Source organism: Urocitellus parryii, chromosome 1 (assembly GCF_045843805.1).
Source record: "Urocitellus parryii isolate mUroPar1 chromosome 1, mUroPar1.hap1, whole genome shotgun sequence".
Lineage (NCBI taxonomy): Eukaryota > Metazoa > Chordata > Mammalia > Rodentia > Sciuridae > Urocitellus > Urocitellus parryii.
Window position 1 is genome coordinate 528716 of NC_135531.1, and position 144179 is coordinate 672894.

Consider the following 144179-nt stretch of genomic DNA (forward strand, 5'->3'; position numbering starts at 1 on the left):
TTGATTGATCAGTATCTCACTGTGTTTGACCACAACAAATACCTTCTCAGTGTTCAAGATAAATGGGTAAAAATAAAAATGAAAAAATTCAAGTAAAATCCATGTTAAACAATAACAACTATTTTTTTCATAAGGAAACTGTCAATGTTTTTTTGAAACAACATGACAATAAACTGTTCCCTATCACATAAAGGAAAGCAACAGTTATTTATTTTATTATTTGAATATGCCAAGTATTCTTTGGCAAACTGCCACATATATTGTTTTAATTTCACAGGTGTGAATTATATCTAATTTTCTCTAGATTGCTACTTATTTAATATAAATTTGTTGAGAAATTATTTCTGCATGTGCTGAATAGTGAAATATAGTGAGGAATAGAAGTCATTGAAAGCTTTATGTATTGCAATCCCAGTATTATAGGAGGAAGCTGTATATAATTATGAGAAACATTGAGTAATATTAATTTGTTCCAGATATTTATTTCCCTTAGTATCCACTTTTCACATAAACTAGTGCTTTTAAATTGAGCTGACTATAAAATATCATAGGAAAAGCCATGAGAGCAATCAGAATAAGTAATTTAATAGAAAACAATAAAATCATAAACATCTGGTTGAATCAACTAGCCAACCGTTGGATCTTAGCTTTTGACTTTTCTAAATTTCCTCCTATTTTCTTTTGATGATGACTAAGAGGAAGGTACTTCTATTAAGAGCATGACCAGAAAAATTTATGGTAATTTGTTTTTCTAAAACATATATAAAATTGACTTGCTAACTCAGAATAAAATCTATTGAGTATATCTTTTGATGGTCAAAAATGTATAATTACACAACATGAAGATTGGCCTTCTGAAAAAAAAAGAATGTGATGGTGAAAAACAACTTGGAAAGGTAGTATTGAATATTTTATATAAAAGAAAAGGCAGGAATATTTAAAATAGTTTTGATTATTAGACTCATGTAAAAAATTAAAAGGTAGTATCCAGGCCTGATGTGGTGGTACATACTTGTAACCTCAAAAATCATAGAGTCTGAGGCAGAAGGATCACAACTTCAAGGCCAGCCTTGGTAACTGAGACAAGATCTCCATGATAAAATATCAAAGAATTGTGAATATAGATAAATGATAAAGCACCCCTGGGGTTAATTCCCATGACTATATAAAACAGTAGTTTCCAAAATTTACACCCAAATCAGCAGCCTCCACTATATCTGCAACTATGTAAAGTTCTAAAAGGAAACTAAATTAAGCCATACCTACTACTAGTTGTATGATATTGACCATAATTTTGAAATATATAAATAGGAGACCCTTCACAATGTATTAAGTGTTCCCATTACTTTTTCCAATTGCAATGAGAGAGGGAGGAAAACCAATTTAGCTTATGGAGCCACTTCTTTCTCTTCAGGCTTGATGAGTCAAATATTAAAAGGCTTTAGTGTTTAATTGAATTTCATTTATGTAATCATAATGATATGTGTTCTGTGATTTCCTGCTTAATCAACATTGGACACTTTATTATTTCTGAACATCAGCATTTGTACAGGCCTCTACACATAACTCTATTATTTAATAGTTACAAGTGCCTGTGTTCATGCTTCATCAGTTAGTTATTCTCTTTTAAAAATAATTTTGTATTGCATTCTTTGTCTACAGAAAATTTATGAAGGTTAAAATAAGCATTTTCACAAATTTAACTTGAAAATAGTTTTCATCGCAAAACACATACCAGAAGTAAGAATAGGGGCTGGGAATGTGGCTCAGGCGGTAGCGCGCTGGTCTGGCATGCGTGCGGCCCGGGTTCGATCCTCAGCACCACATACCAACAAAGATGTTGTGTCCGCCGAGAACTAAGAAATAAATATTAAAAATCCTCTCTCTCTCTCTCTCTCTCTCTCTCTCTCTCTCTCTCTCTCTCTCCTCTCTCACTCTCTCTTTAAAAAAAAAAGAAGTAAGAATAGTTTATTTCTCTAATTTATTAGCTTTTCTGACATCCAATATCAGGACATGAATGCTGCTCATGAAGGGATGTTCTTCCCATCAAGAACAATCAATACTCAAATAGCCCTGTCACTTTCAAATGCAGGATATTAAGAGTTCAAAACTTTAAGAAGGCAAGCAACATTAAATAATTTTAAAACAGTCTTATTTACTGTGGATATGAAAACAAATGGATCTTCTTGCACATGCACTGAATAGTTAAAAAAAAATACTATTTTCTTCAATGCCATAAAATGTTCCAAAAAAGCACACTTTACTGTGTTTCATATGCAGAACTTGATGTTCCTTTATTTGTATTTAGTGGGTTTTTACTTTCTTTTCCATCACTTTGTTTTTTCTGTATTTTCTAATATTCAATTTTTTTGTGTTGAGGAAAATAGATCACTAGAATCTTCTAACTTTTGCTACATTCAATCACTTGACTACTCACTAGCTAATATTTCTATTAAACCATCATTTTAAAAGTAGGACTGGGGTATGCTAACAAAGCTATTTTCAAGGTCTACTGCAGAATCAGCATAACTTTCTTCAGCTCTGTAGTTAGAGGCCCTGTTTCTATCCACAAACTTTGCTCCCTTTGTTTTATTTTTCTTCTATATTGAGTAACTCTTTGAAATGAGGAACAGAAAACAGCTTTTTAGAATTTTATCATTTATGAAAATCTATTTTTATTTATCATTAAAGGATAGTCTGTTTCAGTTTAGAATACCATGTTGAATACGAGTTTTCCTTTAAATCATGAGGTTATTCTGTATTTATCATCTACAATCTATCGTTAGTGATAAATACTTGGGTTCTATTCTTGCTTTCTTGAAACTGACCATGTTTTTTTTTTTTTTTTTTTTTTCCTATAAGTAATATTTACTTTTAAAGTCACAGGCATTCAGACAAACCATGGTTTTTCTTTTCAGGAAATTCTCTTTGTTTTAGGCATAGCTACTTGAGAAATTCTGAAGATATATTTAGCATATTTAAAATTTATTTTCTTGATTATAGCATTCAATCAAAGTGAAGTATTTCCAGACCTGATTTTCTTTCCAGTATAAACATGGAGGAAACTGGGTAAAATATGTAAAATAATATGTCTGTTTTTCAGACACCAAAAACAGGCATAACAGGTGAGTGAAACCATAAGCAATAAGTACAGACTGGTGAAGTGAACTATAATTATATTTTTAAAATTTTTCTTAATAAGTGCAGTTTGATCAAATTCTGTTAAAACTTATGGGTAAAGGGGAAGTAAGAATAATCAAAGTATACCACTGTAAGAAAAACTTGAAGTCTGGCACCTGAGAGCAGACTGTGGGGGAAACTTCATGTTATGATAGGAAAGAATCCCCCACTTTCTCTTCACCCTCTCACCCACTTAAACTCACTAGAAACCAACAAGATGTTTAGAATAAAAGGTTTCAAGTTCAATAGTCGCACTCTCTTCAAATAAAAAAAAGTTAAAATTCAACTGAATACAGAATCTTGTTTGCAAAGTTAAGGGGATATGAAACATCATATAAACAGTTAGGTTAAAGATGATTCTGTTTTTTTTTTTTTTTATTTTTTTGTATGTGTGTGTTTTGTTTTGTTCCGAGGGTGTGGCTATTCCTTGGTCACCTGAACTCAGCAAAGTTACTGTTATTTTGATGAAGTATCAGTGGCTGACCCACATTAAATATGGACAAATGTTAAAAAAATTTTTAAAAAGCCTAATTTTGAAAAAAACTGTTGCTGCTTCCTCCCTCCACATTTTTCTTTTTAAAGTATTTTCTAAAGTTTTTTTTTTTTTGTCTTGAAAAATAATAAAAAATTCTGGAAGAATTTACAACCAACTGCATGAAGGTCTGGGAAGCTGAGAGGCTAGAGCAAGGCTGGGAGGAGCAGAAAGAAAGGGTCTTTCCCTTAGTTACTGGAGGCCAGCTATAACTAAAAAGATGCAAAAATCAATGAGTGTTTGTAAACCAGGAAATGATACAGATTATCAAGTTAATATCAGTTTTAAAAAAATTCATATAATCAAGAAAATAGAGAAATCATGAACAGGATTAGAAAAAATAGGTGTAAATTATATTTTTAGAAATTTATTGGTGATATATAATAAATAAAGATCCCAATTTAAGAATCTCATTTCATTCTAAGAAAATTAATTCAAAATGCCAAATGATTTAAAAATGTATAAAGATTCGCCTTAGACTAGAAACCAAAAAAGGAGTTTTCTTTTGTCGGCTTATAATCACCTTGGGTAATAAAGACTGAAGTTTAGTTCTTGAGACTTGATCCCTAGAATTGAGCTCTTGGCAGAAATATTGGTTCCATATGTCCACAGAATGTTTCATTTAAAATATATGTGCTTTTAAATTGGTCTCTAACCACTCCACGCATTTTCCCAACCCTTAAGAGCCTTGTTTTTCTCAGAAGCTAGACTCTTTTATTTGCATTGGAGGTAACCTATTTCCAGCATGCCAAAACCTGTTCACTTTCAAAGCCACTTTTGGAGATTTTATAGCCTGAAATGGAATAAAATTTAAATTTAATAAAATTTGAGACCTGATCTAAAAAAGAATAAACTTGTTTAAAAGGCAGCTACCCAGACATTGAGGAAAATATTCTGAGAAAACCCCACAGGGCAGAGGGGGTGTGAAAAGTCAGACCACCGTTAGCCTGCCAAACGTCATTTCGGGCTGGCTTTAGAAGAGAATCAGAACTGGGGATGCAATGCAATTATTTAAGTCCAGAAAGAAAACTGTTTGCTCCCAAATCTGGCTGGAGATGATGGCCTCTGACTCCACCTGATTCTGAACATAGGCCTGGGGAGCTTCCGGCCTAGGAGAATGCCCAGGACACCGTGTCACACCTGGGCTTGAGGTGTAGTGTGCAAAGGAGAAGGGCCTGGCCTTGCATCTGATGGACTCAGGGTTGCACTCGAGGTCTCCTGGGGGAGCAAGCCACAATTTTCTTTAAACCACAGGTTATAACAAGAGGGGATTTTTCTTCCTTTGTTTCTCTGTCTCTGCCTTTGTCCCTGGCTGGCACCCCTCTTCTGCCCCTGCAGCTCTCTCTCTTTCCCTCCTTCTGGCTCCTGGGAGTGCAAAGGCCTAGGCTGGCTGTCACTCAGGCCCAGGGAAGGAGGCCATTCAGGGCTCCACCAGCATCAAGGTATTTATTACACCCTCCCCCAGCCCCAGTCCCTCTGCAGCCTCCAGGGCTGCAGCTCCAAGGGCATGAGGTCTGTTGCATACACCCACGGAAGGGCCTCTGGTGGATGCATATGAGGCCTCCAGTTGGGCTTTTTGGCCCCCACCAGAGAATGTTCAGTTATCTCCGCACCTCCTCTCCCACTGCAGGGAAGACACGCAAGAGGAGCTCTCCAGCAACCGTGGCTGGCTCAATGACAGTTCCAGCAAAAGCATGGGCGGACCCTGTGGGGACGGGTGTCTGGGTACAGTAGCCTCCCTGGTGTCATGGCTGAAAGGTCAGCTCATCTGCCTCAGTCACCCCCGCAGGACTCTGTGTGTGCGATGCTGGGCGAATGCTCTGCTGCTAAGCCACCTCTTCAGCCAATCACAGGAGTGTTTAAAGACAAGTCTGTGGGGCAAAGAGGACTCTGTTCCTTCATCCTTCCTCCTACAGATGCACATCCCACTGCAGGGCCCTCAGCTGGCCCAGAGGGTGGAGCCCCACATTGTGGGTGAAAACTGAGGTCCTCTAGCATCTTTAATCCTTATTAAAAAAAGTCGCTAAAGTTATTTGGGTTACTTAGTTGGAAATAAATGTCTTTAAGACACTCAGAGCTGGAGCTATTAAAGGCAGATTGTCAGCCCCATTTTGCTAGGTAGCCAGGAACTCAAAATAGTAAAGGCATTTTAGAATTGACTTTCTTTTCTGTCAGTGGCTTCCTCTCAGTTTTAAGCAGGGCATGGCCATCCAGGACCTGGGGGACAGTCCTTGGCTGCTCGAGTCTGGGGATAGGGTTCTGGTATTGAATGGAGAGAGCATGCCCAGTCAGTAACGGAGGTGTGGATCCAATCCCCAAGAGTATTCAGGCCACCAGGTTTCTCTAACCCTTCTGGAGTTGTGTCCAGCTTACCATCATTCTCTCCCTCCATCCATCCAGTGTTTAGCCATCCTTTTCTTCAACAAATATTTCTTCCTATGAGCTGAACACGGCATTAGTCCCTGTCCTCAGGAATCCTGCCTTCTGATTGCTTGCGACAACAGCCTTGAGGAACTCACAGGAAAGCCCACGATTTCCAACATGATGTGTGCTCTGGAGTCTAGACCAGTGCTACCTGAGAGAACCTTTGCAGACAGGGGAATGTTCTCCATTTGGACCATCTTGCATGGCTGCCACCTGCCCCATGTGGCTGTTGAGCATTTGAAATGTGACTAGTGTGACTACTTTTGTTAGAGATGAGCTCTTGCTGTGCTACCCAGGCTGGCCTTGAACTCCTGAAATCCAGCCATCCTCCACCTCCCAAGTAGCTGGGACTATAGACATGGGCTCTGCCTCACCTGGCTTACTATTTTTAATTTGATTTAACTTTGATTTTCACTTAAGTAGCCACAGGAGGAATGGCTACTGTCATGGATAGTGCAGGCCGGATATCACCCTCACCTGGGAACCCAGGCCCCTGGATCTGCTGAGCCAGAATCTCTGTGGGTGGAGACCAGGAATCTGAAATTGCAAAGTCTCTCCAGGTGATTTTTATGCAGCTTTGCTCAGGCTAGCTTGGCAGTGGGTGTGATGCTACAGTGCAATTTGGTTGGACTGAGTGCTGCTAGGAGCAGGGGAACTGAATTCCAGACGTACAGACCACTCCTGAGAAAAAGGGATGGTAGGGCTGGGTCTAAGGAGTAAAGAGGTGATGTGGATGGGCTTGGGGGCTGGGGCGTTGGTGGGGATGGTCCACAGCTCCCCAGGCACCCTGATGGGAAGGGCGTGGCACACTGGATGAACTCATCGTGTTTGATTAGAGAGAAGGGAGTTTGTAAAGAATCTGGTCCTCCCCCCTTCGCCCCCATTTGTTTCCTGGGAAATCCTCTCTAAGCCTCTGCCTCTCCTTAATTGTGTCCCTAATCTTGGAGTCCTCTTCCAGAGCCCTCGTGTGGAAACACAGGACAGGCCAAGAGGAGAGGCTTCCATCAGTGCAGTTTTAAAATCCGAGGTAACCGGATGCCTTTTGGGGAAAGGCTTTGTAGTAATTTTAGCAGCATCTTTTCTGTTGTCTAGACCTAAGATCAGTATTTTAGGGAAAAGTGTTGAGGCACAGCTTCCCATGCCTGCCCACCTAACTCTGTCCTCCCCTCGGCACTGCGAGGACTCTGGGCAGAATTTCAGGTGGCCAAAGCCTCCGCTGAGCCCCAGTGATTCATTTGACAGCTAAAAGTTTTGTTCCTAGAAGACGCCAGACTTATTTTGAGATGGCAAATGTGGTGGATGCTTCCTGGTTGGCAAGACACCAGCTTTCTGATCTCAGCCTCTCATGGGTGGTATATTGGGGGGATATTGGCAGCTTCTTATCTAGAATAGACACGTGCCTTGCTTCAACCTCTCAGAAGCTTTGGCGGCACTCTGTGTCCCTAGGTCTTGGGGTGGCACCTGGGGCATCTGAACTGCTCCGTGTCGTCCAATTGCTCTTGTCTATATTACTTTTTTCTGTTCTTCCAGGTCCAGGACACTACCTAGATCTGTCCTCTAGACAAAGATATTTGTAATAAACTCATTGAAATCTTTTGGCAAGAATATCTGGGGAGAGCACTGTTTGGCTCACAAGAACAAATCCTAATGGAAGAATTTGAGCCACCAGGACCAGACACTGATTCATAGAGAAAGATACTTTCCAAGAACCTCTCATGTCATCCTGACTCGGTGCCAAAAAGTCATCCCCAGGTCCAACCCTGAAATCCTGAACCGAAGTTGCAAACTGGTAACCGAAGAAGTGCATCTGGCTCCAGGTTTTTGTTTGTTGGTTGCTCAGGTTTAAAATTTGCTTGGGGTCCGGGGCTGTTGCTCCGCGGTAGAGCACTCATCTACCATGTGCGAGGCCCTGGGATCGATCCTTAGCACCACATAAAAATAAATAAATAAATAAATAAATAAATAAGAAAAAGGTATTGTGTCCAACTACTAATAAAATATAAATATTTAAAACATTTGCTTGGAATTAGACCGTAATTCTTTTTTTATATTTATATTTTAGTTTTAGGTGGACACAATATCTTTATTTTATATTTATGTAGTGGTGAGGATCGAACCCAGTGCCTCACACATACTAGGTGAGCCCTCTCCCATTCTCAGCCACAACCCCAGCCCTAGAACGTAATTCTTAAGATTCAGGGAAGTTTGCACAAAAACTCAGGTTTCTAACTGTCCTTCAAAGTCACCAGGAGACCTGGCAGCTCCAGACTGAGTTCTCACATAGCAAGGATCTCTGGTGCTGTCCTGCCAGTTTCCATGACTCCTGAATGCAGCTGAGCCCTCTTTTCCCCTTTTGTATCTGGCCCTGGAGGCCTTGAGTGTTGCTAACACACTAAGGGTTAGATAAGCTGGGGCAGCACACAGGAGTCAGCATGAAACTTCTGGTCCAGCCCTGCTTCCTGCTTGCTGTGTGACTTTGCTCCAGTCACGCCACCTCTCTGTGCTTCAATTTCCCTATCTGTCTGGAGGACAGTAGACTAGATCAGTGGTTTTCCACTTTAAGCCAGGACAAGGCTGAGAGGTGGGCTGCCTTGTCTCCCTTCTCTCCTTTTTGAATTAGGACTGGGAATCAGATTTTGCTTAGGTGACTCCCTGCTTTTCCAGGGTTGGAAAACTCCCAGGTAACTACTTGTGTTAACCCCATAGCCAGGGGCGTGAGGTGTATTAGAACAGGAAAGGGACAAGACCTTTTAATTTTTATTTCTTTTGTGGTAGTGGGGATTGAACCCAGGGTGCTTTACTGCTGAATTCTATCCCCAGCCTCCACCTCCTTTATTTTTAAGACAAGGTCTTCTAAGTTGCTGAGGCTGGTCTTGAACTGGCGATCTTCCTGCCTCAGCCCCCTGAGCTGCTAGGATTAAAGGCATGCACCAAGGCTTCTGGAACTATAATGTTTTTATTGATAAGAATGATGGGATTTGTTGAGCAGCATTATTCTCCTACAAAGAGAGGCTCTCCTCCCCTGTTTTACAGAAAAAAAAAACTGAAGTTTTGAGAGGTTGAGTAACTTGCCAGAGGTCACATAGCTATGAGTGGCCAAGAGCCCGTGTTTGTGTCATTGCAGACAGTGGGGCCCTAACTACTGTTTCTGTCCCTTAGGTGGCTTGGGAGGAGGTGGGTGTAGAGAGGTGCCCTGAGGCAAACGGGAGGCCAGTGCCCTGGGGAGACCCTGCCACCTCTTGCACTAGCCCTCCTCGCAGGCCATCGGCACAATCAGGGAAGTCCCCCTCTGGCTGTGTGCTAAGGACCAGGCTTCCCTCCCCCAGGGCTGACCCAGGCTGCGCTCCCAGGCTCCAGGTGATCAGGAGATCTGGCAGCCGTTGACTGAGTTCTTGCACAGCAAGGGTCAGTGGTGCTATGTGGTGCCCTCAGATGGGATAGGGAGATGCACTCAAGGCCCATCCAGCCAAAAGACCCTTGTGGTTCTTTGCAGGTGTAATAATTGCTCACCGAGCTCCATAGGCCACATTGTGCAGCCTGGACAGCTGCTGTGGTGGTTTAGGAGGAACCTGGAGAATGGCGAGTTCTCGTAGTTCTCAGGACCCAGCGTGTCCTGTCTGAGCCTTGGTTCTCCTATCTGAGAAAGGAAAACCCCTGTCCGTGCCCACTCCCAGCCTGTGTCCCTTTGATGGAAAGGACAAGGGTAACCTCCCCTGCCAGGCTCCCCCTGCAGCTCACCCCCTCTGCAGCTCCTCTGGGGAAAGGGGCTGAATCCCATTTATAGGTGATGTCTGAAAAGGTTAATGTTATAGGCTCTGGCCAACGTTCTCAGCTGCTGATGGCTGGGTTTGTGACTGCTTCCAAGGCCTCATCCATCCCAGGCCTGGGTTCGCAATGGCTGGGAGAGCCTGGACCCAGCCATGGACTCCTGGCAGCCTCTAGCCAGTCCCTGGGCACAGGTTGCCCTTCCTGCACCAGCTGCTTCCTGAGTACTCTGGGCACCAGGGAAGGAAGTGGGTGCTCAGTGAGCCCCACCAACCTACAGGAAGGAAGAGCTTGCTTTCTTCCCCCAGATGGGGCCTGGGCCTGACTCTCCAGGGCAGAGTGGAGGGCTGTGCACTCTCAGGCCTGCTGAGATCACCCTTCCAAGGTGGCTTCTGTGTGGGATGAGGGTGGAGACATGATTGGTCTCAGCTGCTATCTTAGCAACAGGGCTGCTCTCCTGTCCATCAGGGTTCAGGGTTTGCACACGACAGAGGTGACAACTTAGGTCCAAGAGGAATTTCCTGGTTGGGGGAGAGCTGCTGGGATGGATGGGAGAAGGACTAGGGCTTGGGTGCTCCAGACCCTAGGGGATCAAGGAATGGACCACCCTCCAGGGAACTCCACCATGGGGAGAGCCCCTGTCCTGGTGTCGCCGTGTCCCTGGGCTGTGGAACCAGGGCCTGGGGAAGCATATGCACTATGCTGGGTTAGCAGAGAGAGTCCCTCAAGGTCCACACAGTGTGAGGGGGGTCTTAAGGCACAGTGAGGGTGCTGGTAGCAGAGGTGGGGCAGAGGCTGCCTGGAGGTGGGGACACCTGCCCAAGCACTGCTGCTGTTTGGCTGTGCTGTCCCACCATCTTGGGAGGCTTCAGAGGCCCAGGTCTGGGTTGTGGGGTGGGCTGAGTGGAGAGGTTTGTCGCCCATCAGGGCAGCTTTTGGCCCTGGATTGGTTTACCTGTCAGGGGCTAGAAGGTAGGGTAGAAATCCATTAAGCCCAGTCCAGAGGGGATTTTCAAATAGTTTCCTTCATCTCTTTTCTAGATCTTCTTGAAGCTGCTTAATTTTAGTGCATACTATGCCTGATTTATTGGCATAAAAGTAGTATCGTTCCCCTAGGGCCAAATAAATACCTCCCTGGTTAGCTGTCAGCAAATCTAAGCCTTGTCTGTTTTGAAAGACCACTTCTGCCAGGGAGTCTATTTGGTCCTGTAAATCTTTAATGGTTCCTGATAGAGTTTGTACATCATTTATAAGTTGTTGAGGCAGGCGACGGTAAGAGTGTAACTACCTTCTAGCCCCTGACATTTACCAAGTCACAGCACATGGGACATTGGGATGGGAGGGGTCTTGGGGGAAACCTGGTCTAGTCTCACCTTGTATCACAGGGAAATGGGAGTCCAGAGAGGCCAAGAATGTCTCCAGGGCCCCACCACCCAGCAGGGACAGGTTGGAGTGAGGGGGTTGAGATGGAGCACCACAATACCCTGTCCCCAAGGGAACATGGGCACCCTGGGGATGGGGCAGAGGGTTGTAAGGAGGACACACACACACTTTTAAAAACACTGGCTGCTCATCAATGCATACGAGATAAAATTAAAAACAGCCCTCAGCCACCCACCTGCCTTTCCTGGAGGCCACCATCGTTCTAGTTTCTGCTTCTTGGTTCTAGGCAATTGTGTGTTGGGTCACACGCGTGACAGATGCAGACATCTTCCTCCTGTTCCCGCACCGTGCTGCGGACAGTGTTGGAAACGATTCCAAACCCATTCATTCAGCACCACTTCAGGACTTTCTCTTTCCCTCCCTCCCTCTCTGCCTCCTTCCTTCCTTCCTCTCTCTCTCTCTCTCTTCCCTCTTTATTTTTTGGTACTGGATGTGGACCCAGGGCCACACCTGCTAGAAAACCACTTGACCACATAGCCACACCCTCATCCCCTTCTGTTTTTTGGGGAGGGGATTGAACTCAGGGCCACTCCACCACTGAGCCACCTCCCCAGCCCTATTTTGTATTTTATTTGGAGACAGGGACTCACTGACTTGCTTAGCACCTCCCGGAATCTGAGGCTGGTTTTGAACTTGCAATTCTCCTATCTCAGCCTCCCACACGTGTGTGGCCCTTTCTGTTTTTGAGACAGGACCTCACTGAGTTTTGTCCAGGCCAGCCTGGAACTCGCGATCCCCCAGTTTCAGCCTTCCGAGTCACTGGGATTGCGGGCGTGGGACACCGCATCTGGGAATTTAGTACTTTGTAAGTCAACTTGTTTTCATTGAAACTTGACACACAGACAAGTCCACTGGCCACCAGCATGTTCCACTGAGGAACAACAGGGCAAGCTTCCCAGGGGCCAACTCTGCTCCACCCTTTGCCTGAGGACAGTGGCTGCCCTCACTTGGAGGTTTTAATTGCTATGTGTTTGTTTTAGTTGCTTTGTGTTTGAAAAACCAAACCAAACCAAACAACAAAAATCCCAGCCGGCACACCCCACTGGAGATTTCCCAGGGAGGATTGCTTGGGATGGCAAGTGTGGTGCTGGGCCTGGGGCTCTGATTCTGTGACACAGGATGGCTTAGGCTGCCCAAACCCAGGAATGACAGTGGGAAAACTGAGGTTCCCTCTGGGGGCCGCAGGGACCTTATTTCCTCCTGCTCACCCTCATTCCAGTCCCACCCCCTTGACTGTCCACACACAGTCCACCATGCCTGTGAGACATGGCTCATCTGTCATGCTGCAAGACACAGACTCCCCAGGACAAGTGGGGAAACTGAGGAAAGTGGCTGAGCCTCTGCCAGCGTATGTGTCCCAGCCTATATCAATAACATGACTCGGCTCTCTGTCATCCCCCTCCCACCCCCACAGCCAGGGCCTTGAGCGCAATGGAAGGGGGTCATGGGTGGAGCACCCACAGCGTCTGCTACAGCAAGTTACCCAGCCCCAGCCTCCAAGGCTTCTTCTGTAAAATTGGGGCATCAGAACAATCTTGGTTGTTTGTCTGTTTTTTTAAATAATGTTGCTGTATTTTTTTAACCTTCATTTCATTTATTTTTATGTACTGCTGAGGATTGAACCAAGTGCCTCACACAAGCTAGGCAAGCAGCTCTACCACTGAACCCCAGCCCCAGCTCCAGAACAGCCTTGTTTAAAAAATAAGAAGCCAGTCATGGTGGCATGACCTTGTAGTCCCCGCTGTCCCTGCTGTACAAGGGGCTGAGACAACGAGAATCACTGGAGCCCAGGAGTTGGAAGCCAACCTGGTCAACATAAGCAAGACCTTGCCTCAAACATAAGATAAAGCCAGGCACGGTAATGCCCACCTGAAATACCAGTGGCTCGGGAGGCTGACGCAAGAGGATTGTGAGTTCAAAACTGGTCTCTGCAAAAGCGAGGTGCTAAGGGTTAGCGCTGTGGCTCAAGTTACAGAACTCTCGCCTAGCACATGTGAGGAACAGGGTTCCATCCTCATCACCATAAAAATAAAGATATTATGTCCACCTAAAACTAAAGAATAAAAATTTTAAATAAACCCAAGGTGCTAAGCAACTCGGTGAGAACTTTTCTTTAAATAAAATACCAAATAGGGCTGCAGATGTGGCTCAGTGGTCAAATGCCCCTGAGTTCAATCCCTGGTAGCTCCCCAAACAATATAAAATTTAAAAAATATATATTCAGAAGCTCTATGTCGTAGGGTGACTCATGGGGGACCATCCGGTCAGTGATGACAAATGAGACAGGGTCATAGAAGAGCAAGAGAGTATGGGGGCATGGACACCCCGAATGAGGCATCTGTTATGTCTCAGGTAGGCATCATGTTGGAGACCCCTTCCCTACCTGCCCTGGGTCTCTCCCAACAAACCAACATGGCCAGGGTTTTTAAGTTAGGACTGGGTGATGTTTATGTTTTGCATTGAGGGATCAAGTGGAAGGAAGAATATACATCTTGAAACACTACCAGTATCCTCAATGCAGGGACTCGGTCTCAGGTGGCCCATGGCCAAAGAAGGTAGGAGGGGCAGGGCTTACTCCTAGAGAGCATGGTGGGCAGAGCAGCCTGTGTTGGAACAATGTTTTCCTCTCTCCCCCCACCATACATCAGGAAGAATTTGTCGCAATATAAAACATTACCAGGATGGAACCCCACTTTTTTATTTTTATTTTTTGTACCTGGGTTTCAGCCCAAGGGTGCTTAACCACGGAGCCACATCCTCAGCCCTTTTCAGATTTTCATTTTGAGACAGGGTCTCACTAAGTTGCTGAGGCTGGCTTTGAACTCACCATCCTCCTGCCTCAGCCTCCTGTGCTGCTGGGTTTCAAGTGTGCACCACCACTCCTGGCCTGGAGCTGCACTATTGTCACAAAAACAGTCAGCACCTGTCATAGCCCACCCCCTGCACTCACCATGGTGGGCGTGCCCATCTCGTGGTCTCAGCCTGCCAACCCTTGACTTCTGAGGGGTTTTCTCTGGCCCCTTGACATTGTTCATGAGTTGTACCAGAAGTGGGGAAGAGCTGTGCTCCCTGAACAGGCTGCAGCCAGCTGTGTTACCCCTCCAGTGGGATGACCGGCACCTGCTCTGCCCCGAACTACCCAGCAGAGCAGAGCACCACTGTCCCCAGGGCAGAGGAGTATGTCCCCTGCCATGTCTTTCCCCCCTCTTCACCTTGGCAACTTCTTGGATCTGCTTCCTGAGTCTACCTGACCCTTCATCTAGCCACCTACCTGTCCTTCCTCTAAGTTCTCCTGCCAGTTCCTCAAACATCCTTTGTTACAGGGCGCTGCCAGGTGTACATTACTTGGTATTTTTATTCAGATCAATGTTTTCATTTGCTCACACTTTTTTACTGTAGTAAGAAAGACATGACATAAAGTTTACCACAATAACCATGCATGTGTGCATGTGTGTGTGCATATGAGTGTGTGTGTGCACGTGTCTGTATGTGTGCATGTTTGTGTGTGCATGTGTGTGTGTGTATGTACGTGTGTGTGTGTGTGTGTGTGTGTGTGTGTGTGTTTCTAGGGATTGAGCCCAGGGCCTCGTGCAGGCTGGACAAATATTCTACCACTGAGCATCCTCCTCAGCCCCTAACCATCATTCACTCCAGGTTCCAGTGACAATAAGTTACACAACCATCCCTGTACACATCTCCGGAACTTTCTATCATCCCAAACAGAAGCTCTGTCCTCATTAAATAATAACTCCATTCCCTTCTCCCCACAGCCTCCAGTAATATCTATTCTACTTCGTCTCCATGAATATTCCCACTTGAGATACCTAAAGCAAGTAGAATCTTGCCATGCTTTTGTTTTCTGAGCCTGGCTTACTTCACCTAGCATAACATTTTCAAGGTGCATCTATGTTAGAGCATGTGCCAGAATTTTATTTTTTTATGGCTAATTTTTATCCGGGTTTGGTGTTAACCACAGTTTTTTTTAATCTATTCACTCATTAGTAACCTTTTGGATTGTCTCACCTTCTAAACTCAGTCAGATCCTAAGCAATAATATCCATGAAAACCAAGGACTGGGGATGTAGCTCAGTGGCAGATTACTTACCTAGCAGGTATGAGGCCCTGGGTGGGAACTTTTTTTTTTTTTGTATTGGCAATTGAGCCTAAGGGTGCTTTACCACTTAATTATATCTCCAAACTTTTAAATATTTTATCTTGATATGGGGTCTCACTAAGTTGTTGAGGCTGACCTTGAACTTGCAATCTTCTTGCCTCAACCTCCTGAGTCACTAGGATTATAAGCGTGGGCCACCATACCCAGCTCTGGGTTTAATCTTTAGTGCTGCAGAAAAGGAAAACCAAACTATAGTTGAATGGTAAAATACATTTTGGATACTCATTAAAATAAATATATAACTAACAAATAAAAATTAAAAGTGTTCTTGCAATCCCCTAGAGTGACCCTGTCTGCCACTAGAGGTTCACATGGCACCTCTATGTGACAGTCTGCACACTGTATGCATGTACAGGACAAAAATCAAGACTCATAACTGAGTCTCCAGACCTAACTAGTATCTACCTAGTGCCTTATAAATGCTCAAAATTATTTGCTGGCTGGTTTAGTTCTGAAGATTCAGAATCTCTCCTGGCCCGGGAAAATTCAGAGCTGCATTGAATGTTGGCACAATCCAGGAACTAACAAGCTTATGCTGGGGCTGGAGGTTGTGCGAGGGGTACTTGGGTCTGTGCTGTATCATCCTGGGGATGTCTGTGCCCACCCCCTTTCCCCCACTCTGACCCCTTCAACATGCACCAGCCCGACTTCTGCTGCCCGCGCCTGCCTGCCTTGGTCTGTGGCTTTATCTGGGAACTGGGGCCAATGTTGCCACCATGCAGTGGACTGCCAGGGAATTAATGGCCCTGAAAATAGCTCTTAACCAATGATTGAAGACCCTCCCCTCTCCGGTGATAATTTTGAAGTGTGACATGTCCTGTATTGGGTCCCACAGTTCCCAGCAGGATGGGCAGCAGGATCCATAATACATCTTTTACTGATGGCTTCTCTTCCCCTTAATTTCCCTCTCCCCTCGAGGACATTCTGGCTCCAAGTAAACATCATAACCGGGACCCTTAGGTCATTCTCTGCTTCTAGGGCAAGCCATATGGAGACACTGGAGAACATGAGATTTCAGCTCATTTTTTTGCCAAAGAAATTTATTTTTTTTTCCTATTGGATTTCTTTCAATACAGTGATTTGGGGATAGGTGAAGGAAGGACCAGAAACTGTCTCTCTTTACAGCAATCTCTTTTCCACAGGGGTTACCCCCCAAATGGATGCAGCTTCTTGAAGACGTAGAGCGAGCATTGTAATTAACATATGAAACCCTTACTTCTGATATTATTAAATTTGTTACGCTTTTACAGTGCAGAACATATTGAAAAGGCAAATTAAAATGTTATGTGTTAATAAGCTTGGATTAAATTGGGCTTTGAAAATCCAGGGAAGGCAAGTTTGTCCCACGTGCATGCTGCATGGAGTTTTGAAGGAGCCTTCCCTCCCCTTGAAGTTGCCACCACTGAAATTACTCAAGAAGAGGCCAGATCTTAAGAGGAACCCCCCCTCCAACTTGGATCCATAAGTGTATTTCTGTGGAGAGTATGTTTAGAGGTGGGTTTCTAAACACTTCATTCCCCAGACAGGAGCGTGGAAAGAGGAAGAGGAAATTGAGAAAGCTCTTGAAAGGTACAAGAAAAAAAATGAAGAAATCAAACCCATTCCCAACAGCGTAAGCAGAAGGAACAGGGGCCACCTATGTGAGGAGCCCCTCTCCCCATAAGCTCTAGGTGATCCGTTTCCCAGGGTTGGAGAATTTGCCTGAACATTCTTGGTCCAGGGTGAGGGTGGGTTGTCCTTTGTCTGTGGGAGGATGGACAGTCGACTCAACCTTCAGGTTCCTTATCCACCAATTGGACCGTGGAGAGAAAAGATTTTTAAAAATAGAAATGCAACAAGAAAAATGATTTAAATAAAATTGCAGTATAACAGTGATTTCCATAGCATGTGTATTGAATTAGCACTGTAAGTCCTCTAGAGGTGGTTGAAAGTACACAGGAAGAAGGCACAGGTGACACAAAAATACTGTGCCATTTTGTTTAAGGGACTTGAGCACACAGGGACATTGGTATCTATGAGGGGACAGGGAGGGTGTCCAGGATACTGAGGAGTGACTTCACTGAGGAAAGCCCTCAGCCAGAAGAACTTAGAAGACTGAAAACTTGGAGCTACTCTCTCAGCAAGGCCACCATGGTGCCCTTGGGGACTTCACAGTCCCCTTTCAGTCCATGGCTTTCCAAAGCTCTGCCTCTCCCAAACACTACTCTGTTCCCTAGTCTCTTTCTGCCTCTCTGAAGGCTTCTCCTCGTCCTCCTCCACTGTGGTCTTCTCTTGGGGACTTCCTTGGTCCTGTACTCTCTCTGCTCCATGAACTCTTCCCTAAGTTTTTTTTCCACCTCTCCATCTCCTGATCTTTCTCTTTTAACCTTCAAACCTTTATACCCATGGTCCATGGGCCACCTTCACCCAAGACCCCTAAGCTCAACGTCCCCCAAACGGAGACTACCCTCTTCCCCATGACAGTTCCCGGTATTGAATCTCATCTAACCTAACATCCAAACTGGAATCCAGGGATCTATTCCTAATGCTCTGTTAGTGACGTTTCTCTTTTACAAATGACCCTAGAACTTAAAAGTGGCATTAACACAATACGTTGAATCCTCTTCCACATAGGCTGTGGGTCAGTAATCAGAGTGGCTCAGCTAGGTGCTTCTGGATCAGTCTCTCATGAGGCTGCAGGACCATGGTTGTCTGAGGGTTGGACTGGGGCTGGAGGATTTGCTGCAACATGGCTCGCTCTCTGGGCTGTTGGCAGGAGGCCTCAGTTCCTCATTATGCTGACTTCTCCATGGGGCTACTTGAGTGTCATCATGACAGGGCCCCTGACTTCCTCCAGAGCCAGTGATCCGAGAGAGAGGGGAGTGGGAGGAAGAGGCATGCCAACTTTTTGTAGTTATTTGTTTTGGGTGGTGCTGAGTATGGAACCCAGGGCCTTGCACATGCTAGGCAAGCACTCTACCACTGAGCCACAATCCCAGCTCCAGAATGCTATTTTGTTAAGTTATGAAAGTTATACGAGTTCATTGCAAAAAATTTAGAAAAGCAGAAATTATAGAAAAATGCCTCTAATCCTACCATCTGAATAAATGCAAAATACCAGGCTGCCATTGTGGTTCATCAGAGAGCACTCACCTAGCATGTGCGAGATCCTGAGTTTGATCCTCAGCCCCACATAAAATAAATAAATAAAATAAAGGTATTGGGTCCAACTAAAAATAATTAAATAAGTGCTATTTACAATTTGAAGGGTTTCCATCTAGACCTGTGTGTGTGTGTATGTGTGTGTGTTTATGTGTGTGTGTATGTGTGTATGTGTAGTTGTATCATTTGGGGGATGAGAAGGGGTGTTGCCAGAATGAAGTGAGTGCTGGAGCTGTGGCAGGAGGGCCACCAGGAGTTGTGGCCTTACCTAGAGGGACTAAGAACACCCAAGAGAGAGGAGCCCAGTTGAGGGGATCTGCAGTATTAGGAACGCCAGAGGACAGAGAGGAGAAGAGAGTAGGTAGAGGTCGGAGGAGAGTAAACTGCACAGGAGTTAAGTACATTTTAAACAAACCGAAGACTGTGGATGTATCTCAGCGCAGCAGGCCCTGGGTTCAATCCCCAGTACCACAAATACAAAAATGAATAAATAAATAAATAAAGATCAAGGTGCTAGACGTGGTGTTGCAAACCTGTAATCCCAGCAATACACCAAAAAAACAGCAAGTTCAAGGCCAGTCTCAGCAACTTAGTTTGACCCTTTCTCAAAATTTAAAAAATGAAAGGGGCTGGGAGTATAGCTTGGTGGTAAAGCACCCCTGGGTTCAATTCCCAGGACCAAAATAAATAAATAAAATAAAATAAATTGAGATTACGAGAGAGATGTCCATCAGTGAGTGGTAGAGCACTCGTTCAGCACACTTAAGGCTCTTCCTGAGACCACCAAAGTAAAGAAATAGATAATAAGGAAATAAATTAGAGTACAGTTTGAGCTTTCTATTTTAAGCTGGGCTTAAAATACGTTGTAAGAATTTTTATATTGAATATTTTATATACTACAATACATATTATTATAAAAGCATAATAATATAAATTATAATTTAACTTGTTATAATTTATAATTAATATAACTTAGGGGCTGAGGGTGTGGCTCAATGGAGGAGCACACGTTTAGCATGAGCAAGGCCATAGGTTCATCCCCAGCACCAAAAAATTATATATATATATATATATATATATGTAATTTTTATAATACAAATACATATATACATATATATTATTTATATTATGTATATATACATTATTTATGCATCGATATTATGTTCTATATTTATGTTATTTGTATATTTACATTACGTATTTATGTATTGTTACATAATATATAAACATTTTATTTATTATACTTCACATATGTTTTAAAATGTTAAATGTATTGTACTATTTAGATTTTTTTAATTGTATATATATTGTAAGAATGTTCTTCCAGCCAGGCACAGTGGCACATGCCTATAATCCCAGCAACTCAGGAGGTTGGAGCAAGAGGATCACAAGTTCAAGGCCGGCCTCTGCATCTTGGTGAGATCCTCAGCAACTTAGAGCAGCCTGTCTTAAAATAAGAAACGTCTTTAAGGGGGTTTCTGGGGATGTAGCTCAGTGGTTGAGCACCCCTGAGTTCAATCTCCAGTATCAAAAGAAAGAAAGAATGTTATTCAAACGCAAGATATTTAACGACTGCAGACCATTCGAAGGACAGCGCTTACTGACCCCCTCATTGAGCCCATCCTGTCTTCCCCACTTCAAGGCTTCCCTGAGCCCTTGAAACAACTGCTGATTTGCCTGCCATCTCTGCCTCTGGCTCCTTCAGTTACCGCTCTGCCCATCCCTGCAGGGCCCATCCTGAGAAACAGATCTGGTCACGCTGTTTTTCTGCAGAAGTCCCCTCCACGGCTCCCTACTGTTCTTGGCCTAAACTCCAAGCTCTTCCATATATCTGGCAGGGGTCTTCAGGCCCTGGCCCCCTGCCCCTTACAGATGCAGCTTCAGCACTCCCCACTGGCGCCACAAGGTCCAGCCACGCTGGTCTCTGCTGATAGGAGGGAATGTGGTATAATGGCTGGTGCCTGGACATTGAGCCAGCTGCCTGGGTACAAACCTCAGCTCTCCTGCTTGCCCAGTTTTCTGACTTTGTAGAAGTTCCCCATGCCTCAGGATGATGAGGGGACTCCATGAGTTCCTGCATAAAGAGCGCTCAGAATGGTGTTGGCATGTGTAAGTAAGTGCTCCATGGATACATCAGATGTTTTCATCATCAGCGACACTCCCTGAACACAGTGGAGCAGTTCCCCCATCAGAGCCCCTGGAATCTGGGTGGGCTTAGGATGCTTCAGCCAATAGAATGCAGGGGGAGTCCTGCCTGTGACTTCCAAGGCTGTCACACAAGGCAGTGTAGAGCCTCTTCCCCAGTGCAATACTTCCTCTCCAAGGCACCCTGATGGGAAAGAGCCCATGCCACTCCTGTGGGAGAGGGGCTGGCAGTCCCACTCTCTGGGTCACCCTGGAAAGACACAGGAGATATCAGATCATTTCAGCCTCCAGTTTTTAAGTTGCTCCAGTCTCTAGTTTTCCTACTGAGACCTCAGACTCTAAAAAGCAGAGACAAGCTCCCTCACTCTGCCCTGCCCACATTCCTGACCTACTGACTGTTGTTTTGCTTTGTTTTAGTTGTAGATGGACACAATACCTTTATTTCATGTATTTATTTTTATTTGGCTCTGAGGATGGAACCCAGGGCCTCACATGTGCAAGGCAAGCACTCTACCACTGAGCCGCAACTCCTGCCCCTGATCTGTAGACTCTTAAGAACATAATAAGATAGTTCCTTGAAGTTGTAAGTGGTGGGTAACTCGTTAAACAGCAATAGATAACCCTTTTACTCATGGCAAACTCCTACACATTCTTGAAGGCCCATAAAAATATTGCCTCCTCCTCCTCTCTGAAGCCTTCCCCGATTCCTCCTTGCCTTGGTGGTTTCCTGTGTGTGGGTCTTCAGAGGCCCATTCCTCACCATGTGGACCTGTTTCCTCATCCATTTCTCCCCTTGGACTAGGCAGCCAGCAGGTCCATCTTTCTATCCTGCCACTGTGGCTGCTTAATGAAAGTTCCATTTAATGAATGAATGAATGAATGACTGTGGCCAGTGCTGGCCGACCTGACCGAAGTATCAGGAAGATATTCACATAATTACATTGTGGGACTTGATGGATGTTGGTATAGTGGAATTCACTTTTAAACAGATTTACTGAGGATTAAACAATGTGCAATCAACAATACATATTTTAAAATATTATTTTTATTTGTAGTTGGACATAATACCTTTACTTTTATTTGTTTTCTTATTTTTATGTGGTGCTGAGGATTCATCCCAGCACCTCACACATACTAGGTGAGTGCTACTGCTGAGCCTCAACCTCAGCCCCCAATATACATATTTTTGACAGATAGTCACTACATATTTTTAAGTGAACAATTTATTATATACATCCACAAAACCATCTACACAATCAAGATAGTGAAATTCTCCATCACATCATCATCCTCAAATTTTCTTTCTTTCTTTTTCTTTTTTGATACCGGGGATTGAACTCAGGGGTACTTTACCATTGCATTACATTCCCAACCCCTTTATTTTTTTTACTTTTTGTTTTGAGATAGGGTCTTTGATAAGGGTCTCACTAAATTGTCCAGGCTGGCCTCAAACTTGTGATCCTCCTGCCTCATCCTACAAAGTGTCTGGGATAATAGGCGTGTGCCACTGTACTCTGCACAAAAATTTCTTTATGCTCCTTGTAATTTCACCCTCTGAGCACAAGTAACCACCAATCTGCTGACACTATAAAATAGTTTACATTTTCTAGAATTATATATAAACAAAATCCTGTAATATGTGGGTTTAACAAAAATCTGGCTTCATCCACTCATAAAAATTTGTCCACCCTGCTGTGATATAGTCATAATCTATTCCTTTTCACTGCTGAGTAGTATTCCATTGTATAGATGTATCACATTATTGTCAATTTTAAAAATGAGGAGAGTGAGGTTTGGAGAAGCGAAGCAACTTCCCAAAGTCACTTTGCTGGTAAACTTGAACCTAGGTGAGTGCCTCTAGGGCCAACTATCTTAACTGCCACCTGTGCCTTCTAACTGGGACATGATGACTTTTTTTTTTTTTTTTTTTTAGAGAGAGTGAGAGAGGGGAGAGAGAGAGAGAGAGAGAGAGAGAGAGAGAGAGAGAGAGAATTCTCAATATCCATTTTCTAGTTCTCGGCAGACACAACATCTTTGTTGGTATGTGGTGCTGAGGATCGAACCCGGGCCGCACGCATGCCAGACGGGCGCGCTACCGCCTGAGCCACATCCCCAGCCCTACATGATGACTTTTTTTTATTCTCTTTTTTTTTCTTTTTTTTTTTTCCAGTGCTGGGAGGCATGGTGTTTTTTCCTGTAGTAGACAAAATAATGGCCCCCCAGAGACATCTATGTCCTAATTCCTGGAGTCCATAAATACGTTATATAAGGTGGCAAGGGGGAATTAAGGTTGCAGATAAAATCAAGGTTGCTCTAAGATGGCCTCAAGATAAAAAGATTCCCTTGGTTTCTTACACTGGGGCCAGGGGCAGCGTAATCACAAGGGTCCTTTGAAGTAGCAGAAGCAGGCAGAAGAGGAGAGGAGGGAAGAGATCTGCAGATGCTGGCCTTGAAAATGGAGGAAGGGGCCACAAGGCAAGGAATGCAAGAGGCCTTTAGGACTTGGAAAGGGCTGGGAATGCTCCAGAAAGAATGGAGCCCTGCCAACACTGGAGGGCAGGAGAGGAGCTTGGGGCCCACTTCTGACTTTTGGCCTTCAGGACTGTAAGATAAGTTTGTGTTGCTTTAAATCCCTCATTTGTGCAATTTCCTTACAGCAGCAACAGGAAACTAATACAATGACTTTGACCATTCCTTCTAGAAAGTATAAACCCTGGGAGGAGAGTATGGGCTACTGTGGTGTCCAGGGAGAGTTAGGGGAAACTGAGCCTATCAGAGGGTGTGGGTCTCTGGGCAGAGTGGTCACACCCCTATTTTCTGCCATAGGCTCAGTCCCAAGTTCTGGCTAAAATATTCCCAAGTAGTGAGCGTGGCTCAATGGTGGGAGACCTTGAAGCTCAGACCTGTCTACGCTGAACAAATCATTCCCTGATTCTCTGAAGTCCTGGGGTGAACACAAAAGATAGGTTTTCTCCACCAACTGAGCCCAACAGACCCAGACCCCAGCTGCAGAGGATGCTGGGAATGTGGGCATGCTGGCCCAAGGTCAGCCTTACCATGGATGCACAGAAAACAGAGATGATCAAAGCCCTTGGAGAAAGAGGGCTCGTGGGAGTCTGTAGGAGCTGACAGCAAGTGAGAGCACACTTAGTGGTTATATAACAGAAAAAGCAAACTGTTTTTTTCCTTCCTGCACTCTCAACGGCCAGCACAGAGGACTTCTGTGGCCAGGTGTGGGGTGGCTTTCCTGCACCACACATTTTTGCAATGGACATCTGCTGGGTGACCTGCCATTCAGCTCAATTCTGACACCATTGAGAGGTAAGTTAGATTTCAAAGGTGAAGGGCTCAGCCCCACAAGCCTGCCCCCACCCCAGTCCAGATGCCACTTGTAAATCACAGGTTGTCATCTGTATGTCACACCAACTGGCTATAATAAATTGGGGTTCCCACAGTGCCCACCTCAGGTTTGATAACTAAACAAGAGGGCTCACAGAACTCAGGGGAACTTGCCTCCTGGTTCATTAAAGGATATGATAAAAGACATCGATGAACAGCCAAAAAGAAAAAAAAAAGGTGAGAGAAGAAAGAACAAAAGTGTAGTCCTGGGGCTGGGGCTGGGGCTCAGTGCTAGAGCTCTGAACTGGTCCTCAGGGCAGGAGCTGCTGTTCCTGTGGAGTTGGGATGCATCGCCCTTCTGGCACTTTGATGTATCCCCCAATCTGGAAATACCCTGAGTCCCCAGAGTTCAGAATGTTTAGGAGTGTTTTATCCTGGATGTATGACCGATTGGCTGCTTGAGCAGAGTTGGGATTTGAACACTGGGCAAACGCTCCATCACCAAGCTACACCCCAGCCCTAGGAATGCTTTATTTTCAACCTAATCTCCAGCCCCTCTCCCCTCCCTAGAGGATGAGGACTGACACGGAAGGATCCAAACTTCTAATTATGGCTAGATCATGCTGGGGACCAGTCCCCATACAAAAAACTACCAAGAAAGTCACCTCATTAAAGCAAAAGACACCATATCACCTAGGAAATTGCAAGCATTTAGGAACTCTGTGCCAGGAACTGGGTATGAAGACCAAAATGTGTGTGTGTGTGTGTGTGTGTGTGTGTGTGTGTGTGTGTGTGTGATAGTACTGGGGATTGAATTCAGGGGTACTCTATCACTAAGCTATACCCCCAGTACTTTTTTTTTATTTTGAGACAGGATCTTGCTAAGTTACTGAAGCTGGCCTTGAACTTAGGATCCTCCTGTCTCAGCCTCCGGAGTTACCAGGATTACAGGTGTGCACCACCATGCATGGCTCCAAAATATTTTCTTTATTTATAAATCACAATGTCAGCTGGGAGAGATGATGCTTGCCTATAATCCCAGCAACTAAGGGAGACTGAAGTAGGAGGATCCCAAGTTGGAGGCCAGTCTTGGCAACTAAGGGAGACACTGCCTCATAAAAGTAAAATATAAAGAACCACAAAAGTAACTCAGTGACAGATCACCCCTGGGCTCAACTTCAAGTACTACACAAATCAATCAATCAATCAATCAATCAACCACAATATCACAGTCAGTGGACTTCAAACACAAATCCCTTACTGCAAGGTGATGTACAACTCAGAAGACATGGGTATTACTAGAAGTCCATTCAATCATTAATAATTTGTCCATTCCACCCTTCAGACATATGGAAATGTTTCCCAGAACTAGATCACTAGGTTTGCAGGCTTCCATTTGATCTTGTCAGGTTCCAAAAACAGAAATGGTCTTGTCAAATGGCTTTGTCTTTTCAGTAATCTGCTCTGATTGACCTAAGAGAGACTGTCTTCTCTTGTTCAGAGCCACTCCAGGTATCCGTGTTCCTTGAATTTAACTCCTTCCGATCATTTCTTGACCCTCAGTGATTATTTCTCCTTCTGTCCATTTATGCCCCAATTTTTTTACCTTTGGAAGGACACGAGTTTGGCCACCATCCTGGTCTGGACTTCAGGCAATAATACCACCTTAGAGAGTGTCTGCCCATCAGCTGGCCCACGTTCTGGGGTAAGGTTACAAAGAAGCACAGCTAGCCTGGGGCTATTCTTACCACAGGCCATGCAGCTGTGCTCATTGCTATTTTTTTTTCTTTTATTATTTTTTTAAAATCTGTTCTGTTTAGATAGACTCTGGTGCACTCACAGATAATCCCTGTTTTGCAAAGAAAGGACCCATCCTCCAGGCCCTTAGGAACTCTGACCAAGTCCCCAGTGGAGAGGGAAGAAAGAACAAAGTGTAGTCCTGGTGCTGGGGCTGCAGCTTGGTGGTAGAGTGCTTGCCTGGCACCCCCAAGGCCCTGGTTTTTATCCCCTGTGCCCAAAAAGGTGCACCAGCCTCCTCCTGCCCTGGTCTGTGTGCTCCTAGCAGAGCAAAATGGTCAGGTGTATGTTGAGAAGGTCCCTCTGGCTGTTTGGTGGCTGATCCACAGGAGAAGACCAGAGATCATCCAGGAGGAGAGCGCAGGGGCTGCCAGCCCTAGGGAGGTGGGAGCTAGTTGGAAAGAAGGAGATATCTTTGGGAGAAAAAGTGACAGGTGACCCTAGGATGAGCCCAGACCTGGCTATGCTGGCTTAAGGACTTTTCTTCCAGAAGAAGTCTTCAGGGACAGCACTGTGGCTAGTGGGACGCTAGGGTGGTGTGTTGCCACCACTCCCAGGCTGGCCAAACCCAGATTGGGTGTGAGATGGAAAAAAACCAAGGCTGAAGAGCCCAGGGGTCCTGAGGGGGTTGGAAAATCTTTTTTATTGTCTTCGTTTCCTTCCAGAGGCAGGCAGAGTTTTTCTTTCTTTCTTTCCTTTTTTTTTTTTTTTTTTTTGATGCTGGGGAAGGATCCAAGGGCCTCACACCTGCTAGTTCAGGTCTCTACCACTGAGCCGCCCTCTCCCCCAGGGAGAGTTAAGAAAGCACTTCCTGAGGAAGAACAGGAGCCGGAGGAGGCTTCCCGGCCCGTGAGACATGCTCTTGGTCCACCTGTGTGGGAGAAAGCATGACTAGCAGGGTGGAGCCCAGGTACCCTGTCCGACCCTGGGAACACTCGAGGACTAGGGAAACCGTCCCCAAAGTTCTGGGCATGAATTTCCATCCCAGGCCCAGATGTGTGAAGGCCTCTACCCCACAGGCTTCTTCCTCATGGAGGTGGCCCTGATATGGTGTCCAGCCTTCCTTGGCTCTGCAGAGTTTACCATTGGGCCTGCAGGACCAAGGGTGCATCTGGGCAGCTGCTGTCTGTCCTCCACCCTGTTCCTTATCTGTCTCTGCCATAGTAACAGGAAACCACATTTCCCACCACTATGGACCAAATGGTGCCCATTTCAAATTTCATTTTTTGGAGTCCTAACCCCCAGTACCTCAGCATGTGACTGTATTTAGTGACAGAGTCTTTAAAGTTGAGTAAAAAAGAGCCCAATACAGCTCAGAGGGTGGGCATTTTGGGAGTGTACAAGAGGACAGCTGCCTCCAACTTCCACCTGGGCCTCTACACACCCTCTAATTCTCCTGGGACTAGCTTCACTTCCTTTGCCACAGGTACATGAAACAAGAGCCACTCCCCCCATGCTATTGAGTTGATGTTCCTTGGACACTTCTGCCTCTACTACTGTGTCCTGGTGACTGCTGAGCATGTGACTCTCCATACATTCTAGGGGATTTCCAACCCCACTCCCAGGGCTGAATCACCGCAGGGCTGAATACCTTCCTTTTATTTCTTTTTTCTTTTTTTCTTAGTACTAGGGATTGAACTCAGGGACACTCAGCCTTATTTTGTATTTTGTTTAGATACAAGGCCTCACTGAGTGGTTTTGGTTTGCACTAAGTTTCTAAGGCTGGCTTTGAACTCACAATCATCCTGCCTCAGCCTCCCAAGCCACTGAGATTACAGGTGCACCCGCCCTTCCCCTCCCTTTCCACTTACCCACACCCACTCAGGGCAGAACTCATCACTCCAAATTCTACTTCCTCCTTCTTTCCACATCTGCCTTGGGTCCCTCCTGATCCCTTGCACAGTTTTAAACTCACAGAAAACATTGGGTTCCAGGTGTCCTGTTAGATTCCAAGGTCCAGAAACTATATTGATTACAAAGCAAGTTTATATCTGGGAAAAACAACAACAACAAAAAGTCATGAATATGGGCCATACTTTGATAGGACAAGTATCTTTTTTTAAGAGAGAGAGAGAGAGAGAGAGAGAGAGAGAGAGAGAGAGAGAGAGAATTTTTTAATGTTTATTTTTTAGTTTTTGGCAGACAAAACATCTTTGTTTGTATGTGGTGCTGAGGATCGAACCCAGGCCACATGCATGCCAGGCAAGCACACTATCACTTGAGCCACATCCCCAGCCTGGACAGGTATCTTCATAAGGAGAGGACACAGACACAAACAGAAATAAGACCAGGTTAAGACACAGGGAAAAGACAGCCAAAGAGGGAGGACTCAGCAGAAACTAACTCTGCCAACACTTGATTTCAGACTTTTGATTGTTTAAGTCATCCAATTAGAAGGAAAGAAAGAGAGAAAAAAATAAGTGATCCTCGTTACAGCAGTTCTAGCAAACTAATATAGCCATCACCACAATAACAACAGCAAACACGTACTGTGACCTCCGTGTGACAAGCTGATCCTCACTAACTGGAAGGTGGGAGTTAGGGACCTAGTTGGGATTATCTGCCACCTATCAGCTATGTGTTCTGGTTAAATTACTTTGCTTCTCTGGGCCTTGATTTCCTCTTCTATCCCCTGGGACTAAAATAGCACCTACAGACCAGTGTGGTATTATAGAATGATATAAAGCATTTAAAGGGTTTAGAGCAATTTCTAGAACTTACTGTTGGCTTTTATTATTGATTTATTTGAAATGAGATCTGGGCCCAAACTCTTAGGGTCAAGCAATCCTCCTCTTTCAGCCTCCAAAGTAGCTGGGACTACTAAAGAGGCACTTGGCTTTAATATTGGCTGTAGTTATTCATCTCATTTATACATGTGAAAATAAAAAATCTGAGAGGCTAAATAACTTGCCCAAGGTCACACAGCAAGTGGCAGGGTCAGGATTTGAACCCACACAAGTCGGACTCCAAACTCAAAGATGCTACCTCCCTTCCGTCCCCTCAGCTGCCCAGATGCAATGGCCACCTCAGTGACTCTTTTTAAATTAATTTATTTATTATTACTTTTAATCAGTTACACATGATAGCAGAAAGCTTTTCAAATCCTTGTTCACAAATGAAGTAGAATTTTTCACTCTCTGGTTGTACATGATGTAGAGTCACACAATTCTGCAATCATACATGTACCTAGGGTAATGATATCTGTCTCATTCCACCCTTAGTGTCGACCTCCCCTGTCCTTGGAAGCCCCTCCTCGGTCCAGCCCAACTGAGAACACTGGACTCTGGACATTGGCTTGGGACACAGTGCTGGTCATGTGGCCTCAGGTGCTCCTCCTCAATTCATTTCCTCTTCCAGCTCTCACTGCTGCCCCAGGCGTTGGGCAAGGCCTGGATGTGGCTTGCCCCATGACACACAGCTGACGAGGCAGAGTAGAAAGGGGCCCTGCCCTTCTTGCAGCACCAGGCACTCCCCATCCTTGAGTTCCCGTTGAGTTCTAGTGGAATTCAGAAAGTATTTGGGATTCAAAGCCTGGTAGAGTACGTGAATTTTGCTACAGATTGTGGATTTCCCCAGAACGTGTGTAGAGTGCCAGTGTGAGTTTGGGAATAAAGAATTGCTGTTTGAGTCTACAAAGCTGTGAGTGGCTTGTGATTTTGTGCCCAGCCAGACTGCGGCAGGGGGGGAGGAACCCCAACCCTCTCTTTCATTCCAAGGAGCTGAGAATGTGAATCAGTTTATCCGCCTTCACTTGGGGACCTGATTCCTAGAGATCTGCCTAGCTCCCACCTCAAGATAGCTCCTTCTACACTGGATTCCACCCTGCCCCTGACAGCGCCCCAGCTAGCCTAACACACCCACCTGTGAGTACTGGGCTGTTGAAAGCATCTATGGAGGCTCACTTACTTGCTGGAGCCTCCTGGGTCTCCGGCAAGACTGTGGAGCAGGAAAGAGCACAGGAATGTAGAAGCCAAGGGGTTGGCTTTGGATAGGTATTGTCACTGGAGGGGATCCAATGAGGTCCCAGAGAGGAGGACCTCAATTTGGGACAATTGGGTCCTTAATGTATGTGAAAGTAAAGAATTCAGGCTGTGTCAGATGTTGAGGTACACAGATTTATTTAGGAAAGCAAGGAGTACACATTCAAGAGAGAATTCAAACCAGGTGTCATGGTGCCCATTCATAATCTCAGCAACTAGGGAGGCTCAGGCAGGAGAATCACGAGTTCAAGGCCAGCCTCCACAAATTAGCAAGAACCTGTCTCAAAACAAAAAATAAAAATAGGGGCTGGGGATGTAGTGAGTGGTTCAGTGCTCCTTGGGTTTAATCCCTGGTACAAAAAAGGGGGTGGGGTGGGCAGTAATACAGGCTATCTCAAGAGTGAGAGCACTTCTGCAGTTTGGGCTCTTCTTTTAAAGGAAACTTGGTGAGTGTGGGCCTGGGCAGATATTTGGAGATGACATCAGTCTGGTGATCACAGATGGCTTATGGAGGTCTGGGAGTTCCAGGGAGCTGAGAGCCATAGCCAAGTATGAATGACACATGGCATTTTTGGTTGAAAGGTGACACCAGCAAGCCATTGAGATGATAATGATTATGTTAAAATGTGCATTCAATTGGAGATTAGACCCCTGCTGTCTGCCTGGGCCAATGTTGGAGCTCTCCTGGGACTCCAGGAGAGTTCCCATTGGTTCGGGAAGTGCGGTAGGAGGGAATTCAGGAGGAGGGATTTCCTGTTGGTGTAGTTTGTCCCGAGAGAATGCCACACTCGAGGTTCGCGGGAGAATTCCTGGGGAGCATGTGTGGAGTGTGCTGGTGGAGTTCAGAAATAGTTTGTTCCTGCTTCAGTGGCTCATGATTTGTGCCCAGCCAGACTGCAGAACCAGGGATCCTTAGATTTACATCTTCTCCATTATCTGATCAACAGATAAGATTGGGAAGTACCCTTTATTATAAGTTTACTATCTCCTTTTCTCAACCAATTTTAAAAATGCATGTATAAGTGGGCTACTTAACAGTGCACAGGGCAGTTTTCTTAAGTGGTGAGTTTCCAGTGACTTGAAGATTGTGGGTGATGATTTGGGAGTGCCAGGTCTGGGAGAAAAACTGGCTTGGGGAATGAAAGTATGAGGAAATTTACGAGGGTGCTTTCAGATGAAAGGAAAAAGTGTCTTTTTTCCTTTTTTTGTCTTGTTTTTACCTGTATTTTTTGTATCTCTTCTATCCTAACTCAAGCTGACATGCCAAGGTACCACTCCTGCTTGCCTTAAAAGCTCCATCTTAAAATGATTCCTTGCAGTTGTCTGGGTTCAAGTCAGAAAGCTAGGAGTCCTGGTTTCCCCCAAGCACCAGTTCTGTCCCTCAACCTGAGCTGTGGGTGGGTGTCTGAACAAAACCTTGCCCTTCTCTGCTGTCGGTCATTTTATCCATGCAATGAAAGGAAATGAGTCAGGAATTGGTTTTGTCTGATTCTCTGTTGAAGAATTTAGAAATTCAGATTTTAATATAAAATTTAGATTTTTAGTTGCTAGTAATGAATTCAAAATTGTACACAATACCTCTGGAGATCAAAGGAGACACTACAGGGAGCAGATTGGGCCTAGAGATGCCAGCTTGCTAACTTGGGACTGGAAAGCCTCTGTCTGACATTTAGTGCTGTGGTTTTCTTTCTTTTTTTTTTTTAAAGAGAGAGTGAGAGAGGGAGAGAGAGAGAGAGAGAGAGAGAGAGAGAGAATTTTTTAATATTTATTTTTTAGTTCTCGGCGGACACAACATCTTTGTTGGTATGTGGTGCTGAGGATCGAACCCGGGCCGCACGCATGCCAGGCGAGCGTGCTACCGCTGAGCCACATCTCCAGCCCAGTGCTGTGGTTTTCAACAGAACAACTCATTGGAAATTCATGGAAATTAAAAAAAAAAAAAAAAAAAACATTGACTCCCTAGTACCCCAAAGTTCTGATTTAATGGCTAGAATGAGGACACGAACATGAGGTACCAGATGCAGGGCTGAATTCCGGCTGCACTGTGGACCTGAGAGGTAAGTTCCATTGTATCACTGAGGCTTGTCTTCCCAATGTGACTAGAAGGCTGTGGGCAATGCAGGAAGGACTCTCAGGTAAAGCTTTGCCACAGAAAAGGTGTTCAGTGAATGAAGGGGGAAGCTATCCGCAGCTACTTTTGACTTAGTATCTTGAATCTGGCCTTGGAAAACAAGCCCATTTGCTTTCAGGACTGAGACAGTATAATGTTCCACAGGGATGAGGGTGGGGAGACATGAATCTGGGTTCCATTTCTGCCTCTGGTCATCTGTGGGAGTTGGCGAGTTTGACAGTTTGATGTTCTCTGTTCTGGGCCTCAGTATCACCTACTTCTTTAACTTGGCCAGGGCTGTCTGTTCAATGTGAATGCCAAAATTTCATTGGAGACTTATTTATGGGGGTGGGGAGGGGTGGGGGTTGACTGACTCAACCAAATCAAAGCTTCTATCTGGAGGCTGAGGCAGAAGGATAACAAGTTCAAAACCAGCCTCATAACTTAAAAACTTATTTTAAAAAAAGAGCTGGAAATTTGGCTCAGTGGTGAAGTGCTCTTGGAATCAATACCTTGCATCAAAAGCAAAAACAAACAAAAAACAAAACAAGAAAAGGGCTGTGGATGTACCTCTGTGGTAGAGGATTTGCCAGGCAAGCAAGTGGCTCTGGCTGGGTTCAATCCCAGTACCACCTCTCCCACCAAAACAAATAAATAAATAAATAAATAAATAAATAAATGCAAAAATTGCACGTGTCCAGGCCTGTAGTGGGCAAGCCTGTAATCCCAGTGACTCAGGAGGCTGAGGCAGATGGATCAAGGCCGGCCTCGGCACTTTAAGATCTGCCTCAAAACAAAAAGGACTAGGTGTACTTCAGTGGTAAAGTGTCTTTGGGTTCAATCCCGAGTGCTGCAAAAGAAACAAACAAATATTTTGGCCAGTGAAGGTTCTTGTGCCCCAGCTTTGGAGCCCTTGAAGGACCAACAGAACCTGCCCAGTGTGTCCTCAGACCCCCAGAGGAAAGGAACCCAGGGGTCTGTGCAGCCATCTCCCCGCAATGGCTGCAGGGGGCGCCCGACCATCCTGCTATCCATTGTCCTCCAGCCCCTCAGAGGAGCCTCCGGGTAGAGTCTCCCGGATCCTCACTCTGGGAACTCGCCTGGGCAACAGTTCCCACCTCCTGCCCACCAGGTTTCACCCTGACCTCTCCCCCGCCCCGGCCAGTTCCTGACCCCTACAGGGTGCCCCCAGTCCCAGGTTGTACCCCTAGGCTCCCTGGCTCCAGGACAATCCTCCCCCACTCTGCCCCTGTGGTGGCTCCTCAGTAGGGGGCCGGGTACTTGCCACTGGGGCGCCCCCCCCACCTGCTCTGGAATTCCAGCTGGAACCTGCACCACCCTGCCGCTCCCGCACTCCACTGAACACGGTGTTGCGGGGAGTCGCAGCCGCGCTAGGTCCCTCTCCGGGTGGGTGAATCCGCACACGTGCATATTTGTGCATTCCACTGTGTGCCTACGCTGGTGTGTAATTGTTTGTGCACACACTCTCAGTGACGCTTGAGGAAACTTTTCTGAAAATCCTGGGCTGGCAGTTTAAATATAAAGAGGCTTTGTTTAATGCCAGAAGCATTTTCCCCAAGTTCCCAGAGTGGGAACCTTCACCTGCTTGCCCCTCCCTTAGAGACCAGGAGGCCGAGGCTTGCTGGGGGTGGGGGGCAGAGTGGGTGGGGACAGATGCCTGGTTAAGAGATTTTATTTTCCAAGGTCCCATCGCCCCCAGACTTCAAACCTCCCCTAGTCTCTGTCTCTCCAGGCCCTGTTTAACTTGAATGTTTCCTCTTCGAATATCTGGGAGTGTTAAAATGATGCCAACTTCATTCTGGCGGTGAAATTCAAGTTGAAAAGTGGCCAGAATGTGAAACTCTGAGGAGCTAGGGGATGTGGTGGTGGTGGGGGGGGTGATTGGGGCAAAGCAAGGAAAGTGAGAGCAAGGGGAGTAAGTAGGGTGACCCTACAAGTGGGTTGTCCTCACCTACCGTTAACTGCTTTACACTGAGGGTGAGGACACCTGTCTGATAAGGTTATTTGGAGTTTCCTTCCTGTACTATAGATCTGATGCCTAGGACTGTCTGCTCAACAAAGGTGCTAACAAATTGATCACTTCATTGAGTTTTTATGAGCAGGATAGGAATATGGTATAAAAGCATGCACATTGGGGTTCTGGGTCGTCCTGGCCACACAGTTTTCTGGTAGTATCACTCCATGTAAATTTCTGCATTCCCTCTTTCCTTCTCAGTAAAGTGGAGCCAATAATGGTTACATCTGTCCCTGAATTATTCTAAGGATTAAATGAGTTAATTTACGTAAGCACTAGAACAATACCTGGCACATCTAAGAATTGTGTATGTTTCCCTTTTTTATTATTGGCATCACCTGTATTTATTTCGCCCTCCTTCAAGCTAAGAATGTTTTATACATCTGCACATTTTTAAATGGTTGGGCAGGGGGAGAACACTTTTATTTCAGGATGCATGAAATGGAATTCAAAGATCAGTGTCCATAAATAAAGTTTTATTGGCATATAGCCACACTCATTTGTGGATGCTTTCCTACTGGGAAGGCAGTTAAATTCTTTCAATGGAGACCTTATGGCCCCAAAAGCCAAACATATTTACTATCTGGTTGTTAGAGGAAAAGTTTGCTGAGCCCTGCTGGATAATATCACCTCCATGAGTGCAGGGAGCTTTGCCTGTGTGAACATTACCGTATACCCCTGCACCTGGAACAGCACCTGGAACATAATGCATGCCCAGTAAGTGTTGCATGAATGAGTTTGGCCCTAGGCAGTGGTGGAACTGTGGCTCTCACATGCCTGAGCTTGGCATGAGAGTTCATAGTGATTCCAGCAGATGCTCCTTTGGAGATCCAGAAAAGGGAATCTGTCTCCTACCCCTACCTTCTCAGGCATGACCAAGGAATCAGACAGCTGCAGGTAAGCAGCAGCTGCCCACTTTAGCCTTGCTTTAGGTTAGGCACTTACCTGGCTTAGGTAGGTGCCTTTCTATAAGCGCTACTGCATGAGCATATTCTAAAGGAGAGTCAGCTGGTCACCAGGAGTAGGTGTGTGTTCTCACACCTTCCCTTCCACTGTGGCACTCTGGGAGCAGAAAGGAGTTGGGAAATGACTTCCCTGACCTTCCTAGGTGGGACGCTCACTGAAGAGGAGGTTTGGGGGATAGCCCTTCCTTTCCTGGAGCCCAAGGATCCCTGAGACCATTAGCCATGATGAGATTCCTCTGGGCCCTGTCAAGAGGCTTTACAAGGATCCTAGTGAAAGGTCCTTGTGAACATGGCTAGGGGAAAAACAGTTACTCCCCACATGAGAACAAGCCTGTGTGCAGCTCAGTGTAGAGTGACCCTGAGTTCAATCTCCAGTATTGCAAAACAAAACCCTTTCCTCAAACCCCAAATAAATATGAGATCAAGAAGACAATGCCTGGCATTTAGGAAGTGGTAGGTGCCCCACATTGGCTGGCCCACTCACGCTGGTTGCTGGTCAATATAAAGGTTTGGGGGAGGAGGTAGCTTTTTCTCACTGAGTTTGAGACTGCCAGGACAGCCAGACCTGCTGGCAGCCATACTGTCATTGTGTGGACTCCAAATGAAGTCACCATTAGGGAGTGAGGGGTGGAAGGCTGAGGGATGGAGAGACAGCTTTTGTCCATCGTCATATTACTTGAACACCTGAATCCTCCAGAGTCTGAAGCTGAAACTACAATTCTTTTTGTTGAAGCCAGATTTTGAAAAATCACTTACAATAGAAAATTTCTGATTTGTGGTCACTGTCATCCCTGTGTGTCCACCCTAAGGCTCCCGAGCCCAGGAGGCACAATGCACTGATCCAGGTGGGCTTTCTACCAGGGCTGAGGCCATTCAGAATGTTCAAAGATGGAAATCTGGACTGGGGTGCAGCTCAGCGATAGAGCACTTTTATTTGATTCTGAGATATCATGTGAAGAAGATTCAGGGTGCTTTTGTTTGGCTGCCAGATCACCCTCTGAAGTTCAGTAATCTTAACAGCTAAACACATGCTGCAAAAATATTGCAGATGAATGCAGTTCAATCTAAATGTGAACTAGTAAGTTTTAGAGTGACTGCTTATATAGTTATAGACAACAATATGCCCACTGTAGTGAAAATGTCAGGATTTAATTACATGTGGTACAGTGAATATCTGGAAAACAGCAGATACCTTATAAGTAGTATTTTAATTTCTCTTATTTAAGTTTATATCCTCAGCCCCGATTCTTAGTATTTTAACAATGAAAATGGAACAGCCTCCCTTTTGGACTTGATTCTTGGCCCACTTGGCTTAGGTTGGAGGCAGTGCCTGAAGACTTGTCCAATCAGTCTCTTAGGTGAGAACTGTCCAATCCTCACGCAGCCAGTGATGAGGGGGAGGGCTTTGACAATCTTCTGTTCCCGTTTTTTTCTGGAACCACCATTCTTTTAATCATTTTGTAGGCTTTCTGTCCTGAAACAGGAGCCCAAGTTTCTGTGCTAAGAAGATGCTGAAAACAAATCACAGGGAGAATGCTGAAAACCCTGAAAGCCAGAAAATGGTAAGTGTGCCTTGTTATTCTGAGACTGGATAAGTAGGTTGTTTGAAGCTGGCAAGAGTTTCAATGGCGGAAAATGAAAATTGTGGCTAGGGACATGTTGTGAGGGGGTAACAATTGTGACATATGCAGTACAGGAGAGAAATAAAGAATGTCCATGTACTTCTGCCCCTTTCAATGCTTATTCTCTCAATTACTCAATAGAATTTTACTCTATAGGTTCTTAATGAAGAAAACAATAATTCTTAATTCTGGGTACTGCAAAAGACATAATCAATTCACAGAAACACTTGTAAATTAATTATAAGCACTGCAAAGCACACTTCATCATAATAGGCTAATTATAGACATTCCCTCTTCATGTTAAGTTCAAAAGTCTCAACCCTTAGTCTTTATGTCCAGCATATGCACACTCACTCAGACCAGAGTGATCAGGTCAAAAACAAAGGCAGGCCTTTCCTGGTGTGGAGCAGATGACTGGTTGGGAGAGGATGATAGGAAGAAGTTGCAGCTCTCAACAGCATCCATACAAGGGGGTATAGTTTTTGAGTGGTTAGAATTATGCAGAGGATCAGGAAATGAAGACAAGTGATGGGATGTCAGGTCCTCATTAGGCTCTCTTACTCAAGTGCATTCTTGTTTTGGCTGGCTGAATCCCTGTTCATTAGTTCTATTATTTATATTAAATTTTGGGCTTTTTGACTCCCCCTCCCTTGCAATCCTTGCAATCTTCTTCAGCTACCACCAGATTTCTCCTTATCATTTACCCTGGGGTCAGAAACATCTAGTCTGGTGGTCTCCATCCTGAACTTTTTGCATTTATCTCTTATCAGGCTAGGGCAGCCTGCCAGGGGCTTCACTCTGTTTATAGGTTGAGGGGAAGTAATTTGTTTGAGGCCATACTGGAGTGTTCTGTGTGTGTGCCTGGTGAGACTACAGGTTTGAAATTGGAGTTTTTAAAATAGAGTTGTGTAGGCTCAGGCCTAAGGCCATCTTCAGAGGACTAATCAGAGGGTCTCTGTGGCAGCTCAACCTTCACCACCACCCCCCCCTTACTAGTCTAGTGAAGGTTAGATCAGCAGTTAAAAACCTGGGCATTTTGTTCCATAATTGTATGGTGTTTTCAGCTTGTCTCTAAAGCCCTTTGTGGACATCCATGTGCCATGAGTCCAGCATGTCCCCACAGTTCTTTTCAGGTTCATACACAGGCAGAATTGGGATGGCAAACAGAAAAGGAGCTATTATAATCACCCCATTTAAAATGGTGTCTTATTTTCTAAGGTTTAAACACTGGACTTGTTTTGACATATAATGAGGAAATATTATCTATTTTAAAAAGGAATCTGTTGATTCACATTTTATCTACACAATTTGTAACAGTGTAAAACTTGATTTAATTTGAAAATATAATTCATCCTGTTAAATTTCTGTGCTTTTACTGCACTCTATTAGAACACTGGTTTCAATGCCCATGCAAAATTATGATGAATTTACAGCTAAAGAGAAGTTCATATAATAAATAAAATAATAATATTGATTTTAATACTTTTTTTGTTTCATATTTCTAACTTAGTTAGCAATATGAGGAATTGAACTCATAAGTCCTTTATCACTGAGTTACATTCTCAGTTCTTTTTCTTCTTTGTTTTATGACAGGATGTTTCTCAGTTGTCAAGGCTAATCTCAAACTTTTGATCCTCATGCATCAGAAACCTGTATCATTGGTATTGAAGTGCTTGACCCTGCACATGGCTATTTTCTAACATTATTAAAAGTTGAGTATACAAACTAACCTAATGGTGCATGCCTTTAAGTCTAGTTACTCCCAAGGATGAGGTACTTTCATTTTTTTCTTTTTGAAAATTTATCCATGGTGACTAAGAGGCAGATATTTGCTTTGAGAGAGCATACAGCACAAGCCTTAAATCATACACTGCAGGGTCTATTTCTAGTGAATGAAAAAAAGAGTATCAGATATGTAATATTGTGCTGCATAATCACATGACATTTTGTTTGTTAACAGCAGCACAGTGTAAAATATTTAGTTGTATATGTATTCTAGATAATTAAAAGAATATTAGCATAAGTTCAGCACATATGCTATCTGAAGTTTCAGCCACACAGCAACTGACTGATGATCATTTGCATAAATGATAAGCTTGTCTAGATACCACCTGGAGGTGGCTTTTAGTAATCCTAGGCAGGGGTCTTGTGTTCTGGTTACATGACTTTGCAGCATACATTGGACTGGAGATTCAGATCTCTGGCCTTCTTGATAAGGGATTATTACAGAAAACTTCAGATGTTTGGATTTTATGATGAGGGATCCTAAAAATTTGGATTTTTGGGCAGGCCCATGATGGCTATAGATATGCTATCTTGCTGATGCTTTCAGCAGGTTGGTTTTTATTATATATTTAAGGTAATAAACACTCTGATTCAGTGTATGTATTCAAGGTCATGAATATTTGTTTTTCAGCATGTATTCATTATGTAAAATTTTTGAAATTGGCCTTCTTTTTTGATATATATATATATATATATATATATATATATATATATATATATATAATCTCCTATACAATGATGCAGGAGGCTATGACCACCTCTGCATAAGCATGACTAGTATGTCTACTGTGCCTTGTATATTTCAACTGCTAAAGACTCAACACTTGCTTCCTGGATCTGATCTGCCACAAAGGAACTGGCATAGTCTTTAGAATCTTTTTTTAATAATTTTAAAATATTTATTTATTTATTTATTTTTAGTTTTTTGGCAGACACAACATCTTTGTTTGTATATGGTATGAGGATGAAACCCGGGCCACACACATGCCAGGTGAGTGCGCTACCGCTTGAGCCACATCCCAGCCCTCTTTAGGATCTTTTGTAGGTGAGAGATATCTGAGCCCTGGTATATTAGTGGTGTTGGTTTGGGGAGCGAGGAGCACCTATGACAATCAAGAAACATAGAAATTAGTGTCCACAATCCTATTATAATGTACCCCTATGAAGAGTCAAGATATGATGGGATGCATTTCCTGCTAACGTAAGGAAGGCTTCTGATTGCACTGTGTATTTACAAGAACCCAGCAAGTTTAAGTGTGAAGGACTACTTTAAGCAAAGGCTTTAGTCCCTGGCTATGGAAAAAAGTTGCAGGAGTATCACTGATGACTTGTAGAAATAGCCTAAGGACCATGTGTATGTGCTAGGGCCACAGTATGAGTGGTTTCTACTTATGTGACAGAAAAAAAAAACTGACACAAAGCTAGATATGGTGGTTCATACCTGTAATCCCACCTTCTCAGAAAGCTGAGGCAGGAGGAACCTGAATTCAAAGCCACCCTCAGTAAAGGTGAAGTGCTAAGAAACTCAGTGAGACCACACTTCTATATAAAATACAAAGCAAGGCTGGGATATGGCATAGGGGTTAAGTGCCTTAGTTCAATTCCTGTTACCAACAAAATGAAACAAAACAAATAAACAACAACAACAATAAGGAAAAAAACTGATGAAAATGTATGAGAGACTGGCAGAATTATAAAATTGTAAGACAAACAAGAAGACTATAAAGCCAGAACACAATCAGTAGAGTAGGATCTCTGTACTTTAAAAATACCCATCAACTTTCCCCATAGTTTTTAGTGAGTCAGGGAAGGAGAAGGAGGATAAAGGCCAGCAAATCCAGTCAATGGTGATGCATAAAATGAAAGAAGAGCAGTCAATGACTCCAGTGAACTACTGGCAGGGCTGGTCCAGGTATCCAATTGCATCACATTTTACCTATCAAGCAGAATTTGTGGACTTATGAAAATAAGTTAAACATGAAGCAAGAGAACCCTGACTGTTTTTTTTAATGTCTGTATGGTTTAGAGATGAATAGAATTCTATGTAGTGCCTTGAAAATGGAGAAGTTAGCCCTGCTCTTAACAGTAGAAGTTTTAAAATACTCAATGCTATGAGGTTTTTATAGGGCCAAATGTGACTGAGAGCATTACAAGTGGCAGGGCTTTCAGAGGGCTATGGTTGTAGTAGATAGCCAAGGTTATAAACTCATTGATTCAGTGTACATACTCAAAGTCATAAATATTTGCTTGAGTTTATGTACTTACTTCAGTAAAATATTGGCAATGTGCCTTCTTTGTCTGACCTGCAGTTCAAAAAAAGTTCTATGAAATAATTTAGGGGACTGAGGGCTAGAAGCTAGAGGGTGGCTAGAGACAACTGTTGCTTTCAAATAAAGCAACCCTACTATCACACCTGCTCCTCGCATCTTTAATCTCCTGGAGCCCTAAACCTTGTTTACTGGGTCTCAGCCCCTGCACAGCAGCCAAAGACCTGAAAACAATTTGTAATTTGAGGCTAATGCAAATCCTCTGATTTAAAGCAAGTTCCAAGGAGTATCATTTTTTTTGGTATTTTTGTTGGTGTTGTTATACTCCCAGATGGTATTCTTATAGTGGAGATTTGTGTATCTTTTGTTTTATAGATTACAAATATTGCCATAATTACTTCTCTCCTTCATTTTCTTATGTGAAATTTCATATTTTCAATTTGAAAAAGTCTTTTTATTTGGACTAGGGATTTTACTCAGGGGCACTTGAACACTGAGTCATATCTGAAGACTAACTTTCTATTTTATTTAGAGACAGATTCTCAGTGAGTTTCTTAGCACTTCACTCTTGCTGAGAATGGCTTTGAATTCACAATTCTGTTGCCTCAACCTCCAGAGCCACTGGGATGGCAAGCATGTGCCACTGCAACCAGCTTCAATTTACAAAAAATGTTGAAATAAAAATACAGTCTTCTGGTTGCAGTATCCATAGCATGTTGCAATATTAACATGCCTGTAATAAAGCATATCCATTTTAAAATTTCTTCTCTCATGAGAAAATAAAAACATATTTTTGTTTCTTAATTTCTTCAATTCAGTTTTCAGCCTTTTTCCTAGATTACTTCAAGTTCATGCTAGAAGTTTTGTAAGCCTTGCTCAAACATATTATTCCCATGGGGGGGGATAAAACAGTATGAGATAAATGGAAATTCTGCTTTTATCTCATTTATTTGTTTTTAAATAATATTGAGTATTTAATTCAGGGGTATTTAACTACTGAGATATATCCTCAGGTTTTGTGTGTTTGTGTAAGTTTGTGTGTGTGTGTGTGTGTGTGTGTGTGTGACTATGTGCTTTCTTTTGGGTATTGAACCCAGGGCCCCATGCAAATGAGGCAAACACTAAACTAATGTAGCTGTATTCCCACCCCTTTTTATTTTTCCCTCCTTTTTCACAAGTTTTTAAATTTATTTCTTTTTTTATTAATTTTGAGACAAGAGTCTTGCTGAGGTTCTTAGAGTCTTTCAACATAATTGAGACTAGTTTTGAACTTGTGATCCTCCTACTTCAGGCTCTCAAATTTCTAAGATTATAGCGAAGACCCACAATATGTGACTAATCATATTTTTTAAATAAATGTCATTATTTATCTTCAAATATAATAATAAAAGAATGAAGAATCATGTGGTCTTGGTAAGGTAGGTTCTCCCTGTGGGGTAGGGCATATATAATCCTGAATCCACTTCAAGCTTATTAATAATTGTGAGGCTGCTAAATGTGGTGGCACACACCTGAAATTCCAGTGATTTGTGAGACTGAGGCAGTAAGATTGCAAGTTTGATAAAAGCTTCAGCAACTTAGGAAGACCTTATCTCAAAATAAAAATGAAAAGAAAAATAAAAAAGAAAGAATCAGAAATATCAGTGAGTAGTAATAATCTCCTCAGTTTAATTACCAGTACCTGCCACACACACTACTGGTGGTGTCTTGAAAATGTTCTTTGACACTGAGCAACTCTATTGGCCTCGTGTACTACAAAAGGCAGAATGATACTGACTGCCAAAATACTGACTGTTCTTTCCCTTATCTGTATACAGAAAGTTGGCAGTGTGCTTTTCCTCCTATTCTAGCAAAAATGCAGAATGTGTTTCCCAAACTTTGAATCTGGGCTCTTCTTGTTTTTTATGGCTTATGTTAAGCTGTGGTATGAAAAATTATTTATCCGGTACCCAGTCAGAAACCATTTTGATTGCTTTTGCTTTTACTTTAAAAACACTGTCACCTTCATGATAACAAGCCCACATTATTTTGATCATGAGATATTCTGTTGAGGAGAATCAGGGTGATTTTTTTTTCACAGTGAGATCACCCTCTAAAGTCAAGTAATCTTATCAACCATCAGCTAAACATATGCAGCAAAAATATCCCAGATGAACTCAATCTAACTGGTGAACAAAACAAATATGATTTAGTAAGTTTACAGTGATTAAAAAAGTACACTCACTGTTTGCAAGATGTCAAGATTCAATAACATGTCCTACTGAAATTATTTGGAAAACAGCAGATATCTTATAGGTAGTGATTTAATTTTTTCTAGCTTAAGATTCAAGTTGAATCACTCAATATACGGTATTTAATTATTTAGAAATATGTGAAGACACTTATGCCTTTTATTTGTGCTAATATATTCACAGTAACCTATAGAAAAAAAATCAAAACCCTGCCATTAGGCTAAGAACAAATTGAAAAATAAAATTTTCTTTAATATGTTTATACTTTAGATTCTGGGCTACTGAAAAATCTGAATACCTGACACCCTCCACCTCCAGGAACACCAATTCTTTGTACTTTACAGTTTGATATCTGAAGTAGGAATGCATCTTTGGCCAGCATCTAGTGAGAAACAGTTTCCACATTTGTAAACTTCCTTTTTAGAGTCACCAGCTGTCTCAAAATGCATTGTTGCTCCCTTTTTTGGGGGGCCCTGATGAGAATATATCCAGGAAGTGATTCCATCACCTAGGACATAAAAATGAGTGGTCTAAGCCTTTCATCTTCCTGAAGTCAAGAAATTCATAGCTCTCAAACATGAAATTGGGATCAGTAAACTGAGATGTGCTTGAGACTTCAGGTAAATAGTGAATATTAAGATGAATTTCCAAAAATACATATATTCATTAATAAATTTGTGTGGTCAACCTATGATAATATTCTGGGTAGAGTGGCTTAAGTTATTACAAGTGATTTCACATGTTCTTTTTTTAAACATTAATACTAGAAACTTTCAAATAACACTTGTGCTTCACAAATATTTTGATGGACATTGCTGCTTCAGGGGATGGACTACAAATTGAAAACTCAAAAACTATTCTCCCTAAAACCATAGAGCAGAATTTTATATAAAATTCAAGGTATTTTTTCATCATGTAATGAGGGGGTGTTACAAGAAATTAGCAAGGAAATTCAACTACTGAGCCACTTTCCCCAGCCATATTTTGCATTTTATATAGAGTCAGGGTATCATTGAGTTGCTTAGCACCTTCTTTAGAGGGTGGCTATGACTCATTATTTGCTGCCTCACCATTCTGAGCTGCTGGGATTGCAGGGGTACAAACCATGCCCAGAAGCAATATTTTTATTTATGAGTAATATATACAAATATGTAACTCATAAATTGAGTTAACCTTGTATACAGTCATAAATGAAAAATGTTATATCCTACTACTGCCTTAAAATAACCATGTTTTGAGCTGTGAATTCAGTTCACTGTTACACAAATGGAAAAAATAAAAACAATAGGTGCATCTGTGCATTTCAGTAATATCAAGTACTTTAGAGACCATGGAAGAAGGATTTGAGGCTAGAATGAGCAAATTACTAAGACTCTGTTTCAAAAAAAAAGTAGAAGGGGTTATGGGCATTCACAGCAATGACCCTTGTGGATTCAGTGCGAGTATTTGTTAAAAAAGCCAAGAACTTGTCATACTAGCGTGATTCCTTGTTGGATGCAATAAACTCAGAACATAGGTTCACTAATTTTAACCTGGGACAGTGCCTGAAACCCTGTGTAATAATAGGCTCTTTCATTAAAACTGTCTAATCCACACACAGCCAATGAAGAGGTGGTGGGATTTCAAAGTCTGGATCTGGGTTATTATGGCAAGTCTGCCATTTTACACTTGTTTCTAGGTTTCCTCTTTGATCCTCAGGAGCCCCATGCTTCTGTGCCACACAGGTGCTGAAAGACTCATAGGGAGAATTCTGGGGACTGTGAAAGCCAGGAAATGGTGAGTATGCACTGGTATCTTGAGATTGGATAGGAGGCTGTTTCAGTTAATGGGCTTGGTAATATAGGGCATTATAAATGGTAAATGGGGACACTGCATTGTCTTCTTCAGTGTCTGCTGGCCACAGAGCTTTTCTGTGGCAGCTCTGCTCTCAGTCCCCTCTGACCATTCTAGTGGAGTGTAGGGAAGTAGCTAGACTCTGGGCATCCTGTCACATCACTTTATTATATTTTTAGTAATTTCCTGAAGGCCTGATTGGACATCAATGTGCCATAGCCCAGCATGTCCCCAGATTGTGTGATGAAGACTAGGACGATAATGGGGAAAACCCTAACTTTATGTACTCTGTTTAATCACAAAAACAGATGTGTTCTGAAGGAGCCCACATTTCTTCTTTCTCCTGAGCTTCCTAAAGGACTGGAAAGCAGTACCTCAAATCAAGAACCCAGCCTAGCTCTTTATATGTCTCAGGATATATTTCTACATTTCCAGATTTCTGTTCATATTCTGTTTGTGGTGGGGTACTGGGATATAACTCAGGGACACTAAAACCCTGAGCCAAATCCCCAGTCCTATTTTGTATTTTATTTACAGACAGTCTCACTGAATTGCTTAGTATCTCATCCTTTGTGAGGCTGACTTTGAACTCATGATCCTCCTGCTTCAGGTTCCTGAGACATTTTAAGCTTTCAGGTGTGGCTCTGTTCAATTTTTAGAGCTTTCATTGTGTCCTTCCTTTGTCAATTTTTTTTCATGCTATATTTAAAATGGATGCAGTGTGTTTCTATTTTTTTTTTTCAAGAACTGAATGGAAGTGTTTAAAGTTTTGGTTTCTTTTGTGATCATTTCACATGGGAGGAAAAAAGACAAGTGTAACTTGACAATTTGAACAATAATAACAAAACCCTCTCTCTCCTCCCTTTGCCTTCCCAGGTACAGAAATTATATCACAACCTCTCATTTGAGATTTCTCCTTGAAAAATTATTGTGTGATTTGTCCTCATTGCAACTCCCCATATTTGAATAGTTTTGGGCTTCCTAACTTTCTGACACAAATTTTTAATAGTTACCATGTCTAAAGTCTCTGGGGGTGCCTAGAGAGTATAATTCTGTGAGACTTTCCTTTCTGTAAAGCAGTATGGAGTAGAGGCTCTCAAGGGCATCTTTGGAAGCCCTTCAGCTGACAAGGATCTTTTAGTAATACATGGATGAAGCCCTCTGGGAAACTGAGGTAGTGTGAAGACACACCCCTTTAAATGCATTTTTTTTAATCAAGACATAAAGTTTTTAGACTTATCACTCAGAACAGAAAGCCATGTGTTTATTAGAAGTGATGTGAAAGAAAAAAATGAGACACTCTGCAGGGAGACAGTGGATCCTCTTAGAGATGAAAAAGACAATACGGCTCTTATTCACTCCAGTTTTATTGGGGATCTAAGAAAATATTCCAAAGAATCCTGCCCCAGTCCACTTTTTGACTTTGGACAGAGAGTAGGATAACATCAAAAGCTCAAGTACCCACATTCATGAAAACTTTAGGTTAACTATGCCCATGCTCACCATTTCTAATTGGATTCTTAACCATAAATTGTTGTAAATTTTATGGCTAGTAGAAATTATTTTTATCTTCCTGAGATCTGGTCTTTGTTAGGGTCAAAATTCTTCCCTTTAGTGGAACTTGGGTTACTCTTATACACATTATTTTGGGACTGCATTTATTATGCATAAAATGTTTTGTGAAGGAATATGACATATCCTCTCTAGTTAAGCTAGGCAGTGCTGCAGGTAAATTGCTTCTTAGGAAAAAAAAAAGATGGCATTAGAATATTGGGACCATTTTAAAGACTTTCTCTTAATTTGCTTCTACCATTCACATATTTCTTTTTTTTTTAAAGAGAGAGTGAGAGAGGGGAGAGAGAGAGAGAGAGAGAGAGAGAGAGAGAGAGAGAGAGAGAGAGAGAATTTTTAATATTTTTTTTTTAGTTCTCAGCAGACACAACATCTTTGTTGGTATATGGTGCTGAGGATCGAACCCCGGCCGCACGCATGCCAGGCGAGCATGCTACCGCTTGAGCCACATCCCCAGCCCCCATTCACATATTTATGTCCCCTATCAGTAGGGTACTATTTATTTATTTATTTATTTATTGGTTGGCTGGCTTATTGTTGGTACTGTTTATTAAAACCAGGGCTACTCAAACACTGATCTATATTATTAGCCCTAAATTTTATCTTGTAAAAGTGTTGATAATCTTTTGAGTTAAAATCTTGTTTAGTCACTTAGTGGCTCACTGACTTTTTAAAGCCTGTTTTTAACCTATGACCCTTCACTTTTGGCCTTTAAAGCTGCTGAAAATTCCCAGCCTACCCTTTAACCTGAAGGTGCTTCAGTTCTTTTACCAGGTTTGTGAATAATTCTACAATGAAAATGGGAGTACATTGTTTTCTATGATGTAATGACTCCAATTTCCTTAGGTACATACACTGAATTACTAACACTGAATCATTAGGCATTTTAATTTTGAATTTTTGCAGAACCAAGACACCATTTTCAATAACATCTTTATTCTATTTATGCTCTCACTGTCATTTGTACAAAGTCCATGTAATATGATCTGGAGTACCTACTATCTTTTAGTAGATACTTTTTTTGTTGTTGTTTTCCTCCTAAGTATTCTTTTTATTTACTTGTGTTTAGGTGCAGGTGAACACAACAATGCCTTTAGTTTATTTTTATTTATGTCTATGTGGTGCTGAGGATCAAACCCAATGTCTCACACATGCTAGGTGAGCACTCCACCACTGAGCCACAACCCTAGCCCCTAAATCTCACATTTTTATCTTATCCATTCTGACAGAACTGTACAGGCTGCAGGAAACTAGCTATCTGACTGATGCATTAAATTTTGGATATAATTTTGTTAGATTTCAGGCTGTCAAGTAGCCAGAGGAAGAGTGTGTTCTAAATGTATTCTGTGATAAAACAGGTAATGTGGTTTCTAATCCATTTTCTGCAATACTGCTGTGAATTTTAGATCTTGGAAGTAGTTATAAACAATGCAAATCCAATTGTTTGCAATCTATGACGATTTGCACATGGCCAGTCACCTTTGCTTCTAAAACTTGGAAGTTTAGGATATACTCTCTTGAGCAGAGGAGCTAAATTTATACACTCAGTACATGGACAAACTTATTTTGGGAAAATTATGTAGGCTTGAAATTATTACTGCAGTGAGCAAGGGTAGTCGTGGCTCAGGAAGTGCTGAGCTGTCAATTATTCTGTCAGTGGTTTGCTGAATTTTGCCCTATTAAACATGTAATTGAAGCAAGAGAGAAACTCATGTTTTGGCAGTGAAAGTTGGCAAAAATGCTTCTAGGGATAAAGTAACACCTTTGAGATGTAAATTCTCTGCCCTGCTTTCAGGTGATGAAACATATGGAGAGACTTGCTAAGCCATAGAAGATTACCACTTTGTTATTTTGATACTTGCATGTCACTTCTTCTCTAACCACTAGATAAATTAAAATGAAAATCACAGAACATTCTACAGTTCTCCATACTAATCCTCTTTATTCAAGATGGTCCTGAGTTTGGGGAAATTCATTCCAAATATTTGGCACTTCACTCAGCAATTCTAATGCCCAGGTATACCCTAGCTTTTTCTACCCATTTGGAAGGCAGGCATTTTCTCAGTTGTCTAAAGTGTCTAAGTCTCTCAACTCACTTATGACTTTGTCAAAGAGAAACACATAACATGAGTGGATGTTGATTCAGTGTATCAGTAGATTGAAGGAGAGTGAGAAGTCTCATATTCTACTTTATTTCTGTCGTGATTTTGATGTGACATATTTCCCAAAAGTTTATCTGTGAGACAATGCAGGAAGGTTTGTAGGACAAAGGATTGGGTTATAACCTTAACATAATTAGTGAATTTATCTATGAAGGGCTTAACGGTGTGGTAACTGAAGTGGTGAGTTGTGGCTGGAGAAGGTTGCAATTGAGGGTGTGGTTTGGGAATTATATTTGCATATACTCCAAATTTAGAGGCTCTTTCACTGATTCATGATTACAATGTGAGCTACTTCCCACTGTCACACACATCTACCTTGATGTTCTTTCTCACCTTGAGTCTTGAGGAATGGAGCCAGCCTTGTATGGACTAATGCCTCTGAAACTGGAAGCCTCCAAATAAACTTTTCCTCTCTACAATTTAGTGTTGAGTCTTTTAATCACAGTGGTGAAAATCATATTTGAAATAAATTCCATCTTCTAACCTTACAAGTCCTGACCTTAAAATCTACTTTTTGTTTTGAGTTTGAACCCAGTATTTTAACATACTCTGTACACAAACTCTCAGGGAACTGTTTTTCAAGCCCTAACCACTGATTTTAGATTGTATTTATTACCCATTTAGATATAGAGATACTTTTCATAGGGCTAGATGTAGACCACTTTATTGCTCTTCACAATACAAAAAAATTACATGTTTATGAAGTCATCTTTGTGTTTAGTACATATTATGACTTTTTTATCTTTGTTATTGTGTTACAGTTTTAGAATATACATCAGTGTCACTTAATGATACTGCTACTTCATTTGCTTCTCTACAGCATAAATCTTGGGGTATTTTATACATACTTTTCTTTACAGATAAATTTTATTTATTTATTTATGTATTTTGCTTTAAGTTTATTCTTTCATTAAAAGGCAAGAATGCTCAAATTTAATGGAAAATATTATAGATTACATTGAGAGAAAATTCTTGTTTTTGTAATGCTGAGTTTTATCTAAACACATTATTTCATAGTTGAGTATTTTATGTGCTCTGTAAGTTTTTATTCCTATGTAAAGTGTACATATTTTTTCTTTAAAACTCCTATGTAGGGCTGGGGATGTGGCTCAAGTGGTAGCGTGCTCGACTGGCATGCGTGTGGCCCGGGTTCGATACTCAGCAACACATACAAACAAAGATGTTGTGTCTGCCGAAAACTAAAAAAAAATTAAATATTAAAAATTCTCTCTCTCTCTCTTAAAAAAAAAACTCCTAAGTAATGTGTGAAGTAGTATGCAAATGTGACATTTATAGAATACTGATGTGGTGATTTGTACTGTTAGACTAGATGTATTGTGGAAAAAATATGTCTGAGCTTTAGAAAACTTCTTCCTTGCTCTTTATTATTTGTCCCTTTTTAAATGTACTTTTAAAAAACTATCTACCAGATTTTAGCTGTATAGAACAACGCTAATGTATTTTTATATGTTACTATATTTTACAGAGACATATATTTCAATAAGTCAATGCTACTGGTGGGAAATGATGATATATATTCAATAGTAACATAATTTTTACAAAGAGTTACCAACTTATACTCCAACAGTAGTTATGATAATTTTTTTTACATCATCATCAATACTATTTAATTTTATGTATTTGTTATTTTATTCTATAATTCTCTAATTTTCTAAGGTGTTGACCTTTTTTTATGAGTATTGAACACTTAGATATCACCTATATAAGGAGGCTATTCAAGATGCTTCCTGTTCTCCTCTTGGTGTCATATTTTTTATTAAGTATTTGGTTATAGGTGAGGTAATTATTTCATCTCATCTGTCACTTTATATCTTTAATTGTGCCATTTCATGAGTTGATTATTTTAATGCACAATGCATTTATTGTTTTTTAATTTTTTTTTAGATGGTCACAACATCTCAATTTTGTTCATTAATTTTTATGTGGTGCTGAGGAGAAATCAAGTGTCTCACATGTGTGTGGCAATTGCTCCACCACTGAAACACAACCCATCTTCAATTTATGGTTTTTTTAACATTTTGTTTTGTGTAACTTTGAAAAAAATCTCTATTTTTTTGTTATTCTTAGTTTTGAAAACAATTGTGTCATTGTATTCAAAATTAAAACCCAGTATTATTGTTGTTTTGAGACAGGGGGCTTTATAATCACACAGGCATTCCATTGTTCCAGCAGCTTCCTTTAGAAAAGATATTATATTATCAGCAGTGGAAACTCTCATTTATCATTGTGTAGTTGGTGTCTTTTTGAAGATTCACACTTCAGTTCCACAGGTCTATTTATTCATAATATTTTAAGTTTTACACTGATTTCTCTAAGTTCATAATATATGGTAATGTGTTGCATAATGGACTTTTGGTCAGTAATGGAAATTATGTATAATGATAGCTACAGCCTATAGACTAAGCTTGTAGTAATATAAAATCTGCATGTCAGTACACGGTATGATGTTTGCAAAAATAACAAAATCACTTTTGAATGCATTTCTCAGAATGTATGCCTATCACTTAAGGAGACACCTATGTAAACATACTGTATATTAGAAGTAGAGATATAATTAGTACATGATTTTTATATTTCATATTTACCAGAGCTCTTTCAATTTTATTTGTCATATTAAAGCACAAACATCTGACATTACTGACAAGCTGGGCATTAGTTCATCTTGAATATCTTTTAATTTTGTTATTTTACTTAGGATTTGCTATATTATCTCTCTCTCTCTCTCTCTCTCTCTCTCTCTCTCTCTCTCTCCCTTTCTTTTTCTTTTTTTTGTAAAATTTGGCTTTTTGAAACTATAGAGATTCTCACAATTAGCTAATGAAGTTTAGATACTTTTAGAAATCTAATTAAGTTTTTATGTTTTCTTTTTAAGCTCAGCTTTAAATGAGGGTAAGGGGCCTAGTAAAAAATTTGTGTAGAATCTTATTGGTGCATATCTGTTTTTCCCAGAAGTAGAATTGGTGGTTCATAGGGCATGCCTGATTAGATAGTGCCAAACCATTTTTCTAAGTAGCTTTATAAAGTTATGTGGACAAACAGTGTTGGACAATTCCAGTCATTTAATATTTTGTAATTGTTAAGGTCTTTATTAATATGGGTATGCCTTAACATTCTGCTGAGTATACAATACTCTCTGCATTCTGAATGTTAACTTATCTCTCATCATATTGACATACATGTATATACATATATTTACTCATTATTTGCAATGTTTTCTCCCTGTTAAGTGCTTTTTAAAACCTCTGTTTTTGTGGGACTGACGTACCTGGGATTGATCTCAGGGGCACTCAAACACTGAGCAAGATTTCCATGTCCATTTTTTTTTTGGTATATTTATTGAGAGGCAGGGTCTCACTGAGTTTTTTTTATTTTCTCACCATTGTTGAGGATGCCATTGAACTCATGATGCTTCTGTCTCAACCTCCCCAGCTGCTGGGATTAGAGGTGTGCATCAGAACACTTGGCTATTGAAAAATATTTTGAATGTTGTATTTCTTTGTTGAGATTTTATTTCTTAGCCGTATGTACTATCTCCAGTATTCTTCACTACAAGACTTTTACTAGAAATGGGTGATACAAACATTATCTCTATTTCTATGTCTTACATTCATATAGTCTTAATTACATTATTTGGTCTACATTATTCTAATTCTGATAAAGTTCAACATGAGTTCATAGTACTTGTTTTTATATTTTATTTAATTTTCATAATCAATGTAAGAAGATTTTTCCAGTAACACAATAATTTTTTCTGCAAAACTAATTTTTTGAATTTGAATCGATTGATTCTGTATAAGATGAGATTATAGAAATTATATGTTTTGTTTGTTTATTTTATTTTATTTTATTTTTTATTTTTTTGGCACAAGAGATTAAATTCAGACATACTTTACCACTGAGTTAAATCCCCAACTCTTTTTATTTTTTTATTTACAGATAGGATGTCGCTAAGTTTCTTAGGGCCTCACTAAGTAGCTAAGTCTGGTTTTGAACTCGTAATCCTTCTGGCTCAGCCTCCCAAATCACTGAAATTAATGGTGGGTACAGTTACTTCTGTTGGGAATATACATATATTTAAGAGACATTTATTTGATCTAGCAGCTCTGTTTGGAATATTGGTAATGATGTAAAATAGCAAAAACTACACTTTACATCACATTTCTACCATATCAGGATTTGCATATACACACTTCATTGTATTTTTGCAAGTTTAGTAAAGTATGAGTACTTATTTTAATTTAGAAATTAAAAATGACATTCTTAGAGCTTAGCATGTTTTCCACCAATAATAATTACTTATCAAAAGAGTGTGATTCCAGGTAAAGTGGTGCAAACCTGTTTTCTCAGTGGCTCGGAAGGCTGAAACAGGAGGATTGCAAATTCAAAGCCAGCCTCAACAATGATGAGGCCCTAAACAACTCTGTGAGACCCTGTCTCCAAATACAGTGCAAAATACTGCTGAGTACCCCTGAGTTCAATTCCCAGTACCAAAAGCAACAATAACAACAACAAAAAAACAATACAACAAATCAAAAAACAACACAAGAATACAAAACAAAGTGTCTGTAGACTCAGTAAATGACATTTACAGATTATTCCTGGGGGATTTTGATTCAATGTGAAGATTCTCATTGCCTGAGGAAATGTTACACAAAGAGCAAAGTAGAAATACCTAAAAATGCTGAGAAAAAATATTCAGCAAACATGTTAATATAATGTTGATAGTTCAAAACCTAAAATAGTGAAAGGGTAAAGTTTCTAAGCTGGAAAGCTTGAATGTAAAAGATTAGGTATTATTAAGTTCCTCTGTTACACCCAGATTCCTGAGATAGTTATAACAACGCCCTACTGGCCCTTTAGCCTAGGGCCCTGTGCAGTTCCTCACAGGGCCCAAACCAATCAGTTTGAATGTGTAACCCGCTTACGAATGACCAATCACCCTCGCCCGCCAATGATTGTGCCAATCACATCTCAGAGTTGTTGTTCAATTTCCCCGCGCCTCATGATGATTTGTTCTGATGTATGCAAAGCCCACCGCCCTCTCCAAAAAGTGTACTTAAGCTCCACCTGACCTCCGTTCTGGGCTCTGAGCTGCGCTCCCTTCTTGAGTGGGCACAGAGTCCCAGCACGCTGGAATGGATCCCCAATAAATCCCCTTTTGCCAATTGCACGGAGTAAGTCTCTTGTGTTGTCTCTCCCTCCGACGTTCCGCCGGATCCCCCCTTACATTTGGTGCGTTGGCCGGGAACAGCGCATCGCCGGACAGGGAGACCCTAACAACGGACTACTTCGGGGGGTAAGTAAGGCGCCTTATCTTCTTCTTCTTCTCCTCCTCCTCCTTCTTCTCCTTCTTGTTTTTCCTTTGCGATCACTCAGAGTCTGGTCTGGTTTTGGGCTGGAGAGCGTGAGCTCTCAGAGCCTTCTGGTTTTGGGCTGAAGAACGTAAGCTCTCAGAGCCTTCTGGTTTTGGGCTGGAGAACGTAAGCTCTCAGAGCCTTCTGGTTTGGGGCTGGAGAGCGTGAGCTCTCAGAGCCATCTGGTTTTGGGCTGGAGAACGTAAGCTCTCAGAGCCTTCTGGTTTTGGGCTGGAGAGCGTAAGCTCTCAGAGCCTTCTGGTGCTCAATGGCGGGCGTGAGCCCCCAGAGGGCATGAGCCCTCAGAGCCTTTCTGGTTTTGGGTTGGTAGTGTATGGTTCCCAGTGGAAAACGTGAGTTTTCCCTGGCTGTGGCTGGCTGTGGCGGACAGACGTGTCTTTAGCCAGCCACGTTCCCCAGAGGGACGCCTTGGGGAACTCGGGGGAGGGACGAAGGTCCCTCATCAGGGGGGGCGAAAACGCCCCCGTCGGTGCTGCCAACCCGTCTGGTTTTGCTGGCAATTCTGTTTACTGTCTGGGTTGAGTTTATTGTCTGTCTTTAATCTTTGCCTCTGAACTCATGTTAAACGTTTATTGTGTGTGTGTCAGTTGTCTCCTGTCTCTGCTCGGTCCAGGCCGCGGGCCCCGCGGGTGGCGGTCTGAGCGGTTCCTTCGGTGGCACGGGCTTCGCTTTGCCCCGTCTGGGTCGGCTGCCGGTACTTCTGTCTTTTTCTCCGCTTCATTCCGTGTTTGTGTCACGTTTGTATTGTCTCTCTGCGCTTCAGAGCAGAGTGGCCCACCCTCAGAGTTGAATGGCCCCCAGGAGAGTCCCTCCATCTCTCTCTCTAATCTGCAAAGTCAGAGATATTGTCTTTCAGCCGGGGCCACATGGCCATCCAGATCATGGCTTCTAACCTTTCAGGACCTCTGCGAATCTCTTCCTGCATGGGTGGGGTCCGCGCAGTTTGCTGGGAGGATTCCACCCGATGGTAGGGCGGATCTGTCCTGTCCTTGTTCCTCCTGGCCCCTCCACCCACCTGTCCTTTCCGCCCCTTCGCTGTCTCCCCTCCCCGGAAGGGGGGGGTGCCCCGGCGGGCAGGGTCGGAGGTAAGGTCGGCGGGGGACCGCCCCTCCCCCTCCTCTGCCTGCGACTGGTTGCCATCAGAAGCATTTCCACCAGAGTGGGGCGGGTGAGTCAGAGATGGGAGTCGGCAAGGGACTGCCCCCTCCCTCCGACCACCTGGCGAGCGGGGGAAGGTGGCTGGGGCACCCGGCCCTTTCCCTCCCTCATGGAGGCAGAAGGGCCCAGGTCCCCAGAGTCTGAGTTGTTGCTTGGGAATGCAGCCCCAAAGCGAGTGGTAAACTTTGCTCCCCTTTGTTAAACAAAATTAGGAAAACAATGTTTTCTTTCCCTCGCTTAGTTGGCTTGAGTGCAAATAGAGATGCCTGCTGATTAAATTGGTGTTAATTGGCTTTGGGGGATGGGAACCAAATTTTCAGTCACAAATTTTGTCACTCCCAAGGGGGCTTTTAAGAAATCCCCACTTTGCTTTCTTGGGGAAGCCTAGGACTCAAAATAACTGCAAGCAGAGGATGAGCATACTGGGAGCTGGCTACTAAAGTTAGGGGAAAATATATATATATATATATATATATATATATATATATATATATATATATATATATATAAATGCCTAGTGCCTAAGGTCAAACCAAACTGGAGAAGAGCTAATCTTGCAAGTGAAGGGAAAAACTGAGGAATTCCCAGCAGCTGCCAGAGCCATTTTCGCTTTGGGGAAATTTCCTCATTTTTTTCTCTGCACTGTAAGGATTACTACTCCACCTAAATGCAGTAAGTCAGTCACACTGAGAATTTGCTGTGACCTTGCATGTGTGTTTGAGAAAGGTGACCCTGCTCAATGACCAGGGTGGATCCAGGATTAGGGTGTATCCTGCAGGTTTTAGGAAGTATTCCGGTTTAAGATAATTTGAGTTTAGGGCGTTCCCGGTTTACAATAGGGGTTTTAGGGAAGTTGGAAGTTGAAGATTATTGCTGCAGGATTAGAGTGCTCCTGCTGCTTGTTCCCGTTGAGTTCTCGTGAGATTAAAATGGGATGGGGAAAAAGCCTCATGGAGTAGGTGAGTTGGCGGCAGAACTTGAATTTCCCCAGAACCTGTTTGTGTAGAGGCCAGTGTGAGTTCAGGAATAAAGGATTGCTGTTTAAATCTACAAGGTGTGTGGTGGCTCGTGATTCTGTGCCAACCCGAGACATTGGCAGCCCCTATGTGAGGACATCTTGTCCACTCATGGGAAATCTAAGGTGCCACTGATAGGAGTCATAATTAAATGTAAGCTCAAAAATCTTGCAGTTAAAAGTTAGGGTTAGGTAATTGTTTAGTTTGTGGTTTCAGACAATTCATGCCAGAGAACTTAGATACTTAGGATAGAAAATTAAAAGAACTCTACTTCCAAGTTGGCAAGTAACTCCCAATCATTCAGTTTTATTTTTTATCAATTTTTGAACTGGGTAGCCTAAGGAGATTTCACTAGGTATACAGTGCATTGATTTGGACAAGGATAGTAAATTACGATTTGGTATCTGTTTCTCTCAGTGTGTAAGATTTAACAAAAAAAATGTTAAATTAAAACGTTGGTCTGGCTTATTGAAATGACATTAATTAGCAACAGTCTTGGGAATTTTCAAAGCTTAATTTTGGATATACATGGTAGTGTGTGGTTCTCTTTTAAAATTTTTCAGGCAATTTAGTGTAACTTAATACTACTTTAGGAACTTCAGAACAAAAAAAAGTTGGCTTAATGATCTTGAAGGTACTTCTTCTGATGGTGGCTTTTATATTATCAAGAAGGATCCTATTTTCAGTTTTATGTGAGCAAGTTTTTCTAGTGTAGAAAGATAAAGATAAAATTTTGTAAATTGTATTTAAACTTTAAAAAAAATTGTGACTTATGGTTAAAATGCCTTAGGCATAAAGTTTCTGTTCAGAATTCTGGTCTTCCCAGGTCCTTCCAGAATTCAGCCAGGACTTGAGTTGATATGCAAATAGAAGAAGCCTGAGGCTCAATAGGAGACAGATCTGAGGCCCAAGGGAAAAAAAAAAGGAGTAAAGATGTCTTACCTGAACTCAAACTAGATTAAACCAAAAAGTAAATTGAATGGCATTTACTAATTACTGGCCGGTTAATTTTTTAGGACTTTTGCTTTTTTCTTAGATTCTGTATCTTTATTTTTGAGCTCATGATTTTGTTCCTACAGACAAGTTAATGTTTTTCTGATAAGTTCTATTTTTGATCAACTGGAGTTTTTTTTTTTTAAACATTGCAATGGAGATTTCATCTGCGAAAAGCTACAAGGCCTTCACTATTATGTGTGCACACTCTTGTTATGTGTTGTATGTCGGTATGTCTGTATGTGTGTATGTCCATATATCCTGCAGTGATATGACAAATGACAGATGAGGAGCGCTCATGAAAAATTAAAAATGGATCCAAATATCTTTAATTCACGTGATTCAAATGGTTCAATTTAAATTGGGTAAACAGATAAAAATAAAGATGTCTTTAAAATTAAGCTTATAAGTTTTTCTAGGTGTTCAAAAAGGCCCTAATAAAATGTTGATGTCTATGAAATAATCTGCTTAGATTCAAAGGTTTGCAGGTATTGTTTCAAAATGTGAACAGAAGGAGGTTAACAGATAAAAAAAAAAGAGAGAGAAACTAGAAGGTTTTAGGTATGGACTTAATAGAGGGAAAGTGTGTTTCTGGATAAGAGTTTAAGTAATTAAGAGGGTTTAAGTAAGTGATAAAGGTCTGTGTACGTTGGTTATAAGTGTAAGTTTTTGAACAAGTAATCTTAAAGAAATTAAACAGCTGGTTAAACGAGTGCTGTTGTTTTAGAGAATTGTGCTATGTTATTTCTTTAAAAGCCCAAACTTGGTTAGCATAAAATCATCAATGCAATTGTGATGTTACTAATGTGTTCATATCTTCCAGGTATACAAGTCTGTAAGGTAGAAGCTTTACAAGCTGGTGTTCTAAAGTTGTATGGTAATTTTAGGCTCAAAGAGAAAAACATGCTGGAAATTTATTTATCATGTGTGTTCTGTAACTGGACTTGTTATCAGTGAGATATGTAAAGTTCTATGTTGCTTTCTACACTGAGACACAATTTAAATGTATTTTTAAGTTAATGAGACCTAATCTGGGTAAAGGTTTTATTGTAAAACACAAAAGTACTTTGCTACTTTCCTACAAGAGGTTAAAAGTTTTCAGCCTTTCTTTAATTTATGTTTTAGATGTGATATTATATTGTGTTAGCTAATATTCATGTAAGATTGAGCAACAATTTATGTAGACTTTGTAAAATGATGTCTGAAAAGCAAAGATCAGCTTCAGAACTATAGTATTTAAGACTTATGATGAACCCCGCCTTACTTGAGATAAGGCTCTATGTCCCATCTCATGTGAAAGTGACTATGAAAGAAGTAGGCCAGATTTCAGTGCATTTAAGGTTGTGTCCAAAAGTTGGTTTTGTCACGATTGCCAGGACCTCAAACAGGGGATTATAATGTATAACTCAGCCAGAATTCAAGGTAGCTATTACATAAACTAAATATGTTTTTATCCTAGTTAGTTTTGTTTGTAGTTTACTTTTAGATGGTCTAAGGACTGCCTGTTAATGTTTTAAAGAAGTACTGCTTTAAGAACTCACAACCTGGGTTAACTTAAGATAAGGAGTTATCACGTACAGGATAGAGAGATAGGTACTAAAGCCCAGTACTTAATATAAGGCTGTTGAAGTTTATTTGCTAGATGTTTAAGATTAAATTTTAAAATTAAAGTTAAAGGGCCGAGAAAACCAATATTTGGCTCTTGCCCTCTGAGTCAGTCTGAATCAGGGATAGGGGACTTCTCCAAAAGGCTTTGCAACTCTAGGCCACATAACCTCCTGATTAGGGAGATTAATGAGACCAGTGGAGGACAGAAAGCCAATCAGTGCATTTGCTGTGAAGAGGAGGGTCATCAGAAAAGGGAGACATCCCTGATGCTTCTGAGGGAAGCCACTTGGTCAAGCAAGGCCTGGACCCATCCTTGTGCAAATGGCACTAGCAGAACTGAGAAGCTGCTGTGAAGTTCCCGAGGACTCCCAGGAGGCTCAGCTGACTGTTAACAATAGGTAGAAACAGAAGTCAGTTTGACTTGCTTCATCTTAAACACTTAGCAAAGACAGTCAAAGCCAAAGCACAGCTGTTCCTGGACATCTTAAATGATAATAATAAATAGACTGGACGCTACAAAAGAGATTCTTAGACAGAAATGCCTGATAACTGTCAAAGGGACTGTTAGAGTAGTTTTAGTCTAAGGCCTTTATTTCTAACCAACACAGGAAGGCTTGATGTTTGCCAGTATGGTTATCCAGCCCTGAATAGCAGAATTAAAGATTTCTCTATTAGACACAGAGGTCAGTAAAAGGATTTTGCAGGATCAGATGGCATTAAATTATTAGACTATATCTTAAGGGAAAAGACATCTGTAAACCTAAATGTTAGTTGTTGTGTTGACATCCCTGACATTTTTGACAATGTGACAAATTCCTTAAAGAATTACATGCTCAGATAGAAGCCATGTCCTCAGCAACATTGTCGTGGAAACAGTATCTTAACTCCTAGTTCCTGGTACTGCCTGATAGAAAACATTGTTAGTCTTTGTCTTGGCCATTATACTCATTGGCATATTCCTGTGCTGTGGCATTTATTGCTGCATCAATCTGGTTCCAGTACTAATGAGTTCTTGTTTCTCTTATAGACCAACTATCATTCGAATGGCCCTCCAGCCTATTACTTCTCAATTGGACTGTTAGCATGGACCACTCGATAGACCAGATATTTTTAAGGGGGACTCCAAACTGCTTGCCCCACACCGTCCCTTTTCAGCCTGAAGAAGCCAGAAAGATCATCTTCGTCCCCCTTCCTCACAGCAGTATGGAGTTCCCAAATTAGAGGGGGGAATGAAGCCAGATTTAAAGTTAGGTAGTCAGTGTAGTTAGATAAATCGGGGTCTAATACCGAGTAAAATCTAAAACGGAGGCCATGCTAAAAATGATTCCAGGAAACACAGGACAACTCATGGTAATCGGAAGGCACTATGCTCCACTGACAGAGATGAAAAACGAGACTCCCCAATAATTATGATTCATTACTTTTAAGATTAAAAGTAGTCAGAAAAAGGAGTGGGGAATGAAAGGGTAAAGTTTCTAAGCTGGAAAGCTTGAATGTAAAAGATTAGGTATTATTAAGTTCCTCTGTTACACCCAGATTCCTGAGATAGTTAAAACAACACCCTACTGGCCCTTTAGCCTAGGGCCCTGTGCAGTTCCTCACAGGGCCCAAACCAATCAGTTTGAATGTGTAACCCGCTTACGAATGACCAATCACCCTCGCCCGCCAATGATTGTGCCAATCACATCTCAGAGTTGTTGTTCAATTTCCCCGCGCCTCATGATGATTTGTTCTGATGTATGCAAAGCCCACCGCCCTCTCCAAAAAGTGTACTTAAGCTCCACCTGACCTCCGTTCTGGGCTCTGAGCTGCGCTCCCTTCTTGAGTGGGCACAGAGTCCCAGCACGCTGGAATGGATCCCCAATAAATCCCCTTTTGCCAATTGCACGGAGTAAGTCTCTTGTGTTGTCTCTCCCTCCGACGTTCCGCCGGATCCCCCCTTACATTTGGTGCGTTGGCCGGGAACAGCGCATCGCCGGACAGGGAGACCCTAACAACGGACTACTTCGGGGGGTAAGTAAGGCGCCTTATCTTCTTCTTCTTCTCCTCCTCCTCCTTCTTCTCCTTCTTGTTTTTCCTTTGCGATCACTCAGAGTCTGGTCTGGTTTTGGGCTGGAGAGCGTGAGCTCTCAGAGCCTTCTGGTTTTGGGCTGAAGAACGTAAGCTCTCAGAGCCTTCTGGTTTTGGGCTGGAGAACGTAAGCTCTCAGAGCCTTCTGGTTTGGGGCTGGAGAGCGTGAGCTCTCAGAGCCATCTGGTTTTGGGCTGGAGAACGTAAGCTCTCAGAGCCTTCTGGTTTTGGGCTGGAGAGCGTAAGCTCTCAGAGCCTTCTGGTGCTCAATGGCGGGCGTGAGCCCCCAGAGGGCATGAGCCCTCAGAGCCTTTCTGGTTTTGGGTTGGTAGTGTATGGTTCCCAGTGGAAAACGTGAGTTTTCCCTGGCTGTGGCTGGCTGTGGCGGACAGACGTGTCTTTAGCCAGCCACGTTCCCCAGAGGGACGCCTTGGGGAACTCGGGGGAGGGACGAAGGTCCCTCATCAGGGGGGGCGAAAACGCCCCCGTCGGTGCTGCCAACCCGTCTGGTTTTGCTGGCAATTCTGTTTACTGTCTGGGTTGAGTTTATTGTCTGTCTTTAATCTTTGCCTCTGAACTCATGTTAAACGTTTATTGTGTGTGTGTCAGTTGTCTCCTGTCTCTGCTCGGTCCAGGCCGCGGGCCCCGCGGGTGGCGGTCTGAGCGGTTCCTTCGGTGGCACGGGCTTCGCTTTGCCCCGTCTGGGTCGGCTGCCGGTACTTCTGTCTTTTTCTCCGCTTCATTCCGTGTTTGTGTCACGTTTGTATTGTCTCTCTGCGCTTCAGAGCAGAGTGGCCCACCCTCAGAGTTGAATGGCCCCCAGGAGAGTCCCTCCATCTCTCTCTCTAATCTGCAAAGTCAGAGATATTGTCTTTCAGCCGGGGCCACATGGCCATCCAGATCATGGCTTCTAACCTTTCAGGACCTCTGCGAATCTCTTCCTGCATGGGTGGGGTCCGCGCAGTTTGCTGGGAGGATTCCACCCGATGGTAGGGCGGATCTGTCCTGTCCTTGTTCCTCCTGGCCCCTCCACCCACCTGTCCTTTCCGCCCCTTCGCTGTCTCCCCTCCCCGGAAGGGGGGGGTGCCCCGGCGGGCAGGGTCGGAGGTAAGGTCGGCGGGGGACCGCCCCTCCCCCTCCTCTGCCTGCGACTGGTTGCCATCAGAAGCATTTCCACCAGAGTGGGGCAGGTGAGTCAGAGATGGGAGTCGGCAAGGGACTGCCCCCTCCCTCCGACCACCTGGCGAGCGGGGGAAGGTGGCTGGGGCACCCGGCCCTTTCCCTCCCTCATGGAGGCAGAAGGGCCCAGGTCCCCAGAGTCTGAGTTGTTGCTTGGGAATGCAGCCCCAAAGCGAGTGGTAAACTTTGCTCCCCTTTGTTAAACAAAATTAGGAAAACAATGTTTTCTTTCCCTCGCTTAGTTGGCTTGAGTGCAAATAGAGATGCCTGCTGATTAAATTGGTGTTAATTGGCTTTGGGGGATGGGAACCAAATTTTCAGTCACAAATTTTGTCACTCCCAAGGGGGCTTTTAAGAAATCCCCACTTTGCTTTCTTGGGGAAGCCTAGGACTCAAAATAACTGCAAGCAGAGGATGAGCATACTGGGAGCTGGCTACTAAAGTTAGGGGAAAATATATATATATATATATATATATATATATATATATATATATATATATATATATATATAAATGCCTAGTGCCTAAGGTCAAACCAAACTGGAGAAGAGCTAATCTTGCAAGTGAAGGGAAAAACTGAGGAATTCCCAGCAGCTGCCAGAGCCATTTTCGCTTTGGGGAAATTTCCTCATTTTTTTCTCTGCACTGTAAGGATTACTACTCCACCTAAATGCAGTAAGTCAGTCACACTGAGAATTTGCTGTGACCTTGCATGTGTGTTTGAGAAAGGTGACCCTGCTCAATGACCAGGGTGGATCCAGGATTAGGGTGTATCCTGCAGGTTTTAGGAAGTATTCCGGTTTAAGATAATTTGAGTTTAGGGCGTTCCCGGTTTACAATAGGGGTTTTAGGGAAGTTGGAAGTTGAAGATTATTGCTGCAGGATTAGAGTGCTCCTGCTGCTTGTTCCCGTTGAGTTCTCGTGAGATTAAAATGGGATGGGGAAAAAGCCTCATGGAGTAGGTGAGTTGGCGGCAGAACTTGAATTTCCCCAGAACCTGTTTGTGTAGAGGCCAGTGTGAGTTCAGGAATAAAGGATTGCTGTTTAAATCTACAAGGTGTGTGGTGGCTCGTGATTCTGTGCCAACCCGAGACATTGGCAGCCCCTATGTGAGGACATCTTGTCCACTCATGGGAAATCTAAGGTGCCACTGATAGGAGTCATAATTAAATGTAAGCTCAAAAATCTTGCAGTTAAAAGTTAGGGTTAGGTAATTGTTTAGTTTGTGGTTTCAGACAATTCATGCCAGAGAACTTAGATACTTAGGATAGAAAATTAAAAGAACTCTACTTCCAAGTTGGCAAGTAACTCCCAATCATTCAGTTTTATTTTTTATCAATTTTTGAACTGGGTAGCCTAAGGAGATTTCACTAGGTATACAGTGCATTGATTTGGACAAGGATAGTAAATTACGATTTGGTATCTGTTTCTCTCAGTGTGTAAGATTTAACAAAAAAAATGTTAAATTAAAACGTTGGTCTGGCTTATTGAAATGACATTAATTAGCAACAGTCTTGGGAATTTTCAAAGCTTAATTTTGGATATACATGGTAGTGTGTGGTTCTCTTTTAAAATTTTTCAGGCAATTTAGTGTAACTTAATACTACTTTAGGAACTTCAGAACAAAAAAAAGTTGGCTTAATGATCTTGAAGGTACTTCTTCTGATGGTGGCTTTTATATTATCAAGAAGGATCCTATTTTCAGTTTTATGTGAGCAAGTTTTTCTAGTGTAGAAAGATAAAGATAAAATTTTGTAAATTGTATTTAAACTTTAAAAAAAATTGTGACTTATGGTTAAAATGCCTTAGGCATAAAGTTTCTGTTCAGAATTCTGGTCTTCCCAGGTCCTTCCAGAATTCAGCCAGGACTTGAGTTGATATGCAAATAGAAGAAGCCTGAGGCTCAATAGGAGACAGATCTGAGGCCCAAGGGAAAAAAAAAAGGAGTAAAGATGTCTTACCTGAACTCAAACTAGATTAAACCAAAAAGTAAATTGAATGGCATTTACTAATTACTGGCCGGTTAATTTTTTAGGACTTTTGCTTTTTTCTTAGATTCTGTATCTTTATTTTTGAGCTCATGATTTTGTTCCTACAGACAAGTTAATGTTTTTCTGATAAGTTCTATTTTTGATCAACTGGAGTTTTTTTTTTTTAAACATTGCAATGGAGATTTCATCTGCGAAAAGCTACAAGGCCTTCACTATTATGTGTGCACACTCTTGTTATGTGTTGTATGTCGGTATGTCTGTATGTGTGTATGTCCATATATCCTGCAGTGATATGACAAATGACAGATGAGGAGCGCTCATGAAAAATTAAAAATGGATCCAAATATCTTTAATTCACGTGATTCAAATGGTTCAATTTAAATTGGGTAAACAGATAAAAATAAAGATGTCTTTAAAATTAAGCTTATAAGTTTTTCTAGGTGTTCAAAAAGGCCCTAATAAAATGTTGATGTCTATGAAATAATCTGCTTAGATTCAAAGGTTTGCAGGTATTGTTTCAAAATGTGAACAGAAGGAGGTTAACAGATAAAAAAAAAAGAGAGAGAAACTAGAAGGTTTTAGGTATGGACTTAATAGAGGGAAAGTGTGTTTCTGGATAAGAGTTTAAGTAATTAAGAGGGTTTAAGTAAGTGATAAAGGTCTGTGTACGTTGGTTATAAGTGTAAGTTTTTGAACAAGTAATCTTAAAGAAATTAAACAGCTGGTTAAACGAGTGCTGTTGTTTTAGAGAATTGTGCTATGTTATTTCTTTAAAAGCCCAAACTTGGTTAGCATAAAATCATCAATGCAATTGTGATGTTACTAATGTGTTCATATCTTCCAGGTATACAAGTCTGTAAGGTAGAAGCTTTACAAGCTGGTGTTCTAAAGTTGTATGGTAATTTTAGGCTCAAAGAGAAAAACATGCTGGAAATTTATTTATCATGTGTGTTCTGTAACTGGACTTGTTATCAGTGAGATATGTAAAGTTCTATGTTGCTTTCTACACTGAGACACAATTTAAATGTATTTTTAAGTTAATGAGACCTAATCTGGGTAAAGGTTTTATTGTAAAACACAAAAGTACTTTGCTACTTTCCTACAAGAGGTTAAAAGTTTTCAGCCTTTCTTTAATTTATGTTTTAGATGTGATATTATATTGTGTTAGCTAATATTCATGTAAGATTGAGCAACAATTTATGTAGACTTTGTAAAATGATGTCTGAAAAGCAAAGATCAGCTTCAGAACTATAGTATTTAAGACTTATGATGAACCCCGCCTTACTTGAGATAAGGCTCTATGTCCCATCTCATGTGAAAGTGACTATGAAAGAAGTAGGCCAGATTTCAGTGCATTTAAGGTTGTGTCCAAAAGTTGGTTTTGTCACGATTGCCAGGACCTCAAACAGGGGATTATAATGTATAACTCAGCCAGAATTCAAGGTAGCTATTACATAAACTAAATATGTTTTTATCCTAGTTAGTTTTGTTTGTAGTTTACTTTTAGATGGTCTAAGGACTGCCTGTTAATGTTTTAAAGAAGTACTGCTTTAAGAACTCACAACCTGGGTTAACTTAAGATAAGGAGTTATCACGTACAGGATAGAGAGATAGGTACTAAAGCCCAGTACTTAATATAAGGCTGTTGAAGTTTATTTGCTAGATGTTTAAGATTAAATTTTAAAATTAAAGTTAAAGGGCCGAGAAAACCAATATTTGGCTCTTGCCCTCTGAGTCAGTCTGAATCAGGGATAGGGGACTTCTCCAAAAGGCTTTGCAACTCTAGGCCACATAACCTCCTGATTAGGGAGATTAATGAGACCAGTGGAGGACAGAAAGCCAATCAGTGCATTTGCTGTGAAGAGGAGGGTCATCAGAAAAGGGAGACATCCCTGATGCTTCTGAGGGAAGCCACTTGGTCAAGCAAGGCCTGGACCCATCCTTGTGCAAATGGCACTAGCAGAACTGAGAAGCTGCTGTGAAGTTCCCGAGGACTCCCAGGAGGCTCAGCTGACTGTTAACAATAGGTAGAAACAGAAGTCAGTTTGACTTGCTTCATCTTAAACACTTAGCAAAGACAGTCAAAGCCAAAGCACAGCTGTTCCTGGACATCTTAAATGATAATAATAAATAGACTGGACGCTACAAAAGAGATTCTTAGACAGAAATGCCTGATAACTGTCAAAGGGACTGTTAGAGTAGTTTTAGTCTAAGGCCTTTATTTCTAACCAACACAGGAAGGCTTGATGTTTGCCAGTATGGTTATCCAGCCCTGAATAGCAGAATTAAAGATTTCTCTATTAGACACAGAGGTCAGTAAAAGGATTTTGCAGGATCAGATGGCATTAAATTATTAGACTATATCTTAAGGGAAAAGACATCTGTAAACCTAAATGTTAGTTGTTGTGTTGACATCCCTGACATTTTTGACAATGTGACAAATTCCTTAAAGAATTACATGCTCAGATAGAAGCCATGTCCTCAGCAACATTGTCGTGGAAACAGTATCTTAACTCCTAGTTCCTGGTACTGCCTGATAGAAAACATTGTTAGTCTTTGTCTTGGCCATTATACTCATTGGCATATTCCTGTGCTGTGGCATTTATTGCTGCATCAATCTGGTTCCAGTACTAATGAGTTCTTGTTTCTCTTATAGACCAACTATCATTCGAATGGCCCTCCAGCCTATTACTTCTCAATTGGACTGTTAGCATGGACCACTCGATAGACCAGATATTTTTAAGGGGGACTCCAAACTGCTTGCCCCACACCGTCCCTTTTCAGCCTGAAGAAGCCAGAAAGATCATCTTCGTCCCCCTTCCTCACAGCAGTATGGAGTTCCCAAATTAGAGGGGGGAATGAAGCCAGATTTAAAGTTAGGTAGTCAGTGTAGTTAGATAAATCGGGGTCTAATACCGAGTAAAATCTAAAACGGAGGCCATGCTAAAAATGATTCCAGGAAACACAGGACAACTCATGGTAATCGGAAGGCACTATGCTCCACTGACAGAGATGAAAAACGAGACTCCCCAATAATTATGATTCATTACTTTTAAGATTAAAAGTAGTCAGAAAAAGGAGTGGGGAATGAAAGGGTAAAGTTTCTAAGCTGGAAAGCTTGAATGTAAAAGATTAGGTATTATTAAGTTCCTCTGTTACACCCAGATTCCTGAGATAGTTAAAACAACACCCTACTGGCCCTTTAGCCTAGGGCCCTGTGCAGTTCCTCACAGGGCCCAAACCAATCAGTTTGAATGTGTAACCCGCTTACGAATGACCAATCACCCTCGCCCGCCAATGATTGTGCCAATCACATCTCAGAGTTGTTGTTCAATTTCCCCGCGCCTCATGATGATTTGTTCTGATGTATGCAAAGCCCACCGCCCTCTCCAAAAAGTGTACTTAAGCTCCACCTGACCTCTGTTCTGGGCTCTGAGCTGCGCTCCCTTCTTGAGTGGGCACAGAGTCCCAGCACGCTGGAATGGATCCCCAATAAATCCCCTTTTGCCAATTGCATGGAGTAAGTCTCTTGTGTGGTCTCTCCCTCCGACGTTCCGCCGGACCCCCCCTTACAATATCCCTGGTAACGTTCACCCTCTGGTACCAGAATGCCTTCGAGCATGAAATACCTAGAGGTCTTCTGATGGGTGTAAATCTGGTTTTAATCTCATCTCCAAAAAGGCCTCCTCAGGCTTCGGTTGTGGCTCATTGGCAGAGCACTTACCTAGCATGTGTGAGGCCCTGAGTCTGATTCTCAGCACCACATAAATAAATAAAATAAACATCCTTTGACAACTAAACAATATGTTAAAACATTTTTAAAAAAGGCCTCCTCCACTTTTTCTTGATGCAATTTGTGCTAAAATCATCACATATAGCTTTAGGCCCCAAAGCACAAAGGAATGTGTCTCCAGGATAAGTATAAATAAGGCTCCAGGGCAATGTGACCCATAGAATGACATTGAAATGATCCACTGCTAAGCAACTTGGGTTGAGCTGGGCTTGGCTGAGGAGGTTTTTTTACTGCAGACATTCCAGGTGCTCTGATATGCTGAGACACCTGTAGGTCTCAGGAGGATGGGGCAGGGCAGGCAGGCGGGGCTGAGGAACCTGGTGTTTCTCCACCTGTATGCCCTGAGGGCCTCCTGGAGCTGCTGGCCGACTAACCTTCCCTGAAGGAATTTGAGGAAGGTCTCTCTGGGCCTTGCTTCCTCTGCCTCCAGCAGCTGCAGAAGCTCCACACACCTGAGCGGCTGTGTCCCCAGTCCTTGGCCACAGTGCTGGTCTAGTCTGTTTGAAAGTTACTGTCCATCGCAGCAGTCCAATCAAAATTCATACCTTGGATTCATGTACAATTTTAAAAACTAAACCATTAAGAATGTCTGTCAGCCTTTCACGTGTTTAAACATGGAAGTCTTGTATGTATTTCAGGCATGTAGCTGGGGAGGCAGTGAGGAGGTGGCCAGTGGGTTCCAGGAGGCAGAGGTTTAGGTAGCCTCAGTAACCAACTCGCTGAAGCCTGTGGGTTCCCCGGTCACTCCACACGGAGGGAGTGGTGACTGAGGAGGAAGACAGTGACTGACAGCAGGGGCCAGGTGCCAGGTCCCAGTGCACCCTGCCAAGGAGAACCTGGCTGGCTGGCTGGACTGTAGCTGCCTCCTCACGAGCCTCCTGGCCTCCCTTGGCTGCAGGAGGCTGGCTGTGCCGCCTCCCCCGTGCTCTTCTCCAGGTCTGATCTTGACTTGGTGTTTGCTCATGCCCTGGAGGCTGGCGATAAGTGAGGAGAGCTGCTTGGGGCTCACCTTACTCTGCTGCCTCCCAGAGATGGCCTCGGCAGAGGCAGTGGGGGTGGTCAAAACGTGCAGCAGCAGGAGGAAAGTCGGGATGGCTAGTGGGTCCTCTTGGCCGAGGGATCCTGCACCCAGGAGCATGCGACAGGGAGCTCTGCCCAGCACCTGCTGCCTGGAGCTTGCCGGTCATTCTCCTCAGTGGGGCTGGGGACAGGGGAGGCCCACAGTGGTGCCTGCCTCCTCTCCTCCACCACGTACTGCAGGGGTTGTGGGGGGGGGAGCTTGTGTCCCTCCAGGGGTCTGTCCCTCTGGCTCTGGGCCACTCTCTCTGTACTGGTTGCAGGCATACATGTACTTGAACAAGGGAGAGAAGCTGCCAAAAATTCTCAGGCACAAAAAGTCCTGGAGAAGGACTTTTGGGTCTGCCACATTTTACAGTCTCAAAGGCCAGGTAAGAAGCCACTGGTCATTGGCAGAAGTCACCCTTGAGCTTCCCAAGTCTTCCTGCCACCCACACCATAGTCCCGCCTGAGCCCCGAGCCCCCAGCCTTGGGGGGCTTGCTGTCCCGGGCCGAAAGCTCAGTGAACCCTTTCAACAACCTCTAGGAATGGACGTGAGCTCATGATACACTAGCAAGATGCCAAATACTAACCCTAGGCTGCAGCTTCCTTCACGCAGTTATCCAGCCAGCAGTCACAGTTACATCCCCCACGCATCCCACCCCATAGGAGGTTTGTTTCCGGGCCACAGAGGAGCTGTGTTGTAAGCGTCCCACCGTCTGTGGCTGGAACCTTCAGGCCCACCCAGACTCCTGGCTTCTCCTCTTCCCTCCGGCTGCCTCCAGGTCTGTTTTAACATGGGCCAGATGGTGCTTGCCATGAAGATGTTGAGGAAGGCGCTGAAGCTCTTCAACTGCGTGTTCCCCTACAACATGATCTCCCTGTTCCTCCAAACCCAGACACTTCCACTACCTGAACCAGCAAAGCTCGGACAGCTCCCCTCCAGGGTAAGGGGGAGCCGGGGGAGCGCAAGGCAGACCCCACACCACGCAGGTCAGCCCCCAAGCCCCGGCCTCTAGGGGGCGCCAGGACCCCTGTTGAGCTCTGACCAGTGGGAGGAAGAGCGTCTAGGAGGGGATCCTAGGCCAGGGCCGGTCCGCACAGCACCTCACAGGCAGCTTTTGCAGAGGAAGTTCAGATGACAAAAGTATGAGGGTCCCTCTGCAGAGCGAGCTCCAGTGGCCTCCTCTGCTGTAACCTCTCATCACCAGGCCACACTGTTGTAACAGCACCAGCCAGTCCAGAATCTCAGTCTCAAGCCCACTTCCATTCAGTACTGAGGCTCTGGGCATTGTCCCAACCCAGGGACATCTGCCAAAGAGCAAACTACTGCCAGTCCAGGTAGCCCGATGAGGACGCGGGGTGCCATGGTCAAATTGTACTGGTAAGATTTGTGCTTTTGCTCCCTCTAAAACTGGAACAAGACAGGGCTGCCCTCCTTCACCACTTCTACTCAACAGAGTCCTGGAAACTCTAGCCAGAGCAATTAGGCAGGAGACAGAAATTAAAGGGATGAGAATAGGAAAAGAACTAAAACAATCCTTGTCTAAAACTATCATGTCTCCACTAGAAAACTTCTAGAACTCATAAATGAATTCAGCAAAGCAGCAGGATACAAAATTAACACCCATAAATCAATGACATTCCTATACATCAGTAATGAATAAACTGAAAGAGAAATTAGGAAAACTATCCCATTCAAAATAGCCTCAAAAATACATTTGGGAATCAATCTAATAAAAGAAACATAAGACCTTCACAATGAAAACTACAGAACTCTAAAGAAAGAAATTGAAGAAAATCTTAGAAAATGGAAAGATCACCATGTTCTTGGATAGGCAGAGGTAATATTGTCAAAATGACCATACTACCAAAAGTGCTATACAGATTTAATGTAATTCCTATTAAGGTTCTGATGACATTCTTCACGGAAATAGAAAAGGTACTCATGAAATTCATTTGGAAAAATAAGAGGCCCAGAATAGCCAAAACAATCAACAAGAAAAGTGAAGCAGGAGGCATCACAATACCGGACCTTAAATTATACTATAGAGCTATAGTAACAAAAGCAGCATGGCACCCAAACAGACATGAAGACCCATGGAACAGGAATAGAAGACACAGAGACACACCCACATAAACACAGTTATTCATACTAGGCAAAGGAACCATAAACATGCATTGTAGAAAAGATAGCCTCTTCAACAAATGATGCTGGGAAAACTAGAAATTCATACATAATAAAATAAAGTTAGACCCCTATCTCTCACCCTGCACAAAACTCAAAGTGGATCAAGGACCTAGGAACTGGAACAGAAACCCTGTGCCTACTAGAAGAAAACATAGGCCCAACTTTCCACCATATCTGCTTAGGAACCAAATTCCTCAATAAGACTCCTAAAGCACAAGAAGTAAAATCAAGAATCAATAAATGGGATGGTATCAAACTAAAGAGCTTCTTCACAATAAAGGAAACAATCAAAAACATAAAGAGAGAGCCTTCAGAATTGGAGAACAATCTTTGCCACCTACACCTCAACTAGAGCATTAACCTCTAGGATATATGAAGAACTCAAAAAAACTTAACACCAAAAAAACAAAACAAAAATAACACAATCAATTATTGGGCTAAGGAACTGAACAGACACTTCACAGAAGAAGAAATAGGATTGGTCAACAAATATATGAAAAAATGTTCAAAATCACCAGCAATTAGAGAAATGTAAATTAAAACTACTCTGAGACTTCATCTGACTCATGTCAGAATGGCAATTATCAAGAATAACAATAAATATCATGAGTAACAATAAATATCGGTGAGAATGTGGGAAAAAGGTTCATTCATATATTGGTGGTGGGACTGCAAATTGGTGCAACCACTCTGGAAACTAGTTTGGCAATTCCTCAGAAAACTTTGAATGGAACCACCATTTGACCCAGATATCCCACTCTTTGGCATATACTGAAAGGACTTAAAATTAGTATACTATAGTGACATGGCCATATCAATGGCTCAATTCACAATAGCCAAGCTATAGAGCCAACCTAGGTGTCCTTCAGCAGATGAATGGATAAAGAAAATGTACACAATTTTAGCCACAAAGAATGAAATTATTGCATTTGATGGTAAATGGATGAAACTAGAGACTATTATGCTAAGTGAAATAAGCCAATCCCAAACAACCAAAAGCCAAAAAGTGTTCTCTCTGATATGCAGATGGTGACTTGCAATGGGGGTGGGGGTGGGTGGAGAACCCAATTGGACAGGGAGGAGAAGGGGACCGGAGGGGGAATGGGAATGAGAAAGACAGTGGAATGAATGGGACATCACTTCCCCATGTTCATACATGAATACAGAACATGTTCAACCACAAGAATGGGATGTTATACTCCATGTATGTATAATATGTGAAAATACACTCCATGGTCATAACTAAAAAGAACAAATTTTTTAAAAAAGGAAACTATAAGTAATTCTGAACACAGTCCACAGAAAGCAAAATGCACTATAATTTTAAACTCTTCTTTAAAAATAAAAGATTTATGCATTTCAGTGGGTGGAAATTTTTCATTATAAAACATGATAATGGGGGAGAGAGAGTGGGTGGAAAGGTGGGTAAGGCAGGAAGGTTGACCTTTGCGGAAGCTGGGTATTGAGTGCACGTAGCTCATTATACTCTTGTTGCCAAGTACAGGTCTCACAACTTCCATAATAATAAGAGTGTCCAGCGTCTTTCACCTGTTGGCAGTTCATACAAGGAGGCTGTCATTGGGTGGTGGCCTCGAGAGCCTACAGAGGACTTCTCTTCCTTTTTGAGAGAGACATTAGCGCTATTCTTTTACCTTCTGCCTAAGATGCAGCATGGCTGGGTTGCTCCAGGTCTTTTAATCTCACCTAGAGCTGCCTTCCCAGCTTCCAGAGTTGCCCTTAGATGTGGGGTTCCCTGGGTGGCAATGAGATGAGCCAGCTCCTTTACAGAGGTGGAGGTGGGCTCCTGGAGGCAGAGGGGAGGGCAGGAGCTTAACAGGGATCTCTGAGAGCCTCAGGGCAGAGGTGGGCAGCTGTGCTTGAGTCTCTGATGACAGTGTGTGTGATATGAGCTACTCAGAGCATAGGCATTCTAACAAAACTCAAACATACTGGGATCCTGTATTTTCGTTGGCTAAACTTAATGACCCTAGTTGGCAACCATGTTTAATAAAAGGAATAAGAAATACGTGCACAAGGAGAAAAAGTAGAGAAGCGTTGGCAAGAAGGAGCTGCGGTCGCTGTTGCCTTGCCACACCCACCAGGCGACAGGGCAGGCAGGACCCTAGGTCCTGGCCCCCTCTCCTCAGGACTGATGAGTGACCCTCGTTAGCGGTAGAGGGATCCTGCCCTGTCGTCTGTCCGTGTCTAAAGGAAAGGACCCAGATTCTCCCGTCTCTACCCCGCCCCCCCACCCCACCGTTCTCGTGGACGGTGAGACCCATGGGTACTGCAGCCTTGGCCCTCTGCGTCCCACTGCTAGACCGAGGGTGTCCCGAGCATCCTTGGCTCCCGTCCACGGGGTGCGGTGGAGGCAATAGCCGGGGAGCCTTCGAGGCTGGTCCAGGCCTGGGGTCCATCGTTCATTCCTCAGGTAGAAGGGTGTTTATTCCAGACCCAAAAGTGATGAACGACATGCATGTCCCTTATCCAGCGAGCGCCCACCCAGTCCGGGCTGCCCACGGGGCCCGCGGGAGCCTGTTCAGAGCCTCGGCCTCACCCCCTTGCCCACGCCCTGCACCCTCCGCTGCGCAGGAAGAGGAGGCTGGCCCAGCTTTACCGGCAGACCACCTTCTTCTCCCTGCTGTGGCGGATCCACGGCTCCAATAACTTTTTCCACTACAAGTTCTATCTACGGCCACCTGGCGGCTGTGATGCAGGTGAACTCCGCGCTGGAGACACAGAACGACTTCCAGGTAGGGCGCTTTCCTAGGGGCTCTCAGTCACTGGAGAGGAGACTCCAAGTCAGGAGAAGGTTGGAGAAGCTCTGGCCCAGAGTGCCCCGCCCTTTTCCAACTTCACACTCTTAGAAATGATCAAGGATCCCAAGTGGCTTTTCTCTATGAGTTGTATCTGTTGATATTATCATAAAACAAAAATTTTGACAATTCAAAAATACTTTAAAATAAAAGTAATAAACACAATACATATTAACATTCTTTTTTTTCCCTTTCTTTTGGTACCAGGGATTGAACCCAGGGACACTCTACCACCGAGCCACAAACCAGCCCATTTTATTTTTTATTTTGAGAGGGATTTCACTAAGTTGTTTACAGTCTCCTAAGTTGCTAAGGCTGGCCTTGAACTTGGGGTCCTTTGCCTCAGCCTCCCGAGCTGCTTGGATTTCAGGTGCGCCATTGCACCTGCCAACATTTTTATTTTTTAAAAGAATTCTGTTTCCCCAAACAAAATACAACGATGTTGTATTAAAATTTGATTTGGAAAATAGCTTAATGTCGGGATTCACAGAAGATGCTAGATTCTGACACCAGCTTCAGCCTTTACTCTGGCGCAGCTTCACACAGGTTACCTCTGGAAACGTGCACAATATACCCAGAGAATGAGGGCAAAAGGGAGAAGCTTAACAGGTGATTCTCTTTTAAAAGATATTTTCAGGCTTTCTGTTGTGTAATCATTTACTTACATTTGCTATTGCTTTTATGTTTCACAAAAATTAAACATTTTGCCTTTTGTTTAAGGGATGTAGGCAAAAGGGGCCATGGGGCTTGCCTCGGATGCCCCAGCAAATAGGTGGTAGAAACTCAGTTTGATTTCTGGAAACCCATGGCTTTGGCCGGTGACCAGCTTTATTCCCAGGTGCCAGGTGATGTGCCTGGGCTTGGGTCTGGGGACCACCTCAGGCTTTTCCCTCTCCCCTACCCTGCTGCCATTTCAGATCATTAATGCTTACCTGGACTATTCACTCTACCACCAGCTGGCTGGCTGCCAGGGCATGTGGTTCAAGTATGAGTTGATGGCCATGGAGCAGATCGTGAACCTCCCGCTGAAGGGTGAGGGCATTGAGATGGTGGCCCTCGTGGCTAGTCGACTGGCCCACATCAAATACATAATGGGCCACCTGTACCTGGCCATCGAGTTAGGTAAGGGCTGGTGGGTGATAAGGAAAATGAAGACACAAATAATGCCCCCCCACACACACACTGGAATTGTTTTCTTCCCAGGCTCTTGAGCCCATAAGTTGTGGTCACTGCTTCGGAATCCCAACAAACACTATCTGGTCCTCTGCAGACTTTGTAAATCGCTCTTCCTGAAAAGCAGGTATTTATCTTGAAGCCTATTTATTTTCCAAAGTCAGTCATATTGCTGAATGTTCAGGGTTCATTTTTATCCTGGTCCATAGGGCAGGACAGGGAGTCCAGTTCCCAGTAAGATGGGACAGCTAGTGGCCTTCTTTTGCCTTTGGATACCTCTGTTTAACAGAATTCATTCTTAAGCATCATCTCTAATTTGGTTGCTCTGGCCATGAGACTGATCATCCCTATTTTGGAATCAGGACTCCAAGCCCTGACAGGTGGCGGGAAAGGGAAATGTCTCATAGGAAGGAAAATGCCCAGACAATAGCAACCAGGACTGAAGGCCAGTTTGGTCTGACTATGGTCACTCTGGTCTCAATATCTATGAAAAAACAGGCTGGGGCTGAGGCTCAGTGGTAGAGCACTCGCCTAGTATGTGTGAGGCCTGGGTTCGATCATCAGCACCACAGAAAGATGAATAAATAGGACTGGGCCTGTAGTCAGTTGGTAGAGTGCTTGCCTTGCATGCACAAGGCCCTGGGTTGAATACCCAGCACCCCCAAATAAGTAAATAAATAGATAAATAAATAAATAAAATAATAAATAAAGAAAGAAAGTTATTGTGTCCATCTATAAATAAAAAATGTATATTTGAAAAAGAAGAATCTATGAAAAACAGATTGAAAAACAAAACAAAACAGATGGCAGTTTGGGTTTAAGGTTTGTTTGGTTTTGTTTTACTGGGCAGAACCAGGACTAGACCAGGGCTCACTTCTCCCCATCCACCACTTGGTGATCCTACTGCCTTCTCTGTTCCACAGATACAAGCAGCTGATCCAGGTGCTGGGGTGGCTGTGGGACCTTTCTGTGGCGGAAGAGCACATCTTCAGCAAGGCATTTTTCTATTTTGTCTGCTTGGACATCATGCTCTATTCTGGTAAGTGCAGCTCTGGAATTGAAGAGAAGGTGGGTGTGGCCCCTGTGCTGTGTGGTGAGGCAGCCCCACGGCTGAGGCCTTGAGACTGCAAGTTTTCAGGCTGCATGGATATGACAGGGATGGAGAGGTTGGTGGCTGTGCTGACGAGCAGTCTGGCAGGTGGCAGGATTGTTGAGGAACAGCAAGAAGGAGAATCCCGTCTGGAGGAATCCTTGTCCTAAGCTGTCAGTTACACTCTCAGCTCAGTTTACCCTGGAGCTGACAGGCCTGTCTGGCCATGCACCCTGTGCCTGGAGGGCTTCATGTTTACTAGGGTATTCTTAGAGACTTTGCGCTTTAGATTAAAGGACTGGGTTGCTAATGATGAGAGTGGCAGGCACCAACAGCTGTTGGTGAACCTGACGACCTTGAATTGACTGCCAGTGGGCAGCCCTCGGTGCACAGTTCACCAGCAGGATCAGCGGGGGTGTTCTCCACACATGCATTTTAGACAGGGCTGCACATGTTGCTGCCAGTCGGGAAGCCTGGCTAGGAAGGTTGGGGAGAGGCCACACTAAGGTCCTCTTTGTGCTCAGGCCAGGAAAGGTTGGTTTAGACTCTGCTCTTACCTGGTCTGTGCTGTGGAATTGTGTTGTGAACCTACAACATTCTGTGATAGCAGGGACTCGGCAAGACAGCGGGTGTAGGACTGTCGTTCTTGAAGTCCACGGGACCCTCTGGCTCATAGCAATCAGAAATAACTATCTCCACAGTGGGCTCTGAGGCCAGCAGGACGAGCACCCCCACCCGCCCGCCACGCCCTCCTGCTGCTTTCTCTTTTAGGCTTTATCTATAGAACATTTGAAGAATGTGTGGGTTTCATATGCCAAAATGAAAACAACAGAATTCTTAAGTTCCAGAGTGGAATCCTCCTGGGACTTTACTCCTGTGTGGCTATCTGGTAAGTGTTTTGGATGTCACTAAGTTTCTAAGGGGAAACATCTCCTGGAAGAGCTCCAGGGAGTATTTCCAGAAGAAAGCAAAAGCCTGTGTAGCTTATACCCGAGTTGACTGGAGAGTGTCACAGAGTATCCACCCGGAGACAGGGAGGGGTTGTCTAGTTCATCACCTCAACCAAGGACAGGGAACTGGCAGTCTCAGGTGTACAGCAGTGAGCAGTTGCTACACACACTTTGCCGGAGAAACCAGAAAGGGCATGGCCCGACGGCCTCTGTGTCCCTGGTTCTTGTCTGTGGATTCAACTGAACCCAGACAGAGACCTGGATTGGGGGATAGTAGTGGGATTACATCTGTACTGAACATGTACATTTTCTTATCATTTTCCCCTAAACAATACAGTAAAACCATATTTATATGCATCACACTGGGTTAGGTCTCCTAAGTCCTCTGGAGGTGACTTTAAGTCTTCAGGACAGGGTGCATACGTTATGTGCAAATCCTGGCCATTTGCTGTAAGGTACTTGAGCATCCACAGGTCCTGTGTGTGGGGAGAGGGGTCTTGGAACCAGGCCCCAAAGGGGAACGAGGGGCGGCCACACTGCTTCTGAGGAGGGTGGAGCCTCCAAACCAGTCATGAGTGGTGCTTGCCCACCTGAACCCATCCATATCAGAGCAGACAGAAACCACGTTGAAGAAGTCGGGACTGCAGGATATGGCCACAGGACTCCATGCACCCTCAGCAGCGGGCAGTCCTGGGACCTGCAAGCCTCTTCCCCCTGTGCAGAGAAGATGCACACCATGCCCAGGCCTGCTGCCCTGGCTCTCAAGATGAAGGACAGAGACAGGGACCCTATGCACTTGCCTCATTCTTTCCCCAGACCACCAGCCAAGTGCAGCACTTCTCGCTGGAGGAGTGAGGAAGCAGGCGTAACCTGGGGCTTCACCTGTGGAGGCCCTCATGTGGAAGGAGACCGGAGGAAACAAGACTCTCTGGTAGCCCACTCCCCAGGACCCTAGGCTCAGTCCCATCCGCTTGCTAAGCCTTTGACCAAGCCAGCCTCCAGTGATGGCCACACCTGTGCCTGAGGAACAGCAAGCCTCCAAGATGGGTCACAGCCAAACATTCCTTAAATTCCACAGCCACCCCTCAGCTCAAAGTCCTTCCAGTCTATTTCCCACCCACCTTCAACTACATGCAGCCACACTGTCCACCAGAGGTCTTGAGATGAGAGTCAGTGACAATATGGAGACATTCTTATATAGAATGTCACAAATCAGAGCAGCTTCAAATTTGAATCGAAATGCCTTCTTATTATAAAATTACTTGGGAGAACTCAAAATCTCCAAATTAATTACCCTTGCCAATTAATGTTCAAAGTCAAATTCACTTGCCCTGTGGGTTGAAGTTCAATAATAGTCCAAATGTCATTCTATTTTTTTCTGTTTTGACTGGAGAGTTTTTCAACAGTTGTGTCCTAGGCCAATGCATCTCACATTTAGTGGGCATAAGAGTCACCTGGAAAAGGTGAGCATGGTGGTACACACCTATGCCAACCTCAGCAACATGTCAAAATGCTGCCTCAAAAAAGAATCACCTGGCCCCACCTGTCTATTGAGTAGAATCTGGGGACCTGGGAATTCACATTTAAAAGGGGAGCCCAGGGGGAACTGAGTTCACCAGTCTGCTCACACCACTCAGGAGTGCTGGCCCTGCATCTCTCTTTGGAAAAACTGGAGCAGTATCTTCAAGCCCAGAATTTATAGTCTGATATGTCTCATTCTTTTTAGACTCTAAAGAAAGATGGTGGCTGACATGACCTGGGTGCTCCTCAGGATCTGATTCATTTCAAACCATCAGTGAATTCCGTGTTCTCGGGGCTTCGTGGCCCACAGCCTCCTGTGTTTTCAGGCAGGAGGCCCCCAGAGCCCCGGGGCTGGAACTGCACCCAGAAGCAGTGGACAGATGCGAGCCCCCTGTCCCCAGGAGTGGCTCTGATTGTCTTACTTCCCTGTGGTGTGCAGGTACGCCAGGCTTCAGGATTGGGATGAATTCCACACGTTTTCCAGCAGAGCAAAACACCTGGTGTCAAGGAGAATCCCCACAGTTCTCTACTATGAAGGAATTGCCAGGTACCTGGAGGGGCAAGTTCTCTATCTGCAGAAGCAAATTGAACAACAGCTGGAGAATGCCCAGGACCATGGGGTGGAGCTGCTCAAGGTGAGGCCCGGGGCCCTGTCCCTCCTCCACTCATGGCTGCCTACTTTCTAGGCCAACCAATTTCTGACTGCAGAATTTACATTAGATGTTTATTTATAATAGATATTTTTGAAGACAATCCTCCTAAACACCAGAAAGAAGAAAGTATGAGCTGCTTGTATCCCTACTATTCAGCGATGATTGCTTTTATGCACTGAGATATAACCTTTTAAGTTCTCTTTGATGTGTGTGCATACATGTTTCTATTTGTTGTGATTTGCTATTAAACATATTATGGATAATTTCCTGTCATTAAATTAAAACAGCATAGTGTTTATCTAATATTATTATTATATTATTATATTGTATAGCCCAATTATTCTTGGATGAACTTTTCTACAAAATTTTATTGCTATTGTTCTGATAAGCAACCTGGTAGATAAGTCTTTGAATATGACAATTTCAAATATTCAACTGATATGTATTAAGAACTAAACTAAGTACCAGAATAAAAGAATGAGCAATTTAAGCTGGGTGTGGAGGCATATGCATGTAATCCCAGCAATTTAGGAGGCTGAGGCAGGAGAATTGCAAGTTTGAGGCCAACCTTAGCAACTTAGCAAGACACTTTCTTAACAAAATAAAAACAAAAATTTCAAAGGACTGGGCATATACTTCAGTGGTAGAGCACTTGCCTAGCATGTTCAAGGTCCTGAGTTTAACTCCCCAGTATGGGGGTGGGAAACAAAGTAGATCTGGCTCAATCTTTAGAGAGCCTGCTTAGCTGGACCCTGAGCCTCACAAGTGCAGTGCAGTTGCCTCTCCGAGGGGAGACAGGAGTGCGGCAGTCGGCCACTGCTCTGATGAACACCCTGGGGGCGAGACTGCTTACGTAGGTCCTTCTGAGAGTACTGGTATATTTCAAAATGATCCCTTTTGGCCTTTCCCTGCTGGAAGCATAAGGGAATCCCCACCCCCATATTTGCTGCAAGAAACTGGTCAATCTCCTTGAGTGAAACTCTCAAAATATAAGTTTTTCAAATTTATTTATTGTCCCTGTTTTTGGTGGTGGTCAAATGCACACAGCACAAAGCCGCCCACTCCAAGTGTGCAGTTCAGCAATGCTGTCGAGCACCATCTCCTCCATCTGTCTCCACAACTCTACATCTTGCAGAGCTGGAACTCTGCCTGCTAAGTGCACAGTGGTTGAGCCTTTCCGGTTTCTTACATCCTCTATTTCCTCACTGATCTCCTCTGGCTCTTCTCCCTTCTGTCCAGAGTGGAGTCCTACAGTCTCCCACTCTTCCTCTAGGTTGTCTCCACCACGGTTCTGCCAGTTCTTGCTTTGTGATTTTGATGTTTTGCATAAACCTCCTCTTGCTGTGTGGAACCTCTTTTATTTATTTATCCATCTATCTATCTATCTATTTATTTATTTATTTTTGGAATATCTTTTTAATGACCAAACTCCTCTTTTGTCTCCTATAACTGTTTTTGATTTAAACTCTGTATGTCTGATATTACAGATTTGCATATAACAGTGTGGTAGCTCTGATGGATATAATATTCTTTCTCATCCCCAGCATTTGCTTTTTTTTTTTTTTTTGCTATTTTTTGTTTTTATTTTTCATTGTTCTGGGCTGTCTCTGTGCCCTGGATCAGCAGGAAGGCCCACTGAAGCTCTTCTCTGGTCTTTCTGAGCCTATGTCTTTCCTTGGGTGTGCACAGTCACTTTCTAATTTTCTGAATACAGGCAGCTGCTTTGGAATGCTCAATCGAGAGAGAGAGAAGAATGAAGAGAGGGGAGGTTCACCAGCCCTTCAGTGCCCTGGATGTCCCTGCAGCCAGAGGAGGGCTTGTAATGATGGCAGGAGATGCACTGCCTGCCAGCTGCTTGCCTCTGGGACTGTCCCTCTTTGTCAAAAGCAGCAATCAGCGGTCAGAGTGCAGATCTCAGGAATCTGGGGCAGGGTCCTTTTTGTCCATCTTGGATTCAGCAAGTTGTATGTAGGTCACTCAGGAACATGTCACAGCTGCTTGCTGTGGGGCTGGTGCAGGAGACAGGCAGCTGCTACTATGCTAAGTGCTGAAGTTGGCCAAAATTTGCTTCAACTCACCATCCAACCCAGACCCATGCAAAGCTTCCAAGAACCCCCGAGTTCTGAAAGAGTTGAGTCCTGCAGATTGCCAGGCGGCTGCTGTCTGAGTGGGAGACAGACCCTGGCGCTTCCTGCTCCACTTCTTCTGCCTGGAGTTTTTAACCCCCAGATGGCCCCTGATGAGTCTCTGAACTCATCCGGTGTAGTGCAGGTCCCTTACCCTGGTACTGTTTCCACAGCAGCTTGCCCTGGAGGCCCTGTGTGCGCCTGTCTATCTGCAGTCTTGGAGGTGGCTGTCTGTCCTGTGTCTCGCCTCTCCTACAGATCTGAGAAGAGTTGGGCAGGTTTTGGTCTGTTCAGATCTCGACTCGTTTACCATGTGGTGATTTCCAAGCTCCTTACATGCAGAACTAGCCAACTTTCCTCCTAAATTTTCAATCATTCACTTGTACTGCTTTGATAATCAGAGTAAGATTTTTTTTTTTTCAAAGTAGTCACAGATTGGGGATGTGGCTCAAGGGTAGAGCACTTGCCTAGCACAAGTGAGGCCATAGGTTCAATCTCTAGTACTACCAAAAAACACTAGTTTCAGAAAACTATTGGCAGGCCACTGTTGTCTGGGGTGGGCCTTGGAGGCCCCTCTACCTCATGTTACCATTCTATCTACCATACTTAGTAGGTAACACAGTTTCTCCCTTGATTGTTCATATATTTAAAATGTTCCCAAACCATCTGTGGAGGAAATGACTTTGTGGTCAGTGAGCTGTTTCAGACTCTGGTTGTACCATTCTGTTGTTTTCCTTTAGAACCTGGAGAGTCTTGTGGCTCAGAACACTACTGGCCCAGTCTTCTACCCGCGACTCTACCACCTGATGGCCTGTGCCTGCATTCTGATGGGAGATGGGCAGAACTGCGACCTGTTCCTGAACAAAGCCTTGAGACTCTTGGAAACACGGGGGAACATGCTGGAGAAATGCTGGCTGAACATGAACAAGGTGTGGAGCCCTGCTTGCGGGCTGCAGGGGGCTGCTCTCAAGAAGCCCCACAGGACAGCTTCCCAGTCAGGCTCTCCCCGGCATGGGAGGCCCCCGCCTTGGTCCACTTGGTCTGCTGAGACAACACTGCAGCCTGCATGGCTTAAAACAATAGGAATTTACTGCTCATGGTCTGGGAGCTGCAGGTCCAAGATCAAGGTGCCAGATCTGGTGTCTGCCAGGCCTGTTCTTCACCAATGGTGCCGTTGGCTGCATCCTCACATGGTAGCTGTGCAGGGGGGAAGCTTGGCTCCCTCCTGCCCTGTCTAAGGGCTCTAATTCCATCCATGAGGGCAGGGCCTTCACGGCCTCATCCCTCCCAAGGACCCTGATCCCCAACGCCATCACCTGGGGTGAAGTTCCAACATAGGGATTGGGCCGTACTGCCCTTCCAACCCCGTGGCCATCACAGCCTGTCTGGGATCCCACACAAAGGGGCTGCATGTCCATGGATCAGGCTTGTGACCTCCTTTTCCCCCTTATGTCCCTGTGGACTCTCCCTCACGCAAATCCTGCTTGCATGGCTCCACTCTGTCTTCCTTCCCTCTTCCACTCTGCGTTACATTTGTTTCCCGACTTTGAATGTTGCATGTTGCTTTGTTCCAAAGCAAAAACCTAGTTAGTACCTCACCTTAAATTTGGTGTTGTTGAGTAGGGGGATGAATTGTGTGTGTGTGTGTGTGTGTGTGTGTGTGTGTGTGTGTGTGTGTGTGAGAGAGAGAGAGAGAGAGAGGAGAGAGAGAGAGAAGCTCATGTCACAGCGCTACTGTGGGCCACAGGTTGGCTTGTCGAGCAACTTGGAAAGATGGAGGGCCTTAGCATCCTGGGATTGGATGCACCACGCTCACACAGGTCAAAAGCACCAACCCATCATTCTCTGTGCCCTCAGGAGTGGTGGTACTCCATCTTAGAGAGCTTGGAGGACCAGTGGCTTCAAACGGTGCTGAGCCTCCCCTCCTGGGAGAAAATCCTATCTGGCAAGGTAAACATCCATGATGTTCAAAAGAACAAATTCCTGATGAGAGTCAATATCCTGGACAACCCTTTCTGACACTCCAGGAGGAGGCAGGTGGTGGCAAGAACCACCCCTGACTCCTCGCCCACCTTCCTCTGCTGCCCGCCTCCTGCACGCTCCTGCTCCCTTGTTGGTTTCTTCTTTCCAGAGGGGTGAGAGGGGCTGCAGGGTCCTGCTCACTCTCCTAACTCCACCCACCCACACACCTCCACCTCCCCTGAGCTTTGCAGCCTGTTTTCCAGCCTTGGCTGGTCGTATCATATGGGAAAACGTCAGCACCAAGGCGGGTGGCATCCTGAGTTGTGACAGACATGTTTTTAATTAATGTATTAAACTCAAAATGTGTTTTTTAAATGTCCAGTTGTTAAATCTTTTTAGGTTACACAAAATTGTAAATGACAAACTTTCATCATGGCCTCTAAGGACGAGATTGGAAAAGACACACCTTTGCGTCACCTGACTATAGCTTCCAAAGCCAGGCGGGTGTGCCAGCCCCTCTAGCCATGTGCGTCAACAAATAGGAAATTAGCTTTTAAAAATTGCAATAGTAGGGGCTGGGGATGTGGCTCAAACAGTAGCGCGCTCGCCTGACATGCGTGCAGCCTGGGTTCGATCCTCAGCACCACATACAAACAAAGATGTTGTGTCCACCAAAAACTAAAAAATAAGTATTAAAATTCAAAAAAAACTTAAAAAATTGCAATAGTAATAATTTTGATTATTAATAATTTGGAGCATTTTTATATGCTCAAAGTTGTGTGTGTGTGTGTGTGTGTTGTGTTGGGTGTTTAATTGAGAAACAGTAGCATTCATCTTTATTTCCCGGATGCCGAGGCACGGCTATGTGCTTGTCCTCTGGGCAGCATAGCTGAGTCCCCTGGAGCCCTAAGGTCAGCCACAGAGGCTGCAGGCATGGCTGCTGGGGAGGGAGGGCTGTGCAATCAGAGCTCAGGGCTGGGAAGGGAGCCCTGCCACCAGCACACCCTGATCCCATGTGCTCCTCATGCTTTCACATCCCCATGCCTGGATGTGTCAGCAAGGCAGGGGGTGAAAAGCACCTAGGAGCGTGATGAGTAGACACAGATCAGTATCAGACACACTCGCACACCGAGCTGTGGTCCTGAAGCTGCACACTGTCCCCAACGCAAGTCGAGTCCTCTCCTTTGTCAGTGCCTCCAGCATTTTATAGGCTGTTCCTCCCCTGCTTTCTCTCATTTGCTCATCCAAGTAAGCACCACACGCCGAGCACTGAGTAGTGTTGGAGGTCGAGATACAAAGGCAACAGAGGTGATTCCTGACCTCTGCCTACTCTGAGGGCCACAGGGAAGACCAACAGATATCACTCAGCCTGTTCCATGCTGTTCCAACGTTTTGTCTACCCAGACCACAGGGTAAATGGGGCACACACAGACCCAGGTGTTTAGGACGCTGCTGCAGTGCTTGAAGCCAGGCCATTTCTGTGACATGGTCATAAAAAGCCAAGGCCAGGACACTGAATAAATGGTCAAAGACCCCAAGGACTTCCCGTGGCGTGGGAGACCCACGCCGCCGGCCCAGCCCACTCTCCAGTCTGTTCCCATGGCACCTCCCCTGGCCTCAAGATGTGCACTCCTCCACCTTCTGGGCATCCTTGGAAGCAAGAAAAGGTCTTTCTTTGGTCCCTGCCCACTTTCTGGGTCCACTACTTACCTATGTTTTTTAGAGGCTGGGCTCAGTTAAGGTCTCCACTGACCACTTGTAGGAGGTGATCTGTGGGATAAATGAGAGGAAGTCTTCTTTTTGCTTACTGCCTGTGGGCTAGGGCAGCCTGGCCCAACTGGGGTGGACCACGTCATCTGAGGATGTCCACTTGTCCCTTGAGTCTCCCATTAGCCATTTGTTCCTGGGAAAAGCGAAGGCATTCTTCCTATAGTGCCCTCTGCCACTGGGGGTGGGTGGAGGCACAAGAAGGGATGTCAAGCTCCTGACAGTGCTTGCCCAGAGGAGAGCAGGCTCGACGTGGCTTCCTTTGTGCCCTGGGAGACAGAGGCAAGTCCATTGTGCATGGCTGCTCTGCCCTGGAAGTGCGCCCTCCTCCCACCCCAGCACTGGCCCTGCTGCTGGAGGAAGAGCACGTGTCAGGTACCCACCAGAGTGACCAGCTTCCCAGGAGACCAAGTCTTCCAGGAGCACACCCCGAGCTGGGGGTGCCCGTCCAGCCAACAATTGCCCTTGGGACTTCAAACGCTTCCTTCACATTCTATTTGCTTCTGACCAAGACAAAGCCAAGATGGGCAAGCCTGGAGAAGACAGACAGGGACAGGCAGTCCTCGTTGGAAGCACAGTGGTGTAATTCCCTGAGGACTGACCACCAATGTGACAGCCAAGACATGGAGTCAACCAAGGTCTCCACAAATGCATGGAAGGATAAAGAAAATGAAGTGTGAACACCCAACGGCTCATCATTCAGCCACAAAGCAGAAGGAAGTTCTGCCATTTGTAGCAACATAGACTGAACTGGAGGGCACTGAGTGAATAACTTAGGCACCTTAAGGCAAATACTGCATGTTCTCACATGTGGGAGCTAAAAAATTGATTTCCTAGAGGTAGAGAGTGGTACAGTGGTGACCAGAGGCTGGGGAGGGCAGGGGGGAAGAGAGAGAGGATGATTGACAGGTACAGGGACCCAGGTGGGTAGGTAGCAGGAGTAAGCCAGCTGCCAATAATTACTTGAATAGTTCAAAATAACCAGTGGAGAGGACTTTGAATGTTATCTACAGAAAGAAATGACAAATGTCTGAGGGGATAGACCTGTCACTTGCCGTGATCATTACACATTGTACACATGTATTGGAATATCACCGGAGAGCCCATAAAGATCTACAGTTGCATTGTGTCAGTTAACATTCCTTTTTTAAGAAAGGCAAGTGAGACAGGTAGAGGTGAGAAGAAACTGGATGGTAGTCTGGAGCCTGCACCTTCCACATGTCCGAGTCCACATGCCTCCACTTTCACAGGATCCCAAGCTTGGTTTCTAGTCCTGACGGGCCCCAGTGAGCGAACTTTGGCAATTCCCTGCTCAGGGCTCATCTCTGAAGGAAGCCAACGGCCTGCCCCAGGGATGGGTGTGGCGCATCTTCTGTGTGGACAGCAGATGGCAGCACTGGCTCTGGGATGGCTGTAGCCCCAGGACCTCTCCAGTTACTGGGCAAGTGCCTTCTTAGCTCCTGGCATGCTGCAGTACCCCAGGGCACTTCTCAGGAGCACCAGGCAGCTACTTTTAGGAGAAGGAAGATACATATAATCCACGAGGGCTTGGGGCCCAGGGCAATCAGAGAAGCAATGCTCTGGGTTTTGTTTTGTGTCATTTTTTAGGAGCCTCTGAATGCTTGTCACACCTGTGGGCTCCTTGAGGGCAGAGGACAGAGGTCCAGTCCCCATTCTGTCTCCAGCACTGAGCCCAGTGCCTGGACATATTGCCAGAGCTCAGAAAGCGCATGTCAATCAATGAGTGTAGCCACATTTCCATTTGATTGTTTCAAGCTAACTCTTCAGGCAGCCTCAGGAGAATGAACTTAGTACTTACTGAGCAAGTAGACCATCTAGTCCCTCACAGGGACCCCCAAAAGTTACTTGCCCTCAGTTGAACTAGCCAGGCTTTGCCCAGGTCACAAGTACAAGTGAAAAATAGGCTGCATGGTGGGCAGGTGGGTTTTGGACCCCAGCTGGATGGGATGGATCCAGTTGCAAGCTGTGTGTCCTTGGGCAAAGCCCCTACCCATCTGCTCCCTTGTTTGTAAAATGGGGACAATAACAGCACATTGGCAGGGATGCTCACAGGTGGCTGTGGGGTGATTCAGGGAAGTTCTCAGGGTGTGCCCACTGGGTCTGGGTCTGGAGAAGCCCACTGAGCATGTGGGTGTGTGACGCCATGGGACATGCAACTCCAGCCCTGTCTTGGGGGTTGGGGGCTCAGGGCACAGCCCGCCCATGGGAGCAGTCACCCCATGACTCTCCTGAGGAGGTGCATGCACACATTAGCTTTGGAAAGACCACCACTCCTCTTGGTGCTGGGAACTGAACCCAGAGCCTTCCGCCCTGGGAGCAGGTTGTATACCACTGAGCCCCACCCCAAGCCACCTTTACTTATGGAGAATGGATTAGAAGTGGGCTGGGCAAGATGGAGGCGGGGAGGTAATGATGTGAGCCTGGAATTAGGGTGACCTGCAACCAGGAAGTGCCCTAGAGAGAGACAAGGGCATTGACATTAGACCCTGGAGGAGGCAGAACGAACTGAAATCAGATGGCTCTTCAAGGAGGTGCTCAAAATGAACACACAGAGGCCAGGTCACGACTGACCCTTGGCAAGCCTTTGCGTGGTGCCATGCCTGCTAAAGGGACAGTGTGTCTGCCCTTCCCCCCCACCAGGCCTCGTCAGCACCCAGGTCTGCACTCCTGACCCCCTTGCCTGGGTCTGCTCAGGTACCCACCCTGCTCCTGACTCTTCAGTCCCTAGCTGCTCCTTACCTTCTGCCACTGCTCTTGAACATAGTGCTCACCTCCCTCACACGCTCCCATCATCTCTGTCCCTCCTGCCCTCCTGCTGGTCAATGTCCAGTTCCTTGTGTGTAGCTAAACCGCAAGGCCACATAAGTATTTACTCTGAACTTCGGATGCCACCGTCTGCCTACGGTTGGCAAGATGAGCTTGCTAAGACAAAGACCCTTCCTTATACTACTAAAAATCCCACCTGCCCTAAAGTTGGAATCCCATTTTTGTGCCTGGAATGTAAGGCTTTTAAGGCAGAGCTCGCTTCATGTCTGATGCCTGAGGAGCCTGGGGACTCTCCACCAGAAGCAGTGATTTCAAATGCCTCTGCCTCAGAGCTCCTCCTGGGTTGCTGACTGACTGCTGCTGTGGCTTAGGACAAGCTCTGAGCTCACCAGGGCAGGGGGGTGCTCATGCTTGTCTCCCTGGCAAGGGGTGCAATCTCCGAAGGCCTGTGGCAAGCTGCAGGCAGCCCTGGGCCACGTGTGGCACCTGAGGCCGCAAGCACTTGGAGGGAGCAGGAGTGAGAAAGGAGAAATGGCAGAAAGTGGCAGCCCCCAGGCACCACCCTGCCCACCAGGTGTCCATTCCAACAGGAAGAGAGGGTGTGAGTGTCACACAGAGCTGGGGCCTTCGGAGAAAATGAAGCAATGCAAAGACCCCTCTTCAAACCCGATTCACAAGACAGAATTAAAGACAGGTAGTCAGAACAGAGGGTCAATGGAGAGAATGGAGGCCAATTTGGGTCTGGGAAGTTGGAGGGATTGAAATGTTTATTTCTTCAGAGCCCTTCCTCCACCCTGCTCCTACCAGCGGCTAGGGTGACCTGTCCCAGAGATTGTCCCTCCCTCCAGGGAGTTATAAAAGTTAGTGCACCCTGGGCCCCTTCCAGCCCAGATCACTCCACCAGGCCCCTCCAGCCCCTCTCTTCTCACTTGGGGCACTCCCTCCGAGCATCTCCGGGCCCAGTCACTAGCAGGAAGGAGAGAGACAGGGGAAGACCAGGAGAACAAAGGAAGCCTGTGGCACATAGAAAGGTGGATGCTCTCACTTCCTGGGATACCAGGATAGCTATGGCCCCCTGCTCCCTCCCAGAGAAGTCCACATTACCCTTTTTAAATAAGCCCTGTTTTATACGCTGGCATGCGTCTCTAATGCTGCACTTCAACATGTGGGGAAGCAGGATAACTGGAGCTATCAACTCGTGTCACCAAGTCAGAAAGATCCCAGACGTTGCTCAGAGTAATAGGCTTAGTCCAGTAGTTCATGGAAGGGAGAGGGAAAGGGAAAGGGGACACTCTCAAGGGAGGAGAGGGATAATGCACCTGTCCTGCACTCCAGTTTTGTTGGGGATTCAAGAGAGGTTTCCAGAGTCCCGCTCAGGCTCACTTCTTTACTTTTGATTGACAGCAAGATGACATCAGATTTTCAAGTCCCCACTGCATTGACAATTTTAGGTCACTTTGTTTGGCTCATGCTGACTGGTTCTAATTGGTTTCTTACCCATAAATTCTTACCGATTTTATGGTTAGGAGGAACTATCCTTATCTCCCAGAGTTTCAGGATCAGGTCACAAAAGTCTCTTGGGTTCCTCCCATTGATGTTATCTCTGGCCTGCATTTCTCCTGCAGATAACAGGTGGATGGCTGAGGAATGTGACATGTCTGGTCCACTCAGGCCAGGCAGGGCTGCAGGTAAATTGCTTCTTGGAAAAGAAAGCATGTGGGGTTGCACAGTGGGCCCAGTTTACAGAATTATCCCCTCACACTCACATTCCTGCCGCAGTCCGGCTGCAGCAAAATAGCCGAGGGGGGGGGGTGACGAACAACTTGTGTACATTGATACAGCAGGAGTAGGAGCCCTTTATTGTAGGACAACAGAGGTATTTATGCATTCTACACAGCTTATCTTAATTAGCATAAACTAGATACAGCAGTCAACCAATAAGGAATCTCCACACTTAATGGCTCACTTTTGTTACTTCACAAACCACTCCCTCTGGCATTTTGCCAGGCACCATCCAGACTTGTTTACGAACTCTAACATTTCTCTGCCAAAATGCCAGGTGCCATCCTGACTTGTTTACAGACCTTAACATTTCCCCCTTTTGTTTAATTTAAATAAGGACCATAGTGGTTTTTACAGAAACACCATAAATAACCTGCTACAAACAGAAAGGAAGGATACAAAATGCCACAATAACAAGCCAATTAATGGCTCCATGCAAGAAGCCCTTGGAAAAATTATACCAGCAATGACACCATTTGCAAAGATACCAAGTTACAATTTGTTGTAAATTATAGTTTGTTATCTCAGTCCAGATAAAGCAGTGTCTCAATAGATTAACTCACAGTCCAGGTAAATCACAGTCCAGGTAAGTTCTACCGGCAGCTAGCTTAAAATCATAGTCCAGGTAAGTTCTGCAAGCAGCTAGCTTGATCCAAAGTATCTTCTGGTTCTCAGTAACACTGGAAATTCTTCCACTTTCATTTTCACCGGCACTGGGACGAAGGCAGGAACTCCAGATGGCTAAAGAAATTCCTGTAGTATTCCTCTAAGAAAACAACCTTCTGAACAATTTAGTACATTTTCTTAAGATTTTTTACATTTGAAATAGGCCTTAATGGCGCTCATTACTCATCAGCCTTCAGGTGTGGGAGAACCATTGTAGCTTAGTTATTAGCGTCTTCTGCTGGCTGTAGCGTCCCAGCATCCCCAGATGGCCCTGGGGAGACTCTCGGACTCAAACTGCTTCTGGGCAAAGGGAGCAAGAGCCTGCGAGACTGTGCCTCCAGGTCAGGTCTAGATTTGGGCTCCTGGCAGTGGAAGAGCCGGCTGCCGCTGCTTGGAAAGCCCTTGCTGCGCCATGACCGGCTAGCGCACGTCGCGGCCGCTGCACTGATTCACGCACCCTCCGGTAACGAAAAGTATTTAATAATAGCCTTTTGCTGCAACTTTTTTCCTGATAATCCTTCTTCTTCTGAACTTTCTTTTTCTTTCTGACTAGAGTTCCTGGGCTCTTATCAACACATGTCCTAACTCTTCTTGGTTCCACTGGGGTGCCTCTTTCCCTTATCAATTTACTTCTCACCCCTTCCATATTTTCATCATAAGGACAAAACAATACACTGAGACAAAACAAGACACAAACATACTGTGTCAATCTTCTCCATTTTCTCAAAATGGCCATTTTTCCTCTCACCCTATCTGTCTAGGGACGAGCAGATTTGCTCCCGTCCTATCTATGGACGGGCACCTTTTTTTTGTCACTTACCTCCGAGTGTCCCGGGGCTCCCTGTAATGGACCACCATCTGCCGCAGTCCAGCTGCAGCAAAATAGCCGGGGCGGGGGGGGGGGGGGTGACGAACAACTTGTGTACATTGATACAGCAGGAGTAGGAGCCCTTTATTGTAGGACAACAGAGGTATTTATACATTTTGCACAGCTTATCTTAATTAGCATAAACTAGATACAGCAGTCAACCAATAAGGAATCTCCACACTTAATGGCTCACTTTTCTTACTTCACAAACCACTCCCTCTGGCATTTTGCCAGGTACCATCCAGACTTGTTTACAGACTCTAACATTTCTCTGGCAAAATGCCAGGTGCCATCCTGACTTTTTTACAGACCTTAACACATTCCCACCATCCTCACCTGACCTGGCACACTGACACACATCTGAAGGTCACTGTTTTCTGTGTGGTTGATAGCAGTGCATTCAACAGAACTTCACGCGAAGGAAACGTTCTATTTCTGATCAACGTGACAGCCCCCGTAACATGGAACCACCAAGCTCCATGGTCAGAGTGATGGAGGACCTGAATTTTAAATTTAATCCAAACTTAAATGGCACCTGACCTGGGCCACCACATAGGGTGGTGTGGGTCTGTACATATCTGCATTGAGCTTAAGATGTCAGACACAACCCAATGTTTCAGCCAGGACTTCTCTACAGCAGGACAAGGCCGGTGTGGCCCAGGAGAGAATGGCCTCCAGAGAACACAGTCAGGCTGCCCAGGCCACGCCTCTGACCAACACAGTGAGTCCAGCACACCAGCCAGGACGCAGTGGCTGGCCGTCCATCAGTCCATTACACACCAGCCCTGGCGCTCTGCTGTGCCAACAAGGAGGGCAGGTCCTGAAGGGCTCTGCATTCCTCCGGGCTTACTGTACGTTCTAAGAGAGGCCCTGAAAAGTAAGTGCAAATTTTGCTTCTTTTATTTGGTTCAAAAAAAAAAAAACCTTCGCAATAAGAAATTTCTATTCAAAGGCAGAGAAAGAACCAATAACACACTTGGATGGAAGTGGGAGCAGAATGAGAGGGGCCATTTTGATTCTGTGGTTGAAGAAAATAGCTGATCTGACGCTGTCTGGGAGCCGGTTCGGCCAGGGTCTAAGGATAATTCTGAGGCTATGATGGGCATGATTCCCATAGAAGAACTGAGATTTCTGCACTCTGAGCAATATCAAATGCCACTGGATTTGTTCTTGTCCTAGAGGATGGCGAAAGGGCTCCTTGTGACCTATGTCCTTTGGGCTGTAGGGGGCCCTGCTGGGCTTCACCACCTATACTTGGGAAGGGACAGTCTTGCCCTGCTCTGGATGCTTACCCTGGGGGGAGGTGGGCTGGGCTGGCTTTGGGAATTCTGGAATCTCCCAAACTTTGTAGCTCAAGCCAACAGAGCCCAGGGACAGAAACAGAGCTCAAGAGAGGGGATACCCCCACCGAGTCCCATTCGTTTTTTTGCCCAGATGATAGTGGGCATATATTTTGGACTTGTGGCTCTGATTAGCTTTCCTTCCATGGCCAACTTCTACATTGTGGGCCTCCCACTGGCAGTTGGCTTAGGTGTCTTGCTGGTGGCTACTATTGGCAACCAAACCTCAGACTTTAAGAACACTCTAGGAGCAGCATTTCTTACTTCCCCTATATTCTATGGCCGCCCCGTAGCCATCCTTCCCATCAGCTTGGCTGCCAGCATCACAGCCCAGAAGCATTGCCGCTATAAACCTTCAGTAGAGTCAGAGACACTCAGTGTGCGGCTCTACCGGCTCGGTTTGGCTTACCTTGCTTTCACAGGCCCGCTGGCATACAGTACCCTGTGGAACACAGCTGCCACTCTCAGTTATGTGTCAGAAACACTTGGCTCCTTCTTAAGTTGGTTCAGCTTTTTCCCCCTTCTTGGCCGCCTTATGGAGTCTGTCCTCCTTCTGCCTTACCAAATCTGGTGGCTATTAGTTGGGGATCCAGGTATCAACAACCACTACTTCCAGGAGTGGGAGAAGTTCTATGAGTTTGTTCACAGTTTTCAGGATGAGAAGCGCCAGCTCGCTTACCAGATTTTGGGCCTCTCAGATGGGGCAACAAATGAAGAAATACATCATAGTTACCGGGAGCTAGTGAAGGACTGGCATCCCGACCACAACCAGCACTAGAGAGAGGAGGCCCAAAGGCATTTCCTGGAGATCCAGGCTGCATATGAATTTCTGACTCAGCCCAAGAAGCCCAGAGGATCCCAGAGGTGAAAATCAACTTTCTTGGAGAATGGAGTCTTCACAGAAGAGCGGGGCAGCTTATCCTAAGTCTTCTTTTGCCCATCTGAGGTATCCTAACAGTGTTAAAAAAAAAAAAAAAAACTGTCTACTTGCAGTGAAGATGTGGAAATCTTACAGGGTTGAGAACAATTGTGGTAGAAAATACATTTATGTTCTGCAAAAAAAAAAAAAAAAAAGAAAAAGAAAAAGAAAGAAAAAAAGAAAGAACCAATAACATGGTCTAGATTTGAACTTCAGTCTCTTGGAATCTGATGGGTTGACCCCAGCACCTTTGCCCACCTCACACTCCCGCAGTGGTTCAGGTGGGCACCTGAAATTACTGAATGCCCCTCCCCAGGCAAAGCAACCGGAGATGTGTCCGTCACACAGCAGGATGTCTCTGGGGCCAGACACAAAAGCAAACATGAGAATGTTAAACCTGCCAGATTTCCCAGAGGTAGGGAGACCAACCACAGGAAACAGCCCTTCCCTGTGGTCTGGAAGTCTCAAAGCCAGAGAAATGGTGACTGAAACTCCAAGCCTGGGCTGAGGTCTGCAGCCACAAACAGCCCCCATCCTCCTGCGGGAGGAAGTGTGGAAGCAGCGCTCCCTGGGGACTCCTATGAGCCCAGAGGCCATGGTTTCCTCCCTTGTAAACAGCCAGGCCTCCCACAGCCCCAGCCTTCAGCTGTGGCCCCACAGCCAGGCCCAGGCCTCTGGGAGGGATGTGAGGTGGGCGGAGGGCAGGCTAGGACTTCAGAGTGCTTAGGTCTGGCTTTCATTTTTATAGTACATCAGGACCAACGGCCATCACGGCACTGCAGCAACAACTGACGCTTACAGGTCCAAGGCTCAGGACCAATGGCCATCACGGCACTGCAGCAACAACTGACGCTTACAGGTCCAAGACTCAGAAACGGCTTCTAAGGATCTAAGGAAAGTCATGCAGGTGTGAACAACACGGGGCCCTGTCTTTCCAGAAACTTCTGGGCACAAGGCTGGGAAAGGCAGCCTGTGCTGCACATGGGTGGGGTTTTCTCTTATTATTAGAACATTTGGGTGCAGGTTCAAACTGGCCTTGTGTGTGCTCCTTTTGGTTTTAAAACAAAAAGAAATCTTCATTAGAATATGTTGGGTCCTGACTCAAAGAAACCATTTCTGAGAAAAAGGGAATCTATAAACTGAGCAATAGAAGAAACCAAAGATTTGTTTATTTAAATGTGTTTTTTTTTAATTTTTATAGTTATAGATGGACAGAATGCCTTTATTTTATTTGTTTACTTTTGTGTGGTGCTAAGGATCGAACCCAGTGCCTCACACATGCTAGGCAAGTGCTCTGCCACTGAGCCCTAGCCCCAGCCCTATAAATGTGTTTTTTTAAAATGCTTTTGTTCTTGTAATCCCAAGCCACTCTGGTGGGGGTGGGGGTATTGAGTGAGGCAGGAGAATTTCAAGTTGGAGGCCAGCCTCAGCAACCTAGGGAGACCACCTATATCAAAAAAAGAAAAGAGGGTTAGCTCCAGGCAGAGCCGCTTGGGTTTAATCTCTGCACCACCCCAAATGCTTTGTTAAGTATGGGAAGATCTTTGTTGTTAGAAAACGTCCGTGTGGTTGAAGATATACAATAAAGGGTGTAGGGGTGAAATGGCTGCTGAGCACCTGTGTCCTTGGCGAGCATGTTTATGTCCCCGTGCAGCCTGGAAACCAGAGCTGGCAGGAGGAGTCCCATTACTGGTGGCCTCCTGTGCCCAGGGAAGCACAGCATCCCTCTCGTTCTACTCCTGGGCCTGTGAGGGTCACCTTGGGATGTTCCTGCCAACACTCTCTCCCACTCAAGAGTGTAAAGCTATGCGGTCGGGGCTCCTCACGGACCCTTGGCAATCTATGGAATTAACAGAACACTAGAAAACTTGAGTGCTTTAATAGTGACTTGTACTTGGGATCCCTGGCTTAGAAGACCACTTTGTTTTTTTTTTTTGGATTGAACCAGGGGCACTTAACCACATCTCAGCCCTTTTCTTCTATTAATTTAGACAGAGTCTTGCTAAGTTGCCGGGGCTGGTCTTGAACTTGCCATCCTCATGCCTCAGCTTCGTGTGTTGCCGAGATTACAGGAGGGCACCACCATGTCTGGTGTAACATGTTATTTGTGACACAGCTCTCAATAGATGAAGACCCCCGGAGACCTGTATCTCTACTACGCATGCTACCATCTCCCTCAGGTCACCTGCACCCAGCTCCTGAGGAACTCATCAAGCACCCAGCCTCATTGTTTAAATACAGAAGTTAATGGCTCTACTTTAGATAGAAGGGCCTGCCCCACCTTTCCTAACACTGGCTAAGTGACCGTGGCTGGGTAAGTCATAATCTAAGCCTGACACTCTCTTTCTGAAAATGGGTATAAGATTAGTGCAACTATTATTAGCTCATAGAGCTGTAACAGAATAAGAAATGCTAAGTGCCTGGCACATTGTACCAAGCCCCAAGTAACTATTTCTAAAGTGTCTGTTACTCCTACTTGTGTTTGTGGTCCCCACCCCAAAGCAGGTTCTGGGAGGAGCTTTATCTTAACTCCTGTCTCCTTGTGCTCAGCACAGTGCCTGGCTCAGAAGAGCTCTCAGTATAGATAGTTGAATGGATAAATGCATCCACCCATCCATCTGCTCACCCAGCCAACAAGCATGAACAGCTGAGGGAGCGGCTGTGCAAAGGCCCAGAAGCTCATGTGTTTGAAGAATAAAGAGGCAGGTGTGGCTGTGGTAGAAGAAATGAAAAGGTTTTATATTTTTTTTCTGTTTGATTAAAAATGACCACACAATAACATTCAGAAATTAAAAATGATGTATTAAAATATTCACAGAAGTACAATTGAAAAAGATAAAAAATAATAATGAATTGAAATTTTTTCCCTAGTTGGATATATTTCCATTGAGCAACTAGATAGTTTGGAGTTTTAATTTCCTAGGTGATCTCTTTTAGGTGTCCCTTCACAAGACTCATGAAAAATTTGGCCTCTTTCTCTGGTTACAAGTCTGGCCCTGGTCACAAGGGCCAAACAACCAGAGGGAAGTGGTGGACCAGTGGGTGGAGGCTCTGCTCCTGGACACAGGCCTCTGGTAAGAGGCTTTTCCAAGCAACTTCCAGGGCAGGCAGGCTGGCCAGGACAGACCCAGCACTCTGGACACTCGCTGCCCTGGGGGAAGGGTCAGGAGGGATCTTCTCCCATGAGGCAGAGGCAGACAGTGTGATGTGTCCACTGGGAAGGGAGGCCAGGAGTCAGGGAGGGGAGGAAACAGAAGTGTGTGGAGCCCACAGAGCACCGGCCTCCCACTCACATGGTCCTACAGGAAGGAGAGAAGGCAGGCTCACACCTGGGCTCTGGCACTGGGCCTTCCCACCACACTCCAGCCAGCCACCCACACAGGAGCCTGCTGAGGGCTCCCAGGGTCTTGAAAACAGGCAAAGGTCTCAGGGTCGAAGGCCAGAGTGCTGGGTGGAAATGGCAGCCAGCTGAAGGGCAGGTTCAGCCAGCAGATGTCCACCAAACCCATCTGTTGGCTGGTGAGTGCATGCAGTGTGGCTGCAGCCCGGGAGCAGCAGGCAGGTCTCAGGGAGCAGCAGAGCTCAGGAGTGGATGGCGGGCTCCACAGCAGCCCTTTCTCCACTCCCCACCTTGGAGCACCTTTAACCCAAGTCGTGCATTTTCCCTTTAAAATTCTCTTAGGATGCAGCTTCCCACACTTCCCACAGGGGACTGAGGTGGGAGGGGGAGCAGCTCTCAGGACTCCAGGGGAAGGGCCCACGCCCCTGCCACCACCTTCTAGATGACAGTCTTCCCATTGCCAGGGCTCCGGCAGTTCTAAAGGGGAAAATGTTTCTTTTAAAACAAAGCATTCTGGAAGATGGGAGAATGCAACCTGCACCACAGTCTCAGGAGCTTTGCCAGCCCAGGAAAACCTGAAAATGCATAGAGGTGGTAGGGCGGCCATGGAGGAAAATGAGAAAACAGATCCCTCTCCTTCTTCCACCACTGTTCACTGTTTCAAGTAAATGAGGGGCAAAGTGGGGTGGGACACACCAACCACAACACCAAAACAGGAAGAGAAGAGAGTGCACGGGGCCACTCTACCCCCACTGATTACTAAAAGTCTTGACCCCTTGAACCTCAATTGTCTTGGGGGTGGGAAGCTTTGGGGAGACCAGGCCGACTGCCCGAGGTTGCTTTGCTGGAGGCCTGAGGCTTCTGAAGGAAGGTCATCCTATGCAGTGCAAGGCCAGGGCCATCTGACCACCAGGGTGATCCAGCCAGCCCAGGTCCCTTCCCATATCCCCTATGGGGAGGGAGCCAAGGCCTCTCTGGCTTCATGTGTTATGGCCACTCTAGCCCAAGGAGGAAGGACCAGGGCCAAGAATGTGATTGATACCTTTCTCCTCCACAGGTGCCACACTCCCGAGCTCAGATTGGCCTTTCCATCAAATCACCCCCATGTGTTGATCTAAGGCACCTGGAGGGGAGCGGTACCAGTGGCACCTAGTGGCACACTTATCCTTGCTAACCTGGTGTCATGAACCCACACACTGACAGGACATAAAGGGTGTGACATTTAAGTAAGTCGACACAACACATAAAATTTGCCCCATGCTTTAGAAAAGCACCAACACCAATTTCTTGAACTTTCTGTAAGTGGCATAGTTAACAGATGCTGTCTAAAAGCTACAACCAAATGAACATTTATGGCGCGTGTGATAGGGCCCCTGGCTGCGTGTCTGCCACGGGATCTCCTTCTTCCAATGACAATAAATGCTAAGACTGGTTGAGCCCTTGGATTAAAAGGCCACGTCCACTGGAAACACAGAAGTCTGCTACTGTCTCTGAAAGGCAACCACATCTAAATGGTGGTGACAGGAATGTTTCTGAAATATCCCAACTCTTAATGACCCCCAAAGCATGTACAAAAACGGCAAGACGTTTATACGTAGGCAGATTCACACCCTCACACCATCTTCTCGACATGCAATGCTGGCCCCACATCAGGAAGATTAAATAGAATATACATGTCCTTCATCCACATCCTTTCCTCCCTCTGGGTCTACACGTGTGTGTGTCCTTGCCTGGGTCCCCAAGGCCACACGTGATTATGGGCTACATTTTCTGCACAAGAGTCCAGTTTGGGTTGGTTTCTGGTCCAGGATGCTCTGGGTCTTAATTCTTCCGGATGTCCGCATACACCACGGACTCCGACTTGTTGATCTTGTCACTGTGATGGCCGCCGGAGTGGTCTAACTGCGCATATATGACTGGGCCCTGGAAGAGAAGCAGAATTAGAGGTCTTGGGCAACCACGTGCCTACGGGACACGTGTCTCAACCACGGTCGGGTTTGTGGCTCTGGTTCTAAAGCACAGACCTCCCTCGTCTGTGTGTCTGCAAGAAGACTTCCCCTGCAGGACCTCCTGGACCCCTGTCCAACAAGGCTAGGCACAGGTGGTGACTCTAAAGCCAGCACAGGCACTTTGTTACACTTCTCCCATACGTTTGGAAGCTTATGTAACAACATAACACTCCTCCTCAGGAATATCCCTTGCTTTAGTCCCACAGAACTCTGCAACCTTAGCAATAGCAATCAGTCTTCAGGACCAGATGGCATGTCTGTCAACCTGAGACCTGTGTAAACTATGGAAAACACACTGGGTGCCAATCAAAGATACCATCAATTTGAACTGGTCATTTTAGATTATCAGGTACTTTTATTTATTTATTTATTTATGTGTATGGTACTAGGGATTGAACCTAAGGGTGCTTTACCCCTGAGCTATATCCCCAATTTTTTTCTTTTTATTCTTTCTTTTGAGACAGGTTGCTAGGTTGCTCAGGGTCTTGTTAGATAGACTGCTTGAGGCTGGCCTCAAACTTGGGATCCTCTTGCCTCAGCCTCCCAAGTTGCTGGGATCACAGTGTGCACCACTGTGCCCACTATCTTCAGTATAACTACTGATGGCACAGTGGTCCTCAGGACTCCAAATACTGTTTCTTTTATTTCTTTTTTCAATCTTTTGGTGCTGGGGGTCAAACCCAGGGTATTCTGCAAGAAAAGCAAGTGCTCTACCACTGGTCAAAACCCCCAGCCCCTTCTTTGACTTCTAATATCAGAAAACTATTCTTCCTGGCTTAAAATATGAAAAGAAAAAAACAAAGAATCACAATCCATTGAAATATAAAGAAAAATCCTTGATGGACTAAAGCACAGGTCTCTTCTCAGCAGTGAAGCAGCTGCTCAAGTCGGGGTCCAGCCCAGGGCACACAAGGAGCAGCAGCCGGACAGCGGGTGCCTGCCTCCTGGGGAAGCGAGCCCTGGGCGAAGGCTGAGGTTCCCCCGGCCAGCTGTCAGCACATCTGACTTGTTCAGCAGCAATAACAACACAGTAACATCCCAGCCAGGAGCCCTGACAATGTGGAACTTCATGTGTGTGCTGTGATCTTGGGTGGCTCAAGCTCCGACTTCCCCAGGAGGGCCAGGCCCAAGGTACGGGCTGCGAGCTTGTAACGTAGCAGGGCCCGTGTGATTCACAGGACAGTCCCCCAGCACCACATGTGGCTCCAGCGGAGAGGCTCCGCGCATCAGTTTCTTCATCTCTAACATGGCCCTGAGAACGGCATCCACCCATGAATCCACAGGCTGAATGAGGTCCTTAGGCAACCCAGGTCTGTCTGACAGGCCAAGTAATATACACCAGTTATTATCGAGCTGCCATTACCCGGGCATCTTATTACATGAACACAATTTGAAACAGGCTGAAGTAACTGATGGGGTAACCAGGGGGTCGAAGCCCAGGTTCAGGCATCCGGGTGGGGGTGCTCTCACTGAGGCCCCTCGTGCGTGAGATCAACAGACTGCACCGTCCACACTGAATCACAGAGACCTCCTACCTGCATCCCAAAGCTGCAGGAAAACCGAAGGCTAATCCACAAAGATGCAGAAGACGCTCAGAGGACAGCATTCCCACAGCTGATAACAGAGCCCTGCCCATGACCACCGCAGGGAGGGGTCCGCAGGGTGCAGCAGCATCTCCGAAGTGCAGTCAGCGCCATCCACTGAGCAGGATCTACCCCTCTACTGCTAGAATCGGGGCCAGTCTCCTAACCTGCTCTGACCCATGGAATAAGGCCCGAGGGACATCATCCTGTCACACCTAGACCTCCACAGGTTTCGTAGCTTCTACTCCTGCACTGGTCTTGGAACCCGCACCCAACACTCTGCGAACAAGCCCAGGCCAGCCTGCTGGTGACATGGGACACATGGACCAACTGTCAAACTGTAAGACCACACTATGGCTGCCCAGCTGGTCATCCCTCCAGCCAACTGCAGGTGCACAAGTCAACTGGCTCACCCCATCAACAGGAGAGCCTGAGCCAAACACATGGCAGCTCTTACACAGGAGGTGACTGAGAAACCATGTGACTGGAAAATGCAGAGGAGCCAGGATCAGAGGCAGCACAGAGTGCACGTGCACCTGCCAGCAAGCCTCAGAGGCCGGGAAGTCCCTCCTAGAGAGAAGGACCCATTCCTACCCAGGACGCTGGGCGGTTTTCCTTCAAGCTGCTCAGCTGTCTGAGGTCACTCCCTCTCCCCCTGGGATTTGACAGAGTGACTCAGGTTAGGGACCTGTCAGATGAGGCCTTGGCAGAGGTGGGTCCAGAGGAAGGAAGGAGATGCCCTGAGCTCAGGGAAGTCTGCTCCAGGGGGTGCTGAGAAACGAGGGTACACAGGGTCCCCAAGGACCTGGATTTTGAGGGCTAACAAGACTACTCAGGACTGCAGAGGACACCATGAAACAAGATCAACTTGGAGATGACCCTGCCATTGCGGAGACAGTCACTTGTGTACGCAGGAATAATAAGGAGAAGGACAACGACAAGACCACACCAGCCTACCTATTTTTGCAGTAAATCTCTTCTTTTGTTACTGGGGCTTCCCAGGCAAGCCCCTGCCACCCAGGGGCCACACCCAGGGCCGCCACCGAGGGGCCACACGCAGACACTCCTCCCCCACACTCTCCTTCATGTGCTTTGTTTTGATGTTTTCCCTCAAATATTGACTCACAAAGGGCCTTAAGTACTGAAAATGTTTCCAGAAACAAACGGCCCCACGTAGATTGATCCGTTTAGTGATAACTGGAGAGAAATGTACCTCTGAATTCTACTTGTATCAAATTTATTCCCAAGTAAAAACATAGTGGAAGGTGGGCCAGGAAGAGAGGGTTCTGGAAGAACAAAGAGACCTGTCTGCAAGCACACGGGTGCCTGAGCAGGCACCGTGGCAAGCCGGGCAGCGTCTCCCCACCTGGAAGGGGTCACTGCGCCGAGGTCTCTTTGAGCACACGCTCACCGCTGTTGACAAAATACTCTCAGTCCTCACTCCAGTGTTTGAAGAGTCAGGTAAATGGCAGCACCTAAGTCCAGTGGCTCTCTGAGGCAAATGGAACCAATACTGACCATCAACTCGGAACTGGGGCAGGACGGGAGGAGCACCCTTCTCAGGACCTGGCGGACGGGCCGACACCAGCTCCGCCACTGACGACTACCCTTGGCTCAGCGCCTTGGACACAGCTCAGTTTCTACAGGGGTCACAAAGAATTCAGCGTATCAGCTGCCGAGAGGCGAGGAGGGAAGGCACGCAGCGATCTTAGGCATCTCGGTGTCTGCGTATTAGAGCCAGCAAACTCTTAAATATCCCAACCACCTTTCTCCAAAATTATTGCCTTTTGCAAAACCATGCCCAGGAAAAGATCTAGGAAACCAATTCTCATCAAGTACTTACACAAAAATTATTTTAAACTATGCTTTATAAGAGATTTCTGGCTCATTTCCTCCCTGTGCTTCCCCCACCCCACCCCCACATCCTGACCGCATGCCTTGTGCTGGGGAGGGCTTCTGGCTCTGTTGTTCACCCTCACTTTGCCTCCTCTGCCCCTCGGGGTGAAGCAGGGTGACATCTAAGCCAGTCAAAATTCCTGTCCTCTTCCAGGTGACTGGACGACGGAACAGCGTGTGCCTGATTCTTGGACAATGGGATCGAGGACATGTTTGCTGGGGGGCTTCTGTTAATCAGTCTTCTCCACTCGTCACGGTGGCGACCAAGGGCGCATGCCTGGAAATTAGGGTGCTCCTTTTAAAGTTCCCTTTGTGGGGAGCTATTATCCTTTTTTCTTATGGTGAAATAGCAGGGAGCTACTTACTCATCCACAGAGTGACCGCTGACACGGTTCAGTTCTCAAGTGGTGCCTACACATGGAAACCCAGGAAGATGAGAGAACCCTTGGGATGAACTCAAGGGAGGGTCTGTCAACATTCCTGCCATGTCCCCACTCCAAGCTCTGACTGTCACAGACCCATGTGCACATCACACAGGCCTAGGGTTAGAAGTGGGGAACAGATGAACCACACCTCAGAGACAAGAGAAGGGATGCCCATGTTAAACGTCTCTCCAAGCTAACACCATCAGCCGGTCCCCAGGGTGACCTGGGTCTGCAACACACAACTAACCCCTACAGCGCCACACGGGACTTATCTAGACGTGAAAATCTCCCCCAGGTTGTTTGCCAGAATATCCGCAAACACTTTTCTCTACCTGGTGGAAGAGCCTGAGGTTCTCTGAACACCCCAGGAGTCTCCTGAGAGCAGCGCTGGGTGCTGATCTCTGCCTTGGTCCTGTGGCATCTAGCCGCATGGCTCGTGTAGGCACTCAGATGCCCACGGAAGTGATGAAAGAGGACACAGCAGACACAGTCAGATAACACATCAGCTCAAACTGAAGATGGTGCATCTCCTGTGGCCTCTGCTGAGAGCTACGCTGGACAGGTCCTGGGCTCTCTGCAAAGGAAGCATCCCCAATTGTGCAAAGTAGCAGCGTGGTGATGCTGACACAGCCAGCAGAGTCACTTGCTGACACATCGAGGGCTTAGAATGCCGTGGAGTTTCTGAGGCAAATGTTCTGACCTGGGACAGTGTCCTCCAAGGCAATCAGTGTGACACTGAAGCCGGACAGCACAGCACACTTCACGAGGGAACACTTGCAGAAGTGAGAGGGCCACCTCCGTCTCTCACCACGGGCCAAGGACACGCAGATTGCACACCCATGTTATTTACCCTTGGTAAGTCTAACAGAAAGGGTACAAACAGGACCTGGAAGACAGCCAAGTAAAGCTGGTGCTTTGCTTTCCTCCCCAGGGATGAGAGACTGAACCTGCAGCACTGTGTCTGAGCTATACCCCAGCCCTCTTTTTTAATCTTTATTTTTTATTTTGAGGCAGTATCTCTCTAAGATGGCACCCAGGCTGGCCTTGAACTTGCATTCCTCCTTCCCCAGCCTCCTGAGTGCCTGGGATTCCAGGTATGAGCCACCCACTCTGCTGACAAAAGCGACTCTACCCAACCTGACTATCGCTGTTTCACTTATTTTTGGGGGGCTGGGGATTGAACTCATGGCCCACGAGCTACACACATGCTGCCCCTGGGCCTCAACCCAACCCTCTATATTTTAATTGGAGTGCTCTGAGCATCTATGTAAGGTAACCATCAGTGTGGTGAGTTGACCTACTGTTTCACAGGAGACCCCTCTTAATTTGGGTTTTGCTTTCCGTGGTTTCAGTTACCCACAGCCAAACATGGCTCAGAAACAGACACGGGCAAATCTTTCTCTCCATACTTCATTTTGGATGTTCCTTCTTCTGTCCTCCACTTCACTGACCTTTTCTTCTATGGTATCTGATGGGTCTTGCCTGGCACCCCATGCCTGTTCAGTTCTGAGTTCCCTGGGATTCTGTTTTACAGATCTACTTTTCCCCTCACTATGTTCAGGGTTTTCTTTATATCCTTGAGTCTGTGGGATTTACAACACCTGTCTGAAGTTCCCTGTTTATGAACCATTGCCTCTGGCAATTGACCGATGGCCTCTTAGTCGTCTCCTCCTGGTTACAAGCCTTCTTCTCCTCTTTGTATGCCTAGTAAGTTTTGATGGGTGCCAGAAATGGAGAATTGTACAGTGTTGGCTATGGGGGTTTGTTGTATTCTTCTAGAGAGTGCTAGATTCCTTTTCCTTGTCTGGCATGTCTGTTTCTGGTACTCTGTGGCCACCTCACACTGCACCTACCTCCCCAAACCACTCCCCTCCTGCATTGCAGCAGCACCCTGCAGGGCTGCCAGCTGGTGGCCACAGGGCCTGGGCTCATTGTCGTTTCTCCCAGATCACAGAGATGTACAAGCTACTCCCAAATGACTTAAAGCCCTGTTTCTTCTCTTCCTTCCTAACATGCTTTCAGCAGGAGAGCCACACCCAGAGCCACTCTCAGTCCAAATAGGAGACTGAGGCACCCGGCACAGAGAGGGAGGGAGAGGGAGGACAGGACCTGGCCAGGAGCCCATGCTGCCTTGCACCCCAGGTTTGACCACATCCCAGTCACTTGGCAGCAGAGCACCAGGTCTCCTCACCACGGAATGTGCCAGGGAGCCAGGTGCAGGCCTCACCCACAGGGTCTCTCAAGCATGGCCACCATCTTTACTTCCTCTAAGCCTCTGTCCCACTAGCATCTCTGTGGGGCAGGCAGCTGGCCAGCTCAGCCGGCTCCACGCCCTGAAGCACCACGTGGTCCCAGGCACCCAGGCAGCTGCCCGGCAAGGCCACAGCATGGCCAGATGGTGCTGCCCACCACGCCACAAGGCCACTCTGTGCCAGATTCCAACTGAAGTCACTTCTCCTGCATCTCTGCAGTAGGTGGGAACTGATTCCGACGATCATCTAGATAAAGCCTCCCATGTTTTTCTACAGAATCCATGAAAATCATTTTTGTTTTACTCAACCCCAGGAAGATGGCTTTCCCTGTGAGTTTCTTTTAGAGGACTTCAGTTCAGAAAACAATTTGCTCGATTTTCCTTGGGCAATTCACTGAAGACTCTCTCAGCTGAGCAAGCCATTTCTTAATTCTACCTGGGCCACAGGAGTCACATTCTGAGCAAATAATGTGTTAGTGTGGCTGAGTGGAAACCTCAGCAGGGCAGTGTCCTCCACACATGGAGGCTGTGGTCTCTCGAGAGTGGACCTTGAGCACGCTCATGCTTGCGCTCGCTCTCTCTCTCTCTCTCTCTCTCTCTCTCTCTCTCTCTCTCTCTCTCTCTCAGCTCTACTTCCTTCCTGAACCCAGAAAGGACAGAGACCAAAGTTTGGAGCTCGGTGCCGGGGCAGGACTACTGTCGGCCATTACCTGGTGGGATCCAGAAAGCAGACTCTTTACCAGACCCTCTGTGTTGGAGGATGACTTCCGTGGAGCTGCTTAACTGGAGACAAACTCTCTGATGTGTTGCAGCTGATGTAATGGCAATTTGGAGAACAAATGTAAAAAAGAAAATTAAAAATTAAAATGAATGAAAACAAATACAGAACGGTGAGTGAGGCCAGACACAGCGCATATATGTGAACAGACAGCAGACAGCGGGTACCCGAGGGTCACCCGCCTTGAAGATGGTTTTCCACCTGATACTCGTTCTCTTAAGTGGTGGATCTATTGCAGTAATCAGTGTGATGCCACCCCTTCATCCCCATTTCAAATGAAAACAGGGGGTTCTGATCACAACACAGCCTGGGCTGCTTTTTAAACCCTACTTTGGGACAAAGGTCCAAAGGAGTGAGCTTATACCTTAATGCAATCTGCTTTTGCTATCATCAAAAGCAAACGTCTTCTGAATGTATTTAAAAACTACATCCAGAGTGAGTCTTGGCTTTTCTTCTCCCATCCTCTGGTTCCCCATATTCTGTTTCACCACTGGTAACACAACCACACCAAAAGCAACAGAAAAAGACAAACAGCAGACAAAGAGACCACCCAGGAAGTCTTGAGGGTGGGAAGTGTGGAGTGCCACTCGGCAGGTGAACTCTCCCGGTGAGAGGGCTTCAGCAGCAAGGCTACAGAGAGAGGGGACGGGAGCTCCTGGAAGGGGTCATCAGTGGTCCCTACGTGATGTATCATCAGCACAGTTTAAGTCCTTTTTAAAAAAAAAAATATTTATTCTTAAGTTTTAGGTGGACACAATACTTTACATTTATGTGGTACTGAGGATCGAACCCAGTGCCTCGGGCATGCTAGGGGAGTGTGCTGCCACTGAGCCACAACCCAGCCCCATAGCTTAAATCCTTTAGGGCAGTGTTCTGAAAACTTTGGAGTTCAGGGAGGAGTACATTTAAAGTGTCAGTGCTCAGACTGAAGCACACCACAGACACTGCGTCCATTGGGACGGGAGGCTTGCTGGCTGAGCCAAGGTCGTGTAATTACCCTGACACGAAGAAGGCTCAGTGACCGATGATAAAACTCATGTATGAAGAAAGAAAACAAAGACTCGTCCGTGCACACAAGCGTGCACACACACACACACACACACACACACACACACACACGCGCGCGCGCGCGCGCGCGCTCGCGCACGCATTTCCCATGAGATCACACACAGCCACAGGAACCAACTTCATCTGGACGTTGTGCGCAGCTGCCTGACATACTTGTGGACAGACCTCAAGGACTGCTGGTTAGCGGAGCAAGCTGGTTAGTGGCCACAGGGAGACAGCTGAACGGACACGGAACGTGAACAGCAACAGGCATTGTGATTAGTTACCACGTGTCTACTGGAGAGGAGGAGCTCAGTCTGCCACAGTCCCAAGCGTCTTCTACATCAGCTCTCCTTAGGAGTGGGGGAGAGGCAGCTGACCAGCACACCAATGGATGGAGGCAGGGGAGGGAAAAAAACAGAGTGAGAAGAGCAGCACTCGTGATGCCATGCAGGGTCCTAAAGAACGTCGCTCTACCTTTATTAGCCCCAAGGCAAGAGCTGGCACGCCACCACCTGGATTAGTCCTGTGCTGAGACCAACACTCTGCCTGCTCAGGAAAACTCTTGCCATGCAAGCGAACCAAGCCAGCCCCAGAGAAGCATTCCACGCGGGCAGCGCCAGAACCGGAGCACTCAAGCCCGTCCACTCGCAGCACTCCTAAGCTCCATGCCAGCAGTCCGCAGACGAGGATCCACTATCAACCAGCAAGAGAGTGCACAGCACGCAGTGCTCGGCCAGCCCTGCAGGATGTCCCGCACCTGCAGCACTGCGCCTGTGACACGGCCCCAGTCCCCACGCGAGCTCTATGTAGCTTATGTGGGTTAGCTCTCAAGCCCAGGCAGGAAAGGCAAGGTCCTGCAATCAGACACACTGCGCTTAAAGGTGTCCTGTGAGAAGTCACAAACAGAAACTTTTTTCATTGCTGGTAGATTTAAATATATATATATATATATATATATATATATATATATATATATATATATATATATATATTTTAGTTTTTAGGTGGACACAAAATCCTTATTTTATTTTTATGTGGTGCAGAGAATCAAACCGAGTTCCTCATGCATGCTAGGCGAGCACGCTACCACTGAGCCACATCCCCAGCACTTGCTGGTAGATTTTATTGTCAACTCTTACTGTCCCAGTTTGGGGTAGGGAGGGAAATTACTAAAAGGAGGAGCCCCGCATCATCACACCAGGCTAGGACTGTTAGGACTTCCTGACCAGAGTTTTGTATCTACCCAAAGAGAAAAAAGACTCTCGTGAGGTTAATACTAAGAAATTAAACTCAGGTAGGGCAAGTGAAGTCTGCAGCTTCAGAATCCCAAACTCAGAGTGGACCATCCCAAACAGTGCAGCCCACCCTGTCCAAAAGGGACCTGCAGAGCAGGGGCCAGCCCCCTGTCCACAGCCGGGAGAGGCACTGACAGGAGAAGGCCAGTTAGGGGCAGAGGCAATGCAGGCCACTCTTCACAAGCTCTCTCCACACACATGCAAACCCTGCCTGGTCTCTCCACCTCCCGAGTCAGAGTCTCTTACCCAGTGTAATCCCACTTAGAGTTCCTCCTTTTGTACAGGATGGCCAGGATCATGCTGACCCACAACCACAGCACTGACTATACCCACCACCACCCAGACTGGGAACAGCTGCAGACTCTCTGGAGAGAGAAGACAACAGCAGTGAGGACTCTGCAGGGAGGAAGGCAGCTCCCTACGCAGATGAGCCCGGCCCACGAGCCAGGCACCACCTTCCCTGGCCACTCAGCTGTCACCCAGCCAGACACCGGTACCCAACTGAGGACACGCAAACGTTGGCTATAAAGAACCAACTACAGAACTGAGCACTTCTGATCCCTGGTCCTAAAACCAAAGCAAGACTGAGAGGTGGACTTTATCATTCTACTCAAAGTAAACATGAATTTCCTGCTTATTCTAAAAAAGGGGGGGGGAATATTTGTACTGCATTTAGAAATGTCAAATTTTTGTTCCTAGAAGACATCAGAACAGCATTGGTTTTCTTCTTTCCCACTGTCCTCTACAACTAGCCACCATCAATTCAGGTTCTGTACAGTCAACACTGAAAAGCCAATATCCCTAGGATCAGGTCCACAGGCTCCTGATGGGGGAATCAGTGACACAGCCAGACAACGGGCAGTTCCCAGCAGCCAGGGCTGGGGGGTGGGCCACAGGTCCACAGACACAGGCAGCACAGCTGTCTGGCTAAAGCCCTCCCTCCAAACACAACCGACAGGTCACTCTTGTTCCCAGTGGAGCCTGGGATAGAGGTTGGCCACCACCGTGGTGACGCTGAAGGGCCAAGTACCTTTCTCCACCACGTACAGCCTGATTTGCCCAGGCTGGACAACGATGTCCAGAGGGTTCTTGACATCGCAGATGTAGGTGCCATTGTGAATGAACTGCATGTTTTCTATGTTGATGGACACATCTTTCTTGTCCAGGTCTCCAGCCCAGCTGATTCTGTCCTTAAACGGGGGGGGGGGGTAGTTGCCCAGGTACACTTGTCCTTGGGAATAGTGGAAGAACTGCAATTGGAGCAAGAGCACAGTGAGCCACGCTCAGAGGCAGAATCCCTGGAGCCTGGATGGGCCGTGGTGAGTTTTGGCAGTAGTGCTTGCCTGGCATGCACGAGGCCCTGGTTTGATCCCCTTCACCACACATAAGACTCCTCATGGAAGAAATGCCATGCCCACAACAGGTCTCAGACATGGAACCCAAGCCAGAGGTGCCCGCCTCTGGAGGCTGAGCTCCAGCCCCATCCTCCAGCGTCCTCATGCTCTCCTCAGACCTGCTTTTGGCAGTGAACTTTCTCAAAGACCTTCAGACCCAGCACCATGGGAAGGGGACTGTCCTGGTGCTCAGATATAAGCCAAGCAGCTGTGCTGGGGGCCTGTGCTCTCATTCCTCCTGGACAAGTGACGTGGTGCTGGGGACAGTGACTTGGCAGATAACCCTACCCTCCTCCTGACCTCGTAACCACCTCTACTCTGTGAGTGCCCATGTCCTGGCCTGGCATCAACAGTGTCCCTGTGCTTCAGACTTCTCACCTGATGGCCCACCACTTCACCGGTGGCTGCCCTGCCCTCCGAGCTTGTCACCTGCTGTAAACTTCTGCCTACTCATCTTATCTCGACTGGGTCTGCTGTCTGAACTTGTGCTGAGCCTCCATTCCCCTTGAAAATGTCAGGAGGGGGCTAGCAGGAGGCCTTGGGAAGTGCGGGCTCCACCCTCAGGACAGGCCCATGACATGATAAGGGGTCCAACGAAAAGAGCACGTGCTCCTGCCCCTCGGCCCTCTGCGATGGAGCTGGATGGCAAGAAGGCCCTCGCCAGGTGCTGGGCCCTTGATCTTGGTCTGCCCAGCCTCCATCTATAGGAAATAAGCTTAGTTCCTTACACGTTATCCAGCACAAAATGGGCTCAGACAAGAAAGACTCACTGGAGCCACCAGCCTTGGAGTGGTCCTTGATCCCTGCCTTCTTCCAGGTGACTCCCACCCTGCTGCCGGATCTGCTGTTCCCTGTCCTGTCTCCACATTTCCATAGCAACACCTGAGTCATGCTCATCAGAGTGGCCTCTCAACTGGTGGACTCCAGTCTGAATGGAGGCTAATCTACCTTCTAGGCTAAATGAGGGTTGGGGCTGGGGCTCAGTGGGAGAGCAGTTGCCCTGCAGGTGTGAGATCCTGGGTTCCATCCACAGCACCACCTAAAAATAAATAAGTAAATAACTAAAGGTATGGTACCCATCTACAACTAAAAAAATAAAAATAAAAATAAAATGGCTAAATGATCACCAACAAGCAGAAATAAAATAATTGTTAGTATTGCTATTTATCCAATATATACCCTGCATTTAAGCTGACCCAAATACTCATCAGAAACTGTGAAGAGTCTGAGGTTTTAACCTACTTGCAAACTAATAATTTCCTGGTGGGGCGTGGGAGGGCAGTTCCAGCGAAGATGCAGCAGGAAGCTTTGACCTGGTCCCCTTGCCTCCAAGACCCCAGGGATGGCCCAGAGGGGCCTGGGCGGACGCTGCACATGCAGAGCCTGCATCACTGGTGAGGAATCCAAGACGGAGCCCAGATCTGCCTGTTGTCTGAGACAGGGTCTTGCTGAGGTCCAGGCTGGTCCTGAACTGGCCAAGTGATCCCCTCCCTAGTCTCCCCAGCAGCTGGGACTACAGGTGTGCCCCGCCACACCCAACCTCAAGTCCAAATCTTCAAGAGTGGGCAAAAGGCAAGCCCAGCTTTCACCCTGAAGTCACAGCGTCTTTACTACACTGGGCAGTAGGCAAATGTGTCCTCCCTCCAGAGGGGAACAGCGTCGGTCTTCCAAAGCCAGTCACCTTACCAAGAAACTCCAGAACAAGGCAATGTGCATTCCTCCCAGTCACGCAGAAACAGGAGGTATGCACGCCTCCTCGACTGACACTCCCATGGCCACCCTGGAACTTCACCAGCAGAAACACAGCAACCTGTCCAAGGTCACAGGCCCTCCCGATGGAATTCAAGCCTAGCTTCGATGCCAAGGCTCGTGCTCTTCCATGACTGAATGCCTCTCAGGAATGGTCACAACTTGCCTACTCAAAGCCCTTCACTCTCTTCTTTGCCAGGAAATAAACAAACTCTCAACCAAGGAAAGAAGCCCTTCCAGCAAGAAGTCTGCCTCCCTTCCCACAGCATCTCTGCCCTTGCCTGGCATTTCTGGGCCAGCAGTGGTAGCAGTTCTGCGATGCTGCCCACAGCCGCCTTCTGCAGTGGGTTCTCTTGGCGGGTGTCCTGTATTGGACTGTGACCTTAGAAGACAGGGGACGAGATGTGCCTCTCTGCACTCCTGAGCACACAGCAGGAATCACATTTGTGAACTGAATTGATGAAGACGACCTTGGTCAAACCAGTGAAAGACAGGAATAAAACAGTAAAAATTCACAAGAAAAACCAGGCCTCATTTTCAACCAGTATTTAAAAAGTTCAAGCTGCCGGTTGTAAGACAGGTCTATCTCCTCTCAAAACACCTGTTTTCACTGTATTCAGCTGGGGCATCTGGAGGGAAGGACAACACAAGGCTAGAGCTCAGGAGGAGGGAAACAGAGCATGAAGGGATGAGGTGGGAAGGGAGCAGGCCAGAGCTCCACACAGACTGCTCCAGAGAGCACACGAGCCGAGGGGGAAGGAGAGGCAGGGAAGGGCAAGTGCACGTCAGACGTGGGGACCCAGGTCCACAGACCAGGAGAGCTGTCTGTGACAGACGTGGGGACCCAGGTCCACAGATCAGGAGAGCTGTCTGTGACAGACGTGGGGGCCCAGGTCCACAGACCAGGAGAGCCATCCGAGGTGTGCTGAGCCCTAACAAGGGCTACCTGATCCCTGATTGAATGCATCCTAATATTTTAGAAATAAAGAATACTTTAATCAGTAACTGCATTCTGTAGTTAACTGTGAGTATAAATTGATTAGGTAAAAATGTGAACCAGAAACAGCACATTCTTATTTGTGTGTGGGGAGGTACTGAGGATTGAACCCAGGGCTGCTCTACCTCTGAGCTCTAGTCCAGGCTTCATTATACTTTGAGACAGGTGTTGCTAAGTTGCTGAGGCTGGATTTGAATTCGTGAAACTCCTGCTTCAGCCTCCCAAGATGTGCAGCACCTCACCGGCTCCAGCAATGCTCTTAACATTACGCCTGGGATTATGCAGATCTTCTTCAACCCACACAACAGGGATAATTCCAGCACTGGGGTACTGCACGGTGGTTCCTTTCCCTTTCTCCTCCTCCATCCCCCTCTCCTCTCTTTTGTAGCACTGTGTGTTGAACTCAGGAGCATTCAACCACTACGCTGCATGCCCAGCCCTTTTTATTTTATTTTGACATAGGTCTCTCCAAACTGCTGCAGCTGGCCTTGAACTCATGATCCTCCTGTGCAGCTCCTGAGTGGCAGGATGGCAATGTGGCTGGCCTGCTTTATTGTCTGTGGACAGAACAACCCCCTGTTCAGAGAATAGCAAAGGGAAGGCCTCACAAGTTGGCTGCAGTCTGTAGAGAGAACACATGCATGGAGTCTGCCCTCCTGCGATGCTGATGGCTGCACTCCTCGCCCTGTCTAGAGCAGCTGAATGACTCCATCCCTGGTCCTTGAGACCTCTACATGGAGTCTTCTCTCACCCTGATAGCTACCTGATGGGAGGCTCCTTGCAGACACCTCTAGGCCATGCCTTTTGCACTCTGTCCCACCCAAAAGCACACCCACATGGCCCCGTGAGGAAGCTGAATGGATCTGACACCCTGACTCTCCCTCACCCTTCCCCGCCTCCCACACAGGCCACTCAGAGGTCCTCCTCTTCTAAGTCCTGGAATCTGCAAATCAGGTTTAGGTTCCAGCGCAGGGCAACAGCTTTCACCTGGGGGCCAGAGGTCATAGCTTTGGCAATACCACATGCAGAAATTAAGCCAATTGGCCAGAGAGAACGGTGTTTTTCTCCACTCGCTAGGACTATCTTGTATGTACTTGAAGTTTCCCCAGGAGACCCTGAGCAGCTCATGATCTATAGACAAGTGACTGGCAATCCTCTGTCCCTTCAGCAATGGCAGAGGGCACATTCTCAACCCCAGAAGTTAAGTCCCGAGACCACGGCCTTCGGCCACCCCAACAGCAGCAGGCGGTCACTGCTGCCGGCCTTTCCATCGGAGCTCCAGGGGGAGGTGTGGGCACTTCTTGCTACGTCAGGGCATGGCTGGGGGCACTGCCCGGCGAGATGGACCAGTGCCAGATCTTCCCTCTTCCTCCTCTCTGGAGCCCTAGGGCCATGGAGAGCTCCACCGTGTGATGGCACCAAGCTCCTCTCACTCCACTGACGCAGGAACACGGGTCACATTCCCAGCACGTGGACTTTGCGATGTGCAAACCACGGTGCTTCTCTGGGTGTTCTTGCTTAAGGTGGAGGACGGACTCTGTCCCTGCAGAGTGCTCACAACCTAAAACGGGTGGCACTGCTGAGGTAGGGGCGAAGTTCCAAGGACGTGTGACAGGACAAGAGCAACACAACAAGGTGCATGGGGTGGTGCCCCGAGGACCCGCTCCCCAGGTCCTCCTGACGACCTTCCTCCTCCAGCGCCCCACGCTGGGGCGTCACCTCCCCTTACAGACCACGAGCCCAGGTCTAATAAGCACCCACCTGCACCCGCCCAGTTTCTAACTAACCCCCCACCCAGGCCCTGCCTGTTCCGCCCTCAGCTGCCTCTCCAGGCGCCCACAGGTGAGAGGAAAGCCATGCTGGGACCTTTCCTGAAGACCCTACACGCCTGTCGCATGATCAGCCTGTGGGCTCAGGAGCAGGTGGGAGGGGAGCAAGGCAAACACCTAAAACAGCCGAAATGGAAACCACCGGGCAAGTGTTCTTCAGGCGCACCACAACCAGGGAACGCAGTCAGCTCAGGCCTCCCTGCAGGGAAGAGGACTTCACAACAGGGCTTGACCGCGGAGGGGCGTGGCAAGTGGGCGCCAGGAGCAGGACAGACGCTGCTCATGTTCTCCTGGAGTAGAGCCTGCAGCCTACAGCAGACCAGGACCACACTCATTCTGGAAAAGGACAGTCGAAGAATGGACTGTCCTCACAGGACAGCAGGACAGAAGCCTGCGGCAGGCCTTGTGGGGCAGAGGGCACTCCTACCAACACTGTGGTGTCAGCCCCCTTGTGCTGGTAGCTGCAGGAGACGGACGTCAACCCACCAGTCACGTTAGTGGACTTAAACTTGCACAAGGCAGCTTCCCTTGTGTCCCATTGGCCACAAAGATTTCTTTGGGTGTATACACCTCCAAGGCTGACACACCAGCTGTCCCTGGAGAGAAGGAAAGCACAGGAGTGAGGCTTAGTGTGACTACCACGTGCACACTCACCAGGTGACACAGAAGACACAAGGAGGTCGGCAGACACAGGAACTCACTGCTGTCACACCACACTGCAGAGCAGGGTGGTGCTCGCCCCTACGCCCAGCGACTCAGGAGGCCCGGGGCAGGGCAAGCAAGCTCCACACACCCATGGAACCTGTCCCAAAACTAAAACTAAGAAAGTAAAAAATAAGAAGATTAAAAAAAAAAAAAGCAAAACAGAACTATATGTTTCTGGCAGGATATTCTAAAGATTTCCTACAGAGTAACTGCTGATGGTCTTAAGTTTTTAAAGGTTTTTTTCTTTTTTTGGTACTCTCTTTTTTAATTTTTTTGATAGCAGAATGCTTTACAATTCCTATTACACATATAGAGCACAATTTTTCATCTCTGTGTAAGTTTTATCAGTTTTACTAAACCTAATATTTATGTTTTCAGAACCAACAGATGTTTTAAAAGCAGTTTTAGGTTTACAGATTAAATAGGAAGTGGAGAATTCTCACAAATGTCCCCACCGGCTCCCGTTAGTCACGTTGTTCTCAGCTGGTCAGCAAGCCCATCACAGCACTGCTGACTGAGGCCCACAGCTCATGTGAGGGCCACTCTGTGTGTACTCTTTGGGTACGATGACATGTGTCCACTGTCACAGTGCCACACACAGCATCTCTACAGCTGGGCCCTGGTTCACTGCCCCCAAGTCCCTGGCGACCTTTCTCGGTCTGTTTCTACCTTTGCCAGACGCTCTACAGCTGGAACCAGCATGTAGCCTTTTCAGACGGCCCCTCCCAGCGGAGTTCACTTCCGCTCCCTCGTGGCCTCTGTGGCATGGTGTCCCTGGCGCATGGAGTTCCAGAATTCTCCTTCACCCACTGAGAGCCGGCAGCTGCCCCCATGGCCTGTGGCAAAGTGAGGCACATCCTACTCCTCTAAGCAGCTCTCAGATTTGCACTGTGACCCCCGGAACTTTCTTCACCTACATTTAAAGCATTAGACTATATGTTTTTAAGCTAAGAATTTTAGGGCCATATACGTTTGTTTCTAACCTTCACTTAGTTTGAGTCTGTTTTTTTGAGTGAAGATTCTCATTTTAGCAGCAATCCATAATAGTTCCTGCAGTGGCCTCTGATTTCAGATCCTGAGAACAGAGCTGTGTTCATGCAGCCAGCGATGGGTGTTTTCCTTGCCAGGTCCTGGGCTCAGCTACTGGAAAAGCTTCAGTGGGCAAAACACACGCTGGCGCACTGAGCTCGGCTGCTCCTGGAGGCTCTTTAAAATTCTTAGCTTAAACTCACCCAGCCCTTCAAAATAAGATATTTTAAACCAAGCTGTTGGTAGTGAATATGTGCAGCGTTCTGATGATTCTTAAAACATAACAGGCAGAAAAGGAGCGGTACTGTCGCCAGCACTGATGGTCAGTTTCAGAGTCTTACTGAGGCCTTCAGGATGATTCTGGCCAGAGAGAAGAGGGCACTCCCCCATTCCTCCCAACCATCTTCCAAATATTTATTCTCAGGACACAATGGGCACTTTTGGCTATTCTTTTAAATAAACTGATAGCCACACTACATCAAGCAGATTTTTTTCTGCTAAAAGAGGGTGGATTATTATTATAGGGAACAATAGATTATTATTTGTGGTCCAAACTTCAAAACAAGCCCTTCTTTCAGACCAGAAGCAAACAAAAGAAGTTCCTTGCTATTGTGGGTAGGCAGAAAAGCAGCCCCGGGCACTGGAGTTCAGAACCAAGCAGGAAGCCAGGAGAGTCGGTTAACCAGTTCATGCAGGAAGGGGCTAGTTAGCAGCCCTGACTCACTCTTCCCTGTTGACTAGTTGTCTCCATAGAGAACCCTGCAAGGAAAGCCAGGCTCTAAAGTCACAAACAAGTTTCCTAGGGATTCTTGAGCCAGATCAAGGCCTGGCTGCAGAGCTGTGGGCTTGAGGCCAAGCAGCCACATTTACAGTTAATGATTTTGAGCAGAAATACTATCCAATATGCCTAATCGGCTTTAGGCACTCTAGGCCAGGCCTGACCTAGTTGTTCCAAAGCTGGTTACTAGTTTGTGCCTTTCATTTGAACCATCCCATCACTCTGGCTAATGGGAACACACAGCTCTTGGAGCCAGGACTGAGTCCAAATCGGCTAGTTCCAGAAAGAGAAAGGGACTCCAACCAGTGTACCCACTTCCCTCATCCCCTGCTGACCATCGTCCTCCCCAGGACGCTTTGACTGCCCTGGCCATTCGCCGTGGCCATTAGTCAGCTCCTGGTTTCCGTGTTTACCTTCCCTTTTCTGGTGATCTGGCTAAGACAGGGCCTACCCCGGCCAGTCACCCAAATGGCCACACCTAAACCCAGGTTTTTCTTGCTTGGCATTGCTGACAACTGGGCCAGACGGTGCTGTGTTGTAGGGGAGTGTGTGGAGCACAGTCAAGTGTCGGGACTGTGATGGTAGACTTTCTTCTGCCCCAGGCTGTGACAACCACAGCAGTGTCCCGGTGCTCCAGACTCTGTGTCAGGGCCTGCATTCTTGCCATTCCTCACAATCAGGCTTTTTTACGTCTCCTCTGGCTTCCCAGTGTCCCTGACACCTGGTTCACTGATCCTGCTGCCTGGTCTGAAGCTAAAGCCCACCACCCCCCAGCCACCCAGCACACGCTCCCCAAGTCCTCCTGTATGCACTGCTTCCCTGCCCAGCCTCCAAAGCACACAACCACAGGGTGGGCTTCACCCTCCACAGGCGGTCGCTGACCTCCAGGAGACCCTGCCTTTCTCACCTGGTGCGGGGACAACCTGCAACTCCTGCATACCATGTGTGCGTCGGCCACTCCCAACAGCCCTGCCTCTCACGAAGGCTCCTAACACGCCCAGTCCGTCCACATGTCCCATCCACCCATCACTGGAGCCAGACCAGGGACAGTGCCTGGATCTAGCTGGCCAGACTCAGCTGCCCACCGGCCTAATAAGCAAGCCAAGGATGTAAAAAGGAAAAGCAAAATTCACACAGCTTGATCGAACCAGGAGAAGCAGCTAAATTTCTCTGCCTGTCCCACAGATTTGGTTCTGTCTCACTGCAACAAAAGCCAGTGACACCTACATGGAGATTTGCCAGGCTGTGCTGGCCAGAGAACATCAAGTTGAGCTTCCCTGGCAGCAGGCAGGCCAGAGGGTACTTTTCCCATTTTCATTCTCGGCATGAGACAATCTGGGATGCAGAAAAGCCCTTCCCAGCCCACTTTCCTCCAAATCTCCACCTCTTCCAGCTTCTCCTTCTTACTACTGACTGACTTCCTGTTTCCCTGAGAAACCAAACACCGGGAAGGGAACTTCTCACACCCCCAAGCCACCTCTGCCCCCACAGCATCTGCCCACAGGTCCTACCTTCCAGCCACGGGCAAGCAGGTAGTCTCTGCAGAGCCACCTGCAGCTCCTCTGCCCTGCCACCCAAGGACGCTGATCCGGCAATTCTCCCTCTTGCCCCTGACCTTTCCTTTGGCTGTGAAATCACCACTGCCAGCCATTTAAGTGCCACATTCACACTCAATCCGAGTTTTAAGGGCAAAGCTCAACCCTGCAGCTGTGGCCCTTTCGTCCTCTATTTACAAATCTTAAAAGAACTGTGTGCCCTGCTCACCGTGTCCAGTCTCCCATTTTCTCCTGAATGTGGATATTCAGCCTTCACCTCCAAGACCACACTGGCGACTACACTGCCGCTGTCCTTCTCGGGGGCTGCCGCGACCTCCAGGTGGTTAGATCAGGATTCGTTCTCAGCTCGTCTTACAGACCTACTTCTGGATCCTGCTCCCCCTTGATTCTATTCCTATCCTATTGCCGCTCCTTCCCTGCTCTCTCTGACCTCTTCTAGTCAACACTCCTCTGCTCGTTCACCCAGGCCCAGACTCCGAGCAGCGCCACATGCCAAGCACACGCTTCGCCCCTTACCAGTGTCACTTGGCTGCCTCAAACTCAGCTCCTGAGTCCCGTCCCTCAATGTACCTTCCCACCATCTTCTCCCTCAGCACATGGCAACCAGCCTTCCGGAGGCTGGGACCCTTCCCTGACTCCTCCTGCTCACCACGGCCTCCAAAGCTGTAGGCAAAACAGATGATCTCTACTGAGACCTGTGACTAGAGCACAAAGCTCCCTGCCCCACCAAGTCGTGGTCTTGTTCGTAGACTGCTGCAGGGCCTTACCCACTGGGCACGCTGGTGTCTTACCCACTGGGCATGGTGGTCCATAGGGCCATAGGAATGATGTGAGAGACACAAGTTAGAACCTGTCTCTGCTCAAGCTCTCCATGGCTCCCACATCGGGATGGGCTCAGTCCTTCATTCTGTGGCCAAGTCTCGCAAACCTCTCAGAACTCATCTCCCACCATCCTACTCGGGCTCCATCAACCACCTTGGTCACCTTGTGATGAAGGTGACCATTGACTAAGGTACCTCAGGACAGAGGATGCTGCGGATGGGGAGACTGGGAGCCCTGGGACACTGTGACACTATGGGGAACAAGGAAGAGAATGCCTCAGGTAGGGAGGATTCAGTGGGAACCCTTGCTTCAAGGTGCACATGGTTTCCATGCACCTCACTGTCTGCAGAATCCAAATGCCTTTTTCTCTCTCTCTTTGTGGTGCTCAGGATTGAACCCAGGGCCTCGTGCATGCTAGCAAGCACTCCACCACCATGCTATACCCCCAGCCTGGAATCCAATGGACTTTGGCCAAGCTCGCTGCAGCAGTCCCTGACCAAGTGCATGTGACCATGAAGAGCATCTGTTAGAGATGCTCTCCTGTGTGGGAAAGAGAAACTGCACACAGGTTTCCCCCTCAGCCTGCATTCCATGCAGCTCAAGCAAGGGACGATTTCACTGGTTTCTTAAACAATTAGGAATGGTGCACTTTGTCCAGCCCCACCCCCACCTTCTTAAGTGACTGAGAGTATTACAGAAATACATAGTAAAAGTATTATGGATTCAGGCCGCTCCCCTCAGAGCCATAAAAGGGAGGTTTTACAGGCTAAATAAAATGGTGAAAATGCAAACATAAAGAACACTGAGATATACAGAAAGTACTGTTCTAGTCTACATTCCATGTCACTGAAGACTGGAATCCCAGTCTGAATAAGAACAGATTCTTTTCAAACCTAGGATTTGCAATTATGGCACAGTGGCCAAGAAGGCTGTGACATGATTCCAGCCTTGGCCCAGAACCTCACAGAGAGAAGAAGCAGGCTTCCTGCTGACTTCTGGGAAAACCAACAGCCTAGGGAACGAAGTGAAATGAGAATTGACGGCCAGCTCTAGGTCCTCATTAAACATAAGCCCCCATATGTAGGAGCCCCTGCGTGGTTACATGGGTGGGCCTGCTTTCTCCCTGGGCCTTCTCCCAGGAGCAGAAGTCTGCTGAGTCATACCAGAGTTTAAAGAGTAGGAACAAAATCAGAACCAAAAGGACCCTTCCCTTAGTGTTGTCCAGAGAACAGGGCTTCTAACATGCACCTCACCACTAAAAGGCAGCATGTAGTCAAAAGTGACAGTGCCGCTCAAGCCTGGACCCCTCCCAACCAACGACACCTACAAAGCCATCTGAGAAGCAGTCAACAGGTCCTCAGGGCCAGCTGGCCGGGGTCATCCCTCCCATGACTGACTGACATTCAGAGCTTGATGTTCCTACACGGTAGATGGAGACACAGGACATTTGAGAAAGAAAAGAGAATGAAGAAAAGACAGAATACAGAACAACGCCCATCATAACAAAGACAAAAGCAAATCTGGGAATGGTTCACCCAAGAGGCTATTTCCCAAGGTGGCCCATTTCAACATTCTGAATTATTAAAGTAACACAAAGGCAACGGTGGCGCCCAGCTCCCCTCCAGGATGAGCTTCCTCCGAGTGATTCTAGCTCTCACACCGTGAAGTCACTGGAAATGTACTGAGCAGCATCGCCATGAAGAAATCACTGGGGCAGTTGAGGGTGGCCTGGCGCCCAGCTGGCTGGTCACTTCGTGGCAGCGTCCACCTGCAGCATTCGGGTTTGTAAGACCCTTATTTTTATAACAGGTCCTGCTACTTCCTTGAAACTGAAAGAGGGTTTTGTTTGAAAAATTGTTTGAAGCACTTTCATGTAGTCAGGATATCTCCCCGAGCCACTGAGCAACTGTGGCCTGTCTCTGTTCTCTCACTATGCCATGACAGTCTGACACTGCGACATCTCCTGACAAGCACAGATATGGCTTCTTAAAAGACACTAAAAGAGCAGAGTGAGGAATGCACTGAGCACAGAGCTGGAGGAATGGCTCCCCAGGCCAGGGCAGGCCAGTGTGAGGGACCAGCCCAGCAGGCTCAATTCCCAGGCAGGGAGGGAGTTCCCGGGGCTCACTTCACATCCACCCTGGAAGTGGGTCTCTCTCATGTGTACATTTACTTTAGGATAAAATCTTTTTAAAAGAGAAGGAAGACTGTAGTAAGGTTATGAGGGAACTCCCTTTAAATTCCAGAACATCCCAGGGAAAGCATGGAATCCGGCAGCCATGCTCCTCAGAGCTGGGCCACCCTGGGGCTGATGCAGGCTCCTCTCTGCTATTTCCAGCTCCCCAGGTGAATGGCACAAAGTACGGGAGGCAACAAAAACACACTCCATCCCATGAGCCCTACACATTAATAAACCAGCTTTTCACTGTCAGGAATACACTCCGCTCCAGTCTGTCTGAAATTATGCTGCAGGCCCAATCTCCAAGCGACTTCCTCCAGCATCTGCCCTGAGCCCCCACCCTGAGCCCCGCCACATCCTGTCCTCCCCTGTTGGCTCACACTCTGCTGGAAGGACCAATGTCTGTGGCCATCAGAATGCAGGGATGGTGTCCCCGTTCACCAGTGTGTACACCCTTATTGCTGGATGAACACTGGACTTTTGCAATGTGTTCAACAAATATCTGTCTGAATTTTGGGAAAAGTGAATAAAAAAAATTAAGGAGAATAAAAACTATCAAACAGCTCAGATAAGCTCAGCCCTAAGATAAGCTGCCGCCCCTGAGTGGCTCCAGACAGTGCCAGGAGCCCAGCATTTGCAGCAATGCAGCTGTGGTCCAGGGAGGCACAGACAGTGCTCTCAGGGGACTCCCAAAGGGGAGTTCCCGCCTGCAATCTCACAGACAGGGTCACCATGCCAGGCCAACGTCTTCACCATGATCTATGGCCAGTGGGCCACGTCCCCAGCCTCAAAGACCTTTCTGTTTCTGAAATGAGCAATGTACAAAAGGTCCTGAATCGGGCCAGTCATGGACTAATCAAGGTCCCTGCAAGCCCTGGTATTCCTTCCTGGCCCTCGACATCTGCTCTGCTCTCTCTGGTGACTGATTCCCTTTCCTCAATCAGCCATTCATTCTTCCCACACCAGCTAGGACTCAGCCTCAGCCCCTGGGTCCTGACAGCCCAGTGGGGACAAACACCTCCAGTGCAGCCGCAGCGGCTGGGTCCTGGCCCCGACTGGGGGGCTGCTACGTGGGGTGGGGCTGCGTGGAAGACTAGAGTCCACACATCAGTGCCAGAGTCGCTGGTGGCGCGGCCCGACATTCTGCACCAAGTACCTGAACATTTTCTCATCATAGCAGATGAAAATAAGACACTTTGGGTACAAAGTCAGACAATTTTTCTTCTAATAAGCTGTAGCAGTCTGTCTTACCATCCGTGTCGAGTGCTCAGGGGCTTGTCTGATAGGTGACACATACTCCTACTTCACACTTCCCAGGGCTCGAGGGACTTAAAGACTCCTCAAGCCGAGAACCACTGCTGCACCTTCAACCTATGTCCCTGAGCTCACAGATGGTGGTTCACAGCATGTTAGAGAGCTCAATACAAAACACCACCGCAGTGACAGAACAAAAGACTAAAGGACACCTGGGCTGACAGCAACAGGGTTATGCCTCACCCCAAAATACGGCCCAAAAGAGAGGAAAAACCTTCAAACTGAAACCACTGAAAATAATGAGCAATTCTATGAGACCCCATAATGGCAGAGGCATCGCGACACCACAGACCACATCCATGAAACACACAGCAGCAAGCGTGACCCCCATGGGGACACTACATTCTCTGGGGAGCCTTGGGCAGGAAACTATGGGTCACCTCTGTGCCTTCCTCTCAATTTTGTTGTAAACTTTAAACTGCTCTAGAAGATAAAGTCTATTAAAAAGATTACTTCTGCTGGGTCCCACTGCCACCTCTCCCCACTCTGACTTAATTGGTATGGGGTGTGGCCCGGGAATTTGGACCTTTTAAAGGCCCTGGGGTGATTCAAAACACAGGACCACCCTCCAGCACACCAGTGAGATGTGGGGACCCGAAGCTCCTTCACAAGACCGCACCTGGTGAGCAGGACAGGCTTGGACCAAAGCAGTGCACTATGACCTTCTGAATCAGTAACTGTTTACCAGAGAACTAACAAAACCCTGCCATTTCAGAACCGCACTGGCATGCAGAGTTAGCTCAATGGCCACAGATAGGCTGGTGGCATCCTCCCCACATGGGGAGTGACTCAAATGGAGCTGGTCCGTTGCTGGGTTATCCTTGGGCGGGCTCTGGGTAAACCCCAGCTTACTGCTAACCTGTCTGTACCCGTTTCTTATTTCAACCCAGGTGAAAAGCTCCCGCATGCCTCCCAGAGCCCATAGTCCTCGGCCAGCACCAACAAGACCCCAGTGCGTGCTCCTCTGGAAGCAGGATGCTGGTTTCCACCCATCCCGATGCCAGGCCTGCCTCTGGGACCCTCTGCCTGCTTGCCTGCTGAAGCCCCCAGCGGCCACCCCTTTGCCTCAGTACTCAGCACTCCCTGCGCACACCATGGCTACCGTCCATTGAAGCAAACTCCCTTTAGTTACCAGCTCCACAGTTAACCCTAACTCCTGTGGGACCCCCATCTCCAGGCAGAAGCCTGACTCGGCCTCTGTGCCCCAACAGCAGCTGCGAATGACCAGACAGCTGTCAAACATTTAAAACAGATGACAGGCAGGTACGAGGATCCCTATAACGTGAAGCTTCAGTTAATGAAACAGAAGCATCTATGTATGTTTTACTACAATAAACAATTTGCCCTCAAATGAGCCCCGAATCCCAGTGAAGTGCTCCTTCACTCCTAGGGAAATCTAGTAAAGGCATCCAAACTAATCAGTGTTGCAGTAATTCACTTGCAGGTCAGCATGGGAAAACAAAGAAGAAGAAGAAGCAGAGCAAGCAAAGCAGCAACAGAAAAAAAAGTCCTTTATTGTGTACAAGCAATCTTTTTATAGTATTGTGAACAAAAAAGGCAGCCTTCCAACTTCAATAAATCAGGTATTTCAGCTAATTAAACATAGCACATAGAAGTTTTACTTTTTAATCAGAAGTGACCCGCTTCTCATGGCTAATTTACTCTCGGCCTGGAGTATGCTGAGCTCTGCTCTTTGTTTAGAACAGATAAAAAAAATTTTCTCAGCGCCCTCCTAGCCCACTTGGCAGAACATCCCGTTTGCAGGCAAGTTCTCCCAAGGTCAGCAGACACCTCGCTTTCAAGCATGTCTGTTGTTACCTATCTAAACCTTGAAGAAGCCTCTCGTTTGTGAGCAGACTCTCCCAGGGACAGCAAACATCTCGTTTTCAAGCATGTCCGCTGTTACTTATCTATACCTTGACAGAATATCGCGTTTGCAGGCAGACTCCATCAAGGACAGTAATAGTAACACAGTCACATCTGATTCTCTACACCTCCCTCCTTTTGTTTTCGTAAATGAGCCATAGAAGAAGCGATAAGGGAGGTTTCATGTTTCAATTGCCTTTGCTTTTTTCAGCGTTGGAAGACTATATACAAAACAAAACACAAAACAAGAATTATAACAGTGTTACCTAAAGAAGCTGACAACAAGGTAGAAAAATGACTTAAAGGATTTAAATTAGCAATACTTGAAGACAATTTTTGTAAAATGTCAGATCCTGTTAGTTCAGGTAATGTCTTACTAAAGGTGTCCATAATAGTTTTTTCCAAATTTATAATTTTTAAGGTTAAATTTTGATGTCCATTTAACTGTCTTTTAACAGTTTCCCAGGAATCACTGGTATTATATGGCACAGGAGTCACACAAATATGAGAAGAATTTCAGTCACACTTCAGTACACTTCTGGTAGCCAAGATAGTCACTTGATCGCCAAGCCAGGAAACAGTATGTTGTAAATTGATCACATCTGTAGCCAATTGAGAGTAGTTTAAGTCCTTTTGTTGTTACCATAATAAATGAGCATCTTGATGCTATGTTTTCACGAAATTCACAGTTTGAATGTCTTGATGCAAAGCAACGCCAGCTACTGCAGCAGTGGCAGTTACAGAAGCAACTGCAAGGATTGAGGCTATAACTGTTCCTATTAATCATAGAGAGCGATGTAACAAAACTTGAAGAGCATTGTACAAATGAGTAACAGACAATGAATCAGACCAAGGATGAGTCAAATTAACAGGCACCCACAATTCTGTGCGAGCTTTAACAATAACTAAAGAATAATTATTAATTTCTATTAATTCCCAATTAGTTCTATTTACACATTGAGTAAGATAACAGTCTATACATGATATTGTTCCCCAAGTTACATTCCATTCCCAGTTTCCAATCATAAGAGAATAAGGGAATTTAACACATGTAGAAGCAAAATAAGTCAGATTATTATGTAGACGTACTTCAAAAGGAGAGGAACGGGATACATCTAACGAGAAATTTCCAGTCCATACAGTGAGTTTCCCAGATACTGCCCATAATTTCCATATATCTCCTTGAATATTGGGAAACTTTATATGCTGTAACATTGGAGGGACCAAAGCATAATATTGCATTTTAATTGTCTCATTACCCCAAGCATTTATTGTTCCATTATGTCGATGCCATCTTAAAGTACGATTTGACCAACTTTCTATAAATTCAGAATGATCGGGACTCCACCCAACTATAGTGATATTTTGATATTTGACTACTGTTTTAGGGTGATGATCATGACATTTTTCCCACTTTAAATGAGTTAAAAATGTTTCAAAATATTTAGGTGAACATAAAGGAAGATGAGTTCTGACAAAACATTTTTTAGATGATAGCCATGATGGATTAACATACATACTAGAGGTATTAAATCCTCGAGAAGATATCATGACAATTATACAAAATGACATATAAGAGGAAAGGAGGGGTAAGACAAGATAATACAAATGGAAGAAATGATTTACAGTAGAAGGGGTAGAGAGAGAAAAGGGGAGGGGAGGGGAGGGGAGGGGGGATAATAGAAAATAGGACAGACAGCAGAATACATCAGACACTAGAAAGGCAATATGTCAATCAATGGAAGGGTAACTGATGTGATTCAGCAATCTGTATACGGGGTAAAATTGGGAGTTCATAACCCACTTGAACCAAACCGTGTAATATGATGTATTAAGAACTATGTAATATTTTGAAAGGCCAATAATAAAAAAAAAAGAATAAAAGGGAATGTAAGAGTCAGTAGAAAAAAAAAGATATCATGACAATAAAAACAGCAGTAGGGTAACTATGATAATTAACTCCCCAAATATTATAAGAAAGAGTTGTTATGTGCTATAAGAGGCAAACAGAAAGAATGAGCCCCTATACACAATGGGACTTCTTCAACAGCTACAGTTATATTAGAAATATTATACAGATTTTTATAGAATAGAATATTTTTAATTCCCCCACATACATGAGGGGGGAAAATTACTAATTATTAGTACACACACGAACCTCAGGTTCTCCCCAGGAAACACTGCGCACCAAAGGAGGGTTAGGAACATAGGCCCAATAAGCAAAAGAATGAGCAGAAATTATACTTACCTGGCAATTAATAACTGTAAGCATAGCTAATAAAAGATTAACAGGATTTAAAGGCTGATTTGCCTTTTGAAGGTTTTTTTCAGCTTCTTGAGTCAACTTTTTTATTTGTCCCCATGTTGGGGGGTTTGCTGTTCTCGTTGCCATCGTAGAAGTTCTCTGCATTGCTAGCTCCTGAAATTGTCTGACAAATGGGTCACTTATTCTGCAATTTGATAAGTCTTGAAGGTACCTAGAAAGGTGTTTTACCTGTAGAAATATGAGCAAACCCCCTTCCCATGTGGTGCAACAACCTAGAAATCCATTCTTGATTTTCATCCCTGTTCCACATAGGTATTTCCAATTTGTAGAAATAATGGCTGAGATTTAAATGTAGAGAAATGTTGCTGGGCTGCAGGAACCTTGGAAGTTGACCAGACATTTAAAAAATTTAAAGTTAGTAAAGTTTTATGAAGTATATTTTGAGGTATATAAACCATAGCCATATCCCCCCTTTTTATTTTTAGTATATATTTTCTTAATGTATGATTTATCCTTTAGTGTTAGTATGATGTAAAGCATGTTCTAGATGAGCCTTTTGTAAGGGGAATAATAGTTGATCAATATTATGATTTTTTCTAGTTAATGGTCCTGGCAGTGTAGAATGTGCTCTAATATGAGTAAAATATACTGAAATTTGGCCTACTATTATTGGTGTAATTTTTACATGTAGTCAGATAGGACATAGAGTCTTATCTTAGGTAAGTAGGGCTCTTTATAAATTTAAATAAAGTGTTGTAGTTTTAAAGTTTATTTTATTTTTTTAAATATTATAAATTTTATATAAATAATTGTTTAAGTTTATTTGAGTAAAAACTAACACAATATGATAACACATCTAAAACATGAAATAAAGAAAGGCTGAAAGCTTTTAGATTTTTTTTTTTAGAAAAATAGAAAAATGTTTTTGTATTTTTATAATATTAACCTTTATGTAGATAAGGCTCTCATTAACTTAAAAAATACATTTAAATTGTACCTCAGTGTAAAAAGTAACATAAAACTTTAAATATCTTATTGATAATAGGCCCAGTTATAGAACATTAAATGATATAAATAAATCTCCAATATGTTATTTTTATAAGCCTAAAATTACCATGCAACCTTTTGGAGAACACCAGCTTGATATAATTTTTTTTAAGCTTTTATCTTAATGACTTGTATACCTGGAAAATATAAACACATTTAATATACAAAGAAGAGTAATAGTACCATAATTACTATTGATGTTTTTATATTAATTAAGTTTAGCTCTTAAAGAAATAACATAATAGAATATTGCAAAATAAAAGTTGTTATTTAACCGTATTTGTATAATCCTAATTTTTTCAAGATTATTTGTTCAAAAATTTACATATATAGCCAATGTATATAGACCGTTTTTATCACTTACTTAAAACTATATAGCCAACATACATAGACCTTCTTTATCATTTGCTTAAATTTTTTTATTTACTCACTTCCAGAAACACATTTTTTAATTAAATCCATACCTAGAACCTTTTAATTTTTTTAACCCCTTCTTTATTTACACTTAGAAATAATTCTTGTGAATTTTTGAATTTAGGCAAATTATTCCATTTTAATAAGAGATATTTTGTTATTTGTAGTACACAATTAATCACATTAGTTTACCATATTATGAAAATATAGTGTCTAAATATTAGGGATGATAAAGAACCATTTATTTATTTATTTATATTATTTACCAACTTAAAAAAATTATTAATAATGTTATCTAATGTAATTTAAGGAGTTAAAAGCATTTAATGGTATATTTAACATTTAACATATTAACCTTGTAAATCAATCAGATATTTAACAAATATTTATAAACAAATAATCTTATGTCTAATTAATTTACTTATTTTATTAAAACATTAGACAAGTATAATGAACCATGTTAGCCATTTTTTGTTGTTGTTGTTGAAGAAAAGTCCTAGAACCAAGCACATCAGTCATTAACATGTTAAAGACATCTTATTTTTTATCTGTTTACCCAATTTAAATTGAACCATTTAAATCAGTGAATTAAAAATATTTGGATCCATTTTTTTTTAATTTTTATGAGCGCTCTTTACATATATATTAATCTTTATATCATGTACATGATATATGGACATACACACAAACAGACATACAACATGTAATACAAATGTGCACACATAACAATAAAGGCCTTATAGCTATTTTAGGTGAAATTTCCATTGTAATATTTAAATATTTTACAGTTGATCAAAAATAGAACTGATCACAAAAACATTAACTTAAGTCTGTAGGGTCAAAATTATGAGCTCAAAAAATACAGAATCTAGGAAAAAGCAAGAGTCCTAGAAAAATTGACTGGCCAGTAATTAGAAAGTATCATAAAATTTATTTATATATTTTATTTTATTTTTTACAATCCCTTTTAAAATGACCTGTTTTTCCACAATTGAAACAAGTTCCTGATTTATTGGGTTTAAGGGCTCCAGCCATGGCTGCAGTAAAAACAGAAACTTTGATGTTTAATTCCTCCCACTCCAGCACAAGCTCTCACATATTTACTCAATGAGGCGTTTTGCCCTTTTAATGGCCCCAAAATATGCTTACATTCAGGATTTGCATTTTCAAATGTTAATGTTTCCAATAATACCTTTGTTATTTGATCTTGACCCATTGCCTTCATAACAAAAGTACGCGGTCTTGCAAGAAAATCAGTGTAAGTTTCAGTAGCCCCTTGTATAGTTTTAATAAAGGAAGGTTGTGCCTGACCAGTGGGTATCATACATCTCTAAGCTCTTAAGAAAACCTGTCAAACTTGTTGAAGATCTGGATCTGTATATTGAGCCTGTCTCTAAAGGCACGGTAATTACCTTCCCCCATTAACTTATCCTCCATAGGTCTCGGGGGATTTTGAACTTCACTCTCTCCAGCTTGTTTTTGTGTCTCATCTTTCCATCAACTTTTTAATTGTAACCATTGAGATCCCTCCAAAACTGTTTTGGCTAATGCCTCCCAATCCAAAGGAATAAGTAATTTAGAAGTTCCCAAATTTTCTAACATATCTAACATAAAAGGAGACTGAGGGATATATTGAAAGGCTGTAGCTTTTAAATCCTTAATAAACTTGTATTCCACTGCAGTATAGTGAACATCAATCATTGGGGGATTTTGAAGGTTTTGTTGTCTAGTTATAGGAAACAAATGTGGTGGATCAACAAATCCACCAGAGGGATCTGCAAGATCACCATCATCATGTATCATAGTAAGAGGAAATGAAAAACGTTGTTGTTCTCTACCCACATCAACTCTATACCTTGTCACTAGAAAGAGAGAAGCATTAGAATGAGTAGTAGGTTTAAGAGAAGACTTTTGCTTTTTTAATTTCATTTTTTCCACAAAGGCCTCCATAAATTTTTTCATATTGGAGTCACTATCTGAACTTTCTGAATCTTCCTCATCACCCAGATCTGATTTAGGGGAGTCATCTACAGTATCACAAATATCTTCCTTGGGCTCCGTTTTGTTAACCTTATTATCAAAATCTGATGTATTAACTTGACCTTCACAAAGAGAGCCCTTTTCATTATTGCTTTCTAATAATTGTAATGCCTGAGTAATAGCACTACACAATGTCCAAATCTTTAAAGAAATAACATTTCCAGCCTGATGCTGTTTACGGAGCTCTTTCTGAACCAATTTCTATTCCCCTAAATTTAATTGGACCTTAGTTTGATACTGGAACCAGTGACAATGACATTTTATAATTTTAAATAACTCCTTGAGTCTCTTATGAGATATTTTCACACCTATGGAATATAATAATCCTTGTAGTAACTCCACATATTGTTCCTTTAAGGACTGGGAGTTTTCCATGTTAGTTCTGAAAGTCCCCCTAAAGTCTCTTTCAACCTGGGGCGATACCTTTCGATATTTGTTAGTTCTGAAAGTTCCCCCTAAAGTTTCTTTCAACTTGGGGCGATACCTTTCAATATTTTGTGAATCCCAAAAGTCCCCCTTTCGTTTTCTTAACCCGGGGTGCTTACCCTTTCGGTGCTGGATCCTGCCGACTACGCCAATTGTTGCAGTAATTCACTTGCAGGTCAGCATGGGAAAACAAAGAAGAAGAAGCAGCAGAGCAAGCAAAGCAGCAGCAGAAAAAAAAAAAGTCCTTTATTGTGTACAAGCAATCTTTTTATAGTATTGTGAACAAAAAAGGCAGCCTTCCAACTTCAATAAATCAGGTATTTCAGCTAATTAAACATAGCATACAGAAGTTTTACTTTTTAATCAGAAGTGACCCGCTTCTCATGGCTAATTTACTCTCGGCCTGGAGTATGTTGAGCTCTGCTCTTTGTTTAGAACAGATAAAAAAATTTTTCTCAGCGCCCTCCTAGCCCACTTGGCAGAACATCCCGTTTGCAGGCAAGTTCTCCCAAGGTCAGCAGACACCTCGCTTTCAAGCATGTCTGCTGTTACCTATCTAAACCTTGAAGAAGCCTCTCATTTGCGAGCAGACTCTCCCAGGGACAGCAAACATCTCGTTTTCAAGCATGTCCGCTGTTACTTATCTATACCTTGACAGAATATCGCGTTTGCAGGCAGACTCCATCAAGGACAGTAATAGTAACACAGTCACATCTGATTCTCTACAAATCAGCACCAATTTTTCACTGCCAGAAAGAGCTCCAAGTGTAAACACTCACACTTAGACATGAATTAAAACACGAAGAATGGAAACATCTGTCCCCCATCCTGTTGTGAGAAGGCTTCACCAGAACAAAAAGGATAATGAATGGGGGTGTGGTACATGCCTCTAATCCTAGCAACTGGGGAGGCTGAGGCAGGAGGCTCACAACTCCGAGGCCAGCTTCAGCAATTGAGCAAGACCCTGTCTCAAAATTAAAAAAAGATAATAATAATTTTTTTTTAAAGGGCTGGGAATGTTGCTCAGTGGTAAAGTATCCCTGGATTTCATCCTCAATACCAAAAAAAAAAAAAGGTTAAAAAAAAGAAGTCAATAAAACACCTCTTTATTGAATAGCTAATAAATGCTGGGTTCTACGGGGATGCAGCCTCATTAGCTACCACACATGGACACACACATGGGAACGTGTACTGAAAAGTGCTGTGTGTGTGCTGTGTGCAGGGTCTAGTCAAATGCAGAACACTGGAAAACGGCCTGTGGGAGAGAGGTTATGGACCTCCTGGTCTGTATCTGACATGTCGTTTATACCACTGTTTTCCCTGTGTAAGTCCCTCCTGCATCATCTCCCCTACAGTACCAAACAGAACATGTGCAGTTGAAGTCACATTCAATGGAAAGGTAAGTCTCCCTTTATGGAGATGCCCTTGATTTTATCTGGAATGTGGACAGAATCAAGACAGACTGGAAGGGCACTTTGCAGAAAGAAAAAAACAGAAGTTGGTGTTTAAAAGCAAATTATGTAGGTTAATTTGACTGAAGAGAGAAAAGTTCTTAAGTTGAAGGGGAAGGCTTAGATTGGATGAAGAGTTGGAACTGAAACACTGCTGGGGATTCTTAGGTGGGCAATACAGTAAAAGTGGAATCTTTGGTTGAGATTGGCAGATACACAGAAAAAGGAGGAAAAGAAGAGGCACTTGGAATCAATCTTTTCTAAAAGCATTTTTGTTTATTTTATTACACCCATGATAGTAGACAAATACAAAAGTGGTGGGAGTAACTCATCTATCAAAGACAACAGCACTCACAAAATCACACCGCATGAGTCGTGAGTCTGAGTCCGCCTTAGATATAGGATGTTTTGAAAAGAAAGCGTCACAAAGGCCTGAAGTCTTTAACATAGAGAGTACTAAGGAATTCCACCTGATAGTTATCAAAAGTTACATTTTTCAACACCACAATCATTTTGATGGGAATCTTGCTGAGGAGTTTTGCTTTCTTCTGTCTTCATAAAAAGGCGATCCAGTGTGAGTACAATGTTTGGGGAGAAACAAGACATTTACCTAGTTTCAAAACGTTCCCCACAAGATAGTCAGGAATTCCAAAGGAGAAAAAACAGTTCTTTCAGTGAAGAACGGGACAAGCAGCAGCATGGTTCTGCAGATCATACCACCCAGGACTCAGCCACCCAGGACTCAGCCACCCAGGACTCAGCCACCCAGGACTCACCATGTGGCCTCCTGCCAGTGCAGATGACCCGCCGAGCGTCCACCTACCACACAATAGTCAATGAAAAATTCTAAAGACAAGGAGGAAGCATCACAGACTAAGGGTGAGGAAAGAGCTGGGGGTGGGGGCTGGAGGAGGAGGCACGTGTTCGGGACTTGCTGGTGCCCTAAAGGGCACGGCAACCTGAGCTGAGCTGCATGTTAGTCAGCACCATGCTCCAGGATCATTTCTTGACTCCCATCATGATCCTGTGGTTACAAAGACCATGCCCTTAGTGTCCAGGAAGAACAAGGCTCCTTTGCTCCTGAGCCTGGAGAAAGGGGAGAGAGGGAGGGAGAGACTGAGCCAGTGGGAAAAATGTTAATCTGCAGAATCCAAGTGAAACACAGATGGTATTCTTTGCACTCTTTCACGACTTGTCTGTAAGTCTGAAATTAAATTGAAATCAAAAATAAGAAAAATAATGCAGTTTTCCATTTAACCCTTACTTGGTAACCTGGAATTTATGTGGCCACCAGGAACATGCTGTAACCTAGTGATGCCTTCTGGGGAGGCTTGGCTCTGCAAGGCTGAGAGAGCCTTGAACTTTGTGGAAATGCTTTTAACTTTCTTACTCTCTGCAGCATTGGATCAGGTCAGCTGTGCTGTTCAGCAGCCCCTGAGGCACCTCTGTAAGTTTCACTTTTTAAATTTGTCTGTTATTTATTTTTTTAGTCAGGCACAGTGGTGCACACCTGTAACTCCAGAAACTCAGACAGCAGAGGTAAGATTACAAGTTCAAGGCAGCCTGGGCAGCTCAGCAAGACCCTGTCTCAAAATAAAAAATAAGAAAGCTGGGAATGTAGCTCAGTGGTAAAGCACCCCTGGGTTCAATCCCCAGTACCACAAAATAAATAAGTAAGTAAAACATTTTTCAAAAGTGTATTTTATTTTTTTTTTTTGATGAGGTCTGGCTAAATTGCTTAGGCTGGCTCCAAACTTGCCATCTTCCAGCCTCAGCCTCCTAAGCAGCTGGGATTACAGGTGTGTACCACACAGACATCCTAAATAAATTCTCTAATCTAATGCAGGTTTGGAATCAAATTCAGTGCATGTTCATTTTACAAATGAAAAAACTCTAGCCAAGAAAGGTTAATTTACTGAACAGGAATAAGATTTGGATAATTCCAAAATTCTGTTTTATGTTATCATGCTAATATGACCAGTGCATAAAATAAGAGCTCACAGTCTCTCAGTGAAGAACTGTTAGCAGTAGCAGGGGCTTGGGGGGATGACTTCATCAGTGACCTCAGCTTCCCACTGGCCTGTTCTGTTTACTTTCTCCTGGTCAGATAAGTTTCTGCAGATCAGTCCAACTTTGGCCCATTTCAGGATTTCCCCCTAACTGACCTCTTAACAGAAACCCGGGTTTCATAATCTCTGGGTATTTAGGGCCTACCCTGTAGGTATTGATCCAAGTTGAGATTGCTATCACTTGATTTACACACAACTAGGCCAGTGCAGGGTCAGTCATCTGGAACCAGATCAGTGAGGACCACAGCCCTGCAGGGACCTGCTTCCCCTAGAGGTAAGTCCCAGGCACTTTCAGATAACTGAGGTCCTGCCCCCTGACTCCCCAGGATTCTTCAAAGAAAAGAAGCCTCTTGAATTCCTCAGGGCCATTCTCCAGAGGGCTGGGGCTTACCAAAGGCCTCTGGATGGGAGAACTGTCTATAACAACCATCTGTCTATAACAACCAAGTCTGCCAAATGGTTTAAACTGTATTTTGAGGAGGTTATTATGGAATAAATAAATATTAATATTTATTTTTTAGTTGAAGTTGCACACAATTCCTTTACTTTATTTATTTATATGTGGTATTGAGGATCAAACTCAGGGCCTCGCACGTGCTAAGCAAGCACTCTGTTGCTGAGCCACAACCTCAGCCCCATAGAATAACTTTTCACACCACGTTGACATTTTTAAATAATTTTCAAAAACCCAAATATTTACAAAAATTTCCAGCAACAGGGACTGCTCAAGCAACTTTTTTGGGGGGAGAGGGGTACCAGGAATTGAACCCAGGGACGTTTAACCACTGAGCCATATCCCCAGCCTCACCCCTTTTAAAAAATATATATTTTATTCTAGTGACTGAATCTTACTGAGATTCTAAGGGCCTCACTAAGTTGCTGAGGCTGGCTCTGAACTCCTGAAGCTCCTTCCTCAACCTCTTTCCTCAGCCTCCCAAGCCATAGGGATTACAGGTGTGTGCTACCTCGCCCAGCCTGTTTAAGAAATTTAAGGGTATATGCCCTTAAGGGAATGCCACAGCACCCAAATAAGGAAGAAGGAATCAGGAAGTTTAGTGGAGGCATGGAATGATCTCCAAGGCATATTATTAAGTGAAAAAAGCAAACTGTAGACACCAAATAAGGTACCAAAACAGAACTATATTAAACAAAACAAAAATTAACTCCAATGGATCATAGATGCTACTGTTAAGAGCCATAACTAGAAGACATAGGAGCAAGATTTTGTAATATTGGGCAATGACTTCTTAGATACAATACCAAAAGCATGAGCAAGAAAGAAAAAAAAAACAGATCAACAGAACTTAAAATCTAAATCAAAAACTTCCATGCTTCAAAATATCAACAAAACGGGAGAAAATTTCCGTAAAACTGTGGAAATATTTGTTTGCAAATAAATAAAAAGTCTGATAAGTCACTTGTATCCAAATATATATGAAAGAGCCAGGGAAGGGGCTCTTGCCTTTGCAATTGAGCAGGACAAAGTCACTAAGTAAATTAGAAAATAAAAAGGGCTGGGGATGTAGCTCAGTGGTAAAGAGCCCCCGGATTTAACCCAAGTATGGTGGAAGAGGAGTGTATTTGTGTGTATATATACCTTCTAATGAATATTATTTGCTTTGCACATCAAAAGTTGCCCCACTGGTAAGGTAAGTTTTTTAAAAAAAACATCTCAAAGTTTTTCCTGAACTATGGAAGACACAGACTGTCTCACTACCTGAGACAACAAAAATGACGTGTAACTTTGGGAAAATTCAAAATGCCCAAAATGCGAAGTTTTGCTGAGCACAAAAATGACACTACAAATGTAAAATTGTATATCAAACCTCCAGTGACAGATCACAGTCAAAACACAGGAGATCAAAAATATTATATAAGCCTGGGCTCAGTGGTGCACACCTATAATCCCAGTGGCTCGGGAGGCTGAGGCAAGAGGACCATGAGTTCAAAGCCAGCCTCAGCAATGGCAAGGCACTAAGCAACTCTAAATAAAATACAAAACAGGGCTGGGATATGACTCAGTGGTTGAATGTCTCCAAGTTCAATTCCCAGTCCCCAAACAAAACAAAATTATATAAGAAGACTTCAAGCTCTGTGTACAAGGTGGGTATGAAACATCAGTGAATTTCATGTCCATACTTGGAGCACACCCCAAGATACCTCATCATGCACATGCAAATATCTCCAAATAAAAAAAAGAAGAAACATGAAATCTGAAACATTTCTGGTCCCAAGCATGTCAAATCAGGGATGCACTACCTCTAGTACTTAATCCATGAGCTAATTACAGGACCAAAAGGAGTTAATATTCACAAAGGACTCAGCATAGTAGCTGGTCAAGTATGAGCTCTATATACATTTTTTTTTCCAGTGCTGGGGATGGAACCCAGGACTTGCCCTTGCGAGGCAAGCACTCCTCCATAGACATTTGATAAATAAGCAGCTGTAACAACATTTAGGTCTACTTGTGAGCCAGAGTGGTTCTGGACAAAAATTAAAATGTCTATGGAATGAGATGTTGGCTTCTCCTTCCTTGTAGCCACTACTGCACCCGGGATGAGCCCAGCAGTTTTGGTTCTGTTGACTGCATGTCCAAAGGGACGCAGGCCACGCCTGTCTTCGCTGATGTCTGCCACAGCACTGTCTCAGGAGGAGCACATCATCTGCCTTCTGCCAGGCTGCTGCACTGGGGCTGAGTGTAAGCACTCAGTGAGGTCTGCCTTCCTTGTAAAGGAGAGGCTGTAATGCAATCTGTAAGGAAAACTGTTCAACACTGTCCAATGCTGACCGGACCCAGCAGCAGAGTGCAAAGGAGACACTGTGTAAGGAACCGAGCTGATGATCCAAGTGCAAAGCTGAATCAAGGGCAAAACAGGGCAAAGCTCAGGGAACACATCACAGACGTGTCACTGAAACTACCTTTCACAAATAACCCCACCCTCAGCTGCACTGATAAACACTGGTTTGCAAACATTTTCAGTAATGTTCTCTGCCAGTGTGGTGTGTGTGGCTTACCAAGGTAGGCCTACATCCTGACACAACATTTTAACAGTTGTAAAAACTGAGGTGCCTAATCACACCTCCCTCATCTATGGCCTCATGACAGTTGGGAGGTGAGCCACAGGATGTCCCTTGAGAGCAAACACTTTTCATAGAGAATGATTTGGGGCTTGCTCTAGAATAAAGTACAAAGGATGGATCATACCCAAACTCTGGAACACAGAGCAAGACAATATGACTTTAGCCCTAACAATTCCCAAGGCACTTGCTACTCATCACCCAACCAGTCTATTGCCACATAATTTGCAGAGCCCAAGCCACAAGGGGAAAAGTACTTGGTACCCAGTGAGGAGGGTAAGAGGATCCTGCAGAGTTGGCCACTGACTTGCTGTAGTGCTCCAGGGCACACCCTGACCCTTACCTTCCCAAGGCCCTGCTGGGCCTGTGCTAAACCCAGAGGGACAAAGGACAAGGGCAGAATGTTGTTTTCCCTCCACATGTGCCTGATTGCTCACTAGGGGAGGGCAGCACTCACAGGTGGGAAGCCCAGAGGACCAAGGGGTAAAGAGTGGCAGGCCAAAACCTGTCCTGGGATGCATGGGCTTGGCAGGGGTCACAACTTTATCTGAGCTGCCACTTCAAGTTCCCGCACATACTCCACAGTCCTGTCATGGACTTCATGTACAAAATACAAATTGAGAGATAAAATAATGCAGAATTCTAAGACAACTCCAAGTTCACTGCAGGACCATTTTGAGTGTGAGGCTCTGTGTGACTTCACTAGTTGCATGCTTTTGAAGCCACAGAAAATTCAGCAAAATGGGTCCAGGTTTGTGTGCTGGCCCCTGGCCGGAGCCTCCATCGCTACCAGGAACTGAGACTTTCCAGTGCCCTCTTCTCATGCACTTGTCTGGGGTGCAAGGGGAGCTTCATTCATCAGCAGGGAACGCACAGCAGACCCACCAAGAACTGGGAAGTTCTTGAACATGGGCCCATGCTAGTATGCACCCTGGCAGTGACAACATTAATTCTCTGCCTGTCATTTGCTGGAGTGAACATATACCAAAGACTAGAAGCACAACAGCTAGAGACTGTAAAGAAGAAACAGCCAGGAATGGCAGTTGTGCCTGTAATCCCAGGGACTCCGGAGGGCTGAGGCAGGAGGACTGCAAGTTCAAAGTCAGCCTTAGCAACTTAATGAGAAAGACCCTGAGCATCTTAGCAAGACCCTGTTTCAAAATATAAAGGGCTCAGGAGAAGAAGCTACTACCAAGGTCCAGTGCTGAGCAGTGCAGTGGTGATCTCACTGAGGGGAGGAAGTGGCAAGAGAACTGGCGAGGCAGGCGTCTCACAGGTGGAGAAGAAGAGCCCCTGGGTTTCCAGCCTGAGCGACTGGATAAATTAAGGTGATCACAGGGCCAGAGACTTAACTGGACAGAAGGAAAGCCATCTGAAGTTTTGGGAAGTGCTAGGTTTGAAATGTCCATGGCACTTTGAGACATCCAAATGAGTCAAGCAGTAGGGGATGTGCGGGTGCAGAGGTCTGGGGCTTGAAGCCTGGAGGCTACCAGCATGAGTGGTACAGAAAACCACAGGGGCAGGTGCCCCCACTGAGAGCGGGGACTAGGCTGGAGGCACATCCACCTGTAGAGGTCAGGGCTGGGGGAACATGGCCAGGTGGGCTGAAGGGGCTGAGAGGTCACACCAAGTGACTACACAGAAGGACCGACAGGGTTGGGCAACTTGAAGTCCACAGGTGAGTGACCCTGATAGGAGGAGCTTCAATGGAGTGGCGGGGGCAGCTGGGGGGCTGGACTGAACTGAGAGCAGGAAGGAGAGGTGCGTGCCAGGCTGGAGTGCAGATACCGCCTGGGGAATTCTGCTGAGGTCTGAAGCCTAGAAATGTAGCTAAGGTGGACTGTGGGACCAAAGGAGGGCTTCCTAACACTGGAAGCTCCAGTGCAAGACCCTGCCACAGCCAGGGCAACCAGAGGACAGACCATGCAGAGCCATGAGCAGAGGGTGAAAGGCCTCCCGCAACCAGAGAGCATAGCAAGGGGACAGGAGTGCCTGGCAGTGATCGGAACACAGAACACATACTAGGGACCAGGCAGGAGGCAACCAGCCAGGAGTGACTAATGCAAAAAAGAAAGTGGGGAAGGATTGGAAGTCACAAGAGCTCCAGGAACCGCTGCAGTGAGACTGAGAGGAAGTGGCACTTAAGAGTGGGACTAGATTTTGAGGTTAGTGCACTTTCTGGTAATTGACACAGATCAGAGAAGATAAGCAGGGTCGGAGAGGACCACATAATTCAGGCAGGTGCTGGGGGTCAGGACTGCCTGTGTGTGACTGTGGTCAAGGGGAAGTGACAAATGAGAGGTAAAGCCAGACTAAGTGAGGTACCAAGCCAGTGCCCTGGCTGTGGTCCCCAGGCCAATGCTGCTTGCTAGGCTCCCTGGGCTTCTTGGGGTACCACAGCACAGCCTACAGAGAACTCAGTGTTAATCTACACAAGGTAAACTACCCACCTTACAACCTTAGGCAGCTTAAATGATTACAAATTCAGAAACTTCTCCACTTAAAAACTTTTTCCTTTTTTTTTTTTTTTTTTTGGTACCAGGGATTGAACTCAGGGGCACTCAGCCACTGAGCCACATCCTCAGCCCTATTTCTGTATTTTATTTAGAGACAGGGTCTCAATGAGTTGCTTAGCACCTTGCTAAATTGCTGAGGCTGGCTTTGAACTTACTATCTCTTGCCTCTGCCTCCCGAGCCACTGGGATTATAGGCATGTGACACCGTGCCTGACTTGTTTTGTTTTTTTGCCACTTAAAAATTTGTATGGAACACTATGAGTACCACCAATAAATACACTCAATAAATATCTACAGAATTCCTACTATGTCCCAGACACTTTCCTAGGGATCATTTGAGGTTTATATTCTAGTGGGAAAGCCACAGAAGAATAAATATAAGAAAAATTAATATATTCCTAGCTATAAATAACAGATACCAATGTAAGTGAGCAAACAATGAGAATCATGGCCCTTTCACTTTCTGCTATTGTATAGTGGAAGACATGCCCATGGGCTGTGCTCACACTCACCTTTGTGCACTCTGACTTCCAAGGCCAAGAACACTTGAGTCTACACCTGAGGGGGGAGGAAAACAGGAGAGAGGGTGCTACTGTACACAAAACCAAGGAGACATGAGAAGGGGCAAAAGGCAGTGTGTGCAAGGGAGGCCGGCAGATACAGGGAGGAGGTGAGCCAAGCTGAGGGTCCCAGTCTATCTTGGAGGAATGGGGACGAATGTGGGGCTCAGAGGAACAGCCCAATTAAGGATGCCCACAACAGAGGTGGAAGAGCAGATTCAAAGGGCACACAATCAGCTTTAGGGAGACCATTTAGGAAGGGGGTCCTGCAGTAATCTGAACTTAAAATGATTAACAGTAGTCGCAGCCCAGTGGAAAGGAAGGGTGGGCTAAGTAGAGGCATGTTTGGTGGGGAGGCAGGGTGAAGGAAAGGATCCTAGGATGAACCAACACAGTCTGGGGCTCAGGTGAGTGGGGGGAGGAGGGGAGGCAGACAGATAACAGGATAGGAGAAGGGTACCCAGGAGGGGACCAGAGGACAGCTGGGGATGGGGGAGATGTGCAGCTGAGTTTGAACACAGAGCTCTAGCTGCTCCTGGACACTCAAGCAGATTTGTGACCGTGGAGTGATGTCAGCTGGCTGAGAACCTGCAGTTCACAGCACCAAGGATACATGTGGGGGTCACCATTTATTCAACAAACAGTAACTGGACATCTGTCTCTGCCAGATGAGCCTCTAAGTCAAACCTGGATGGGATCGGCAAAGATGCACACACAGTGAGCCCAGCCAGAGACTGGACAGGACCGGCTCAAGGAAAGCCAATGCTGGGGCACAGGCGGGGAGCACTTGGCAAGGCAAGGGAACAGGATCCTGGGTCAATGAGGCCAAGGAAAACATTCCAGAAACCATGACCTGGAGCAGGTGGGTTGGCACCACCAGGCTGCCTCTGGCAGACTGAGAAGCAGGTGAGGGGGGCAGGAGTCAGGCAACACTTAGTGGAGCTGTCCCCGAGGCCTGTGTGTTGACAGCCTGGTCCCAGCCCTTGGTGCCATGGGAGGTGGTGGGACTGTCAAGCAGCAGGGCCTAGTTAGTGGGAGGAAGGGTGCCCTTGGACAAGAGGGGGACCCAGCTGCAGCCTGCGTCCCTCCCCTGGCTTCCTGGCCATCTGGAGATGAGGGCCTCACTCCTCCTTGTGTCCCACCATGAGTCATGGTGCTGCCACGGGCCCAGAACAGCAGAGCCAAGCACCCCGGACTGCAACCTCTGAAACCCTGAGCCCAAACAAACCCCTTCCCCCTTTAAGCTGATCATGTGGGGCATCTTGCCCCTGTGACTAACAGAAGGCTGTTAATAACACAAGAGGTAAACAGGAGGTGCTCAAACAGACAGCAGAGATCACCAGAAACCAACAATGGGCAGCTCCACGAACGGCCTGATTCCATCACCCATTTCTGGTATGGTGGTTAATTTTATGTGCCAACGTGGCCAGGTCACAGTGCCCAGAGAGCTAGCTACACATCATTCTCGATGTTTCTGCAGAGGTGAGGGTTGGTTTGTTTGTTTTTCAGTTGTTGATAGACATTTATTTATTTATTTATTTATTTATTTATTTATATGCGGTGCTGAGAATCAAACCCAGTGCCTCACATGTGCCAGGAAAGTGTGCTACCGCTGAGCCCCAGCCCCAGCCCCAGAGGTGAGTTTTGAGTGAGATTTACATTGAAATTGGTGAACTTCAAATAAAGCAGATTACTCTCCATACTGTGGGTGGGAGATCTCACACAGTCACTTAATCTAACAGTGTGACCTTCCCAAGTACTTTTGCTGCAGGACTGTCTTTGGCCTATACTGCAGCTCGTCCCTGGGTCTTCAGGTGGTCAGCCTACCCCTAAGATTTCAGACTTACCAAGTCATATGAACCAATTCCTCAAAAGCTCTCTCTCATCTTACTGGGGATTAATGTCTTGTGCATGTAAACAAGCACTGGCACTGCCCTACACCCCCAGACCACCTTGAACATTTGTGAGGAACTGGTTGACCACTCCTACTGTCACTGGACAATGGCGTGGTGGTGGGTGAAGCTCAGAGATTCCAATTTCCCAGCTCTAGTATTGCAATACTGACTGGAATTTCTATCCTGTGTGTCGTCCTTAATGTTGGGAGAAAAAAAAAATCACAGTATTAATTATGATAAAACTATCTTTTAAATGATTCCAATTACATATAACAAATCCCCAGATTCCTATGTGGAATATCAGACTCCTAATATTGCAAGTTGAAAGCTGTTCTGCTGGTCGCAGCAGGACACTGACACTTTAAGCTGTGGATTTCACACTGCCCCAGAATTTTACCAGGCACAAGGCACAGGATAGAGAACATAGATGGAGCTTCTAACCAGTCAGATAAACTTGGACTGGGTACAATGTATCACCATTGCTAAAAAGTTCTCAAACTACAAGCCTGACAATAGATCAGAATATTGATTTATTGTCACAAAGTAACAATTTTGGAAGTGCTTCTGAGTTTGGCTGAAAAAAAAGAACATATCACTGAAGGAGAAACTATTAATGAAGTCATCTTGGATAAAGGTCTAACAGGGCCAAGGGAAATTTTTAAGTGAATAAAAAACCACAGCAGTCATATATATCTAAAAAGACAATAAAAAAGAAAAAGATTTTAGAGGCAAAAACATAAAAGTCCCAGGAGGACATTATAGTCCCTCAATTTAGGCATTGTGGTCTCACAACCAGTTGACCTCTGCTGCTTATATACTCAAAATTCCAAGGACTTTTTTTCTAGACTCGGGGGCATTGTTCATGTCAAGCACTTGGCAAAGTAATCTCTCATCAGCCTTAAGGATCAAGAGTCAGAGCCATACGATGCTTGAGCACACAGGGAGATGCTTCCCATTTTCCCAAGAACTAACTTCCCAAGGAGGTGTGGGAGGTGAAGAATAAACTAATCTATAAAGAATTCTATACCAGAGCAAGCCATTTTATTCTCACTTTTAAAATGACATCAAGGGTCTTAGCAAGGTTAAAATATTTATAAGACTGAAACATAGGTGAAATGCATGTCCTACATAGAGAATTCAAATTCATAGGTAACAGACACAACTTAATAAAAACTCTTGGGCTCCAGTTCGAAGGCTCTAACCACCCAGATGTGTCTGGTGGCTGAACTAAACTAGCCTCAGTGAGGATGGAAAGATCAGAAACACAAGGGTGTGCTGCGGCTGGCCTATAATCCCAGTGGCTCAAGAGGCTGAAGCAGGAGGATTGCCAATTCAAGATCAATCTCAGCAACTAAGCAAGACCCTGTCTCAAAATTAAAAAAAATAAATAAATAAAAAAGGGCTGGGGATATGGCTCAGTGGTTAAGTGCCCCTAGGTTCAATCTCTGATACAAAAACAAAGAAATCATTTTAAGCCACATAAGTGCTCTCCATTTTTTAAAAGTACTACAAATTTTCATAGTAGATGGATCATTTCCTTAAAAGTGATGTACTGTCCTTTAATATTCTTGACTTAGAGTCATTATTTACTTGAGTACAGGTATCCTATCTGAGGCCACCACTAGAACACAGAATCCCCTGTATTCTGTGCCCAGTAGCTATTTATTTAGTTGAATAAGTAAATAAAGAGGTTGTGAAAATAAATTTACATTTTATGGGGCTGGGATTGTGTGGCTCAGAAGTAGAGATCAACTATCACAGCACTCGCTTAGCACTCGCCTAGCACTCACCTAGCATGGGCGAGACCTGGTTTGATCCTCAACACCACATAAAAAAATAAAGGCATTGTGTTGTGTCCATCTACACCTAAAAAAGTAATTTTTTTTAAAAAAAATTTACATTTTATGAACTTCTACATGTAGCTGTCTTTCACTTAGTATTTGTCTTTAGTTCCTCTTTTCTGGCAGCATTTGAGCTCAGTGAATATCCAGGAGTTCAAGTAAAATACAAGTAGTAAAAAAAAAAAAGTATATATATATATAAATATATATATTATATTGTAATATATATTAATATATAATATATATACACACATACCTATATATCTCACAAATATATATGCACATATAAAATGTGATATATGTATGTGTACATATATATGTATTGTATATGTGTGTGTGTGTGTATATATATATATA

The 144179-nt window shown here is 45.2% G+C and overlaps 3 pseudogenes; 2 read left to right on the forward strand and 1 right to left on the reverse strand.

Moving 5' to 3' along the window:
* The first annotated feature begins 13660 nt into the window (after positions 1-13660).
* Positions 13661-83302, forward strand: LOC144257264 (adenylate cyclase type 10-like; annotated as a pseudogene).
* Positions 83303-92297: 8995 nt separating this feature from the next.
* Positions 92298-93233, forward strand: LOC144253319 (dnaJ homolog subfamily C member 22 pseudogene; annotated as a pseudogene).
* Positions 93234-98491: 5258 nt separating this feature from the next.
* Positions 98492-115377, reverse strand: LOC144257288 (myelin protein zero-like protein 1; annotated as a pseudogene).
* Between the last annotated feature and the right edge of the window lie 28802 nt (positions 115378-144179).